This window comes from Nicotiana tomentosiformis, chromosome 12 (genome assembly GCF_000390325.3).
Source record: "Nicotiana tomentosiformis chromosome 12, ASM39032v3, whole genome shotgun sequence".
In the NCBI taxonomy this organism is placed as follows: domain Eukaryota; kingdom Viridiplantae; phylum Streptophyta; class Magnoliopsida; order Solanales; family Solanaceae; genus Nicotiana; species Nicotiana tomentosiformis.
In genome coordinates, this window is record NC_090823.1 from 59,868,165 (window position 1) to 60,012,343 (window position 144,179).

General features: G+C 38.9%; 2 protein-coding genes and 2 long non-coding RNA genes across 10 annotated transcripts in view; 2 read left to right on the forward strand and 2 right to left on the reverse strand.

Annotated features, from left to right (window-relative positions):
- Positions 1-578: 578 nt before the first annotated feature.
- Positions 579-67,449, forward strand: LOC104115270 (uncharacterized). Of its 7 annotated transcripts, XR_011412586.1 has the most exons (9): positions 579-1,199; positions 7,669-7,753; positions 16,013-16,072; positions 22,066-22,125; positions 44,262-44,329; positions 46,358-46,432; positions 47,248-47,367; positions 54,707-55,035; positions 66,497-67,449. It is a non-coding gene; the product is annotated as an uncharacterized lncRNA (long non-coding RNA). The 7 variants fall into 7 exon arrangements; XR_011412584.1 differs by lacking the exon at positions 66,497-67,449 and having other exon boundaries at positions 580-1,199; positions 54,707-55,636; XR_011412587.1 differs by lacking the exon at positions 66,497-67,449 and having other exon boundaries at positions 581-1,199; positions 47,248-47,308; positions 54,707-55,636.
- On the reverse strand, positions 53,889-57,482 carry LOC117281206 (fatty acid amide hydrolase-like). The gene is made up of 6 exons (XM_070191561.1): positions 56,353-57,482; positions 56,163-56,260; positions 55,116-55,245; positions 54,905-54,943; positions 54,685-54,831; positions 53,889-54,362 (listed from the first exon to the last, which is right to left on the reverse strand). Exons 1-6 carry the CDS (start codon positions 56,450-56,452, stop codon positions 54,193-54,195), a joined length of 684 nt encoding a protein of 227 aa, XP_070047662.1. The 5' UTR covers positions 56,453-57,482; the 3' UTR covers positions 53,889-54,192.
- On the reverse strand, positions 61,593-68,158 carry LOC104115271 (pentatricopeptide repeat-containing protein At1g80270, mitochondrial-like). The gene is made up of 3 exons (XM_009625858.4): positions 68,000-68,158; positions 64,985-65,576; positions 61,593-63,025 (listed from the first exon to the last, which is right to left on the reverse strand). Exons 1-3 carry the CDS (start codon positions 68,032-68,034, stop codon positions 61,778-61,780), a joined length of 1,875 nt encoding a protein of 624 aa, XP_009624153.1. The 5' UTR covers positions 68,035-68,158; the 3' UTR covers positions 61,593-61,777.
- A 67,139-nt stretch (positions 68,159-135,297) lies between these two features.
- The window catches only part of LOC104111656 (uncharacterized), a 9,272-nt gene continuing 390 nt past the window's right edge, over positions 135,298-144,179 (forward strand). Inside the window, exons 1-3 of the long non-coding RNA XR_689765.3 lie at positions 135,298-135,800; positions 136,470-137,774; positions 143,441-144,179. The exon at positions 143,441-144,179 is cut by the window's right edge and continues 390 nt beyond it. This is a non-coding gene — a long non-coding RNA (uncharacterized lncRNA). The remainder of the gene's footprint in view (positions 135,801-136,469; positions 137,775-143,440) is intronic.

A 144,179-nucleotide genomic window follows, 5' to 3' on the forward strand; every position in this document is an offset into this window, starting at 1 on the left:
CTTGACTACTCAACCCATCACTCCATCACTCTCCTTAAACTACACGCGACCTGATTCCCTTATGACCCGGGATATGTAGGCTGTCCAAAACCAGGACTCGGTTGCACCCTTTCCTTTGTTTATTTTCCCTTTTGAATAAAGATTTGGTCAAAAATTAGTCACACGGTTCAATTTGTCTTTGCCTGAAAACTCTCCATGTTCCCAAGCAAAGAGGGGCAGCTGTGATCACCTAATTTTTTACCATACTTGTGATTTTTCAACACTTTTTAGTATGTAAATAATTTTAAATTTAATCTACATATTTTAACATTTATTTCATTTTTAGTAGGTTTTATTTAAGAAAATTAAAAATCACAAAAAAAAATTATATGTTCTTGATTTTTAAAAATATTTAGCTAGTATTTTTATTTTACACTCTTAAAAGAAAATAAAAAATATTAATTAAAGTAAAAATCAATGAGTCATTACCATGTGGCAAGAGTCTTCCTTATCCTTTATAACAAACTCACATGCTCTCCCTCAAAACTCACATGCCACCAATTAATCTCTATACCTACACCTATATATCTTCCACTCACTCACACAATTTAGGGACCCACACGAGAAAAAGAAGAATGGAAAACAGAGAGGTGAGGGAGGACCGAAAAATAGATCTGGACAAAAATGAAAAGAGCCCCTTTCTCTTGGTGAAAATTTAGCTGAAGGCAGCCATAGCTCCCTGCCCATTCTCCTCCATTAGAAGCTCTCGTTTTCACCTCCAAAACACCACCTAAACATCACCACAAACACCTTGAAAATCCAGTTGAAACGCAGCTCCAAAATACCCCAAAAAATGCAGCAAAATCGCCCTTCCTCTTCAGCCACCAAACAGCTAAAAATCAGTGCTTAAACGCAGCTAAAATCCACCCAGAAACAGCCCCAAAAACGCTGTCAAAACCAGCCCCCTTTTCGTCCCAAACGACCCCAAAACAGCTGCCGAATCAGCCCCAAAAAAGCTCCAAATTCAGCTAAAAAACAGCTCAAAAACAGCCCTCTTTCCTCACAAAACAACAATATTTTTTATCGGGTTCGAGTCGAATTTTCCGATGAGCTTTACCCGGCGAGTTTTGAGGTTCCCGCGGGGTGGCCTTCAGATCCGGTTGTCATTCAATTTGTTCTGGCCAAAATTCTAATTCTGGGTTTGCCTCATTAATACAAAGGTTCATCTCCCTTTTCGAATTTGTTCTTCTCGCTAATGTTCTGGATCATGTTTGTATTGATTTAATTTGTGTGATATGGATGACTTTTGTTTCTTAGTTTTCTGTGTTTGAACAGTACGCTTTTGAGTACGTTTCCTCTTAGTTCATTCCTTTAATTTTCTTAGCAAATCATATGGTTAATCTCATTAATAATCCAATTTTTCTTATCTATTTTGAGTAGTTTCCTTAGTAAGCAATTTGTCTTGTGAAGTGATGATATGGGAACTTTAAGTTACAAGAATTTTCTTCAATGAACTAATGGGCTCTCCAGTTCATTTTGCCTTGGTTTTGAATTTAATCCTTTATCTTAGTGACTAATTTGTAAAGCTGGAAATTAAGAGTTAGAATGAATGTTAGCTTGGTTGAAGCTTATCACCGTAATTGGGCCTTGATTGTTATTGCCTCGTAAAAGCAATGGGCCAAACGTAATTCCTACTAATAGGTCCAAAATGTGGAATGATTTCAAGATAGAATGTTAGTAATTGATTTAGTCGTAGATATCTTTAATAGTTTATCAATACAATTGATCTTGTTAGTAATTCACAAAATCTTTAAAGTTATTATCGTAATTATGTACACGTTCGCGTGACATAATTATAATTTCCGAAATAAATCAAGGTACGCGTTCGCGCGATTTTGGTCCGACAATCTTAATAATAATAAAGTATTATTAATTGTGTACACGTACGCGTGATATGATTCTGGACACACCAAACAAAAGAGTACATGTACGCGTGACTCGTTTTCAAGATAACTCCATAATCACGAATAATCAAACAATTAAAAGCGGTAAAAAAGGATAAAACGCACATAGGTTCTAAAATACGTAATTAAACAAATTAATTAAGCCAGGTATGATTGTAAAGCGACCGTGCTAAAACCACGAAATCCGGGAGTGCCTTACACCTTCTCCCGGGTTAACAAAATTTCTTACCCAGTCTTCTATGTTCGCGGACCATAAATAGAGTCAATTTCCTCGATTTGGGATTTAAAATAAACCGGTGACTTGGGACACCATAAATTATCCCAAGTGGCAGCTCTAAAATTAAATAAAAAATCTCATTTCGATTAATGTCACTTTAATTGGAAAAACCCCTTATCCCCTCGGGAAAAAGGAGGTGTGACAATCATAACTGAAGATCATTACTTTAACCTTAGTCCGTAAGCCTTAGAACCCAATTTCCAACATCCAAAATTCCTTACAAGACCCGAATCTCGCATCTACACACTGTATGAGTCCGAACAGGATGTATCAAACCATAACCATAACCCAAGATGCAATCACATGATATACCACACAACTCGCTTACTCGTATCAATAATTCCCGATCACAGTAACTGCTTAAAACAAACCTGATACCGGTAGTAAACCTAATATCAAATAAAACCTCGTTCAAAATATTTGTACACTGTCGATGATGAAAGAAACATGCAAAAACTCATAACCACTCATCATATCAACAAGCCATGGAGCTCCCCCTCCTTCGATAAGAACTATAGCCAATTTCTAAGTCGATCAATGACACTATCCTTCCAAATGTACCACAACCAAATCCGATAGCACCCATTCTAGGTCCTACGACCACATCTCATCAAATACAACCACTTTACTAACATGCCACACCGATACAACCTCAAGCCATAAGCCGTGCAATCCGTGCACCATTACGCAACAATTCAAATGCACCTAAAAATGGAAAATGACACCAAGTACATAAGTGCATGACCAATACCATGGAGAAGCAAATAACACAATACACCACAACCCAAAAAAGACCATAACCAAGGCATAGTCAACCATTCCACACCCCAATCACCAGATCGCTCGAATTTCGCTATAAGGCCCAAATAAAACCGCACCATGTGTGCATATAACCAACGAATCACAACCCCTCGTAGCTTGGAAGAGTAACACATACAACATATCAGATACGAATAAAATCAATTCTAACTGAATGGCGCATCCCTCAACAACAACAGTACGGAGTAAACAAATCTGATCCTATGTAGAACACACATCCTCCTCGGGCCTACCAATGGGCCCCCAAACCAACTTCGGTCATCCCCAAATGGATAAATAGCCCTCCAAAAGTCCAAAATTATCTAACAATAATATGTACCGCTATCTAGCTAACTTTGGCCACATCTTCACAGTTCGCAACCACGAAACAATCTGCTTCTGGGAACTCCCAGTCTCCAATCCATAGAATACACGAATCACCATATCCGATCCCAACTCCACCGCCTGAATGTCTAACACATCTCTCATACACGATCATTCCATGAGGAACACTTATATACTTCTTCTATTCCAAATAGCAAAATATGAACATCAACAGTCGATCAACCAGGCGAGTATCGCAATACCAATGAAGCATCCGTAAGTCAAAACACAGTGCCCCTTCTGAAATGCGCACCCTCTCAGGCATTACCAAGTAGTGATATCATCCATCTAGTCATCTGAAACCGTCCATGTTGCCTAATAATTCATGACCTCCCCTTCAAAACTAAACTGTGGCCTTGCACATGCAATTCTCAATCTCACACAACACACCGCATCTATCATGCCATCATATGAAAAGCATGCGAATCTCATAATCAACTCTGAGTCACCAGCAGTATACATACCCAATCAGTCAGAAACTTTCCATTTGATTCCATCCAGGAGAAAATCACAATACGCAACATGCTCCGCATGCCGGTAGGAAATATCCATCTCAAATCATGGTAGAAACCATTGAGAACTCTTCAAAACCCATTTGCACATAATCAAGCTATCAGAACAGAATCTCTCTAACTCAAACAAGCCATAAGTACCCAAAGAATCGATCATATCCATTACCGTGCTGATCTAACCTACTACCAAGCTGTCCTATTTTCTCCGAGTTCCTTTTGAATTACCCTCAACTTGACACTTCTCCTTGCAAGAACACCACAATACTTACCCAAAGCTCACCACAATAGATCCTAGATTAAAACCACACCGCCCTAAGGCTCATAAGCCACTGTATTCCCTCTTAAGCACCCCAAAAGTACCACAACCGAAACTCTCACTCTAAAGAGACCTTCTGTGAATCTAAAGGTGTTTACTTCTCGATACAATCCAATATAAATCTCAGATTCTAGCCATATACAAATCCAAAAAATTCTCAATTACTACATATAAATCTTGAATCCATTAGAACCTTCTCGAGAGTCATCCACTATGCTCAAATCTCAATTGCACCGACCAAACGGGCCGAACGACCTGTTCTCTATTAGCACAACAACACCCAAAGAAGTAACCCTGCCTTAACATAACTGAGCAATTCCTACTCCATGCGCACTACATCCTTCACGAATAACAACTCAATCATTCCATGATTCCCATATGCCCATAAAGTATAATACACCATGCATCCAAAAAATTCGTTGCTTAAGCCATCCTCAAAACCAGCCATTGCAAGTCATAACCGATCCAGAAGTATGCCTCAGACCGAAACCAATACAACATGTAACCATGCAATCAAATCGTCGATAGAAGACTCCCCCACTTCGATCAAAGTCATAGATCAAAACACTCGATAACTCACAATGCCCATACTCCATTACTACCATAATATCGTAGTGAGATTTAACTAAATCCTTCGTAAGCTCTTAAAACACAAACCATATAGTACCTCAAATCATCTGCTAAGTTCTCATTCATCCTCGTGACAGTCAGGTCAACTTTCTCAACCAATCCAAACTCAAATCGCAATACCTATAACCCACTGGTAGTAAAGAAACCCTCCTCATAACATCATAAGGATCAGACATCCGTAGATTACCCCGTAGGTTATAACCCACCTACTTAGCCTCAAACTGACATCTCTCTATACCCTTTCACAACCACAACTACTACGCTATCACTTAATCTTCCTGAGTCAGAAATCATCAATAAGACATGAGAATCTAATTCGTCCCACAATTAAACAACATGAAAGATCCTTGAACACACTCATAACTCGAGACTACACGTCATATCAAGATAGAAATCAAGCACCCAATAGTCCTTTTTTACATCTCAAGCAAACTCTTCTCGCCATATTCAAACCATCTGAACACAACCCACAGTCACATCATACTTATTATTTAGTCATCCAATCACTCATCGGGCCACAAATTTGACTCATAGGGATACCACTGGACATAGAAGTCCAAAAGCACATGCTTACACAACTGAAACTACCGAGCCTAAGTTGTGGTCCAAACCCAGCCTCAAGTCCTTCAGACTGACCCATCACCAAAACACAAAAAACATATCTCGCACCTCATACATGGAATTCCACAAGCCGTCGATGTAGAGCTAATACCGAGAGCTCACATGCGCATACGAATGAGTGGAAGGAATTCAAATAGATAGGCTTCAAGCTAAATCAATACCGCATGATAAGGAAAGAAAGATGGGAAGTTTATCCTAAAAGCCCTATAGCCTCTCGCAGATAGGTATGGTCGTAATCATACCGATTAGCAAGACTCTACTAGAAACTTGCTCATGACTTGTAGAACCTATGAACCTAGAGCTCTGATACCAACTTGTCACGACCCAAAATCCAACTAGTCATGATGGCACCCAACCCAGACCGCTAGGTAAGCCAATTAGCAATAATAATCCAATTCATTAGGATTTACTGACAAATTGTAATGATAATATAGTTGAACTTCTATACAAAGAATTCCCAAGGACTGGTAGTACAAATCAAGAGTTTCTAAGATTTAGAGTTTTCAATCTGTAATGAAATAAATACATCATCTGTTTGAAATATACATGAACAAATTAATAATTCTAAAGCTACCAAGAACAAGATGCAGCTATGACAGAATACAGGTATATCTTCAATGCTAGCTCCTGCCATACACAACAACATCAGCATCCAAATCTGCACGCAAGGTGCAGAAGTGTAGTATGAGTACAACCGACCCCATGTACTCAATAAGTAACAAACCTAACCTTATGTTGAAAAAAGTGACTGTTACACCCCATATTTTTTGTACGTGAAAGTGCGCCATAAATAAATTGATAAAAGCTCGGAAATGAGATGTTACATCCCATATTTTTTGTACGTTAAAGTTTCATCGTAAGTTAATCGACGTAAGCTCGGAAATGAGATTATTTTAGGATTATAAGTATTATGCTATTTCAAACAAGGGATAAGTAAATTCATGAAGGTGAGAGGGAAAGAAAATCGATGAAAATGAGTTTTGTTGAAATTTGAAAATTTGGGATAAAATACGGTCCGAGCTATAATACCCGATATTTATGGACTAGTGCCATACAAGGTACCACATGACCATAATAGTAAGGTATACAAAGTGTGTTAAAGATGAGTAGTATTTTAAGTAATTTGAGATAATTCTTAATTATGTGGATAAGTGGGTAATTATTGGATTAGTGGGGAATTAACTAGTTAATTAAGAAAATAAGTGGATAAGTTTAAGAATCCCCAACGTGGCAGCAACATATGATCATTTAAGTGACTCTTAAGTCAGATTGAAAGGTTGCAAAATCGGAGGAATTATTGGTGGCCAAGTCATACATAAGTGGGGCCCACAACCCACAAAATTATAAGAGATCTTCCTGAGTTAGTATGTGAGATGTTGATGTCTCTATAACGTGAGAGATGAAGGCTTCAGCAAATTAAAACAAAAAGTTTGCATCTTAATAATGTAATGTTCTTGAAACAAAATTCAAAACAAGATCTCTTAGCATCTTAGCAACGTGAGGTATTGAAATTTTAAGGGAGTACGGTACAATCTTTCTCAAGAATATCATACGGATTCTTCCCTACTCCGATCTTGCCGATTACATGTTGTCGTAATTGACGTGTATTAGAGGAATTGTCAAGAGAACCGGCTCAGGTATGTTAAGGCTAATCCCTTCCTTCATTTTGGCATGATCTCATAATTACATGTGTTTGATAACGAGGCATAAAGAGAAGTTCATACTCCCGAATTTATATACATTATCCTAGTCTCATAAATTATAGTATTCTCCTTATCGGGACTTCATATTCAATTACGTATTGTCTTCTACCAGTCAAGAGAGCAGAGAGCCTATATATATAGTATTACAAAGCCTGATCATATGATAAGTTATATACCGAGCCTGCTATGGCCGAGCGCCTATGAGCGAACCCAGCATGGCCGAGATACACAACCTAGTATGGCTGAGCGCCTATGTGCGAGCCTACTATGGCAGATCAGTTATATATACCGAGCCTTATAAGGCCGGACAGCTATTTTACTTACTATATTGAGAGAGTTGAGTCAGTATCAGCAGGTGAGCATATCTTCAGATTATCTTTGACTCGCAGTTACTTTCAGTTATTATATTATCAGTTCAGTTTCAGCTTTCAGTATATTGCCTTACATACTCGGTACATTATTTCGTACAAACGTCCCTTTTCAGGGGGCGTTGCATTTCATGCGTGCAGGTTCAGACAGACAGACGGGTAGACCTCCTTATTAGGTGTTGCCCGAATTCAGCTTGATCGGTAAGCTCCATGCCCTTCGAAGTTGCCGGGTCTAGAGCTTTATGTACATCTTGTGTATATATGTATATATGATATGAGTAGGTCAGGGCCTTGTTCCGATCACAGTATATCCATCAGTAGAAGCTTGTAGACATATCCTGTCAGTTAGTGCAGTATTTTGGGCTTGTGGGCCTTTTATGTATATTTTGTTGGTTTACCATCTATAGTAGTTATGACAGACTTGTCGGCCTAGCATGATATTTATATTTAGTCAGCATTCACAATTGTCTTGCAATGTGGCCCATGGCGAAAGTATGACATTATATGTTTAGAGTCCCTTAGTCGCAAGTTGGTACGCAAGGAAAGGTGAGGCACCGGGTGCCGATCTCGCCCCCAGGTTCGGGATGTGACAAAAAGTGGTATCAGTGCAGTTCTGTCCTAGGGAGTCTACAAGCCGTGTCTAGTAGAGTCTTGTTTATGGTGTTTTGTGCACAACACTTATAAGCAGGAGGCTACAGGGCATTTAGGACTGTCACTCTTTCTTCTTACTCTAGATCGTGTAGTAGAGCTCAGTTGTAAGAACTCAATTTCCTAAACTCTATCTTATTCGTAATACAACGATACCTACATCCAGAATGTCACGCCCCAACCTCGGGGAGCGCGACCGGTGCTCAACCGAGTGAACTCGGTCGAGCAAGCCTATTAAACCTTTCCTACCCGACTCATTCATAACCCAAATAGGAATCGCATCACCATTTGTAAAACCGGGGAGAGATCAGTTATATAAATATATAAACGTTGCTAGTTCATTTTCCTTATATACATTATGCCATAGTTGAGTTTCCAAAATACAACTCGATCCAACATACATACATGACCCACATAAACGTCTACGGAGCCTCTAAGAGTACAAAAGAGCAATATGACAATGCCGGCAACAAGGCCCGACTATACCTCAAAATATGAAAACTTATACAAATGAAGGACTAAATAACCCTTGGGAAAAATGGGGCTCACCAAGACTGTTGTGAGGAGGAAAAGAGAGCACCACTATCTGCGATCGGCACTATCTGCGATGGAACCACCTACATCCATTCAAAGATGTAGCGCCCCCGGCAAAAAGGACGTTAGTACTGTCGAATAGTACTAGTATGTAAGGCAAACACCAATCTTAGTAGAATGAATAGTGAAACAAAGAGAAGGCAGTCATAATAATCAATAGGAAATTCATAGAAATACAAAGAAAATACCAAGTAAGGGTCACATAGTTTCCAATTCATTCTTTCCATCTTATTAGATTAATAATCTTTAGTGCCAAAGCGACAACTTACAATGCCACCGTATTTTTACACGGAGTCCGGTCTCGGCCCGACCGGCTAAGCCATCTCAAGTGAGACATATCCATATCCACAATGTAATTCAATAATTCCAATACAAATGTCACCATGTGTACAGCATGGCGTCCGATCTCGGCCCGATCGGCTAAGCCATCTCACTTGAGACATAACCTCTTTCAACTGTCCATCAATTCACATTTCTTTCCCATCTTCATTACATGGCACAAACAGCCTCATTTATTAAGTAGTTCTTGGCACTTGGGAATATTTTACAATTCAAGTCTTTCCATTTTTATTTGTTCAAATAACATCATCATTCATTTCAATAAGTACCATCACATAAGGCATTTCACACATAAGGGAAAGAGCTTGGAAAATCATAATTACGTTCTCAAATAGCATGATGACATGGTAACCATCTAAAATGATTAGAGAACATGAATCTTTCAATCCAACACAATAAGGCAAACAATTCTAGTATGATCAAGTTGGAACTTACACCAATTATTCGGACACCAGGAGTTCGATTCTAAGAAGAAAAGAGTTAGACATACATACCTCAATTGCGCTTCTTTACGCTCTACAATTATCCGGAACCCTTAGCAACCTCAATCTATTTTAGCAATATACAACTTGAACCTAAAATTAGGAAAACGTTCATGGTTCTAGTTCACTTTTTATTTTCCTCACACTCTTTATCACATGCATGCAAGATGAACAACCTTCATACCCATGGACCATCTTATTAATACCCCATTATAGATATGTTTGAAATTAAGAGCTGGGGTGATGAAGTCTTACCTTTTTGGATGAAGAATTTGGTGCTCTACTTGAATATTTCCAAGCTTTGAGTGATGGTTGAAGATTAATTGATGGGAATTAGGCCCTCCCTCTAGAACCCTCTTTCTCTCACACTAGAAATATCAGAAATGAGCTTCAAAGTAGGCTAAATGGGTGTTTTAACGGAATGGGGGTCAGGTTTTAAATTAAGAAAAATGGTGCCCCGACACAGGTCTGCGATCGCATATGCGACCGCATAATGGTTATGCGGTCCGCAAAGTGACCGCAGAAATGGCCCTCAGGGGACTAAACTTTCGGCTCAGGTATGCGACCAGTATGCGGTCCACATACTTATTATGTGGTCGCATAATGCACCGTAGAACTCCCTCCGCAGAAACCCAAGAGGAATTATGTGACCGATATGCGGTTCGCATATCGATTATGCGGTCGCATAATCGATTGCAAAACTGACCTCAAGTTTGCCAAACTTACGGCTTCACTCTCCAGCCATTATACGGTCCGCAAAGTGATTATTTTCCACTCAGTCCGTAGGGTACTGTTCAATCCAAAAAGTTAGAACTGCGGCTCGCAAGCTCGCCGTGAAGAATTTCTACTATAATAACACAGGAATCTATCTTGGCACCACGAAACCCCGAGTTTTGGTTAAAATTTTTACGGGTCCTTACATAGAAAGACGGTTGGTAAGAGAGATAGTTGTGGAAGAATTGAGTCAGAGGAACTCGATTTTGTATCATGCTTATGATGAGTAAATATAAAGTTTTCAGCCGAACATGTGTGTAAGCTTTTTGATAAGGAGCCTTAAGGTAAGAATATCCACTCTTATGGTAAAAAAAAAAAAGCAATGAGAGATTTAGAAGATAGGTACAAGTTTGAACAAGTAAAAGAAGCAAGATGAAGAAGGGTACAGGGCGCCCAGTTAATGAAGATTATCAGTATTTACAATTCAAGCAGAGAAATATAAGCATTTTGAGTTAACTTCAATTGTAACAGAGGTATGTATAATTGGCCACACCCATCTCAATTATGCCCTATGGGGGCTAACAGGTGTAGTTTAAGAAAAGGATGGGACATCAGGATCCGGCTGGAATTAGAGTAATCCAAAATGGTGAATGGATTGTTTGTGTTAGTTGACATTTTCGAATGATATTACAAATGTGCTAATAGATCTCCTTGTGAGACACCCAGATGGTGCACTCTAGAATATTACAATTAGATGTGAATACTCGCATGATCAAAAAAATTCAGAAGATAGGCACTGAAAGCCTGGAAGGGATAAATATTACCTTGGTGTGGCTCCCGTCCCAAGTAGAGCGAGGACGTTGAGCAAACCGAAGAGCCGATGAATGAAGCAAGGGGAGCTAAAAGCAAAAGAATGTCTTGTTGAAGTTTTCACAAGAAAGGGATAGGCAGAAATATTAGCAGGGAAATGATAAGAGAGATAAAGAAGCATTATGAGTAAGATGTGATACATGGATGACAACGGTAGATCAAAATGATGACGGTATTACAAGGTCCATAGTCAGGTGAAGGAAGAGACGAGAGGAAGTGATCTTATAACAACAGTCTCACAACAACGTTGTATGCACTCCATAAGAAAGTGGCACCTACCGCGGCTAATGGACGGGAAGTAAAAATTAGAAGTGATATTCAATATTATATGAGTTGTATGGAATTCAAATATGTATAGGCACTAAGATAAGTTAAGTATGCATGCAACAAGTGACAGAACAACCAGGAAAAGCAATTGCTTGCATTTAAAGAAAGTTGAGAAGGAACGAAAAGAATTATTCGATTAATGATCTAGAGTTAGTTACGTTATGAACACACTTAAGAGTTTGGAGTATTATCCATGCAGCATATATGTTGACATTCATACAGTCGTAGAAGACTCCGGTATAAGTTAAAAGAACGAATTGAGCCTAGGGCATAGACAAAGGATTGAATTGTTAGAAGATTGTATCATGGATATTCCATAGCGCCCATGAAAGGATAAAGTAATAACTAATACCATGAGCCGTAGATCGTAAGATAGCTTAAGCCTACATGAAGGTTGATCAGAAGGAAGAGGAAACTAAAGAGTTTAATCAACTAAGTAAATCAGGAGTCTGATTATTGGACCCAGAGAATTATAAAAATCATGATTGAGAACATAGAGGAATCAATCTTAATATCAGAGGTGCAAGAGAGATAGCACAATAACCATATTCTATAACGGCCCTACGATAAAGCCAATTAGAAAAGTACCAACCTCATAAGAAGTCAGTATGAAGCTCCTACTGGATTGCGTATGCACCAGAGGTGCAAGTATTATAATAGAGTTTCAAGTTGTGGATGTAAATCATACCTATGTGGAAGTGGGGTTATGAAAGAGATAGAAGATACGATGGGAGATTTTAAGGTAAGCAAGGTATAGAGGAACAACGTACGAGATACTCAGGTGCAGAAGGTTGTGAATAATCCATACTTCAGATAGAGGTCTAGAAGCGTTGGGATTCGGTATCCCGAAATGATAGCTGTGTCATTAGTGGCATATCTTCCAGCCTATGGTTTCTAGGCACCGAGAAATCTATTCAAGAGAGTAAAAAAGAGTTGGAGATGTTACGATGTCACGCTTGATGTTCCAAAATAACACAAGGAAATCTATGGTGCAAGAAAGTTGAAGAAAGGCTGCGAGTAGTATAAATGGATATGTATGGGTCGCAAGCTAAAGTATGATAGAGCGACGAGGTTTTAGGAAGACAAGAGTAAGGACAAAAAAGGGTGAGTGAGAAGGTAACGAGAAACGGATGAGTCCTCGGGATTAAGCCCATGAAAACAAGATAGTTGATGGCTTCTCTAAGTTATAGAAAGCTCGGTATAGCTTGAATGAACTCAAAGGAATCTAAGACTAGTAGCATTTGGAAGAGATGGAATGATGCCCTGGTAGTAGAATAAATGTGTAATTGTGATAGATAAAGGATGACGGTTGAGCCTTCGATTGAGTAATGATTTGAAGAGGATTTCATGGATTGTACGGAATTAAAATACCCACGTAAGGTGAATCATATTGAGATGCTATAAAATACAATTATTGAAGTATAGTATCGCCCCTAAGTGGATCAGGAAAATCACTTCAAATATTCCTCGATGCAATATAAGCCCTAGTGGCAATGTATTACGTAAGAAGTTTCAAGTTATCAGTGGTATATTGTAGATCAATATTGAGGCGAATCATAATGGATGGACAAAAGTCACAAAGTATGAGCTGAGATTAGGTCATCATTCTTAAGATGAACAGTAATAAGGAAGCATTAAAGGACTTAGCTTTATGCATATAGGATAAGCAACGAGAGTAACCTGGAGTTTGGTCGTAGACCTCAGTAACAATAAATCAAAGTAAGAATTATGGTATAGTATGGCCTATTTAGATGTAGTAAAGCTAATGACGCCCAAAGGGACAGCTTGACATAATTTTGTATATGTTCACAAAGTGAGGCCTAGAGATTGGCTAAGAGCTGTAGGAAAGTCGTGGTATGACAAAGAGGACTAAAGGAGGGAATGCCTTGGCCTTTGGATTTATTCAAAGAACAATTGCCTAAATGGCAAGGAGAATATTAAAGTATTCGCAAGAGCTATGGGTTATGAGAATGATAAGTACATCAGTCAACATTCGAGGACGAATGTTCCAAAGGGGGGAATAATGTTACACCCCATATTTTTTGTACTTGAAAGTACGCCATAAATATATTGATGAAAGCTCCAAAATGAGATGATACATCCCGTATTTGTTTGTACGTTAAAGCTTCATCGTAAGTTAATCGACGTAAGCTCGGGAATGAGATTATTTTGGGATTATAAGTATTATGTTATTTCAAACAAGGGATAAGTAAATTCGTGAAGGTGAGAGGGTAAGCAAATCGAAAAAAATAATTTTCATTGAAATTTGACAATTTGGGATAAAATACGGTCCGAGCTATAATACCCAGCATTTATGGACTAGTACCATACAAGGTACCACATGACCATAATAGTAAGGTATACAAATTGTGTTAAAAGTGAGTAGTATGTTAAAGTAATTTGAGATAATTCTTAATTATGTGAATAATATGGTAATTATTGGATTAGTGGAGAATTAACTAGTTAATTAAGAAAATGAGTGGATAAGCTTAAGAAGCCCCAACGTGGCAGCAACATATGATCATTTAAGTGACTCTTAAGTCAGATTGAAAGGTGGCAAAATTGGAGGAATTATTGGTGGACAAGTCATGCATAAGTGGGGCCCACAACCCACAAAATTATAAGAGATTGGGAGTTCCCAGAAGCGGATTATTTCGTGGTTGCGAATTGTGAAGATGTGGGAAAAGTTAGCTAGATGGTGGTACATGTTATCATTAGATCATTGTGGACTTTTGGAGGGCTATTTATCCATTTGGGTATGATCGGAGTTGGTTTGGGGGCCCATTGGTAGGCCCAAGGAGGATGTGTATTCTACACCGGGTCAAATTTGTTTACTCCGTACTGCTATTGTTGAGGGATGTGCCATTCAGTTAGAATTGATTTTATTCTTACCTGATATGTTCTATGTGTTACTCTTCCATGCTACGAGGGGTTGTGATTCGTTGGTTATATGCACACATGGTGCGGTTCTGTTTTGGCCTTATAGCAAAATTCGAGCGAGATGTTGATTGGGGTGTGGAATGGTTGATTGCGCCTTGGTTATAGTCTTTTCCGAATTGTGATGTATTTTTTTATTTTCTTCTCCATGGTATTGGTCATGCACTTATGTACTTGGTGTCGAATTACTTATGGTTGTTGAATTTGAGCATTGGGGCTCGAGGTATGTCATTCGGATCGGTGTTTGGATGGGTCACGTATTGCAGCTGGGTTATGGTGGGATATGATCCTTTGTGATAGATTCATGTGTTTTGGTTCTACCATGTGTGATGGGGTTTTAGCATTGCGTTATGGTGGTACTTACTGAGCCTGCGGAATGTTTCTCTCATTTGAGTCATTTTCCATTTTTAGGTGCATTTGAATTGTTGCGTAATGGTGCACGGATTGCACGGCTTTTGGCTTGAGGTTGTATTGGTGTGGCATGTCAGTGGAGTGGCTGTATTTTATGAGATGAGGTTGTTGGACCTAGAATAGGTGCTATCAGATTTGGTTGCGGTACATTTGGAAGGATAGTGTCACTGATCGACTTAGAAATTGGCTATAGTTCTTGTCGAAGGAGGGGGAGCTCCATGACTGATCTTCCTAAGTTAGTAAGTGAGATGTTGATGTCTCTATAACGTGAGAGATGAAGGCTTCAGCAAATTAAAATAAAAAGTTTGCATCTTAATAACGTAATGTTCTTGAAACAAAATTCAAAACAAGATCTCTTAGCATCTTAGCAACGTGAGGTGTTGAAATTTTAAGGGAGTATGGTGCAATCCTTCTCAAGAATATCATACGGATTCTTCCCTATTCTGATCTTGCCGATTACATATTGTTGCAATTGACGTGTATTAGAGGAATTGTCAAGAGAACCGGCTCAGGTATGTTAAGGCTAAGCCCTTCCTTCATTTTGGCAAGATCTCATAATTACACGTGTTTGATAACGAGGCATAAAGAGAAGTTCATACTCCCGAATTTATATACATTATCCTAGTCTCATAAACTACAGTATTCTCCTTATCATGACTTAATATTCAATTGAGTATTGTCTTCTTCCAGTCAAGAGAGCAGAGAGCATATATATATAGTATTACAGTATTTTCATTAACATCGAGCTATAATCGATGGGCAGGACCCTATTGGGTAACCTCTGATCAGATGGTAAGCTATATACCGAGCGTACTGTGGCCGAGCGCCTATGAACGAGCCCAGCATAGCCGAGATATAGAGCCTAGTATGGTCGAGTGCATATGAGCGAGCCTACTATGGCAGAGGAGTTATATATACCGAGCTTTATAAGGTCGGATAACTATTTTACTTACTATATTGAGAGAGTTGAGTCAGTATCCGCAGGTGAGCATAACTTCAGATTATCTTTGACTCCCAGTTACTTTCAGTTATTATATTATCAGTTCAGTTTTAGCTTTCAGTATATTGCCTTACATACTCGGTACATTATTTTTTACTGACATCCCTTTTCTGGGGGCGCTGCATTTCATGCGTGCAGGTTCAGATAGGCAGATGGGTAGACCTCCTAATTAGGTATTGCCCGAGTTCAGCTTGATCGGTAAGCTCCATGCCCTTCGGTGTTACCGGGTCTAAATCTTTATGTCCATCTTATGTATATATATATATATATATGATATGAGTAGGTCGGGGTCCTGTTCCGATCACAGTATATCCATCAATAAAGGCTTGTAGACATATCCTGTCAGTTAGTGTAGTATTTTGGACTTGTAGGCTGTTTATGTATATTGTGTTGGTTTACCAGCTATAGTACTTATGACGGACTTGTCGGCCCAGTATGATACTATTGTTTAGTCAGCATTCGCAATTGTCTTGCAATGTGGAACATGGCCAAAGTATGACATTATATGTTTAGAGTCTCTTAGTCGCAAGTTAGTACGCAAGGATAGGTGAGGCATCTGGTGCCGGTCTCACCCCCCAGATTCGGGGCGTGACAGTGATGAGCTGGGACAAAGGTCAGAGTCCAACACCAATAGCCAACAACAGCTCATAACAATATAATAAAAGTGGTACAAGAAATAACTCAGAGATAAAATACTCAACTCGTTCACGGTTCTGGAAATAGGCATGCTTTTCAAGTATAATAGTGAAAACTTAAATCTTTTACTCAAATCACCAAAATGTGAGTAAATCTTAAAAATTGTAATTTTTTCCAAAAACATTCAACATGTAAGATGTTTCATTATCAAATGGAATGAGGAAATTACATCTCTATGCCTACATGTCAATGTGTATGTGAAGTCATGAGTGATGCAATACCGTACAGCATGAGGAAAATGCATCTCTATGCATGTATGTCAAGTGTACATGTCGAATGCAATGCAACACAGTGATAAAACCATATGCATACTCTCAGAGTATCAATTCACTCAGTCCTCCTCGTCACTCAATCCTCCCAATCACCCAGTCCTCACAATCACTCAGTCCTCACAGTCACTCAGTCCTCCATATCACTTGGCACTCGCTCTCGGCACTCGCACTCAGTAGGTACCTGCGCTCATTGTGGGTGTGCAGACTCTGGAGGGGCAGATCCTACCCAAGCTCTAATATAATCCAATCATGGCATAAATTAATAAATCCTATTACGGCATGCAGCCCGATTCCATAAACATCCTCACAACCATGCCCTCGGCCTCACTTAGTCATCAATATCTCCAGTCTTTCGGTCTCACAAATCTCATGCCAATCGGCGCAAACAATGATAATATGATGTGAGACAAATGATAACAGAGACTGATATATGACATGCAATGAATAAGTATGATTGAGTATGTAATTGCAATTTAAGCAAATAACTCAACAGCAGAAATGACCTCAGTGGGTCCCAACAGGATAAGCATATAGCCTTAACATGGTTTCTAACATGGATCACAATTGTATTACACTAGCACGTAGAAATCTCATGGATAAACACAAGATTAGGATACTACACAGTACCACAGAAATAACCGAGCCATAATTCACATGATGCACGCCCACATGCCCGTCACCTAGCATGTGCGTCACCTCAACACCAAACATATAACACGTATATTCGGGGTTAATACCCTCAGCACCAAGATTAGAAGTTTTACTTAACTCGAACAAGCCAAATCAGACACCGAGCAAGCCACACAATACTCTAGAAATGCCATCCCGCACGCATCAACCTCCGAACGACTCAATAATAGCCAGACGCAACTCAAGAACATCAACTAATGCCTAAAAATAATTCCAAATGATAAAGGTCGAATCTTTAATCAAAAGCTCAAAGTCAACCAAAAAGTCAAACACGGGCACGCACCTCGGAACCCAAAAAACTCACAAAATCCGACAACCCATTTAACTACGAGTCCAACCATACTAGTTTCACTAAAATCCGACTCCGAATCGATGTTCAAAACTCAAAAATTCACTTTATGAAATTTTAGACAAAAACCTCCAATTTTGCTTTTGCAATCATCAACCAAATGCCAAAAACGAGGATAGATTCATGAAATATAATCAAAACTGAGTAGAGAACACTTACCCTAATCCATATGGTGAAAACCGCTTCAAAGATCGTCTTAATCCGAGCTCCATAGCTCCAAATATGCAAAAATGGCTGACACCTCCAAAATATAGTACTTTATAATCACTGGACGAATCAATAAATCGCGATCATGGACATACCATCACGATCGTGAAGAAGAAAAATGCACTGCCCAGAACAACCCTATGCAATCGCGGAACAACCTTCGCTATCGCAAAGAACAAACAACACTGCCTCCAATAATACGCTACGCGATTGCTAGAATACCCATGCGAACACGAAGCACTCAGGCCACCAAGCTTCAGGAATGCGTCCCATCTTATGCGAACGCGTAGAAGAAATTCCAGCTCCCAGTTTCTCATCTCTGCTTTACGCGATTGCGGTGCCCATTATGCGAACATGAATAGTAACCCACACAGCCTTACGCGAACGCAGCCATCCAATCACGGCCCCGATGAAGAAAAAGCCCCAGCTCCAGATTTCCTCTATGTGATCGCATGCCCATCTTCGCAATCACAACAGACAATCGAGGCACCAAAAAACCAGCAGCAACCAGCAATGTAAACATGAAGAAAAATGGTCTGAAATCAATCCGGAACACGCCCGAGCCCCTCGGGCCCCCGTCCGAACATACCAAAAAGTCTCATAGCCTAACACGGACCTATTCCAGCCCCCCAAGCACGCATAACAACATCAAAATGATGAATCGCACCTCAAATCAAACTTAATAAACTTTTGAACTTTCAACTTCTAAACCTCGTGCCGAACCTTATCGAATCAACTCGGAATAAACTCAAATATTGCATACAAGTCCCAAGTGACATAACGAAGCTATTCCAATTCCCGGAACCACAATACGAATTTGATATCCTCAAAGTCAACTCTCGGTCAAATTTATGTACATTCCAAACCTTCAAACTTCCAACTTTCGCCAATTAGTGTCGAAACCTTCTCAAAATATCCAAATGCAAATTCGGGCATACGCCTGAGTCCAAAATCACCATCTGGACCTAACGAAACCATCAAAACTCTGATCTGGGGTCAAATATACAAAAGTCAAGCTCGGTCAACTCTTCCAACTTTAAAGCTTCAACCATGATTTTCATTCTTTCAAATCAATTCCGAATAATCTGAAAACCCAAACTGACGATTCACACAAGTCATAATACATCATAGGATGCTGCTAGACTTCAAATAGTTGAACGGAATGCAAATGCTCAAAATGACCAGACGGGTCATTACATTCTCCCCCACTTAAACATATGTCCGTCTACGAACGTGCCAAGGGTCATTCCAAAGCCATCAAATCGTCGTGTAGCCTTACCATGCACATACCTCGGGGTGATCCCACGTTACCCCAATCCATGTAATCCTGACAACACATCATAACTGAAGATCATTACTTTAACTTTAGTTTGTAAGCCTTAGAACCCAATTTCTAACATCCGAAATTCTTTACAAGACCCGAATCTTGCATCTACACATTGTATGAGTCCGAAAAGGCTGTAACAAGCCATAACCATAATACAAGATGTAATCACATGATATACAACACAACTCGCATACTCGTATCAATAATTCCCGATCACAGTAACTGCTCAAAAAAACTCGATACTGGTAGTAAAACTCATATCAAATAAAACCTAGTTCAAAACCTTTGTACACTACCGATGATGAAAGAAACATGCAGAAACTCATAACCACTCATCAGATCAATGACATCATATGAAAAGCATGTGAATCTCATAATCAACTCTGAGTAACCAGCATTATACATACCAGATCAGTCAGAAACTTTCCACTTGATCCCATCCAGGAGAAAATCACAATACGCAACATGCTCATCACGTCGGTAGGAAATATCCATCTCAAACCGTGGTAGAAACCATAGAGAACTCTTCAAAACTCATTTGCACATAACCAAGCCATCAGAACTAAATCTCTCTAACTCAACCAAGCCACGCAGGTTGCCAAACCGAAGAGTATTATAACAAAACACGTCTAGAGACTCACCACATCCTACCAAGTTGTCCTATTTTCTCTGAGTTCCTTTCGAATTACCCTCAAGTTGACACTTCTCCTTTTCATAACACTACAATCCTTACCCAAAGCTCACCACAAGAGATCCTAGCATAAAACCACATCGCCGTAAAGCCCATAAGCCATTGTATTCCCTCTTTTGCACCCCAAAAGTACCACAACAGAGAGTCCCACTCTAAAGAGACCTTTCATGAATCTAAAGTCATTTCCTTCACCTTCCTGATACTGAAATGTAGAATCCATAATGATATAGAAATACCGCGAGTCTCGATACCATCCAATGTAAATCTCAGATTCTAGCCATATACAAATCCTCATAACTGATCCATAAGTATGCTTCAGACCGAAACCAATACAACACATAACCACGCAATCAAATAGCCGATAGCAGACTCCCCCACTTAGAACAAAGACATAGATCAAAACACTTGATAACTCACAATGCCCATATCTATTACTGCTATAATACCTGTTACGTCCCGCATTTTCGTACCATAAAGTTTCATCGTAAGTTAATCGACGTAAGTTCGGGAATGAGATTATTTTGGGATCATAAGTAGTACGCTACTTCAAACAAGTGATAAGTAAATTCATGAAGGTAAGAGGGTAAGCGAATCGAAGGAAGTGAGTTTCGTCGAAGTTTGACATTTTTTGATAAATACGGTCCAAGATATAATACTCGTTATTTATGGATTAGTACCATACAAGGTACCACATGACCATGATAGTGAGGTGTATAAGGTATGCTAAAATTGAGTAGTATTTTAAGTAACTTAAGATAATTCTTAATTATGTGGATAATTGGATTACTTAATGATTTTGGTGGGAAGATTAGCTAAGAAATTAAAGTCCTTGGGATAAAGATTAAGGACACTTTAACGTGGCAGCCTTGCCTTAGGGAAATGGTGAATATTAAGTTCACATAAAAGGTGTCAATATTTGAAAAAGTCTTTGGCCAAGTAACCCTTATCAAGTGGGGCCCACACCACTATAATAAGGAACCTTTCAAATTCCTTCATTCATTTGAGGAAAGAGATCATATGGATCTGCCATGGCAAACATAAATTTCTTTGAACATTAGTTTGATTTTTACATGAAAATTTCCTTAAGTTTCAAATGGAGAAAGGCTTCAAAAATGGGTAAATGATGAGATCTTCAACAATAATAACGGATCTATTTCAGCAAATTCATACGATATTATGTAATAGCAGCGTAAGATGCAATTCTAAGAGAATACAGTACAATCTTTCTCAAGAATATTATATGAATATCTCCCTACTTCGATCCGTCGTTACATGATTTGTCGCAATTGACGTGTGTTATAGGGATTGTCAAGATAATCGACGCAGGTATGTTAAGGCTAAACCTTTCCTTCATTTTTGCATGATCTCATAATTACATATGTTTGATAACGAGGCATAAAGAGAAGTTCATACTCCAGAATTTATATACATTATCCTAGTCTCCTAAGTTACAGTATTCTCCCTTATCGGGACTTCATATTCAATTGAGTATTGTCTTCTTCCAGTCAAGAGAGCAGAGAGTCTATATATACAGTATTATAGTATTTTCACTACCATCGAGCTATAATCGATGGGCAGGCCCCTATTGGACAACCTTTGATCAGATGGTAAGTTATATACCGAGCCTGCTGTGGTCAAGCACCTATGAGCGAGCCCAGTTGGCCAAGATACAGAGCCTAGTATGGCCGAGCGCCTATGAGAGAGCCTACTACGGCAGAGTAGTTATATATATACCGAGCCTTATAGGGCTGGACAACTATTTTACTTACTATATTGAGAGAGTTGAATCAGTATCAGCAGGTAAGCATATCTTCATATTATCTTTGACTCCCAGTTACTTTCAGTTATTATATTATCAGTTCATTTTCAGCTTTCAGTTATTCTATTGCCTTACATACTCGGTACATTATTTTATACTAACGTCCCTTTTGCCGGGGTCGCTGCATTTCATGTGTGCAGGTTCAGACAGATAAACGGGTAGACCTCCTCAGTAGGTGTTGCCCGAGTTTAGCTTGATCGGTAAGCTCCACATCCTTCAGAGTTTTCGGGTCTAGCATTTTATGCACATCTTGTGTATATATGTATATATATGTTATGGATAGGTCGAGGCCTTGTTCCGATCACAGTACATCCATCAGTAGAGGCTTATAGACATATCATGTCAGTTAGTGCAGTATGTTGGGCTTGTAAACCTTGTATGTATATTTTGTTGGTTTGCTAGTTGTAGTAGTTATGACGGCCTTGTCATCCCAGCTTGATATTTATGTTTAGTCAACATTCGCAAATTGTCTTGCAATGTGGCCCATGGCCAAAGTATGACATTATACGTTCAGAGTCCCTTAGTCGCAAGTTGGTATGCAAGGATAGGTGAGGCACCGGGTGCCGTTGCGGCCCATAGGTTTGGGTCGTGATAAAAGTGGTATCAGAGCGGTTCTGTCCTAGGGAGTCCACAAGCCGTGTCTAGTAGAGTCTTGTTTATGGGTGTGTTGTGCACCACACTTATAAGCAGGAGGCTACAGGGCATTTAGGATTGTCACTCTTTCTTCTTACTCTAGATCGTGTGGTAGAGCTCACTTGTAAGAATTTAGACTCCTAAATTCTATTTTATTCGTAATAAGATGATACCTACATCCAAAAAGATGGTTGGTAAGAGATATAGTTGTGGAAGTGCTGAGTCAGAGGAACTCGATTTGTGTATGATACTTACGATGAGTAAATGTGAGGTCTTTAGCAGACCATGTGTGTACTGAAAGGTGTAAGTTTCTTGATAAGGAGCCTTAAGGCAAGAATATCTATCCACCCCTATGGTGAAAGACAATGAGAGATTCAGAAGATAAATACAAATTTTAACAAGTAAAAGAAGCAAGATGAAGAAGGGTATGAGGTACCCCGTTAGTGAAGATGATCATTATCTACAAGTCAGGAAGAGAAATGTAAGCATTTTGAATTACCTTCAACAGTAACAGAGGTATGTACAATTGGTCACACCCATCTCACTTATGCCCAATGGGAGCTAACAATATATAGTTTAAGAGAAGGACGAGATATCAGGATTTAGATGGAGTTAGAGTAACCCAAAATGGTGGGTGTATTGGTTACGTTAGTTAACATTTCCGAAGGATATTACAAATGTGCTAATAGATCTCCTTGTGAGACACCCAGATGGTGCACTCTAAAATAGTACAGGAAGATATGAGTACTACAAACACAGGCACTGGAATCTTAGAAGGGATAAGTATTACCTTATTATGGCTCTCGTCCCTAGTAAAGTGAGAATGTTAGGCAACCCGAAGATCCAGGGGATGGAGCAAGGGGAGCTAAAAGCAAAAGAATGTCTTGTTGGAGTATTCAAAATAAAGTGATAGACAAAGATGTTAGCAGGGAAATAAGAAAAGAGTTAATGAAGCATTATGAGTAAAATGTGGTACATGGATGACAACGGTAAACCAAAAAAATGACAGTATTACAGAGCCTATAGACAAGGGAAGGAAAAGACAAAAGGTGACAGGCCTTGAGACAATAAAGGAGTATAGGCCATAAAGTCATATCCTCATTTCGAGAAATAAGTTCGTGACTCTAACGCGACTACCAGAAGGAAACGTTAGACCCTAGAATAATAGAAATCAGTATGGTCTAGTGAACAAGATAAACTAAATATGAATTAGGGACTGAGTGATTTGATAATGGTCGGCATCATGAGAATTTCAGATTTCATTCCGGCGATAATAGAATGGACAACAGAAGAAGATTCATGAGAAATTCAAAGAATGGTCATTCAGGAAAATGCTTCCCTAAAGCAAGCAATGTAAGCAAAGTTAAGCTTAAGGGACTGTATGTGCCAGTTACACTAAGTGTCACCCTCGCGAGTAAGGAATGTTTTTATCCTTGGTACAAAAGGATTACCGCAAGGCGAGTAAGGGTGCCAAAGATGAAAAGGTAAAACATCTATAGGTAGATCGTCGTGGCTTCAACTCTTAGTACTCCCCTAAAGGAGGGAATATGGAGTGATGTGGCATTAAGTCGGAATTAAGTGGTTCTAGTAATTATGGAATGGTAAAGGAAGAATGCGATAAAAATAAGAAAGGGATGAGATTGAACTTACTCAAATCCTACAGATATGTTACGATTCTAGAATATTATGCAAGCACGACGTCAAGGAAAGGAAATAAGGGTTCCTGCCCGGGATGTTATTGATAGATAAGGAGCCAGCGCGAAAGGTAAGTTAAGACAAAGGAAATAACCCAAGAAAGATTACGTGTAATATTGATACGAGAATGTGCCAACGAGTAGTTAGTAGTTAATTCAGGAAGATCCTAGTTATGGCTAGACAAGAGGTTGTAGACAAATTAGCAGATTGTGCAAGATAAACATAGTAAAAGCCAATATAGTAAATTCAGCCTCGCAGTTATGACATTGTAATACTTGAGATATATTTATATAGGAGTTGAGGAAGTTAAAGGTACCGTATGAGTATTAGGGGAATAAAAGAGAATTCCATTGGGAAGACAGTCAAAATATTAGTTCAGAAGCAACCCTACAAGCACAAGGGCGTGGAGATAAGTAACTACCGATAATTATAGGCGAGGAAGAACATCAAAAATTCTATCGAGTATATGATGTAATAAGCTCACAGCTTTACAAGAGTCAGAAGGTCCTCCCTAAGTACTACAATGAAAGACTAGCTGAGGAAATAAGGAAGAAGGCTTCAACCTAAACATGGTAACTCGAAGGAGAAATGGTCATGTAAAAGCAGTCTCACTACAACATTGTATGCACTCCACAAGAAAGTGTCACCTACCGTGGCTAATGAAAGGGAAGTAAAATCAAAAGTAATATTCGAGAACATATGAGTTGCACGAAAACTTCGGCATGCGTGGGAACTAAGATAAGCTAGGTATGCACGCAACAAGGGGGAAGAAAAACCAGGAAAAATAATGGCTTACGTTTAAAGAAAGCTGAGAATAGACGAAAAGAATTATTCGATTAATGATCCAGAGTTAGTTAAGTTATGAACGCACTTAAGAGTTCAGAGTTTTATACATGCAGCATATATGTTGTCAATCATACAGTCGTAGAAGATTCCGGTATAAGTTAAAAGAAAGATTTAAGCTCAGTTCATAGACAAAGGATTGAATTGTTAAAGGATTGTATCATGAATATTCCATAGCACCCATGAAAGGTTCCTTATAATAGTGGTGTGGGCCCCATTTGATAAGGGTTACTTGGCCAAAGACTTTTCCAAATATTGACACCTTTTATGTGAACTTAATAGTCACCATTTCCCTAAGGCAAGGCTGCCACGTTAAAGTGTCCTAAATCTTTATCCCAAGGACTTTAATTTCTTAGCTAATCTTCCCACCAAAATCATTAAGTAATCCAATTGTCCACATAATTAAGAATTATCTCAAATTACTTAAAATATTACTCACTTTTAGCATACCTTATACACCTCACTATCATGGTCATGTGGTACCTTGTATGGCACTAATCCATAAATAACCGGGTATTATATCTTGGACCGTATTTATCCAAAAATGTCAAACTTCGACGAAACTCACTTCCTTCGATTCGCTTACCCTCTCACCTTCACGAATTTACTTATCACTTGTTTGAAGTAGCGTACTACTTATAATCCCAAAATAATCTCATTCCCGAACTTACGTCGATTAACTTACGACGAAACTTTAATGTACGAAAATGCGGGATGTAACATCACGCCCCGTACCTGGGGGGCGAGACCATACCGCAGTGAGATTCAACTATATCCTTTATAAGCTCTTATAACACAAACCATATAGTACCTCAAATCATCTGCTAAGCTCTCATTTATCCTCCTGACAGTCAGGTCAACTTTCTCAACCAATCCAAACTCAAATCACAATACCTATAACCCACTAGTAGAAAAGAAACCCTCCTCACAACATCATAAGGATCACACATACGTAGCTTACCCCGCAGGTTATAACCCATATGTTTAGCCTCAAACTGACATCTCTCTATACCCTTTCACAGCCACAACTACTACACAATCACTTAATCTTCCTGAGTCTGAACTCATCAATAAGACATGAGAATCTAATTCATCCCATAATTAAACAACATGAAAGATCCTTTAACACACTCATAACTCGAGACTACACGTCACATTCAAACCATCTGAACACAGCCCACAGTCACATCATACTCATCATTTAGTCATCCAACCACTCATCGAGCCATAAATTCCACTCATAGGGACACCACTGTACATAGAAGTCCAAAAGTATATGCTTACCCAACTGAAACTACTGAGCCTAAGCTGCGGTCCAAACCCAGCCTCAAGTCCTTCAAACTAGCCCATCACCAAAACACAGAAAACATATCTCGCACCTCATCCATGGAATTCCACAAGCCATAGATGTACAACTGATACCAAGCACTCACATGTGCATACGAGTGAGTGGAAGGAATTCAAAGAGATAGGCTTCAAGCTGAATCAATGTCGCACGATAAGGAAAGAAAGATGGGAAGTTTATCCTAAAACCCTTGTAGCCTCTCGAAGATAGGTATGGACGTAATCATACCGATCTGCAAGACTCTACTAGACACTTGCTCATGAATCATAGAACCTATGAACCTAAAGCTCTGGTACCAACTTGTCACGACCCAAAATCCAACTAGTCATGATGGCACCAAACCCAACCTACTATGTAAGCCAATTCGAAACAATAATCCTATTCATTGGGATTTACTAAGAAATTGTAATGATAATATAGTTGTACTTCTATACAAAGAATTCCCAAGGACTGGTAGTACAAATCATGAGCTTCTAAAATTTAGAGTTTTTAAGCTGGAATGAAATAAATACATCATATATTCAAAATATACATGAACAGATTAGTAATTCTAAAGCTACCAAGAACAAGAGGCAACTATGATCGGGTCGCAGGTACATCTTCAATGCCAGCTCCCACCATACACAACAACATCAGCATCCAAATCTGCATGCAAGGTGCAGAAGTATAGTATGAGTACAATCGACCCTATGTACTCAATAAGTAGCAAACCTAACTTTAGGTTGAAAGTAGTGATGAGCTGGGACAAAGGTCAGAGGCCAACACCAATAGCCAATAACAGCTCATAAAAATATAATAAAAGTGGTACAAGAAATAACTCAAAGATAAAATGCTCAGCTCGTTCACTGTTTCGGAAATAGGTATGATTTTCAAATATAACAATGAAAACTCAAATCTTTTACTGAAATCACCAAAATGTGAGTAAATCTTAAAAATTGTGATTTTTCCCAAAAATATTCACGGTAAGATGTTTCATTATCAAATGGCATGAGGAAAGTACATCTTTATGCCTACATGTCAATGTGTATGTGAAGTTATGAATGACACAATACCGTACACCATGAGGAAAATACATCTTTATGCATGTATATCAAGTGTGCATGTCGAATGCAATGCAACACAGTGATAAAACTATATGCATACTCTCAGAGTATCAATTAACTCAGTCCTCCCTGTCACTCAATCCTCCCAATCACTCAGTCCTCACAGTCACACAGTCTTCACAGTCACTTAGTCCTCCCAATCACTCAGCACTCACTCTCGGCACTCACACTCGACACTCGCACTTAGTAGGTACTTGCACTCACTGTGGGTGTGCAGACTCCAGAGGGGCAGATCCAGCCCAAGCGCTAATATAAGCCAATCATGGCATAAATCAATAAAGTCTATTGCGGCATGCATCTCGATCCCATAAACATCCTCCCAATCAGGCCCTCGGCCTCACTCAGTCATCAATATCTCCAGTCTCTCGGCCTCACAAATCGCATGCCAATCGGCCCAAATAATGATAATATGATGTGAGACAAATGATAACAGAGACTGAGATATGATATGCAATGAATGAGTATGACTGAGTATGTTATTGCAATTTAAGCAAATAACTCAACAGCAGAAATGACCTCAGTGTGTCCCAACAGGATAAGCATATAGCCTAAATATGGTTACTAACATGGATCACAGGTCAATTACACTAGCACGTAGAAATCTCATGGATAAAGACACGATTAGGCAACTACATAGTACGCACACGTTGCACGCCCACACGCCTATCACCTAGCATGTGCATCACCTCAACACCAAACATATAACACGTATATTCGGGATTCATACACTCAACACCAAGATTAGAAGTGTTACTTACCTTGAACAAGCCAAATCCAATATCGAGCAGCCACACAATACTCTAGAAATGTCATCCCACACGCATCAACCTCCGAACGGCTCAAAACTAGCCAAACACAACTCAAGAACATCAACTAATGCCTAAAAAAATATAATTCCAAACGATAAAGGTCGAATCTTTAATCAAAAGCCCAAAGTCAACCAAAAAGTCAAACCCAGGCCCGCACCTCGGAACTCGACAAAACTCACAAAATCTGACTACCCATTAAATTACGAGTCTAACCATACTAGTTTCACTCAAATCCGACTCTGAATCAATGTTCAAAACCCAAAAATTCACTTTATGAAATTTTAGACAAAAACCCCACAATTTTTCTTTTGCAATCATCAACCAAATGCCAAAAACGAGGATAGATTCATGAAATATAATCAAAACCGAGTAGAGAACACTTACCCCAATCCATATAGTGAAAATCGCTTCAAAATCCATCTCAATCCGAGCTCCATAGCTCCAAATATGCAAAAATGGCTGACACCTCCGAAATAGAGTAATTTATAATCACTGGACGAATCAATAAATCGCGATCATGGACATACCATCACGATCGCGAAGAAGAAAAATGCACTGTCCAGAACTACCCTATGCGATCGCGGAACAACCTTCGCTATCTCAAAGAACAAACAACACTGCCTCCAACAATACGCTACGCGATCGCTAGAATACCCATGCGAACGCAAAGCACACAGGCCACCAAGCTTCGGGAACGCGTCCCATCTTATGCGAACGCGTTGAAGAAATTCCAGCTCCCAGTCTCTCATCTCCGCTTTACGCGATCGCGGTGCCCATTATGCGAACATGAACAGTAACCCACACAGCCTTACACGAACGCAGCCATCCAATCACGGCCTCGATGAAGAAAAAGCCCCAGCTCCAGATTTCCTCTACGCGATCGCATGCCCATCTTCGCGATCGCAACGGACAATCGAGGCACCAGTAAACCAGCAGCAACCAGCAATGGAAACATGAAGAAAAATGGTCCGAAATCATTCTGAAATACGCCCGAGCCCCTCAGGACCTCGTCCGAAAATACCAACAAGTCTCACAGCCTAACACGGACCTATTTGAGGCCTCAAATCATGCATAACAACATCGAATTGACGAATCGCACCTCAAATCAAACTTAATGAACTTTTGAACTTTCAACTTCCAAAACTCGTGTCGAACCTTACTGAATCAACTCATAATGAACTCAAATTTTGCACACAAGTCCCAAATGACATAACGAAGCTATTCTAATTCCCGGAACCATAATCCGAATCTGATAAACATTCCAAACCTTCAAATTTCTAACTTTCGCCTATTACTGCCGAAACTTTCTAGAAAAATCCAAATGCAAATCTGGACATACGCCCGAGTTCAAAATCACCATACGGAACTAACGGAAGCATCAAAACTCCCATCCGGGGTCAAATACATAAAAGTCAAGCTCGTTCAACTCTTCCAACTTTAAAGCTTCAATCATGAAATTCATTCTTCCAAATCAATTCCGAATAACCTGAAAACCAAAATCGACGATTCAGACAAGTCATAATACATCATACGATGCAACTCAAGACTTCAAATAGCTAAACGGAATGCAAATGCTCAAAATGACCACAAGGTGCAGAAGTGTAGAAGTGTAGTATGAGTACAACTAACCACATGTACTCAATAAGTAACAAACCTAACTTTAGATTGAAAGTAGTGACGAGCTGGGACGAAAGTCAGGGTCCAACACCAATAGCCAACAACAGCTCATAACAATATAATAAAAGTGGTACAAGAAATAACCCAGAGATAAAATGTTCAGGTTGTTCACAGTTCCGGAAATAGGCATGCTTTTCAAGTATAACAGTGAAAACTCAAATCTTTTACTGAAATCACCAAAATGTGAGTAAATCTTAAAAACTATGATTTTTCCAAAAACATTTCAACAACAAGTAAGATGTTTCATTATCAAATGGCATGAGGAAAGTACATCTCTATGCCTACATGTCAATGTGTATGTGAAGTCATGGCTGACGCAATGTCGTACAGCATGAGGAAAATGCATCTCTATGCGTATATGTCAAGTGTGCATATCGAATGCTGCAACACAGTGATAAAACCATATGCATACTCTTAGAGTATCAATTTACTCAGTCCTTCCCGTCACTCAATCCTCCCAATTACTCAGTCCTCACAGTCACTCAGTCCTCCCAATCACTCGGCACTTGCACTTGACACTCGCACTCAGTAGGTACCTATGCTCACTGTGGGTGTGCAGACTTCGAACGGGCAGATCCTGCCCAAGCGCTAATATAAGCCAATCATGGCATAAATCAATAAAGTATGTTGCGGCGTGTAGCTCAATCCCATTAACATCCTCACAATCAGGCCCTCGGCCTTACTGAGTCATCAATCTCTCCAGTCTCTCGGCCTCACAAATCTCATGCCAATCGGCCCAAACAATGATAATATGATATGAGACAAATGATAACAGTGACTGAGATATGATATGCAATGAATGAGTATGACTGAGTATGTTATTGCAATTTAAGCAAATAACTCCACAGCAGAAATGACCTCAGTAGGTCCCAACAGGATAAGCATATAGCCTAAACGTGGTTTCTAACATGGATCACAGCTCAATCTAGCATGTAGACAAGATTAGATAACTACATAGTACCACAGAAACAACCGAGTGATAATTCACATGGTGCACGCTCATACGCCGTCACCTAGCATGTGCGTTACATCAACACCAAACATATAATACGTAATTTTGGGGTTCATACCCTCAGCACCATGTTTAGAAGTGTTACTTACCTCGAACAAGCCAAATCCAATACCGAGCAAGCCACACAATACTCTAGAAATGCCATCCCGCACGCATCAACCTATGAACGGCTCGAAACTAGCTAAAAGCAACTCAAGAATATCAACTAATGCCTAATAAATAATTCCAAATCATAAAGGGCGAATCTTTAATCAAAAGCCCAAAGTCAATCAAAAAGTCAAACTCAGGCTCGTACCTCGAAATCCCACAACGCTCACAAAATCCGACAACCCATTCAATTACGAGTCCAACCATACTAGTTTCACTCAAATCCGACTCCGAATCGATGTTCAAAACTCAAAAATTCACTTTATGAAATTTTATACAAAAACCCTCAATTTCTCTTTTGTAATCATCAACTAAATGCCAAAAACGAGGATAGATTCATGAAAAATAATCAAAACTGAGTAGAGAAAACTTACCCCAATCCATATGGTGAAAATCGCTTAAGAAATCATCTCAATCCGAGCTCCATAGCTCCAATTATGCAAAAATGGTTGAAACCTCCAAAATGAAGTACTTTATAATCACTGGACGAATCAATGAATCGTGATCGCGGACATACCATCGCGACGGCGAAGAAGAAAAATGCACTACCTAGAATTACCTTATGCGATCGCGGAAAAATTTTCGCTATCGCAAAGAACCAATAACACTGCCTCCAACAATACGCTATGCAATCGCTAAAATACCCATGTGAACGCGAAGCAAACAGGCGACTAAGCTTCGCGAACGCATCCCATCTTACGCGAACGCGTTGAAGAAATTCCGGCTCCCAGTTTCTCGTCTCTGCTCGATGCGATCGCAGCCAATCATGCGAACGTGAATAGTAACCATCACAGCCCTACGCGAATACAACATTCAATCGCGACCGCGATGAAGAAAATGCCCCGGCTCCACATTTCTTCTACACGATCGCATGCCCATCTTTACGATCGTGAAGTACAATCAAGGCACCATAAAACCAACAACAACCAGCAATGAAAACATGAAGAAAAAGGGTCTAAAATCAATCAGAAACACACCTAAGCCCCTCGGGACCCCGTCCGAACATACCAACAAGTCCCATAGCCTAACACGGACCTATTCGAGGCCTCAAATCATGCATAACAACATCGAAATGACGAATCGCACCTCAAATCAAGCTTAATGAACTTTTGAGCTTTCAAATTCCAAAACTCATGCAGAACCTTATCGAATCAACTCGGAATGAACTCAAATTTTGCACACAAGTTCCAAATGACATAACGAGGCTATGCCAATTCCTGGAACCACAATCCGAATCAGATATCCTCAAAGTCAACTCTCAGTCAAACTTATGAACATTCCAAACCTTCAAATTTCCAACTTTCGTCAATTTGTGCCAAAACCTTCTAGAAATATCCAAATGCAAATACGGGCATACGCCTGAGTCCAAAATCACCATCCGGACCTAAAGGAACCATCAAAACTCCGATCCGGAGTCAAATACACAATAGTCAATCTCGGTCAACTCTTTCAACTTTAAACCTTCAATCATGAAATTCATTCTTCCAAATCAATTCCGAATAACCTGAAAACCAAAACCGACGATTCACACAAGTCATAATACATTATATGATACTGCTTAAGACTTCAAATAGCTGAACGAAATGCAAATGCTCAAAACGACCGGGCGGGTCGTTATATCATCGGTTTCTCACAACCCATGTGTACGCCATCAAGAGAGAAACATGATAGGGAGACCCTAGGGGATGGACCCATATCCACACATGTCACAGTTGGAATCTCATTCCATAATAATATCATATCACAATAATCGAATAGCAAAGACCTCGTACCAAATCAACACAATATCACAATATCCGCCCGGCAGAAACCTTGTGCCATAGTCTCAGTCCATATCCGAGACTCATATACAGGAATGTATGCATATAAATAAGAGATAAACATATATGTACATAGACCGAGAAATGCCCATGGGCACATGCTTCTCAGTACTGATTCGTATGGAATTAGCACGACCCGGCGATCAAATTCTTGGTGGGAATCATCAACTTTATAATGTTTTAATAACGGCTCACGCTTTTTTAATGATCTTTTTTATGGTTATGCCGGCGATGATAGGTGGATCTGGTAATTGGTCTGTTCCGATTCTGATAGGTGCGCCTGACATGGCATTTCCACGAAGAGTAGGTGCGCCTTAAGTTGAGGAGAGCTGTTCACAAGCAGTGGTTATGAGCTCTTTCTTGTTCCGGTTCAGAAGAGGCTGCGCACCTTCAGTTGCACTAGTGGATTGAATAACCTTTTTTTTTAGTGCCAACAAAGTGCATGTGTTCTTGGTTAATAAAAACACAAGTATAGGCTGGAGGACTGATACTATAAGTAGGACAAAGGCCTTCAAAGAGAAATGAAAGGATTTTTTTAGCATTTTTCCACTTTATCCAAGGAATCCCTTTCTTGGCATTTGTATTTGAGAGAGAGAGCTATGCTTAGGTCAGTTCCTATATGTACGTATGACCAAAGACCCAACATGAAATTCCTCATCCAAATAATCATCAAGCCCAAATAAGCATCAAAATCTATATCATAGTCTTAAACGTAGGTAAGAAAACTCAAGTGGTCGTACAAAAATTTAAGACATAACACAAGAATAACACGTACGAGTGTGTCTTCATAATATTCATGTGACTACGTTCAAAGCAAGTATAACAATGATCTCAAGAATTGTTCATCATGCTTAAAATAAGGTACCATTATCCTCAACATTAACCATAGCATGGTTTATTGTGCTCACATAGTCAATCAATTGAGTAAAACATAAAACAAGCAGAACACACAACCAAACATTGCATAAAGTAGTCTAAAATCTACCCCGAGCATGAATACCCATGGAACATATGTATACACTCATCACCGCATATATATGTTACCCCTGCATATAACAAACAATATCAACTATTAAGAAAAATTTTGTCAACTAAATCTAGGCAGACACTTACCTCATACAACTAGTCTTCAACCTCAAATTGCGTAAAATCTCGTTCTAAACCTCCAATGATGCAAATCGAAGCCAAACATCATCTGAGGAAGTCAAACAATGTTATAGGAAGTGACCCCAACCCATTAAGATTTGATCTTTAAAGAATTTCCAAAATGTCAACTCGGGGTCGTGTGCCCGAAATTTGGAACAAATACCAAATTTCAATAACCCATAACATGTCGAGTCCAAGTAAGTGGTTAGAATCCAAAATCGAGTCCAAATCAATACTCACATTCCCAAATGTACTCTCTTAAAGTGTAGACAAAACCCCCAAAATGTCATCTCAAAATTCCATATTTTGGGTGTTAATAATTCATGTAGATTCCTAAAATAATACCAAAAATGAGTAGAAATAACTTACCCCAACGTCTTGTATGAAAATCTCCAAGCAAAATTGCCCATCTCCAAGTGTAGGGTTCAAAATATGAGAGAATAAGCAGAAAATCCTGAAACCACATAATAACCTAGCTGTCGATGTCACATTTGCAACTAGAGGCTCGAAAATGCGGCCCTCGCAAAAGCGACCTCAGGCTCGCAAATGTGAACATGCCAGACCAAGACATGTCTCAATTGCGACCAAATACATTGCAAATGTGAAATCTCACCAACTCTCAATCGCAAAAGCGACACCAAACCTTCAAAAATGCGAAGACATACTCAAAAGCACACTGTCGCAAATGCGACCCATATACTAGCAATTGTGAGGTCCTCCCAACACGACCAGTTCGCAAATGCGACAACCTCCTTCGCAAATTCAATAGTTGCAATTGCAACCATCCATCGCAGTTGCAACGCACCAGAACCACTAAAACCCAACTTAGCAGCAACAACTCAAAACCAATCTGAACTCACTCGAGCCACATAGGAACTCATCCAACCATATCAAAGGGTCCAAATACATTATCCAAACTTATCCAAATTCTCAAGAAACCACAAAGGTCATTAAAACCATGAATCGAAGTTCAAAATCCTTCTCCTAACTTTCAAGTCATCAAACTATGCTAGACGCGTCTGAATCCCACTTACACATTACGGATCACAACCAAACTTCACATACAATTTCCAATCAACCAAATGAAGCTATCCAAGGTCTAGGAACACCAACTAGACCCCAATAATACCAACTTCAAACCCCAATCAAACTTATAAACTCTCCAAACATTCAAATTGCCATCTTTTGGCAAATAGACCCAAAACCTTCTAGGAGTATCCAAATTCAAATCTGAATGTACGCCCAAGTCCAAAATCACCATATGAACCTATTGGAACCATCCAATCCCTATTTCCATGTCATTTACTCAAAAGTCAAACCTTGGTTAACTTCCAATTTAAAGTTTACAAATTGAGAATCACTCTATCAAATCAATCTTGTACTTTACGAGCATCAAAACCAACCATACACGCAAGTTGTAACACATCATATGAAGCTACTCAAGGCCTCAGACCACCGATCAAAATGCTAAATCGCAAAACGACTAGTGGGGTCATTCTACGGACGGTCTCTACTCGCCTGTCCTCCCCTCTAGCTGATTGGGTGCGTGGGCAACATCAGGTGTAGGCACTATAGGCTGCAAACTCTGTTGTGCTGTAATTCTAACATGTCTAGGGCAATCTTTACTGGTATGTTCGAACTCCCCACACTCAAAACAACAAAAATCTAAAAAAGGTAATTGACTTTGTGCCTATTTTAGAAGACCTGAATACTCTCTAGAAGCACCATGAATAGTAGGAGCACGATACGAACTTATGTTAGGAGTGCACTGAAAGATGACTGATCTGAAGCACCACGAATGGGCTGAGGCACTGAATAATCTAGCCTGCTGAGTGAACCCTTCCCATGATAATGCTTGCCTCCATACAAGGCACAACTGAATCCACTAGTACCACGAGGCCTCTTGGCCCTCTCGCTCATCTCCAATTTGGCTGTTATCTCAAAAACCTGATGAAATGTAGTCGTATCTCTACCTCTCTAGCCATGTAAACCTTGATGCTATATGTAAGCCCCTCAATGAATCTCCTCACCTTCTCAGTCTCAGTGGGAACCAGAAACTCTACATATTGTGATAACTCGGTAAACTCAATCTCATACTCTGTGACTGACATGCGGCCCTGATGAAGATGCTCAAACCAGCCCTGCAACTCATCCCTTATTGTGAGTGGGATGTACTAGTTCAAGAAAAGTCAAGAAAACTAATTCCAAGTGAGAGAAGATGAAATTACGGTCTTGCCTCGCTCATAAGCCTGCCACCACCTCTTGAATGGCCTTATCAACTGAAAAGTAGTGAAGTTAACTCTGTTAGACTCCACCATACCCAGATTCCGTAGAATCTCATGGCACCAATCCAAGAAGTCATAAGGATCAGTTGTGGGATCGCCATCAAAATAGGAGCCAACCTTGTGAAGCACTTCATCCTCTTCTGCTCCTTAGCAGACATAGCAGGCTTCACCACTGGTCTAATTGTAGCCACCTAATATGGTGTTCCAACTGGTACGATACATGGTGTCTGCAATCCAAGAACCACCTACTCTAGAGTACGAGTGGATGGATTTTGAGCTCCTCCCTAGCCTGAGAAGTAGTTGGATCGACAAAGAACACACTTGCCTGTAACATGCCCTTAATTAAACTCAACATATGGGCCAGGGTCTCCTGAAGCAGCGGTTAGCAATGAAACCATCTGGGATCTAAGCAGGCCTTGCTTGAGGCTCTTAAAATGGTACTTAATCCTCATTTGGAGCTATTTGGGGCTCAACTGATATCGCCCTAGCACGCCCGCAGGTAGAAGCATTTGCTCCACCTCTAGTTGGTGCAACTATCTAAGCTTTGTCCTAAGCTCTAGCCCTGCCCCGGCCATGGCCCCTAGATCTCCGGGGCCTACAGGACTGGCTCTTACTTGCTGATTGATGCACGAGTCCCACCATCTCTGAGAGAATAGAAATATCAGGTACAGATTCTAGGATAGACCAAAATCACACAATAGAGAATGAAAGAAAGGGAAGTTTCCTAAATATCTTATAGCCTCTTGGATACAAGTACAGACATCTCTGTACTGATCAACAAGACTTTACTAGACCAGCTCATGACTCGTGAGACCTATGTAACCTAGGCTCTGATACCAAGTTGTCATGACCCAAAATTCACCATACGCCGTGAGGGCTTCTAACTCCACTGCTAGGCAAGCAAACACATTAAAACACTTAGAGAATCGGATTCATGTCTTATAACAGTGATGAAATAAAAATAAAAACAAAAAAGATCTTAATTGTCACAACCCAAACCGGAGGGCCACAACGGGCACCCAGGCATCCGGGCATTACTTATTGGGCACCACCACAACATACATCAATAACCATACTAACATTCATAAGTAGGTCGGAAGTTCGTCATGTGACAATCCTGAATATAACATGAAGAATATTCGATAAGGGACGACCCCAAATAATATACATGAGATATATGGGCCTACAAGGCCGAACAAAATATCCATACACATGAGATATATTTACAAGCCTCTAAGAAGGACATAAACATCATAAGGTCGGTACAGGGCCCCGCCATACCCATACACATATGTACATAATTATATTGACTCAAAAAGGCAACTCCGGAACAAGTGGAGTTCAACAATACCTTTTGCTGAACTGGTACCCTACTAGAAGGACTGGCAACCTATCTATCGGGACCTGTGGGTATGAAATACAGCATCCCGGGGAAAAAAGGACGTCAGTACGAATAAATTACCAAGTATGTAAGGTAGATAACAACATAAGGAAAAGACACCAATGTAATAGAGGAATAAGAAACTCAACATTGGCTCTGTATTGCCACTGTGGGCCATGATATGCATGAATACAGTATATACGCACATATAGAGCCATCACAAATATATATATATATATATATATATATATATATATATATATATATATATATATACACGCACATATAGCATCGTCAATCCTATGTGGACATCATCATCATCATCATCATCATAATATCCACCTGATCAGGGGTGTGTTTATAACGTCATCGTACCATACATATGCGTATATAATGCCATCAAGCCACTATGGGCATCAATAGTATATATATGTGTGTGTGTGTATATATATACACATGTGCAAGAGCCATACAGAGACATCATGAACTTATCAGTGTGACATAAGGTCGTTACACCTTCGAACAACGTTATGAGACTGGCATTGTTATTTTTACATGACTCTATAGAACTTATAAATTATAAGAATAGACTTTCTAGAGACAATACGATTTGATCATGAATCAATATGGAGGTTTCTAGCTACTTAGAGCATTTCATTTATGTTTCGTTCATATAGATCATGCCATGAGAGGAAGATTAAGCCTTAACATACCTTTGAAATCTTCTTTCCAATCGACAACTAAGCTCAATGAGTAAAATGACATTATCATTATCATATAAGCGTTGTAGCTCTCATAATTTGACAATAATATTCTACAAGAAAATGGACATCACCTTCCATGTTTATACTACATCCCATAAGTTACTAAAAGTCACCAAACAGTCCAAACAATGACAATACAATTCACAATAATCTTTTCGATTACTTCAACAACTATTTTGAGCAGCAAGCTCGATTTACGATTAACAAAATATAATTTGAATCCAATTCCTTTTCCATGAATCTTATTAAAACATCTATAACATCATTATTATAGTCCACACGCCTAAAATAATCATCTATAACATCATTTTCAGCCCAAAACATCATAAAAATAATCTTAAAAACCAGTCCACACGCCTAGCACCTTAACCTTTATCGTCAATCTCTTGTTTTTCATGTTTTCTTCTTTAATCAACTTAATTAACACATAGATAAGCTTAACAACATCATACATAAAATAATCAAATTATTTCTTACAATTTCCAGCCACAACAAACCATATATATAGCATCAACACAGCCCACAAAAAAAGATAATAATTCCTTATGTCATGTCAATTACTATCTTGTAGATTTTCACTCAAACAATTCAACCAACACATGATTAACCTTAAGCACAACCAAGAATGTGAGTTACTTACCTTAGTCAGTAGATAAAATTTGAAATATCCAGCTGGTGTAGCTCACAATAACCCTCAATCACACCACAACACTTTAGGAGTGATATTCTCTTCTTGAATCAACCTATGGTGTTCAAGTTGGGTAAACACTTGTATTTCTCCTTAAAACTCTTATGAATTGTTAAGAGAGCTTCGAAGAGTATTAGGGTCAAGTTTAATCGAAAATGACCAAAGAAATCCCCCCAAATGTCTTTTAAAAGGAGCTAGGTCGGTGGCCGTTTCAAGTGGGTCCCAACGGGGCTGCCTGCGCAGTCTTTCAAAAATACGAATATGTCTCTATTCTGATGTTGTATTGAAAAACGGTTTAAAGCATTGGGAGCTAGACTCGTAGAATTTCAATTTGGTAAGTGGTTCACCCCGTAACTCTAAGTATGTTGGGAGAAATGCTCAGTGACATTAGACCCAAATATCAGTTAATTTATGAACGTAACTTGCGACAACTTTTGTCGACTTTTGTTTTACAACTCGCTTGACTTCAAAACACAACGTATGACGATTAAACAATTCAAACACCTTAAAACGTAAACTTGTTATCATGTTAAGCACTCCTAATTTACCCCAAAAGTACGGGTTATAACATCTTTGACTCGTTTAGCCTCCAACTCTCATGATACTTCCTTAACACCTGTTTTACTCATCATTATCTTTGTAAAGGTCCTTAAACTCTCCGGATTATATTGATTCACTTAAGATGCATTCCAACATGAAAGTACGGGGTGTAATATTAATTCACACAAATGATATCATAAATGACAATCTCTAATAATAACATCCCCCGAGACCCTGTGTCACTACGTACATGAGCATCTAAGAATCATACAACTCAAAGTCTAAACCATAAGTAAAATACTGTTGGAATTAAATAACAGTACAAATAAGAAGGAAAGACTTTAAGGGACTATGATCGCTCGTGCAACACTACCTCGAGTCTCCTGATGCTCAGCTACTTAAATCCTGTCTGATCTTTGCTGGTACCAAGTCAGGATCTGCACATTAAGTGAATAAGTATAGTATGAGTATAACCGACCTCATGTACTTATTAAGTATCAAGTACAACCCCAAACAAGAGTAGCGTGAATTCGACAACTGATACTCACTTATATAAACCTGTATGGTTCAAATCATATACAACAATAGAGAAGATAGCTAGGAACAACGAATGTCCATCCTAGCATACACAGCAGAAAGATAATAAGCACGATCTCAGTTTATTGAATCAAATCAAGTGTTCTTGTATTGAATCCACATAAGAGAGGTGATATGTATGAGGCTATCCTAATCGAAAACCTCAAATCTGCATATAGAGATTATATGTATTAAATGGCATCTATATGAATGCTCCTATGCGAATATAGGATGTATATGCATTTATCAAGACTCATTCTCTTATCACAAACCGATAAAAATCCATGTACCCCGATACAATTCGTGTATCTCATGTTAATAGCTCCCATGCATGTATAAGATGCATATCAGATAACATATGTAATCGATATACATAAATATGATATGTAATTATGCAAGAGTCCCAACCCGATACAAATCCATGTACCTAGCACAAGTATATGCATCTCGCCACAAGTCTCATATATTATCATAACCCGACACTAGTCCAAGTGCCAGACATAAGTCAATTTGTCACATATCATATCCCGGTACAAGTCCAAGTACCCAACACAAGTCCATGTCTTTCACTATATCATGGTATAAGTCCAAGTCCATGTACCCGATACAAGTCCACGTGTCTAACGTAGGTCCATTCCGACACAAGTCCATGTGCCCACGCTCACAGGGTCTAAGATAACATGGGTGATCACCTGGCTCTAGAGGGACGGATCCATATCCAAGCATAAAAAAATGGCTCTATGGCTCAATCAAGTATCATATATCCGCTCATAGTATTTGTGGTGCTAACCTCCCAAATATGTATCAAGTACCAATAATCCATCATATGTCCATATGCATGTGATAGAATGTATGTGTGATGCACCCTGATGTAGAAAATGAATATGTGAATATGTTCATGAATGTAGTATATGACTACGGTTAATCATGTAGCTCTACATGGCAAAAATAACTCATCATTCCCAATTTAATGAATAATTAAGCCTAGGCATGTTTCTAACATGAATAAGATTAGCCACATAGTCACAGAATCAAATAAACAAGTGTAAGACTGCCATTAATCAAAAGCTCAACGTAACAAAGTAATTCGTCAAAAGCTCAATGTAGCAAAGTAATTCGTCATGCCAACATCAACAAGTCATAAGCCTAGGCATGGAATTCTAATCATGATTAAATGTAGCTACGCATGCATAAAGTTATCTAAGACATGTGCAAAGAAATCACATAATCCAAACAAGGCATCAAAGTGGCCCAAGAATACCCCAACATGGTTAAAACCGAGCGTGCCCATATACACTCACCACCCTGCATATACGGCGCTCCCAAATTATTTAACAAATAGCACATAAGGCACCTATGGAAAAATTCCCTTTTATAAGATTAGACAAGGGACTTACCTCTTTCTGGGCTAGCTTTAACCTTTAAATACCGCTTTTCCTTTAGAAATTACCTTTGAACGGCTCCAATCTAGCCAAATAATACTTGACAAGGTTAAATAATGCTCTAGGAAGCAATCTTAAATCTAAAGGATTCAATCTATGATGAATTTAGAAAAGTCAACTCCAACTCTCAAGGTCCCAAAAGTTTCATCTAAAATCAAGTTACCCATTCCTTAAGGAACTCATATATGAAATCTCATCCCAAAACGACTTCGAATCGACCTCTAAATCCAAAAATTTTATCCTCTTAAGTTTTAGGGCTAAAACCCCCTCAAATCTCCAATCAAAATATGGATTAATTCACTAATAACAGAGATTAATCATGTTAAAATACAAAAATTGAGGTTATATACTGATCTCACATGGAAACGAGAAGAGCGCCGCGAAAATCACCTAAAATCAAGCTCTAAAACTCCCGAAATTCCATTTTTAGTGAATGAAACGAAGTCTAGTTTTTAACCACCTAGGGCCATCGCACCTGCTCCCCAACCCCCCACCCCACCCCACCCCTTCTACCTTGAACCTATAACTTTTTCATGCCTGCGGGGTTATATTTTGCACCTGCAGGGTCGCAGGTGCGGACCCCTTTCCACACCCCTATTGCACCAGCACCAGCAATTATTTCTGACACTAAAATGGGCATAACTCTCTCATACGTCCTAGGAAGTAGATGATTCTTATTGCTATGGTAGCATAATCATGATACGGATATAATGGTTCAATTAAAATATAATTAATAGCTCATTTCTTAATGTGGTGCCATTTATGCTTAACAAACAACGTCAAAACATCAAATACAGGTGCAACACAACCCAAACCCATCCAAAACTCATCGAAATCCAACCAAAAGTTGCGGACAAGTCCAAAATCATCATAAAAGACTGTTAGAACTCTTAAATCATGAATCCAAGCTCTTTAAATCCACCATGTGACCGTGGTCAACTCAAATTCTTAAACTTAACTAATATACAACTCAAGCGTCTAAATATAACGACCCGACCGGTCATTGTAAAAATTAGCATTCGGTTCAGTGTCTTAAGGTCTCGACCAATTTTGTATTGTGTATCATGACTTGGATGTGTGGTTGGGTTCGGTTTTCGAATGATTCGGGATTGATTTGGAAGAATGATGCTTGTTTTAGAAGCTTAAGTGGCAAGAGCTGACCGGAGTTTTACTTTTGTATAGATGACTCCGGAATGGTATTTTGATGATTCCAATAGCTTCATATGGTGATTATGGCATTAGGCGTTTGTCCGAATTTGGATTTGGAGGTCCGTAGGTTGACTTGATGCATTTTGGCGAAAGTTAGAAAGTTGAAAGTTTGGAAGGTTGAGAGGCTTGACCGGGAGTTGACTTTATTGATATCGGATTCAGATTTTAATTCTGGAAGTTGCTATAGCTCCGTTGTGTAATTTGGGACTTGCATGTAAAATTTGTCGTCATTCTGAGTTAATTTAATATGATTCGGTACGAGTTGTAGAAGTTGAAAGTTCATAAGTTTATTAAGTTCGATTTGAGGTACGATTCATAGTTTTGATATTGTTTAATATGATTTGAGGCTTCGAGCAGGTCCGCATTATGTTTTGGGACTTATTGGGATGTTCGGATGGGGTCCCGAGGGCTCAGGTGAGTTTCGGATAGGTTTGGGTTGTGTTGCGCTCATTTTTTATGTTTCGACGTCGTTTCTTCAAGCATAAATGGACCACATTAAGAAAATGAGCTCCAATTTCTGTTTTGTTTCAAGCATTATATCCGTATCGTAATTACGGAGCCATAGCAAAAAGAATTGTCAAATTTGAACATCGTCTGAGGAAGTTATGCTCATTTTAGTGTCGGGGAAGAGAGCTAGTGTTGGTGCTTCGCAGATGCGAAGTTGGGTCCGCATCTGCGACCACGCAGGTGCGAAAAATGGTTCACAAAAGCGGAAATGACAGCTGGAAATGCGCAGGTGCGGCCTTTTGGGCGTAAAAGTGGAAATGCCTGTGTATAAAAAAATCAGACTGCGTTCTTTTGGTATTTTGAGCATATCTTGAGTTCTAAAACTCCGATTGAGGTAATTTTTGTGGCGTTCTTCTCGTATTTTCATGGGGGTCAGTATATAATCATAATTTATGTATTTTAACATGATTCCAGTAGTTCATTTGTGAATTAATTCATGTTTTGATTGGAGAATTAGGGGGTTTTATCAAAATCTTTTTTGAAGAGAATAATTGGGTTTTGAACATCGATTCGGAGTCAGAATTGGATAAAATTAGTATGGTTGGACTCGTAATTGAATGAGTGTTTGGATTTTGTAAATTTTTTGGGGTTCCGAGGTGCGGACTTGGGGTTGATATTTTGGATTGACTTTTAGTTTTCATTAAAGATCGAAACTTTATTATCCGGAATTATTTCCTATGGTTTTTATTTATGATATTAAATTATTTTGGCTAGATTTGAGCCGTCCGGAGATTGTTTCACACGAGAAGGTCATTTTAGAGTATCGGTTTAGCTTCTTTGAGGTAAGTATCTTGCCTAACTTTGTGTGGGGGAACTACCCTTTAGGATTCGAGTCGTTTGTGCTATTTGTGTCATGTGAAAGCCATGTACGCGAGGTGACGAGTATGTACTCGAGCTTATATGTGGAAATTGACCGGTTTAGACTCTTAGGCTTCTTTAATTTATTCATTTGAAATTGTTAGCACATGTTGTATCTTTTATTCGTCATGTCTATTATCACATGCTTTATTTGAAGTTGTCGTTACAAGTCACATTCTTTACTTGTCGAGTTTGCTCTTATATGTTTTATATGAAGTTGTTATCACTTTTATCATTATGTAATTTCTCTTATTGTGGAGTTATTCTTAGTTGAAGTTGTTGTACATGATATCCCTTTTGTTGTCGGGTTATTCTCATGCATTTAGACGTAGTACTAGTTCGTGACATCTCTTTCATTGTTAGCCTAATTCATACACTAGGAGTCGAAGTTTGTCATTTCATGGAAATACTTTCACTATTGAGTTTATCCTTAAACAATTAATTGGAATTGAGATTATTGAAATCCATTAATCGATTTTAATTGAAGTTGTGTAAAAAGGGGGTGTCATTCCTTGTTGAGATACTTTTCCAGTCATGTTGTTGTTATTGAGATTTTATACACACTATATTTGAGTTGTGGGCTATTTGTTGTGGAAATATTGATATTGTTGGATCTTTGGAAAGGTTGTGGCATATGGGCACTTGTGTTACGAGTTGATACGCCGTGTTGCTGTGATGTTAGCATTTGTGAATTGTTGTGTGGTTTTGGTTGTTGATATGCGGAGTATATGTAAGGCCCCATAAAATTTTTACCTAAAATTCGGGGTTTCGTGGTGCCGAAGTGGACTTGCATATTGACGATTGTAGAGATTCTTCACGGCGAGCTTGCTCACCGCAGTACGGACTTTTGGGTTGTACAGTGCATTGGGGAGTTGAAGAAAATTTTTGGAAGTGCAGGGTGTTTTTGCGGTCCACTCTGCGATTGAAAAACTGGTCTACGAACCACAGATCTACCACAGACTAAGGCAGAAAAATTGGGAAAATTTCCGGACCATTATGCAGTCCATTATGTGGCCGCATCATCATTTTGCGGGCTGCATAACCCATCGCAGACCCCGCATGAAAATTTTCGGAGGGAAGTTCTGCGGCGTATTATGCGATCACATAACAAGTCTGTGGACCGCATAACAGGTCTGGGGATCATAGACTAGTCGTAGAGTAGGGCAGACTTGCCCAGTTCCAGAGGGCCATTATGCGGCCCATTTTACGGACCGTAGAAGCATTATGTGGTCACATATACGGACCGCAGAAGCATTATGCGGTCGCATATGCGACCGCAGATCTGTGTCGGGGCTTCATTTTTTAAATTTTATAACCCGACCCCCATTTCGTTTATCTAGCCTAAGGGTTCATTTTTGGGGGATACCTTGTCATTTTAAAGAGAGGAGAGAGCTATTCTAAAGAGAGGAAAGGGAGGGGTAAATATTTCACTATTCTACCTTGATCGAACCTTGGGATTTCATCGAAATGAACTTGTTAGGGCTTCAAAGAGGTAAGAATTTCTTTCCCCAATTCTTCAATTTCGGGTTTGGGGTTGATTATGGGTGATAAGGGTAGATTTATCACATGCAAGAGCTAATAGGGCTTGTGGGGAAGTTGTTGAACAATCTTGGGTGATTTTGTTGTTGAATTGGTTGAGGGGAAGGTTGGGGCATAGTTGTAACAGCTCTTGTCATACAAAGTTCTCTAATCGTGCTTGTAATCCTCCCCTCCTCTATAGATTGGCATCGTTAGGAGTGTTGGGACATTATTGTTGCATTACGAAAAGCTCTTTCGAGGTATGTTGGCTAAACTTCTCTCTTAGAATTGAATTCTCACGATGTTCTTGTAAGTCCTGAGTTATCCATTATGAATTGACTTTTATGAATAAGTTTGGTGTCAAAAGATGTATTTATATGAAAATGTTCAAAATGTGTTTCGGATTATTCTTATCATGTTATGTTGTTCTTCAGGAGCGTGTTCAAAGTATGAGTATGTATATGTTGTGACTTCAAGTCAAGCCCAAATGAAAGTGATCATCAAATTGTGTAAGAAATCACATACGCATTAGACCCTAAATTGCTCAAATGTGTGCTTAAAGTATTGAATATAAATGTTTGTTGTTCACAATCCGAGTTAATGTTTGAATGTGGAATAATGAGCATAAATTATGAAGTATGGCCAACGTGCCAAGAATGATATTGCGTTATGGCCAATGGTGCCAACAAAATGAATGACATGTAAGAGAATGTGAAATAAGTGGTAAATCCTTTTTATAATAAATGCCTTGGGAGTATCGTTTAGCCACTAATGAAGGGTAGGTCGAAATAACCTAACCCCAAAACTATACGTGCCGGTGTAGGAGTGATTGAGGGGTAAATCCCCGTGATAATGTGATAAGACTGTTTCCCCTTATATGGGATGATATTGATGTGTTGAGTTGTTTCCCCTTAAATGGGATGAGATTACTGCTAGCGAGATGTGATGTGATGTCGACCCACACGGCATTGTGGTGAGACGGCTTAGCCGGTCGGGTTGCGATCGGATGCCACGCTGCGCATATGGTGGTATTGTGAGTGTATGTCTCGGGGTGAGACGGCTTAACCGTTCGGGCTGAGATCGGACTCCGTGCTAAAACACGGTGGTGTATCGGTCCAAAAGATATCCCAACTTAAAATATTAAAATTTACTTGTCCCTAACTTGACACCTTGTTACTATTTGATTGTCCTATTGATGTCCCGTTTCCTTCTCTGTTTAATGTTATTTGTTCAATTGAGAGGGTGCTTAGTTATACATACTAGTACTATTCCATATGTACTAATGTTCCTTTTGTCGGGGATGCTGCATCTTTAATGGATGCAGGTGTTCCATAGCAGGTGGTATTGATCAGTGATAGCAGCACACCCTCTCCTCACCTGGTTTGGTGAGCCCCACTTTATTTCGGGGTCCTGTATTTCCTATCCTTGTACATAGCATTTTAAGGTATAGCCGGGGCCTTATTGTTGGCACTGTCATAGCACTCTTTTGTTCATGTTAGAGGCTCCATAGACATAATGTGGGTTGTATCTGTTTTTTGGAAGGTTAAACTAAAAATACTGTACTCGTATCATTTGTTCCACTTAAACTATGATTGTACAATATACTGTTTTGAAGACTTGTTGATGACGTAACTAATGGAAATGAACTGGTGTTGTTCTCATGACTTCTTACTAACTAATTAATGAAATGTATTCTTCTCTTTATTTCTGGGTGAGTTGGGTAGACGGAACTATGCAGGCTTGCTCGACCGGGGTAACTCTGTTGAGTGTCGGTCGCGCTCCCCGAGATCAGGGCGTGACAAACTTGGTATCAGAGCCTAAGGTTTTAAAGTGTCCTAGGGTGTCTCGGAGCCATGTCTAGTAGAGTCCTTCTTATTGGTGTGTTGTCAACCACATCTATAATTAGGAGGCTACTTGAGCATTTAGGAATAATACCCTTCTTTGATGATCCAGAACGTGCGATATAGCTGATTGTAAGATTGTTCCTCCTTTAACTCGTGCATTGCTCTAATTTTCAATATATGGCGCCTAGGAAGAAAGCAAGAACTGGCCAAGGAGCCAATGCCACCCCAGGAGTGGTAGTTGATCCTTTACTTGATGATGCGGATGAGCACCCGAGGGTGAGAATATTCCCCCGATTACTACACTGCTTGATTCCACTACACCTGGTCAGACCACACCAGTTCCTACCCCTACTGAGGGTGCAACGATACCTCCAACTGATATTCCAGTTCCACCTTCAGCCCCAGCTTCCGGTCCCGGTGTATCTAATGGGGATCTTAGGGGAGCCATACAGATGTTGGCTTAGATAGTGGCTTCCCAGGCCTAGAGATCAGATGTTGTACCCATTTCTTCTAGTCAGCCAGGGGATTCCACTAGTTCTAGGGTGAACAGATTTCTCCAGTTGGACCCTCCAGTGTTCACAAGTACTAATACTGAGGAGGACCCTCAGGATTTTATTGACGAAATACACAAGCCCCTCCGAGTTATACGGGCTACTGAGATGGAGGGAGCAGAGTTGGCCTCCTACCGCCTGAATAGGGTGGCCTATTCTTGGTTTGAGATATGGGAGGACTCCCGTGAGGAGGGGAGCTCTCCGGCGAGGTGGAGTGAGTTTGCATATGCCTTCATTGATCATTTCTTGCGTGCCGAGATTAAGGCAGCTCATGCCGCCGAGTTTGAGAACCTGAAACAAGGTAGCATGAGTGTGTGGGAGTATCATATGAGATTGTGTGCATGTCCAAATATGCCATCAACATGTTACCTACTTTGGAGGCTAGAGTGCACCGGTTTGTGCAGGGCCTTAGCCCTTTGGTTATTAATGAGGCCGCTATAGCTGCCTTGAATTCTGATATGAACTACGGTAAATGGTGGCATTTTCTCAAGCCACAGAAACCCATAAATTGAAGAATAGGATAGAGCGAGAGAGTAGCAACAAGGCTCGGTTAGCAGGCAACTTCAGTGGTACTTCTAGTGGTGGTGGTAGGACAGCTTTCAAGGGAGGATCATCAGGGCCATCCCAGTCTTTTGCTCAGTCTTCAGTCAGTGCACCGCCATCGGGGCCCAATCAGCAGTAGGGGAACCGTTTTAGGCCCAGTCAGGGCAACAGGGGATCCTACCAGCAGGGTCAGTCTGGTAGGAGATTTCAGTAGCAGCAGAGGCCCTCATGCCCTAGGTGCGGGAAGATGCACTTTGGGACCTGCTACATGGACTAGCCCATATTCTATGGGTGCGTAATGAGGGGTCACATTCAAAGGGATTGTAGTTCATCTCACCAGAGCACAGGCAAGGGTACAGCACAGCCATCCATTTCTGCAGCTACTACATCCACAGCACCTCCTCCAGCTTGAGGCACCCCAGCACCCGCAGGGAGTGGTGCAGCTAGGGGTGGCGCATAGAGTTTGGGAGGACCCAACCGTTTTTATGCTATGGGGGGTCGCCAGAGTTCAGAGGCTTCTCCAGATGTTGTCATAGGTATATTGACTGTCCAATCTCATGATGTGTATGCTCTAATTGATCCCGGTTCTACTTTGTCCTATGTCACTCCCTATGTTGCTATGGAATTTGGGATAGAACCGGAGCAGCTCCATGAGCCGTTCTCTGTATCTACTCCGGTCGGTGAGTCTATTGTGGTCGCGCGGGTTTATCAGGATTGTGTTGTCATGGTGCATGGTCGGGACACTATGGCCGATCTCATTGAATTGAAGATGGTTGATTTTGATGTAATAATGGGGATGGATTGGCTTTATTCATGTTTCGCTAAGTTTGACTGTCGAACCAGAACTGTTAGGTTTGAATTTCCAACTGAGTCAGTGAGTGAATGGAAGAAGGATGATGTGGTGCCGAAGGGTAGGTGTATTTCTTACATTAAGGCCACAAAGATGATTAACAAGGGGTGTATCTACCATTTGGTCCGGATTACGGACCGATGTGGAGGCACCTACACTTGAGTCTGTGCCTGTTGTGAACGAATTTCCGGAGGTCTTTCCAGATGAGCTCCCTCGAATCCCGCCAGATAGGGAGATTGATTTTGGGATTAATGTGATGCCAAGCACGCAGGCTATATCTATTCCACCCTACAGAATGGCACTAGTAGAGTTGAAGGAGCTAAAAGAACAATTGAAAGATTTATTAGAGAAGGGTTTCATCCGGCCGAGTGTGTCGCCTTGAGGTGCACCAGTTCTATTTGTAAGAAAGAAGGATGGGTCGCTAAGAATGTGTATTGACTATTGGCAGCTCAACAAGGTTACAATCAAAAATAAGTACCTACTTCCAAGGATAGATGACTTGTTTGATCAATTGCAGAGTACTAAGTACTTCTCTAAGATCGATTTAAGATCCGGGTATCACCAGTTGAAGATCAGGGAGCAGGATATTTTGAGAACAACTTTCAGGACCCGGTATGGGCACTTTGAATTTCTGGTAATGTTCTTTGGGCTAACAACTGCCACCGCAGCTTTCATGGATCTCATGAATCGGGTCTTCACACCTTTCCTCGACTCCTTTGTAATAGTGTTTATTGACGATATTCTTGTTTATTCGCGAAGTCAGGAGGACCATGCCTATCATCTCAGGGCAGTTTTGCAGGCCCTGTATCAGCACCAGTTATATGCGAAGTTTTTGAAATGTGAATTTTGGCTTGAATCTGTCACGTTCTTGGGTCATGTTGTCTCTAGAGAAGGAATTGAGGTTGACCCCCAGAAAATTTCATCCGTGAAGAATTGGCCTAGACCTACTACCCCAACAGAGATTTGCAGTTTCTTGGGCTTAGCTGGATATTACAGGAAGTTTGTGGACGAGTTTTCCACTCTTGCCTCTCCGTTGACTAAATTGACACAGAAGGCGGTTAAGTTCCAATGGTCAGATACTTGTGAAAGGAGCTTCCAAGAGTTGAAATCAAGATTAACTACAGCACCGTTGTTGACTCTACCAGAGGGTACGGATGGATTTGTGGTATATTGCGATGCTTCAAGGATCGGTCTTGGGTGTGTATTATTGCAACATGGCAAGGTGATAGCTTATGCTTCTAGACAACTCAAGAACCATGAAAATAACTACCCAACACATGACTTAGAGCTTGAGGCAGTGGTATTTGCATTGAATATTTGGCGTCATTATCTGTATGGGGTCCATGTAGATATATTCACGGACCATAAGAGCCTACAATACAGTTTCAAACAGAAGGAATTGAATCTGAGGTAGAGGAGATGGCTTGAGTTACTCAAGGATTACGACATCGATATTCTGTATCATCCGAGGAAGGCTAATGTTGTGGCGGATGCTCTTAACCAGAAGTCTATGGGTAGTTTGGCTCACTTAGAGGCATATCAAAGGCCGTTGGCCAAGGAGGTTCATCGGTTGTCTAGTTTGGGAGTTCGTCTTGCGGACTCTAGTGAAGGAGGGGTGATTGTGCAAAATAGGGATGAATCGTCGCTTGTGGTGGAAGTCAAGGAGAAGCAATTCAATGATCCATTGTTGGTACAATTGAAGGAGGGGATTCATAAATATTAGACCATGGCCTTTTCTCTTGGTGTGGATGATGGTACCCTAAGGTACCAAGGGCGTCTATGTGATCCAAATATGGATGGTCTCCGGGAAAGAATCATGATCGAGGCTCACACTTCTAGGTATTCCGTGCACCCGGGCTCTACAAAGATGTATCATGATCTTAGGGAAGTCTTTTGGTGGAACTATATGAAGAGTAATGTAGCGGACTTTGTGGCAAGATATCCAAATTATCAGCAAGTGAAGGCCGAACACCAAAGGCCTGGTAGGTTGGCACAGAACATAGAGATTCCGATGTGAAAGTGGGAGATGATCAATATGGACTTTGTGGTAGGTTTACCTCACACTCCTCGCAAATTCAACTCGATTTGGGTGATTGTGGATCGACTCACGAAATCAGCACACTTCTTACCTGTTAAGACTACCGACATAACAGAATAGTATGCTCAGTTGTACATAAAGGAAATAGGGAGGTTACATGGAACTCCAATTTTTATTATCTCATATCGAGGGGCACAGTTCACAGCTAAGTTTTGGAAGAAATTTCAGCAAGGTTTGGGTACCCATGTGTATCTTAGTACATCCTTTATCCTGCAGACTGACGGGCAGGCAAAGCGGACTATTCAGACGCTTGAGGATATGTTGCGCGCTTGTGTTCTCGACTTCAAAGGTAGATGGTATGATCAGTTATCGCTCATAGAGTTTGCCTACAACAACAGTTATCATGCCAACATTCAGATGGCACCGTTCGAGACTTTATGTGGTAGGAGATGTAGATCTCCCATTGGGTGGTTCGAGATTGGGAAAGCGGAGTTGATAGGTCCAGACCTCGTGCATCATACTATGGAGAAGGTGAAGATTATTAAGGAGCGGTTGAAAACTGCTCAGAGTCGTCAGAAGTCCTATTCGGATGTTCGTCGTAGGGATTTGGAGTTCAAAGAAGATGATTGGGTATTCTTGAAGGTTTTTCCTATGAAGGGTGTAATGCGATTTGGTAAGAAAGAGAAATTGAGTCCAAGGTATGTCGGACCATACAGAATCATTCAGAGGATTGGTCAGGTGGCTTACAGGCTAGAACTACCTCAAGAAATGTCTTTAGTGCACCCGGTGTTCCACGTGTCCATGTTGAAGAAGGTGGTTGGAAATTCGTTGCTTATTGTTCTGGTTGAGACCATTGAGGTTAATGAAGAATTGACTTATGAAGAAATTCCAGTTGCCATCCTTGATAGACAAGTCCGAAAGTTGAGTAACAAAGAGATTGCCTCTATGAAAGTACTATGGCGGAACCAGCAAGTTGAAGAGGCCACATGGGAGGCCGAGGAAGAAATGAAGAAGAAGTACCCTCATTTATTTGACATGTATCTATAAAGTTGTGTTCTATGAAAATGCTAAGAGTTACCTTCTGTGAATTATGTATCATTCGTACATTTGATGTTAAAGGTGTTCCTTTTTGGTAGTATACTGCTCGTGAGGCCACGGTTGGCATTGTTTTAATATTATGTTACTTCGTTGGTTCCTGTATATGTTGTTAGGACTGGTTTTGGGATTCTCTGGCAGGTGGATAGGCCCAATTACAAGGGAGACTCTGGCAAAAATTTTGCAAATTTAGGGAGCTAGTCAAAAATTAGAACTGCTAGTGTATGTTGTAGCAACTGAATCACATTGAGTGCTCATGGTATATTTCAACCCTCATTCGAGGACGAATGATCTTAAGTGGGGGAGGATGTAAGGCCCCGTAAACTTTTTACCTAAAACTCGGGGTTTTATGGTGCCGAAGTGGACTTGCATGTTGACGATTGTAGAGATTCTTCACGGCGAGCTTGCTCGACGCGGTACAGACTTTTGGGTTGTACAGTGCGTTGGGGGAGTTGCAAAAAATTTTTGAAGTGCAGGGCGTTTCTGCGGTCGCAAAACTGGTCTGCGGACCGCAAATCTGACACAGACTGAGGCAGAAAAATGGGGCAATTTTTCGGACCATTATGCGGTCCATTATGCGGTCGCATAATCATTTTGTGGGCCGCATAACCCATCGCAGACCCCGCATGAAAATTTTCGGAGGGAAGTTCTGCGGCATTATGCGACCGCAGAATAGGTATGCGAATAGAGTGGGGTAGACTTGCCCAGTTCCGGAGGGCCATTATGCAGCCTATTTTGCAGACCGCAAAAGCATTATGCGGTCGCATGTGTCGGGGCTTTATTTTTTTAATTTTATAACCCGATCCCTATTTCGTTTATCTAGCCTAAGGGTTCATTTTTGGGGGAACACTTGTCATTTTAGAGAGAGGAGAGAACTATTCTAGAGAGAGGAAAGGGAGGGTTAAAGATTTCACTACTCTACCTTGATCGAACCTTGGGATTTCATCGAAAGGAACTAGTTAAACCCCTTAAAATTTCTATGATTGAACACTAATCAAGGAAAAACAAGAACAAGTAACACGGATTGAGCTAAGTAAAAGAATGTAATTCAAAGCTCTTAGTAACTATATTAAATAGAATAACGAATTAATATTCAAATACAAAAGATAACCCAAGAGTATGAACATGAACTCATACAAGATTAACCTAACATAGAATAATCTAAGAAAATATGATAAAATAAAGAGAAAGTAAGATATCCTAAAATCTCTCAAGTTATTTGCTAATTCATCATAAGCTTCCTCTCAAAATGAGAGTAAGAGACTATTTATACTAGGCTGGTATTTGGATTAAATAACCAAAATACCCTTAAGCTAGTAAGAAAGCCAAGTAGAGCCAAATTACAAAGCTAGCCTAAATTGCCAAAGTAGTTAATATAGACATGCTTGATCTTGACCCATATAAAGCACTCTAATGCTATGATGTTGACTTGAAAATCATCCTTGTCAAGCGCTAATCCAGCGTGTATGAGGAAGACCCCCCGTGTACCTCTATGGAGCATGTGGATTCCTGATTGTCCTGTCACATAAACAAATCCACTCACCCATACTATTGTTAATAATGAAAAAATATTCCTAAACAGAGTTGAAAAGTAAATAGTGCAAAATTATTAGAGTTCATCTACATAGCTTTAGGTATAGTCCGCACATTCAAAAGGATACAATTCTATAGAATCTTTAGGGTTTGTCTTCATGGAAAAAATTTCCCTAGATTTTCTACTTAATTTAATATTGACCAAATGTGTGACTTGATTAAATTATCAACGTTAGTATCATGATTTACTTCATATGAACTGCGAGCATTTTTTGTCTATTATTTACAACTTGTAAACTAAACTCACCCAAATTTCGCATTCTTTCCAGTTGTTCCAAGGCCAATTCATGCATATTTGTCTTGCCAACCAAAAGTACATCACAATTTCGTAATCTTGAGACGCAAACAGCATCCTTCTTCACTTCATGAACCTCGTGAAACCAAGTTGCTCCACCTGTTTATCATTAAGTATGTAACTAGATCCTTGCAAAGAACTATGATTTGGCGACTAGAGCTAGAGTACATACCCTTTGATGAATGTGGATAGCAATCAATGTCATCCTTAACTGCCATAAAGATACCATCCAGGATTGGTAATTCACTTCAGCGACACAACAGCTAAGAAATGGAGCTTAGTAAAGTCAAATGCAGATAGCAGGTATGACATGCTTTTGAAATACAATGGCACAACTGCATACATGTCTACATATAACCTTACAAAAATATATACCAGAGTACCTTCTTTAAACCTTTGTGTGGAAGCAGCAACTTGCCTTCTGACTTCATCAGAATCATAATAAATCAGTAGCGGTTCCAGGGGATTCTTATTGTTAGTCTCTTCTATAGCTGAGATAAAGTGCTCTTCTACCTACTAATACAATTGTAAACATAACCTTATCCAATAATATATCTATATAGAAAACATGAAAACAGAAAAAAAAAAAAAAAAAAAAAAAAAAACTATGACTTGCTTGAGATGGAGTTGTAAGCTTAGATCTGCAAGCATATGCATAATCACGAATCTTCCAATAGTGGATGGAGGACTTCACTGCCTCCCATTTCAGTCCTGAGGGTTGGGACGTCTCCAGGGTTCGCGACGCAAGCCCCCTGGCATCCCACCCCTGAATCCTTTTTTCGACTCAATTTTCTGAATACCCTATCATGATACCAACCCGAATCCGCTTTCAAGCCTCCTTATGAGCGTGAAACTATGTTCATATGATGTCATTCTCTTCCGAAGCCATCAGTGGCATGCAAAATGATGAGTAAATGAATTACTAGAGTGCTTTGAAGCCTTAAACCCTTTGAAGATTTTGAGAGACTTTACAGGAAAGCAAGCCAAAATGGAATACAGCAAATAACTACCGAATTATAAATTGATTGTCATAGTACAACTTATAACGGACTGAAAAATAACTGTAGTTCAACTAGCTTATGAGATGTCTTCAATCTTCATACTGTTTGCAGCTTAGCCAAGTTTATTGTGAGCTCCTCCCAATGGTTGATTTTTATGAATTGCTATTTGTAGAAATTCATCACAAATTAGAAGGTGTAAGATAGAAAATACCTCCGACTTTGTTAATAAACAACAACAACAAACAACACAGTAAAATCTAACTTTATTAATATGTACTTACTTAATAGATAGTGATACAACTCAAATTGGCATGTAGATACAACTCTGTCCATCTATTGGCAAGAAATAGCACAACTCCAAATTATTAGCAAGGTTTATCATTTTTTATAAAATAATTGGCAAATTACAGTCTCATCTACCCAACTTACCATATATTCTCCATATATCACATTCCATCTCTCTCTCTCTTCGTACATGAACTCTGTTGTTCTAAGCATATTGTTCCACATCATCAGACTTGCTACCACTAAAGTGCAAAAATAGTTTATCATAAGGTGCTTCATCAAAAAGTAATCAACCTAGAAAAATCAATTTATTAAAAATTGGGATAAAAGTTACCTATAAAATAGGTAGTCAATGTAGCTACCCCTCCCCCTCTTTCTTTCTCTCTCCCTCCATAATTGAACTCTCTTGTTTCGAAGATATTGTTCCACCCCATCAAACTTGTAAATTGTTGCTGACATTGGGAGACAAAAAGGGAAATCGATACACAAGGCAACTCGCGTTCATGCACGGTCTGGGGAAGGGTAAATTTTAAATTAAAAAAATCTTCCCTCTTTTTTTAATCTTTTTATTGTAGTGAGTTTTTGTGTTGTCACGATTGATTGGTGGTCATGGAATTTTTGTGGTGGTGATGCGGCAGATGATGTATGAATATGTGAAACATTGGATGCTTGTGGTGGTGTATATTTGCATATCACCATGTATACATGTATGTATATTACGTTGTGTACCGTGATATACATCGTTGGATGTGTGATATACAATGATACATATGACATACAATTTGATATACTTTGTTTGAAAATGCGATGGATAATATACAATGATATATAAGATATACAGTATGCTATACATTATATGAAAATGTGCCAGTAATGAAACTTTCCGGTGGCCTGTCATTTTTTCTGCCGATAGAGGACTATTTAAAAAAAATTATGGGAATTTTATGGGTTGTTGGAGAAGACATCTGGGTTGGAGTTGAGAAAAAAAGTGAATAGAGAGAGAGAGTTATAAGAGTTACTTTTTGTCAATTTTTTGGGAAAATGACAGAAAAAGGATACTTCGATGATACTATTAACTTTTTGACCTCGGTAAGAGAAGTCTCGAAAAACAATAGCCTCCGCCAAAATTTTGGAAAGTGCTCCCGGCAATTGACAAAATTTTGTATATGGTGATCATCAGAGGATTTCTCATAAAAATATGGCAATCGCCTTAATTTTTCATATGAATCACACTAAAATTTGTCATAAAACATGATAATCGTCAGAAACTTTTATATTGTATTCACCAGAATTTTCAAAAATATGGCAATCGCTTAAAAAAATTATATGATGATTATCAGAATTTGCTTTTATGGCAATCGCCAGAAAGTTTTATACGGTGATCACAAGAATTTGCCACAAAATATGGCAGTTGTCATAATATTTCATATGGAAAAATTTTGGCAGTGTGCTTTAAATTTCTAGCAGTTGCTTCAAAATTCTGGTAGAGTGGCTATTTTACTAAAATTTTCTTAAAGGGATCAAAATCTGTTGATGGTTCTAAAAAGGTCCATTCGGTATAATTTGCTATAATATTTTTAGGCTACAAGTGCTAATATCAATTATTGGTTAATGGCTGCTAATTACTCTTTAGAGTTATACATAGGTGTCAATTTCCCTAAGCCTCATGAACTTCAAACTAATGGACAAAACAACTTTTCTTTTTTCCTTTTTTTTAATTGTGAACAAGGAGAAAATAAAATTTTAACCTAGATAAGGGTCGTTTGTTTGGTGAACAAGTTATCATTAATAGTGATGAGATTATAATACCGGAACTAACACCGAGAAAAATATTTAGTGGATATACTTTTTTGATAGATGTTTGGTTCATTGGACTAAAACTGAGATATACGGGATATGGTATAAAATACGTATTTAATTTAAACTAGATAATTGAGATAGATTTTTAATTTTAATTTTAACCTTGATTTTCTTAAAGGACTTCGGGAGAAGAATTTGGAGAAGGGTAAATGTGTTGTTTTGGTATTTAATCTTGAGGTTACGATACCACATGAAGTGTGTGATAAAAATAGTACTCAATTTGTCTTACATTGCAGCTAATCGCTAATTTAATTCGGGACTATATTATCCCTCGAACCAATCGACCCCTAAGAGAACTAGAGATAAGGCCTAGTCTAGGTTGTTTGGTTATATTTGTCTACAGTTTAAGGAAATGCGAAAAGACCTGAAAAGTGAGTGAACTAGTAAAGAATTGAATTTTTCTTCATCCAATTCAATGTTTGGCTTCAAAAGTTTCAATTTCAATGTTAATTTTCTTTCTTTTTTTCCTTAAAATATGTATTTATGAAACAAAAAGTCAACAATTAGAGGAATCCCCACAGGTCAAAAGATAAAAGGAAAAAAAGGTGGATGTCATTTGTATGATCACTAGATCTGGATTTACTTTCTTTGAACGTAACTTGATCATGATCTAAAACAAGTTTGCAAGAGGAAATTTGGAATTTCAATTTTATAAAAATGATGAAAATAGCAACATGTACATGTTTTTTCTTGTCTTTTTTTTTTTCCTTTTTTTTGTGTGGGGTAGAGAGGGGGAGGGAAATAATGTAAACATGTGTGCTAGTGCTCGTACAACGGTAGAACCTACTAATTTGCAATAACATCTAAAAAGATCATACAAATCGCTTTATGCTCAAATTAAGCAATAGTCATAAAAGGTTGCATATCTTTCTTCCATTTTTATCTTTTAATTTTTGAAAAAAAGTACTTTCTGTAACGACCCGACCGGTCGTTTTGAGCATTTGCATTCCGTTCATTCATTTGAAGTCTTGAGCAGTATCGTATGATGTATTATGACTTGTGTGAATCGTCGATTTTGGTTTTCACGTTATTCGGAATTGATTTGGAGGAATGAATTTCATGATTGAAGCTTTAAAGTTGGAAGAGTTGACTGAGTTTAACTTTTTAGTATTTGACCTCGAATTGGAGTTTTGATGGTTCTGTTAGGTGCGGATGGTGATTTTGGACTCAGGCGTATGCTCGGATTTGCATTTGGACATTTCTAGAAGGTTTCGGCTCTAATTGGCGAAAGGTGGAAATTTGAAGGTTTGAAAAGTTCATAAGTATGACCGGGAGTTGACTTTGAAGATATCGGGTTCATATTGCGGTTCCAAAAATTTGAATAGCTTCGTTATGTCATTTGGGACTTGTGTGCAAAATTTGAGTTCATTCCGAGTTGATTTGATATGTTTCGGCGCGAGTTATGGAAGTTGAAAGTTTAAAAGTTCATTAAGTTTGATTTGAGGTGCGATTCGTCGTTTCGATGTTGTTATGTGTGATTTGAGGCCTCGAGTAGGTCTGTGTTATGTTATTGGGCTTGTTAGTATATTCGTACGGGATCCCGAGGGGCCCGGGTGAGTTACGAATGTGTTTCGGATCATCTTTGATTCATGTATGATGGCTGGCCTTTGCTGGATCTGGTGTGACCGCACCTGCGGAGCCTTGGGCGCAGGTGCGGAGCCGCAAAAGCGGCAGTAACATCGCAGAAGCGGAGACTGTACTGGAGGCAAGAGTCCGCAAATGCGGAGTTTTCTGCGTATTTGCGAAGGCGCAGATGCGGCGCATGAGGGCGCAGATGCGAGAGGCACTGCAGGTGCGTGAAGTTTGTTCGCACCTGCGTTTGTGCAGAAGAGGAGATTTTCCGCAGGTGCGATGGGCTGGCTGTCAGTGCTCTTCCGTAGGAGCGAGATTTTTGGTCGTACGTGCGAGTCCGCAGAAGCGGAAATTGGTTCGCAAATACGAACGACGCTGGGCAGAAGCTATATTATCGAGGGTTGGTTGTTTTATTCTCATTTTTGAGACTTGGAGTTCGGTTTTGGGCGACTTTGGAGAGGAATTTCACCACACGAATTGGGGTAAACATTATTAACTCGGTTTTGATCATATTTCATGAATCTATACTCGTTTTTTGGCATTTGGTTGATGATTTCAAAAGAGAAATTGGGATTTTTTGTCTAAAGTTTCATAGAGTGAATTTTTGAGTTTTGAACATCGATTCGGAGTCAGATTTAAGTGAAACTAGTATAGTTGGACTCGTAATTAAATGGGTTGTTGGATTTTGTGAGTTTCATCAGGTTCCGAAGTGTGGGCTCGGGTTTGACTATTTGGTTGACTTCGGCCTTTTGATTAAAGATTCGATCTTTATCGATTGGAATTGTTTCCTTGGGCATTATTTGATGTATTTGAGTTATTTTTGGCTAGTTTCGAACCGTTCAGAAATCGGTACGCGCGAGATGGCATTTTTTGGAGTATCGTTTGGCTTGCTCGGTATTGAATTCGGCTTGTTCGAGGTAAGTAACACTTCTAAACTTGGTGTTGAGAGTATGAAACCCCAAATTACGTGTTATGTGATTGATGTTGAGGTGACGCGCATGCTAGGTGACAGGCGTGTGGGTGTGCACCGTGTGAATTGTGATTTAGTCAATTCCATGGAATTGTACTGTACTCTATGTGTTAGAGCACTTGAGCTGTAATCCATGTTAGAAAACCATGTCTAGGCTATATGCTTATCATGTTGGGACCCACTGAGGTCATTTTTGCTGTCGAGTTATTTGCTTACATTGCAATTACATACTCAGTCATACTCATTCATTTGCATATCATATCTCAGTCTCTATTGCTATCTATTGATACATCATATCATCATTTGTGACTGATTTTTCATGACATCGTGAGCCCGAGAGACTGGAGAGATTGATGACTGAGTGAGGCCGAGGGCCTGTTGTGAGTGATATTTATGGGATCGGGTTGCACACCGCAACAGGCTTTATTGATTCATGCCAAGATTTGGCTTATTATAGCGCTTGGGCTAGATCGACCCCTCCATAGTCTGCACATCCACGGTGGGCGTAGTTGCTATGGATTTTTGGGCTGGATTTGCCCTAGATTCATTTGCATTGGGATGGATCTGCCCTGGATTCATTTGCATTGGGCTGGATCTGCCCTGGATTTATTTATGTTTGGGTTGGATCTGCCCTGTACAGTACTGAGTGACTGAGTGTGCTGAGTATTGAGCATGGTGAGTGAGAATACGAGGCAGTGAGATTGAGTACTCTGAGAGTGTGAGTACATGAGTTCATAACTGAGGTGCATTGCATGTGACATGCGTACTTGAGATACAGGCATAAAGATGCATTTCCTCGTGCTACCCGATTTTGTTGACATTCATGATTTCACTTGCATATTAACATGTAGGTTAGAGATGGACTATACTCATGCTATCTAAAAATGAAACATCTTAAATATTGTTTGAAGATTTTTGGGGGAAAATTACAGTTTTCAGATATTTCTCATAAAAATAAAACATCTTAATTATTCTGATTTTTCTTGTTGGTTTAGAACTAGATTCCAACTTGCACATGAGATTTATGGACATTATCTAATAGTAAGAAGTCTAAAAGAATAAATACTTTTTATATACATTAGAACCATTGTTGGCCATATTGCTCTTTATCGAGAAATCGAAGAAGATAGCTATTTAGGCTCAACCATCTTAAAAACACCACCACCTATTGATTTTTCACAAAGATTCCTTGGGCAGTAGGTAATAGATGCCACTTTTAATAAAAAATTATTCAAAAACAAAATGTCGTAAAAAGCAAGAATAGCAACACGAAAACCTAGTGAAGCTGATATCTCAAAAGTATTGAGCCTACAAGTGACTAGTACAACCACTGATATCTCAAGATAGGGTACATACATCAATCCAACAAATGAGACACAGCAGTCTTCTTGAATGCATCAACCTGAGCCAACATGTTTGCCAATCCTTTATTTGGGAATACACTATCCGCTTTCATTCTCTCAGCAATTCCATAACAAGGAGCTTTGGCATTTATATAGGCCCGAATAAGGCATTGGTACTGGGAAATTCGGGAAACATATCCAGCTTGCCTCATTCTGTGAAACATTTTCTCAGTATTATGAACATCACCTCTCTTTGCATATTGTTCCATAATAACTAAATAAGAATTAATCATTGGCCTCAAGCGGTTCTGCTCTGCAGCTTTATGCAATATCGAATCTGCTTTTTCCACTTCTCCTGCTTCAACATAAAGTCTGACTAAGGCATCCCAAGTCAATGGCCCAATTCGGCAACCACTGTCAGACATACGCTTCACAAGGTCCTTTCCTTTGGACAACATCTTATGACTCGCATAAATTCTCAATAAAACTGAATAATGCTTCGATGAGAGTGTTGCCCATTTTGCTGCCATCTTATCAAAGACTGCTTCCGCCTCCTTAATATTATGCAGCTTTCCCCAAGCTTCAACAGCAGCCACACATTCATCTAGCCGAGGATTAGACTCACAAACTTGCCAGATTCTACCAACTTCGTCGGCCCTTCCAAGAGCTGCATAAAGAGGAAGCAAACTACGACATGCCCAGCGATTTTCCTTTATATCTCCTCCTTCCATCTCTTTTAGGACATTCTCGGCCTTTTCATTGAGACCACCCGAGACATAATGCTTTGCCAAGATGCTCTTTATGTTGATATCAGGTTCTATCCCTTCAGCCTTCATGGTCTCAACAATTTGCTCCATTCCAGATATGTCATTGCATTGCCCCTTAGCATCTATCAATGTTTTGTAAGTAAAAAGGGATGGCTTCACATTTTCCTTCTCCATTAGTAAGAGAACATCGGCAATCTTCTTTTTATCAGTCTTCTTATATAAAAGGAGCAACTGATTGCAAGCAAAGCATGTTAATGGGAGTTCAAGGTCCTTCATTTTGTTAAAAATTTGCTCAGATTTCTTCAGATTACTTTCAGCGACGCAATTAGCCAATAAAGTGCGATAAATAATTTCACCTCTGAAAGACTTTGGTATCATCCCAATATAATCTTCTGCCTTTTGTAGACCACGGACTTTAGCAATTAAATCAACACGAGAAGCATAGTCTCTATCAGTAAAAGTGAGATTCTTTTTTGACTCCAACCACTCAGAGAGCTGCCAAAAGCAAGAATTACTATACTTGAATAAAAGCAAGATGATTACAATAGAAATGGACAAACCAAGAAGGACGTAGGTGAGGTGAGTTTGGACAGGATTGTAGTCTAAAATGCAAGACTTCAAATGTCCAATCTCAGCCTTCCACTATAATGACGTGATAGATGAAGATGTAGCACACATGATTAAAATGAGATGGCTAAAATGGAAGATGTAGCAGACATAATTAAAATGAGATGGCTGAAATGGGAAAGTGTTAGAGGAGTGCTAGAAATATGAAAACACCTAATACGTGAAAGGCTATTTGTGTAGAATGATAGCGAGAAAATTGATATTCCCTCCATTTCAAAAAGATTGGCATAGTTCGGAGTACGAGGGTCGAAGTACTTAACTTTGACTATGAATTTGGACATAGATTCTTCAAGTTTTTGAAAATAAAATTTATATTTTCGGAAACTGCATAAAAAGTATTATAAGTAATAAAAATTCATAATTTAAAATATTTATAAAATATTTAAGAAAAACATGGTCAAAGAACAACCTCCTAGACTTCCCAAATAGTAATAGTGCCAATCTTTTTAAAACGGAGGGAGTATTAAATTGGAGTGTATATTGGGCCTTAAGGACTCAATATATTCACAAAACTGGTATCATAGAAATGCAGTGTAAAGATGGATTTGCACTTATACAAGATTGAAAAAAAAAATGATTACACCAGACAAAGGGTGCCAATAACACATATGTGCCATAAAATGAGAGAAGATTATTTGAGATGGTTTGGTTATATCCTACACAAACCTCCAAATGCACCATTCTGTAGGTGCATTACTATGGTGACTGAAGGCGGTAAGAGAGGACCCAAAATCACATGGAAGAAAGTTGTTCCAGAAAATCTACAATCTCTTAGAATAAATGCAAACTTAACTAAGAATATGACACAGTTGAAGCTCAGTTGTTGTTACTATTATAACAGCGAGATTTACAGAACCTTTAGTTTTAGAAAACCCCTAAATTAGACTGTTAAGAAGATGGACTGCGCCAAATTCAACCCAAAACGCTAGCTCAAGATGTGAGGATTATTCAATACCATATAAGGAGACAACAAATCAGTCACTCAACCAATGTGGAACACTCTAACCCCTCTACATGCCCAGGTCTGGACATTTGGAACGTGGATAACAAGTGGAGCCAAAAATTGGAAAACACAACAGGCATGGTCTAGCTCTAATAATACCATGTTAAAGAAATAGACCTTAGATCTAACTCAACTTCAAAAGTAAGATCAAGAGGTAAGGATTGTTTGAAGCTATATAAAAAGACAACAACTCATTCCCTCTACCAATGTGAGGCGCTCTAACAAACACATTACTTTCTAGTATGGAACGAATGAACCAAGATAGACCTGAATATATAAAAGATTCATATCACGGCCCCAAATAATATGGGATTGACATACAGTTCATAGATTGATTGATATGCTATTTTCCATTTTCGCCATGTTAAGAGCCAAGTCAATCTCATAATAGGCTTCGACTTTCAATAATGAGGACACAATAAACATAAAAACATCTATCACGAGGGAATGAGATTTTCAGGAAAAAAAACCTTTCCGTCTTTGCTAAGAGTAATTAGAGAAGTTTTGATCATAATGTATTACCGAAATTTTCTTGTAGTTTCTCAAACTAGAGAGTAAGTGCTTGTGGTAAATCCCAGATTATTGGAAAAAGTGATTTCCTGGTGTTCAAGCTTCATTATTTCATAAATCTCTAATGGTTGCTGAGTTTACATGGTATAAACTGAAATCTGTAAATGCAATGACCATGCAACTAATGTAAACAAACAATGATCATTTTTTATGACAAGAAACACAATTAGCATTTTAAGACCCCAATGGTAAAACCTGTAAATGCATCAAAATATAAATAAGATGTTTGATCTAATATAAAAGACAAAGATTACCTGCAGTGCCCTCCCATACATACGCCTTTTACGAAGATTAAGCATCGCTGCTGCTACTTCTGCCCGTGTCACGTCATTTCCTTCTTCAACCCATTTATCCATAATTTTATGAACAGATAAAGCTGGTGCAGCCACAATAGCATTGTATAATGCTGAAGAAACTCTTTTTCTTGGAGACTTCCGTTTGCTAACATCAGTCTCAGTATCAGACAGCTCTAACTCTCGAGGTGCTTCCACATCTTCACCATCAACATCATCTTCGGAGAGCTCATGCTCAGAGGCTGACTCGACGTCTTTGTTGGCTTCTTGTATTGCTTCAGTAGAAGATTCAAGCTCTGAAAACCCATCATCTGAATCACTATCCTCCTCTCCGCTGTTCTTTGTGCCAGCTAGTAAAGAGAAACTTCGGTTTTCCATGAATAATCTGAGAAAACCATGAGTTGTTCCTCGGAATCCTCTAAATGCAAGAGGTTTATCTGAAATTACATTGGAAGCCTTTTTAAACCCATCACTATATCCTTTCAAACACTGACTTGATATTTCTGAAGTGGCATAGCAAATTCGAGAGTGCCCGCCGGTGAACACTTGTTTCCTGGAGCAGATAACCAATTTCATCAATTTAAGTACCCATAATTTATGCTAGAAAAAGTTCTCTCCTCCCTCTAAGGAATTGAAACACATAGTTATGTTAAAAAAATAGCGAAGATAAATAAATGTTGAAAGTAACAATCCTAGCACTCCCTACTCTATATCACTTGCCTTAACCAACATGACAGTGTTCTTGTAAATTTCTAATACTCAAAGTTATCACCAAAACACTACCCTTATATTCTATTTTGGCGAAATACATAAAGGGCCCCTTTAAGTTGTCCACAACGATCAAACAAACACCTCAATTGACCCATTTATCAATTAGACACTTCAAGTGTGTATTACATAGATCAAGTAAATACCCGAGTGCAATAGATCATATACGCGAGTTACACTTGCCAATGACGTGGCAAATGAACCAATCAACGAACGACACGTGTAATTTGTAATAAAAACTTAACACATATAATTAACAAAAACAAAAATAAATTCAAAAAAAGAAAAACCCTTTCCCCTCACTTTTAACCAAAGCAGTGCCTCCCTCTCATCCCCCCTCAACTTCATCTTCTTCCTTCCACCCAAAACCAGCGCCACTCCCACCCCCATTCATCTTCTTCATTCTGCACTTTTTTACGTCTCCATCCCCTTTTCCTAAATCCATCCTCCAAACAACAGAGAATAGCCAAAACAGAGAACCCACTATGGAATCATTGACGGACCTCGCCGGAAAAAGCTCATCTCTTTCACCGGAAAATTGAGCTCCAAGCAAAGTTGAAAGAAACACTACTGCATTGTTCAGTATTTCAGTCTTCTCTCTCCATCATATTCTTAGCTATGAATTTGGGCTTATATCACTTTTGTTTCTCTAATTTATCATTTCAAATAATTGGTTGTTGTTTGTGTGTTTCTATTGGAATGAAGGTATTGTTGGATGAAAAAGGGCGTTTATCCAGTGGAGATTTGGTGGTTTTCGCAGCTATTGTTGTTGCAATTTTTGCTGCTTCTTTTGGCTGGGCTGGGGATTAATTTTGGCTCGACGCAACTAGGCGGAGCTCTGGAGGTTACGCAGAAAGTTATATGATGAAAGGCAGCAGTTTTTAGTGATTTAAGGTGGCTTAGTTGAAGCTTTAGTGGTTGATTTTCATGGAATCTATGGCGGTTTCATGGTAGGTTTCACTTGAAATAAGAAGAGAGGCTAAGCTGCAGGCTATTTCATGTTTTTTTTTTTTAAAAAACAAAAATTTAGGCTGCAAAAATGTATCACGCGCTCAAAATCTGGTTAGCAAACACGCATATGCCACATCAGCGACATGTACTTGCTTGATCTATGTAATACACACTTGAAGTGTTTAATTGATAAAGGGGTCAATTGAGGTGTTTGTTTGATCGTTGTGGACAACTTAAAGGGGCCCTTTATGTATTTCGCCTTCTATTTTCAATTAGTATGATTATCATATGTCATTTACATTATATCCAAACAAGCTTTGAAAAATGCTCCAGAAATGATTTATCAATGCAAAATTTTACTTTCTCTGTAGCAAAAGTAAGCTCTACAGTAGTCTATACACAGTTTTGCGGGAGACATGTTTCTCGAAGGTCCAGTAACAAGACCATAGAAGTGCAGAAGAACTCCCATTTATGTTTCTTAACTGGATTATGATTTTTTCTTTTGATTTTTTTATAACCGTGGTGTCCGTGCCACGTTGCGCGCACCTCGACTAATTCCACGAGATACCTGCCAACATAATTCTATCCACCAAGGCTTGGATAGATGGGAAAAAATCACCTAGTGTTTTTTGCCTCCACTAGGATTTGAGCTTGAGACCTCATGGTTCTCACCCACTTCATTGGCCACTAGGCCACACTCTTGGATGCTAACTGGATTATGATATTAATAAAGAAGAATCGGCAAACCTTCCTACCCAAAACAGCATACACTTCCTACCCAAAACAGGAGTAGTTTTCTACTCAGAAACCCCTACAGGTAAACACAAAATATGAGCCATACTTGATTCACCAAGCAACAGCAAAATTGGAGGTGTTTAGTATGAAGGAAAATGTCCTTGGGAAAATATTTCCAGTCAATTTTATCATTCTTTGATAAGATTAAGCATTAAATGGTAGAGGGTACAAGGGTAATGTTTTGGTAGTAGTTTTTTAGTATTGAAGGTGGAAAGTAGGGAATAAGAGTTGGGATATATGCAACAAGGGACATGAAGGAAGTCATATTTGCGTCCATGTTAAACACACCAGACGGAAAAACCTTTTTCAAGGGAGATTGGTTAGTTGGTTCTCTATTTCCTTCAACACTACACATACTACAGAATCAGAAAGCAAAATGAAAAATTAAAACACAGACACAAAATGCAGCAAAAAAACAATCAACAGACAACTGTAAGAACAGAAATTCAGAGATGGGATTACTTGAAGGAAGGAGAGGCTCGACGAATTGCCCACATGCTTGATTGGTTTCGCAAAGGGTAAATGTGAGCGTGGGTATGAGTTAAGAGTCCCAAAATGGAAGAAACCAAAGAATCCTTAAACCCTAAAAACCCTCTCTTTTGAGTTTCCGTTTTACATATTGTTTTATACAACCATTTGGTACTACGGGATTCTTTTCTTTCCAATTATGCCCTTAACTTATTACTCCATAATTCTATTTTACTACTAATTTTGTTAGAATTTGTATGAATTTAATTACTTAATCTATTTATAAGACATATTTGATAATAAATTAGTAGAAAGAGGATTTCTTAAATTATTTTTATGCATAATTCTTGATAAATCAATATTTAAACAATTGAGGATATATTAGTAAACTTATCAGTTACTGTACAGTACGATACAATCAAATCAAACAGCAAAATATTATTTAACAACCGTAAACAATACAATCTATCTAAATATTGTATTTATAAAACGATATGATACAATACAATATAACACAACATAATACAATACATTATAAAACGATGGGTAACAACCGTCTAAATAAGCTGTTAAGATGGGGGAAACTAGCAAATACAGAAAACTAGGGGCTAAATTCTTAAGGCGATACATATCTTTGTAAATCTTTTTTTTTTTTGGTTTAGCTAGTATTCCAAATTTATTTACCTGACTAATCCATATTATCACAGTGTAGGGCCTACTTTCTACCCAATTTTTTTTTAAAAAGGGACACTTAGAACCCCCATTTAAAGATTTAATGACCAAAATACTCTCTTTTTCAAAAAATGACGAATATGCTCCTTTTGAAGACTTTATTACTTAGATGCCCCCTACCTTCTTATGTCCAAGCTTCACCTCCCCCTTTGTTTCTTTGTTTCCTTATTCTTTTTTGGTTTATTCACTTTCTTCTTCTTTTTTGGATTTCTTTTTTATTTCCTATTTTGTGGTATTTTCTTACTTTATTTTTTCTTTCTAATAATATATTACACTTTTTTTCACTTTTTGTTTTCTTTTTTTCTATTTAGTTATTTTTTCTTTTTTTGTTCTTTCTATAGTAACAATGACTCACGCTCTTTCTATTATATTTTTCTAGTTTTTTTTTTTTGTTGCTATATTTCTTTCTTTCTTTTTTATTTTATTCTTTTCTGTAAAATATCTTCATTCCAAATATTTTTCACTTTTTTCGCTTTCTTTTATTTTTTCTATTTTACTGTTGTTGTTTTTTGTAATAACATTCTGCACTCTTATTCAGTTTTTTTTTTTAATTTATTTTCTTTTTTTGTTCTTTCAAGTAACAATATCTCACTCTTTTTTACTTTATTTAGTTTTCTTATGTTTTTATTTTTCTTTGTTGTATTTTTTTATTTTTCTTAATTTTATTCTTTAAAGTAAAACTCTTCGTCAAAAACATTTGTCACTTTCTCTTATTATTATTATTATTATTATTATTATTATTACTTCTTTTTTTAATCTTGGTTTTAGTTTTTCAGTCAAATTCCTCCGCCAAAATTATCACTTTATTCTACTTTTATTTTTATTTTTATTTTTGTTCTTTCTAGATAAATAATTGAGTCCTAAAATTAGTATTGGAATGCTTTCTATACAATCATTAATCAATTATAATTACTGAGAGTTGTCATATCACTTTTTTTTTTATTTGCAAATATTTTTAAATTTTGTAAGAAAATTTAAGTTTTTTAAAATAAAAATTCATCACTCTTTTTCACCTTTTTTTGTTTTTATAGTTAAATGGGTGAATCCTAGAATTTGATATAATATACTAATCATGGTATAGTAATATATAGTATATTAAGAATATGAAATACCATGATTCAACAGTAATTATGGTATACATATGTGTTTTGTTTCCAGACTGAAATCTTTAACTATAAGAAGGGAATCGATTAAAGCCAGATTACCGCCTATGGTACACTAAGAATTTAATACTCAATGAGAAAAGGTGTTAACTAAATAGAAAAATCCCGATTTCGATCATCTTTGACGCCTCCTCCGTGCCGAGATTCAGTCGCACCATATCTGGTTCTTGGTAATGCCATCTGTCCTTTTGCACCTCATCCGCCGTCTCCAATAAAATAAAAACTTGTCTAAAGACTAGATGCTGTAGGGTACGTCTTAAAAGTGCTCCTCCACTACGTCGTGCCTTACGTCAAGAGGTGGTCGTGGCTTCGCTCCTGCGACCGAACCGAATCTGTGTAATCAAGTTTCATGCTCGAGCTCTAGGAGAATGGTGATCCCGTGGAAAAGGAAAATCGACAAGGAAGATATGAAGTCAACGGCAAAATTACTCTTCATTCGTTGTATGGACCTCAACTGGCTCTACCTGAGAACATAACGAAAGAAATTTATATATATATAAGATTTAGTAGGGATATCATCTTCAGAAAAATTATCTTCATATGGAAGAGTAACAATATGCTTTTTTCGATTCCAAAAAGCACTAGGATGATCAGCACAAATATCAATAGCAATTTGTTTGAAAATCAATTTAATCTTTTCCTGTACTTTAGTGGATTTTAAAGTATCAAATATATTCATACTATATAATTCCAATTGTAAAGAATCAATATGTCTTTGCTTCATATCAATTAAAGCATTTGTATCTCTAGTTACGGGATTTATAACAAAAGTATAACTTATCTTTTTATCCTTATAAGTAGCTGTAAAACTTTTCGAGTCTATGCTAGTAAAAGGATAAATAGCGTTAATAAAAGGTGTTCCCAGTATAATGGGAGGATATAACTGGTTTTTAACCAAGAAAAAGAAATGAAGAATGCAGACTTTATTCTGACAAATATTCGTATTAGGTAATTTATACTTTATATCTAAAGCATGTCCTGATGCAGATTTGACCATATGAGTAGTTTTTTAAAAATATTTAGTAGGTACTAAACCTTCCTGAATGCAGCTAACATCAGCACCACTATCAATCATAGCAATATTTATAATAGAAAAACTATTATCAATTAAAATAATATATTTAATATACCATTTATGGACAGTAACAATTTGCATCATTCCCAAAAACATATCATGTTTAGGATCACAATTAATAGGTTCTTCCTCAATATCATTTTCATAAATACCTTTGTTTTTGTCATTAGATTTCTCAGCTAGAGAATTAATTTTCTCAATCTGAGTAATCCTATGATCACAAATCATTTGTTTTTGTTTAAGAGATTTAATCTCTTTTTTAAAATTTTTAATTTCAACCTTTAAATCGTCGAAAGAAGAATCTTTTGCAGAAGTTGTATTTTTAGTAATAAGACGGTTATTTACCTCTAATAAAGAATAAGACGCAGAATATTCAAATTTATTTTTTGAGTTTTCAAAAGGTTTTGAAGAACTTGAACTACTTGCAGCTAAATTTATAATTTTTTCTCGAAGTTTTTCATTAGTAACTTCTTTTAAAAGTTCTATCACATTATCAGAGGTGATAGTTTTTATGTTAAAATCTTGAAATCGTGATTGTAATTTATAAAATTCATCATCATTACAAGTACACGTATTACCTTGGCAAATTGTGCAAGTATTATCTAAAGCTTTATCACTATCAGATAAATCAAGTAAATCAACTTCATCTTCAGATGCTGAATAAGAATCATAATTTGATTCTGAACCAGATGTGTATAACAAACCATAAATCTTATCATGTAACTCATTGTCAATCTCTAAGGTTTTCAACTATTGAAGCTTACAATTTGGAGCTATATGGCCAAATTTTCCACATTTATAACACTTTAGGTCAGCAAGATCCTTCTTAGACCTATCTTTCGTAAATCTCTTTGAGTTACGATAACTTTTTCTAGTATCACGTTATTCCTTAGATCTATATCTAGACCTCTTTTTCTTATATGAACTATCAAGGTTATGGTATCTATGATACTTGTGTTTCTTCTTCTTACTATGAGCAGAAGTCTCGGGTAAACCGAATTGGGTACAAAAGTCTCCTAATTGAGATTTTTCCTTAAGCTTATTATTCTTAAGCTGTGTAGACAATTTCAACTCATTACATAAGTTTAATCATTCTTATGTGCAAACTCCTATCAGTTTTCCATAGGTATAATCCTTATACGGAATTTCACTGTAACTACCTCTTAGAGTTTTTCTTACTCTTTTAGCAAATAAGGAGGGAAGGTCATCTATAAACTTAACTTTCCAATGTTCATACTTATTTTCTGATAATTCCATAACCCTACTCATAAAGGTATCTTTATACCATCTAAACTCACCTAAGGTCCTACATCTAAGACCATTTAGTAGAGTACGGACTGTCTCATACTGATTGGTAAATCTACCATTGAAATATTCTAATATGGTAAAAATAAGGGTATAAACAGCATCTTCTCTATTTTTCACTAGAGCCATGCCTAAGTTATCAACTCCTTCGTCAGTGGCTATTACATTAATAACCGAAGCCTTTTCATCAATAGTTAAATAATTATCCCACCAGCCACGAAGTTGGCCAGTAAAACCTGCAATAATCATTTTGCAAATAGTTCTATCTGTATTTTTTACACTTTTACAGATAGTTGCATACATAAGCATTCTATGCACAAGAATAGTCAATTGTCTATCAGTCAAACCATCAAGATTCCATTCATAAATTTCGGAACCACTATAAGACGTATTAGTCTGATTCCAATCTCGTTCTTCTATTAATACATCTTGAGGAGTAGGACGATTATAATAATAAGTTTGCATTTTGGGTTTATCAGCATACATATTATTCTTTTTGGGATAACCTCTGAGTTTATTAAACTCTGACCAAATTTTATTTTTATAATCAAAACTTGTTTCTAATTTATCAGCAAATTTTTTTGATAAATCAATTGGTTTGATATTTAAACCAGATAATTTTTTATCAAGAAGTTCTTCTAAATCATTAAACGATTTGAATTTAAAATCCTGAGTCTCAGGAGATCTTTGAACATGAGTAAGAACAATTTGAGTGTCTGATTTACTTCCAGAAGTAGAAGCAATATCGATTTTGTTAGTACTTATTCCTTTTATCAAAACTGATAATTCTTCGAGTTTTGTATCAAGAGAATTAATATGTTCACCCAAAACTTTGACATATAAACTCAAATAATTATTTTGAGAAATTAATTTATTAATTTCGACGATGCTGACTGCGGCAACATCTTCTTCAATAAATTTTTAAAATGCAGTAAAAGTAATACATGTATTATTAGGTAAAACAAAAGGTGCTGAGGTGGGTATATAGTTTTTAAAATATTACCACTCCCATCTTTATAAGATCTTTTTAAAACCTTTATGTATAATGGTAAATAGGTGACTATAAACCAAGGAATAAAATACATAATTTAATTATGTAAAGCACAAGTTTCATAAAACTCTTGTGAAATATTATTCAAATCTTCTTTACTATAAGTGTCAAAAAACCAAGTGATACTAGAAGAAGAGCATGATACTAGAAAAGCCCATCGCAAGTCTACTAGATTTACGAAAAATAGGTCTAAGCGAGATCTTGCTGATATTAAGTGTTATAAATGTGGAAATTTTGGCCATATAGCTCCAAATTGTACGCTTCAAAAGTTGAAAACCTTAGAACTAAACGATGAGTTACGTGATAAGGTTTATGGTTTGTTATACACTTCTAGATCAGAATTTGATTATAATTCTGAGTCAGAATCTGAAGCTGAAGTCGATTTACTTGATTTATCTGATAGTGATAAAAATATTGATAATACTTGTACAACTTGCAAAGGTAATACATATACTTGTGATGATGATGAATTTTATAAATTACAATCTCAAATTCAAAATTTGAACATGAAAACCATTACATCTGATAATATAATAGAACTTTTAAAAGAAGTTACTGATGATAAAATTCGTGAAAAAATTATAAATTTGACTGCAAGTTCAAGTTCTAGTTCTTCAAAATCTTTTAAAAAATAAAAAACAAATTTGAATACTCTGCGCCTTATTCTTTGTCAGAAATTAATAACCGACTTAATAATAAAAATAATACACCAATCAGAGATGCTTCTTTTGACAATTTAAAAGTCAAAATTGAAAATTTGAAAAGAGAAATTAAATCTCTTAAACAAAATCAAATGATTTGTGATCACATGATTACTCAGATAGAGAAAAATAATTCCCTAGCTGAGTTATCTAATGACAAAAATAAAGGTATTTTTGAAAATGATGATAATGAAAAACCTATAGATTTTAATCCTAAACATGATATGTTTTTAGGAATGATGCAAATTGTTACTGCTCATAAATGGTATATTAAATGTACTATTTTAATTGATAATAGTTTTTTCATAACTGACATTGCTATGATTGATAGTGGAGCTGATGTTAGCTGCATTCAAGAAGGGCTAGTACCTACTAAATATTTTCAAAAAATCACTCATATGGTTAAATCTACTTCTGGTCATGCTTTAGATATAAAGTACAAATTACCTAATACACGTATTTGTCAAAATAAAGTCTGCATTCCTCACTTCTTTTTCTTGGTAAAAAACCAGTTATACCCTCCAATTATACTTGGAACACCTTTTATTAACGTTATTTATCCTTTTACTAGCATAGACTCCAAAGGATTTACAGCAACTTATAAAGATAAAAAAAATAAGTTATACTTTTGTTACAGATCCCGTAACTAGCGATATTAATGCTTTAATTGATATGAAGCAAAGACATATTGATTCTTTATAATTAGAATTATATAGTATGAATATATTTGATACTTTAAAATCCACTAAAGTACAGGAAAAGATTAAATTGATTTTCGAACAAATTGCTATTGATATTTGTGCTGATCATCCTAGTGCTTTTTGGAATCGAAAAAAGCATATTGTTACTCTTCCATATGAAGATAATTTTTCTGAAGATGATATCCCTACTAAATCTCGACCTTGTCAGATGAATGCTGAATTGGTAGAATTCTGCAAAAATAAAATTGATAATTTATTAAAAAAGGGTTTGATAAAACCTTCAAAATCTCTGTGGTCTTGTACCGCTTTTTATGTAAATAATGTTGCAGAAAAAGAACGACGCGTTCCCAGATTGGTTGTAAATTATAAACTTTTAAATAAATTTCTAAAATGGATAAGATATCTTATCCCCAATAAAAAGGATTTACTATCAAGATTATATGATGCCAATATATTTTCAAAGTTTGATTTATCAAAACTGTTAACTCGTCAAGTTTTTTTATCAAGAGAATTTATATGTTCACCCAAAACTTTGACATATAAACTTAAATAATTATTTTGAGAAATCAGTTTATTAATTTCGGCAATGCTGACTGCGGCAACATCCTCTTCAATAAATTTTTGAAATGCAGTGAAAGTAATGCCTGTATTATTAGGTAAAACAAAAGGTGATTGAGGTGGGTATATGGCTTTAAAAATATTACCACTCCCATCTTTATAAGACCTTTCTAAAACCTTTATGCAAAGCGGTAAATAAGTGGTTATAAACCAAAGAACAAAATACATAATTTGATTATGTAAAGCACAAATTTCATAAAACTCTTGAGAAATATTATTTAAATCTTCTTTACTATAAGTATCAAAAAACTAAGTTTTAAACTGGTTCCATTTATTACTAAAGAAATCCTTTTGAATATAGTTTCTTGCCAGTGATCCTGGACTAAAATCGATTTGGTGTGGAATCATTAAACATCATTGGGGTTAAAATTCATTTCAGATGCAGAAGGAATATCCTTATCAGAATCATTATCATTTACCTAAACTATATTTGTTCGAGGTTCTATTTTAACCTTTTCTACTGGTTTATCACCATTATTAGTGGAAATAGTATGTAAAGAAGCAGCACGATTTTTAGTTGGTCCATAGACTGGTTCAACAGGAGAAATATGTTGAATAGCAGGTAAAAGTCTATGATTAGAAAATGAATGTTTCTTATAAACAGTAGATTTATCATCAAATTGAATACAAATCCTACCATCCGGATTTTGAGTAACATGCGAAAATTCACTATTAGTCACAACATTAGTGATCTGACTTGGGGATATAACCGAATTTAAAGTCCAAGTAGTTTTTATCAATTGTTTTGAAGATAATTTATCAAACCATCCATAATCATAAATTATTTTAATAGGGACTTTAGGAATTGTCCATTTATTTAATAAATCAAGATTTTGAGGTATATCAACCTCTTCAAGTCTAGTACTTTTAGTACTTGTTTCTCCCAGATCCATTTTCAAAGACATATCTATGTCGAATACTTCAGATCTATCACATATTTACCATGGAAGTTCCTAGGATCTGATACCATATAATAAGATCTTGTATGGCGGGCGGTAGTCCGCAGGATCTAGCTTATTTAGTACCCTTAATTTTAAGGGCTGGCGGTAGTCCGCACGGCCAGTATAGATATAAGAATCGAAATATACAAGAATTTTTATGGAGCTTTATGACTGTATGGAAGGATTTATCCTTTTACCCAAGCAATGGGCATGTCTCGATCTAATACATACTCTTATTGAGCCCATGTGTCTAGCGATTCTAACCGGGAAAAGATGCCCTTTTGTTTGAACATATTTAACGGCCTGAGTCCACGGCTTGCTAGACGTAGCCACTAAGGCAAAGCCAATAAGAGTAGTACTATATCCGACTGTACCACCATCTCTGGAACCAAGTCAATAAGCCATATTAAAATTCTTTTATATTTTGATAGAGGCTAGATCTTTCATGGTTAATATGTAAGAGAAGTTAGATATTCAACATAGATATGAATCTTTTAGCCGGACATAGTCACGGCTAGGGAGAGAAACGAAGTATTTAAAGTATAAATTAACTAAAGATAGTACTTACAATAGAGAGAGAGAGAGATTTACAAGAGAGAGAGAGAGTTTTGGCTGATGCCTCTCTCGAAATGAAGAACTACCCTATATATAGAAAAGAAAAAAAAACATAAAGAATCTATGCATGGTAAAGTGGGTCCCATATGTGGGTCCCTTACACAGTGTATTTACTGTGTATACAGTATTTCTACTGTGTAAACAGTGTATCTACTGTTGAGTGGGGTCCTCGACGGCTTCACTATTGATCACAGTCCTCGTTTCTCTAATTTTTTTCATCTGTTGGATGAAATCTTTCGCATTTTCTACGGTTTCATCAGATAATATCTTCTTTGATTGAATAGGCTGGGAATCTTCTGCAATATCATCGTTGCTTGTTTCACTCCGCACCAAAGTATCAGATTTTTCATACTGATTAATAGATTGAAGCAAGTTTCTTTTTACTTCTTCCAAATACTTATTAATCATTTTATCTTTATCTCCTTCTTGAAACGAGATTCTTCTAGCAATATGCTTGACTGAGCTATCATCAATTATTCCCTTCTGGGGAGCTGCTGAGTATTCTTAGATTTTTGTTTCAATAGAATCCAAGAGTTCTTGACCAAATAATATTTTTGTTTTGGGATTTTTTTAAAATTAATTTATCCCAAAAATTATTATAAAATGTCCTGTATAAGCAAGGAATTTGTTCTTCAGTGAATCCCAGCTCTGGAGTCCATTTATGAATCCATGGAATAGAGAACTCTATAAAGAAATATATCTGATCAATTTTTTCTAAATATCAGATATGATTTGCGTGGTATAATTCATTCAAATCTGGCGAAACTTTAGTCCATTCTTTGTATAACATAAGAAATGGATCAGGTAATATTCTGACTGTTGGACCGTTGTATGACCACCAATTTAAGAACCAACTGGGAATGAGTTCTGCAAATATCGTTGCACATACTTTTATGAACTAAGTATGTTTATGTCTATCATTATTATAATAAAGCACTTTATCAAAGGCTTGGATATAATCCCAATATGTAAAATTCATACGAGTTTTGTTAAGGCTTATCTGTCTTTCTTTTATTGTGGAAATCCCCCAATCTTCAATAGATATAATCTGTTTAATAATAATTTTTGAGAAGTTATAAACATTCTCATCCGTGCTATAACCAGAAAAGTGCTGAAATTCTGTACTGCCTGTACTGGTGAGAATAGTTTCGTAATAAGAACGGGTTTTGTATGACTCACCCAAATAATTCCATTTCACAATTGTGGATGCCAATGTATTTCCCCACAATCGACATATTTGTTTTCAACTTTCTCGCACGCAGCATCCAATTACAACCATGAAACCATCTACGACAAATAACCTTGTATACTTCCGGAGAGGACTCATGAACCACGATCTCACGACACTCTTTTATGCTGTATATTCGCACCGCCCTGCTTAGGCGCGCTTTATCAACAAAAAGCATGCCCTTTGACAACACTGTTGCTCTAGATTCATCCCATATTACTGTCGAATTTTGTCAAGATCCCTTGTGAGGGCATCGACATCCGGCATACTTGGCAGCTGATTAAGGTAGGGAACATCCCTTGAATGAAACGACATATGGGACTCGTACACTCTTGGTCTAACGGGAGGTGGAGGATGCTCCCTCGTCAAATTAGGTTTATTATTCTCGTCCTCATCACCGTCACCCTCATCATGGAAGGGTGTGTCATCTCCATTAATTAAATACCACTGGAATATCTTCCATGGCTCATCTTTTCTCTGTATCTCAGAATTTTCTAAAAGAAATATCATTTCTTTTTTAAAATCTGGATATTGACAAATTCAAATATTTAAAGAGCATACTTATAGAACTGTTTTTAATGTTCCATTTGGACAGTATGAATTGAATGTTATGCCTTTTGGTTTGAAAAATGCCTCTTCTGAATTTCAAAAAATAATGAATGATATTTTTAATCCATATTTAGATTTCATCATCATTTATATTGATGACATATTAGTATTTTCGAAAATATTTGAAATGCATATCAAGCATCTTGATATCTTTAAAAAGATTGTTATATAAAATGGTTTAGTTATTTCAAAACCAAAAATGAGTTTATTCCAAACAGATGTTCGATTTTTAGGACATAATATTTGTCAAGGAAAAATTACTCCTATTCAAAGATCGATTGATTTTGCTTCAAAATTTCCTGATGTTATTACTAATAGAACTCAATTACAGAGATTTTTGGGAAGTTTAAATTATATATCCCCATTTTATAAAAAATTATCTCGTGATTTGGCCCCTTTATACGACAGGCTAAAAAAGGATCATAAAAAACCTTGGACTGATAGTCATATTATTTTGGTTAAAAATATTAAACAACGTGTTAAGTCTTTACCGTGTTTAACTATTGCTAATCCAGCAGGGCAAAAGATTGTTGAAACAGATGCGTCTAATATTGGCTATGGTGGGATTTTAAAATAAGTTAATCCCAACAATAATTGTGAATATTTGATAAGATTTCACTCTGGAAAATGGACTGAAACCCAGAAAAAATATGCTACTGTGGCTAATGAAATATTGACTATTGTCAAATGTGTTTTAACAAGATGATTTATACAATCAAAAGTTTTTAATAAAAACTGATGCTCAATCTGTTAAATATATGTTTAACAAAGATTTTAAACATGATGATTCAAAATTAATATTTGCAAGGTGGCAGGCTCAATTAGCTCCTTTTGATTTCGAAATTCGGTATAAAAAAGGAATTGATAATTATGTTCCTGATTTCTTATCCCGTGAATACTTAAATTAATCATGAATTTTTATAGAACTTTTTTTAGATGAAAAAACGTTAATCACTGTTTTGAAAGTAGTTAAGTTATATAGAGACTTACAAAGTCTTATAATTGATAAAGTTATTGATAACATTGTCGAAGAAGAATTTTTTATTCGTGATTATTCTGAAGAAATCAGAGATGATATTGAAGATTATTATCTATCTGAATAAAATAACTTGTTATGTTTGCAACATGGACCCTTCATGGGCCAGAGGTAGAGGCAGAGGCAGAGAGGGAAGATCATATATTGGAATATCATTTCAAAACTCAAATACTGTATATCATGATTTAACAGTAATTATAGTATATCAAAAAGCAGTATACATAATTCAACTATGTCATGGTATACCAAAAATATTATGAATACCATTTAATAATATATTACTAATTATAGTATACCATGGTATACCAACTGCAATTATGATTGTTGTTTAGCATCCTAGTAATCACGGTTATTCCAATGTGTAATACACCAAGAGTATTGAGAATACCATAATTCTACACTAATTATTATATACCAATATGTAGTATATCAAGAATATTAGGTATATCATTAAACATACTCAAACAAAGTATACCATGATTGAACACTAATCATGATATACCAATATGTAATATACCAAGAATAGTGGGAATAATATTTAACATAAACAAAGTATACATGTATATAGTATATCTTATGAAACAATATACAATATATCAAGATTTATTGTAACGTAATCAAACAAAATATAACATAGTTTAACAGTAGTCATGATAGACTATACAATATACATTATGGTATACTATGTATATTATGATATCATTTAACATATTCAAACAAAGTATACCATAACGAGGATGTCATACATCATACTGGAGTGGGATGGATAAAATAAAGGCTCGATTTCGGGGTTTTATATAATAAGAAGGTGCCACCAAGACTTAAGGGTAAGTTCTACCGAGTGATGGTTAGACCTACTATGCTATATGGGGCGGAGTGTTGGCCTGTTAAAAACACTCATGTTTAAAAGATGAAAGTAGCAGAAATAAAGATGGTGAGATGGATGTGTGGGCCGACCAGGTAAGGCAAGATAAACAATGTTGATATTCGAGAGTGAGACCCATGTAGGACAAGATAAGGGAAGCTAGGTTGAGATATTACGGGCATGTGAAGAGGAGGTACATAGATACCCCAGTGAGGAGGTGTGAGAGGTTAGAAATTGGGGGCTGAAGAGAGGTGGAGGTAGGCCTAAAAAGTATTGGGGAAGAGGTAATTAGTCATGACATAGCACTACTTCAGCTTACTGAGGACATGACCTTTGATAGGAGGGTATGGATGTCAAGAATTAAGGTAGAAGGGTAGTGGTTAAGCGGGCGTGTCTCATTTTCATGCTGGTTTTATTAATATTAGTCTCGTATTTTTATTTCTTCGTATCGGCAAATTTTGTTTACTTTATGTCGTTCTTTCGCTTTGATTATTATACCATTTTTTCTTATTATAGTTACTAATTGTTTCTGATTCTTTTTAGTTATTTTCGCTTAACCCTAGAGTCTATCGTAAATAACCTCTCTACCTTTGTAAGGTAAGGGTAAGGTCTGCATACACTCTACTCTTTTCAGACCCCACTTTGTAAGATTACACTAGGTTTGTTGTTATTCCTGTAAACAAATTATACCATGAGTAGTAATTACGAGTCAAATAGGTTTGTGACTCTTTACAAACTTGTTTTTAGTTTTATGACCCCTTTTTTACAGATGAGATATTTACACATAAGAGATCTAAAAAGGACACTTTCTTATCATGATCACAATTGGAAAATTTGTAAGTATACAATAATATATATTTTTGTTAGTATTCTAATGAACCAACAATATACATATTGTTGTGTAATGATCCGACCGGTCATTTTGAGCTTTAGCACTTCGTTCGGGAGTTTGAGACTTTGAGTAGCTTTATATTATGCATTATGACTTGCATGTATTATTGCTTTCGACTTTCGAGAGGTTCAGAGTTGATTTGGGAGAGTAATTCTCAATTCAGAAGCTTTAAGTTGGAAGAGTTGCTAAGGTTTGACTTTTGAGTAAATAACCTCGGAATTGGGATTTGATGGTTTCAATAGGTTCGTATGGTGATTCTGGATTGAGCGTATGTTCGGATTTGAATTTGGATGTTCCTAGAAGGTTTTGTTGGTTTATTTTAAAGGGGTGTGAATGAAAAAATGGAAGAAGCACCTTTTGGGTGGTACCTCTCTGTCTCATCCTTTCATTACTTATAAATTTAGAGACTAGGCCTCAATTTTACATACAAAAAAATATTAAATTTTTTTCTCTCTTTTCTATATTGTTGCATTATATTTTCACATATAAGTGTCAAGTGTGATTTGCTTTGTTTGTTGAGTTTGCTAAAATTCTGTAATTTTAATTTTCAATATTACATAATAGTTATTCCGTTCAATTCTAGGAGGAATTAATCTAAAACCTTGGGAAACTGTGAGGGGATTAAATTCCTTAAGGACACACAAGCAACTTGTGGGCTCGAAATTATTTTGTATTTTGTTTATTGAACTAAATTTTGCTTCTCTAATTTTCTATTTTTGAAGACAGTTTTGTATAGGGAAAGATACGACATGACATGTGACCGCTTAAAGGAAGGACACGTGGAACACAAGATGGAGATAGCCACCGAACATAGCTATTCCGCTTGTCACCAGAAGGAGTAATGATCATCAAAGGAGTATTAAATGCTTTGCGACCGGTAACATTTAATATGGAATATTTTGCAGCATTAAGGATGATGGCCAGTTACAAGGAATTTGGCATTTATGTCTAATGTTACATCTTCATCAATGGCCCTCATAATTGAAATTAAAGAAGGGCATGATCCTAGGACCTCCTTCCCGAGACATAGCTATAAATAGAGAGCTCAGTTATCATTGTAGGGGGAATTTTTCTGGTTTAACTTACACTATATTCTATACAGCGTTTTAATATAATTTTGTTCTTTTATTCTCTCAATTTGGATCTGATCATTGTTGTGCCCGGAAATCCTGTTCCCGGACTCACTAGCTCTGCCGTTCCATCTACATTCTAAGGCTAAGTATTTTATATTTCATCAGTTATTTTATTATATTTTAGATTAAATTAATTCACTTGTCTAGAAACCACGAACAAATTCAACTGTACCATTTTACGGGTAAACAGTTTGGCGCCCACCGTGGGGCCTAGATAGCCGTGCGATTAAATTGATCCTTGCATTTTTTTCTAACATGTTTTGATTACTTTGTCTTAGCAAAAAATCACAAAAAATGCCAGATAACACTGTTAACGGCACACGCAACCCTAAAATTCAAGGGGAACAACCTCATTTCGAGGATTCAATCAGTGACACTTGCAATGAGGGGAACGACACCACACCGGTACATGATAGGCGGTATCCTCGACAGGTTCGAGAGGCAACTCCAGATGATGCTGATGAGGAGCATGTAGCGGATGCAGTAAGGATCCTGCAAGAGCAACAAACAATCATTCTAAGCCATCTCACGCGGCAAGATCAGGTTATGACGGAACTGAAGCAGGCGCTATTGGGTGCCTCAAATAATGCAAACAGGAAAGATCCAGTTCCTCGTGATGTTCCCGCAAACCAAACGACACGGGGAGTCGACAAAAACACTCCCAGGGGAGAAGTTGGCTCCGACAGGCTGAGGGGAGCAGATCAGGCCTCAACAATGATAACGACCCGTTCAAGGAGGAAATTTTATGGTTCATGAAGGAAGTAAACGCCCGCATGGATCAAACGAGGATTATCATACGAACTTCGAGAGGCCGATTTTTGCCTTACAGCGGATAGAAGATCGCGGCAGGAACTTTCGGACAACAGATAGGTTCACCATTGATAGAAGGATCGATCGTGGCCGGAATAATAGATCGCTGCAGGATAGAGAAGTATCAGGGTCACAAGATTCTTCTTACCCAAGGTTATCAGAATATAACTTCAATGTCAGTGTCATAGAGTTGGTATCGGCCATGAGGAATATCAAAGCGGCACGATTCCCAAGACCTATGAAATCTAATCCCAGCCAAAGGGTTCCCAATTTATGGTGTGAGTACCATGGCACTAACGACCACCGGACTGGAAACTGCCGACACCTCCAGGAAGAAGTGGCAACGCTGTTAAAGAATGGTCACCTCAGAGAATTCTTGAGCGATCGAGCTAAAAACAACTATGGTCGGAACATGGGCGACGCGAAAACCTCGAAAGCAGGAGAAGAATCCCCACGCCAAACGGTCAACATGATCTTCAGAGGAAATTAAATTAACGGGGTCACCTTTTCGGCAGCGAAGAAGAAAAAAGTGTCGATAACTCATAGTAAGAGGCTCCGGAAAGACGATATCACATTCACGGACGAAGATGCGAACGGATTACTACTGCCACACAATGACGCACTGGTAATTTCTTTAAATGTGTTAGATTTTAAAATTAAACGTGTTTTAGTGGATCCAGGAAGTTCAGCTAATATCATACAATGGAGAGTACTGGAGAAAGGTAAACTCCCCGGAAGCATTATCCCGACAACGAAACTCCTCGTCGGATTCAACATCGCTGCATGACAACCCGGGGAGAAATTTTGCTGCTTACGAACGCTGAGGGAGTAATGAAGACAATACTCTTTGAAGTGGTAGATGGAGACATGGGGTATAACATCATCTTGGGAAGACCATGGCTGTACGAGATGAAAGCCATGCCTTCAACATATCACCAATTGTTAAAATTTCCGATACCTGAGGGAATCAAACAGATAAGGGGTGATCAACCGGTAGCAAGGGAGATGAATGCAATTTCGGTTTCCAGTAGCAAAGGAAAGGAACGTGCGATATAGCAATTACTGGAACCGGCACCTGTCCCCGAACCATAGGAAGATAACCTAGGGACAGAAGAGTCGAGACAATATCAGATACCAAGGTATTTTCAAGTACCGGAAGAGACGGACGCGACGAAATCCACGACAGAAGAACTGGAGCAGGTTGCGTTGTTCGAAGAATTTCTAGAAAGGAAATTCAAGCCTCCGAACTAATAGAATCTATCAATTTACCAACCAAACGATTCAATTTAAGCCTTAGGAACTACCCACGATTGTAAATAATTCAATTTAGGCCATTATTGAAAAAGTCAAAAAAAGTCAACACTCGGGCTCGCTTGGTCCAAACCCAAAATTCGGATCAAAACCTGATTACCCATTCACACCTGAGCCCAGTTACGTAATTTGTCTCAATTTGAGGTCTAAATCTCCATTGTTTCAAAAATCCCTAACTCTACCCAAATCCCCCAATTTCCACCATGAAAACTTTAGATTTTAGGTTAAAATCTTAGTAAAAGTAGTGAAAGATTGAAAGAAACTAGTTTAGAATCATTTACCAATGATTTGGGGAAGAAAAGTTCTTTGGAAAATCGCCTCTAGGGTTCTTGAGTTTGAAAATTTGAAGAATGAACCAAAAATCCCGTCTAAGTCATATTTGATCAGGTGTAGATGTCGCATTTGTGAACTGTGCGAACCCCGCAATTGCGAAGAAACCATCGCAAATGCGAAGCTCTCCACACTTTTGCTTTCTTCGCAAATGCGAAGAATGGTTCGCAATTGCGAACAATGATCTCCGTAAATGCGACCATTTGATCGTATTTGCGATCACTGTCTCCCCCTATCCCTCTTCAAAAATGCAAAGCTTTGTTCGCAAATGCGAACTCAGGCCTTCCTAGCTACTCTTCACAAATGCGATGAGTAGCTCGCAAATGCGAACCCATCAGTGGTCGCAATTGCGATGATTGACCTCGCACTTGCGAGGTCTGAGGTCTGCAATAAAACTGAAGCACACCAGCATGCTCTAAGTCCAATTTTCACTCCGTAGCCTATCCGAAACTCACCCGAGCCCTCGGGGCTCTAAACCAAAAGTGCACACAAGTCTAAAAATATCATACGAACTTGCTCGCACGATCAAATCGCCAAAATAACACCTAGAACTATGAATCGGACATCAAAATCAAATGAAATTTTCAAGAAACTTTAGAATTGCTATATTAACAACCGGATGTCCGAATTACGTCAAATCAACTCCGTTTGTCACCAAATTCGCCAGACAAGTCATAAATATCATAGTGGACCTGTACTGGCCTCCGAAACCAAAATACGGACCCGGTATCAACAAAACCAAACCTCAGTTAATTCTTAAAAACCATTAAACTTGCAGATTTACAATTTTCGACAAAAATTCATAACTCGAGCTAGGGACCTCCGAATTCAATTCCGGACATACGCGTCCCAAATCACGATACGGACCCACCGGGACCGTCAAAACATAAATTCTGGTTAGTTTGCTCAAAATATTGACCAAAGTCAACTCAAGTGGATTTTAAGGCAAAATTTCATATTTTTATCAATTTTTAACATATAAGCCTTCCGGAAGAATACCCGGACTGTGCACGCAAATCGAAAAAGTCTAAAATAAGGTTTTTGAGACCTCGAAATATAGAATTAGGTTCTGAAACTTAAGATGAACTATTGGGTCATCACATTCTCCACCTCTAAAATAACCGTTCGTCCTCGAACGGACATAGAAAAGTACCTGAACTAGTGAAAAGATGTGGATATCTACTCCGCATATCTGACTCGGACTCCCAAGTAGCTGCCTCAATGGGCTGACCTTTCCACTGCACTCGAACTGAAGGATAACTCTTAGACCTCAGCTGTCGAACCTGCTGGGCTAGAATAGCCACCGGTTCCTCTTCGTAAGTCAAATCCTTGTCCAACTGGACAGAGCTGAAATCTAACACGTGGGACGGATCGCCATGATACTTCCGGAGCATTGACACATGGAACACCGGATGAACTACTAATAACCCCGGTGGCAATGCAATCTTGTAAGCCACTTCTCCCACTCTCTCGAGAATCTCAAAAGGTCCGATATACCTAGGGCTCAACTTGCCCTTCTTTCTTAACCTTATTGCACCCTTCATGGGTGAAACCCTGAGTAACACCCTCTCCCCGACCATGAATGCAACATCACGAACTTTGTGGTCGGCATAACTCTTCTGCCTGGACTGAGCTGTGCGAAGTCGATCCTGAATAATCTTGACCTTATCCAAGGTATCCTGTACTAGATCTGTACCCAACAATCGAGCCTCCCCCGGCTCGAACCACCTAACTGGCGACCGATACCACCTACCGTATAATGCCTCATAGGGAGCCATCCAAATGCTCGACTGGTAGTTGTTGTTATAGGTGAACTCTGCAAGGGGCAAGAACTGATCCCATGATCCTCCGAAGTCTATAACATATGCGCAGAGCATATCCTCCAAGATCTGAATAGTGCGCTCGGACTGTCCGTCCGTCTGAGGATGAAACGCTGTGCTCAACTCAATCCGCATGCCCAACTCACGCTGTACTGCCCTCCAGAAGTGTGAGGTGAACTACGTACCTCGATAAAAAATGATAGACACGGGCACACCGTGAAGATGGACGATCTCGCGGATGTAAATCTCTGCCAACCGCTCTGAAGAATAGGTAACTCCCACAAGGGTGAAATGCGCTGACTTAATCAGCCTGTCCACAATCACCCAAATGACATCGAACTTCCTTTGAGTCCGTGGGAGTCCAACAACAAAATCCATAGTGATACGCGCTCCCACTTCCACTCAGGAATCTCTATCTGCTGAAGCAAACCACCGGGTCTCTGATGCTCATACTTCACTTGCTGACAATTCAGGCACCGAGCTACATAAGCAACTATATCCTTTTACATCCTCCTCCACCAATAATGCTGCCGCAAGTGCTGATACATCTTTGCGGCGCATGAGTGAATATAATATCGAGAACTGTGGGCCTCCTCAAGAATCAACTCACGAAGTCCATCCACATTATGCACACAAACACAACCCTGCACCCTCAAGACTCCGTCATCTCCAACAGTAACCTGTTTAGCACCACCATGCCGCACTGTGTCCCTAAGGACCAACAAATGAGGGTCGTCATACTACCGATCTCTGATGTGCTCAAACAAGGAAGACCGAGCAACTGTACAAGCTAGAACACGGCTGGGCTCTGAAATATCCAACCTCACAAACTGGTTGGCCAAAGTCTGAACATCTGATGCAAGCGGCCTCTCACTGACTGGAATGAACGTAGGGCTGCCCATACTCGCTGCCTTTCTACTCAATGCGTCAGCCACCACATTGTCCTTCCCGGGATGATATAAGATGGTGATATCATTGTCTTTCAATAGCTCTAACCACCTCCCTACCTCAAATTGATATCCTTTTGCTTAAATAAATACTGAAGGCTCCGATGATCCGTGAAGACCTCACACGACACGCCGTAAAGATAGTGCCTCCAAATCTTCAGTGAATGAACAATGGCTGCCAACTCTAAGTAATGGACAGGGTAATTCTTCTCATGAACCTTCAACTGCCGCGATGCATATGCAATCACCCTGCCCTCCTACATCAATACAGCACCGAGTCCAATACGAGACGCATCACAATATACCGTATAAGATCCTGAATCTGAGGGCAACACCAACACCGGCGCTGTAGTCAAAGCAGTCTTGAGCTTCTGAAAGCTCACCTCACACTCGTCTGACCATCTGAACGGGGCACCCTTATGGGTCAACCTGTTCAACGGGGCTGCTATAGATGAAAATCCCTCCACAAATCGACGGTAATAGCCCGCCAAACCTAAGAAACACCTGATCTCCGTAGCTGAAGTGGGTCTAGGCCAGTTCTGAACTGCCTCAATCTTCTTAGGATCTACCTGAATGCCCTCTGCTGATACAACGTGCCCTAAGAAAGCGACTGAATCCAACCAAAACTCGCACTTTGAAAATTTAGCATATAACTGGCTGGCTCTCAGAGTCTGAAGTACAATCCTAAGATGCTGCTCATGCTCCTCTCGACTGCGGGAGTAGATCAAGATATCGTCAATAAACACAATCACAAAGGAGTCTAAATAAGGCTTGAACACTCGGTTCATCAAATCCATGAATGATGCGGGGGCATTTGTCAACCCAAAGGACATCACCAGAAACTCATAATGCCCGTACTGAGTCCAAAAAACTGTCTTAGGGACATCAGATGCCCTAATCCTCAACTGATGGTAGCCAAATCTCAAATCAATCTTCGAAAACACCTTGGCACTGTGAAGCTGATTAGATAAATCATCAATCCTCGGCAATGGATACTTGTTATTGATGGTGACTTTATTCAACTGTTGATAATCTATACACATCCTCTTCGATCTATCTTTCTTCTTCACAAACAACACAGGTGCACCCCAGGGCGAGACACTAGGTCTAATGAATCCCTTATCAAGCAAATCTTGTAATTGTTCTTTCAATTCTTTCAACTTTGGCGGGGCCATACGGTATGGCGGAATGGAAATGGGCTGGGTGCCCGGAGCCAAGTCGATACAGAAATCAATATCCCTGTCGGGTGGCATCCCTGGCAGGTCTACAGGAAACACCTCTGGAAACTCATGAACAACTGGCACTGAATCCATGGAAGGAACCTCCGCACTGGAATCACGGACATAATCCAAATACGCTAGACACCCTTTCTCGACCATACGCCGAGCCTTCATATTAAAGATAACCCTGCTGGTAGAATGGCCAGGAGTCCCTCTCCACTCTAATCGAGGCAACCCCGGCAAGGCTAAGGTCACCGTCTTGGCTTGACAATCCAATATAGCATGATAAGGTGACTACCAATCCATACCCAAAATGACATCAAAATCAACCATATCGAGAAGCAGAAGACCTACACGAGTCTCAAGACCCCCAATGGTGAGCACACACGAACGATAAATACGATCTACAATAATAGCATCCCTCACAGGTGTGGACACATACACAGGAGCACTCAAAGAATCATGAGGCACAACCAAATATTAAGCAAAATAGGATGACACATAGGAGTAAGTAGATCCCGGATCAAATAGAACTGAAGCATCTCTAATGCAAACTAAAATAGTACCTGTAATAACAGCGTCAAATGACTCAGCCTTAGGCCTGGCTGGAAAAGCATAACATCGGGGCTGGGCCCCACCACTCTGAACTACATCTCTAGGACAGGCCCTAGCTGGCTGGCCTCCATCTCTAGTGGCCTGACCTCCACCTCTAATGGCCTGACCTCCACCTCTAGCTTCCTGAACCCTACCTCTAGTTGTCTCAGTGGGAGGTGAAGCACCAGGTGCCGGGACCATGGCATGAGAACCCTGATGATGTGAGCTACCCGATGCCCGAGGGCAAAATCTAGCAATGTGCCTCGGATCACCACAAGTATAACAGGACCTCGGCTACTGTGACTGCTAACCCTGTCGACCTGAGTAACCACCCTGAAAACTCTGGAGCGGAGATGCACTAATAGGAGCTGGTGGTACACCGTAGGCTAGCTGGTCGGAATAAGGCATATAAGGGCCACGACTACCCGAGGATCCGTGTGATGCCTGGAGTGCTGAATGAAACGGCTTGGGAGGATGGCCTCTACCAAAAGTACCCCTGCCTCGAGATGAGGCATTGCTGAACCCCTCGGAATGACGTGGTCTCTTGTCAGACCCCTAACTTCCCTGTGCAAGAACCATCTCGACTCGCCTGGCGACATTGGCAACCGCCTGAAAATAAATCTCACCCCAGTCTCCTTAGCCATCTGCAATCTGATGGGCTGAGCAAGTCCGTCAATAAACCTCCTCACCCTCTCTCTCTCGGTGGGAAGCAGAAGAAGAGCATGATGAGCCAAATCCACAAAATGGGTCTCATACTGAGTAACAGTCATACTGCCCTACTGAAGACGCTCGAACTGACGGCGATGCTCCTCTCTCAATGTGATAAGCAGAAATTTCTCTAGGAAGAGCTGAGAGAACTGGTCCCAAGTAAGAGCAGGCGACCCTGCTGGTCTGGTCAATACAAAATCCTTCCACCATCTCTTGGCGTAACCCGTTATCTGAAACACAGCAAAATTAACCCCATTGGTCTCAACTATCCCCATGTTCCGCAGAACCTCATGGCAGCTGTCAAGATAATCCTGTGGGTCCTCAGAAGGTGCACTACTGAAGTGAACTGGGAAGAGCTTGGTGAACTTGTCCAATCTCAATAAGCCCTCAGAAGACATAGCTGGTCCATCACCGGCCTGTGCCGCAATAACCGGCTGAACTACTACGACTGGCTGAGTTGCTGGAGTCTGATACTGGGGAGCCATCTGCTCCAGAGTGTGAGTAGTAGGAGTCTGTGCTCATCCTCCAGCCTAAGAGATGGCTGGTGACATGGGAAATATACCAGTCTGGGCCACACTCTCCATAAGGCCCACCAAACAGACCAAAGCGTCCTAAAGCACTGGGGTGGCGATGAACCCCACCGGGACCTGAGCTGGCCCGGTAGGAACAGTCTAGGCTAGAACCTCCTCATCAAAATCTACCTGAGGCTCCACTGCTGGTGCTGGTGCTCGAGCTCTGGGCTGAGCTTTGCCCCTGCCTCGGCTTCTGGTACGGCCTCGACCTCGACCTCTGCCCCTCGTAGGAGCTGCCACTGAAGGCTCTGGCTGCTGCTCAGCTGAAGATGCGGTACGTGTCCTCGTCATCTGCGAGAGAATAAGAGCAGAAAAGTTCAACTAGCATTGCGAGAACAAAAATCGCACGATAGAGAAGAACATAAGTGAAATTTGTTCCTAAACTTCATAGCCTCTGGAAGATAAGTACAGACGTCTCCGTACCGATCCTCCAGACTCTACTAAACCTGCTCGTGAATTGTGAAACCTAGGAAACCTAGTGCTCTGATACCAACTTATCACGACCCAAAATTCCCACCGTTGGGACCGTGATGGCGCCTAACATTCCACTTGCTAGGCAAGCCGACGTTAGACAATTATTAAGACAATTCTCATTCAATTCAGTAAATAACAACAAATAAGCTAAAATGAAATACAACGAGTGCGTAATAATATAAAAACTTTATTAATTACTACCACCCAGATCTGAAGTCACATTTTACGAACTTCTAGGATTTACAACAAGTAAAAGTCTGAAAGGAATACAACTATTTGAACGAAAGAAACAGTAAAAAAAAATGAAAAGATAGACGGAGATTTCAAGGTCTGCGAATGCCAACAGATCTACCTTGAGTCTCCGATGAACCAGTCTGAGCTGCTATGCCTCTCGATCAATCGGGACCAATACCAAAATCTGCACAGGAAGTGCAGAGTGCAGTATCAGTACAACCGACCCTATGTATTGATAAGTATCGAGCCTAATATCGACGAAGTAGTGACGAGGCTATGACAAGACACCTACATAACAAACCTGTACAATTTAACACTATATGTACAAATAACAGCTAAACATGTACTATTGGGAGGGGGAACATGCTGAGGGGAATACGAGATAGAGAACTATAACAGGATAGTCACTTGAACAGCCAATATACTATGAGCCAATAAGAACATGTTAACACAGTGAAGGAAAAATGCACGGCATCACCCTTCATGCTTTTACTCTCAACCTCACCATAAAATCAATAGAAACGGCACGACATCACCCTTCGTGCATTAACTGTCATAACATGGCACGACATCATCCTTCATGCATTAACACTCATAATATGGCAGGGCATCACCGTTCGTGCATTAACACTCACAATATGGCTCGGAATCACCCTTCGTGCATTAACACTCACAATATGGCACGGCATCACCCTTCGTGCATTAACACTCTCCCTTACTATAATGCAATGAACAAATAACAACAGGGAGATAGAATAACAAATACAAGCCTTACTTCAACATTTGGTTCCACAATATCAGCCTCAACTTCGGAATCAATACTCAATTATCACCAGAAGATCCGTAAATATGATAAGAACGATCAATTTAACAATACTAGTCTAAACATGGATAATATGAACAAAGGAAGCTATAATTGCAAGAAACCAAGCCCCACCTGCATGCTTTAACCCGAATACAACGCATAAGTACTTGTCACCTCACATATACGTTGTTCCCCAACATTTAAACATGTAGCAAATAGACAAACAAGTCATATTCCCTCAAGTCAAGGTTAACCACGACACTTACCTCGCTCCGAAGACCAAACTCAAAGCTCAACTATGGCTTTTCCTTTCAAACAAGCCTCTAAACCAATAGAATATAGTAATTTACCAACCAAATGATTCAATTTAAGCCTTAGGAACTACCCACGATTGTAAAGAATTCAATTTAGGCCATTATTGAAAAAGTCAACAAAAGTCAACACCCGGGCCCGCTTGGTCCAAACCCGAAATTCGGACCAAAATCCGATTACCCATTCACCCCCGAGCCCGGTTATGTAATTTATTGGAATCCGACCTCAATTTGAGGTCTAAATCCCAATTTTTTCAAAAATCCCTAACTCTACCCAAAGCCCCCAATTTCTACCATGAAAACTTTAGATTTTAGGTTGAAATCTTAGGAAAAGTAGTGAAAGATTGAAAGAAACTAGTTTAGAATCACTTACCGATGATTTGGGGAAGAAAAGTTCTTTGGAAAATCGCCTCTAGGGTTCTTGAGTTTGAAAATTTAAAGAATGAACCAAAAATCCTGTTTAAGTCATATTTGATCAAGTGCAGATGTCGCATTTGCGACATGGGGTTCGCAAATGCGAAGAAACCATCGCAAATGCGAAGCTCTCCACACTTCTGCTTTCTTCGCAAATGCGAAGAATGGTTCACATTTGTGAACAATGATCTCCGCAAATGTGACCTTGATCGCATTTGCGATCACTGTCTCCTCCTGTCCCTCTTCGCAAATGCGAAGCTTTGTTTGCAAATGCGAACTTAGGCCTTCCCAGCTACTCTTCGCAAATGCGATGAGTAGCTTGCAAATGCGAACCCATCAGTGGTCACAATTGCAATGATTGACCTCGTAATTGCGAGGTCTAAGGCCTGCAATAAAGCTGAAGCATACCAGCAATGCTCTAAGTCCAATTTTCACTCCGTAGCCTATTCGAAACTCAACCGAGCCCCCGGGGCTCTAAACCAAAAGTGCACACAAGTCTAAAAATATCATACGAACTTGCTCGCACAATCAAATCGCCAAAATAACACCTAGAACTATGAATCGGACACCAAAATCAAATAAAATTTTCAAGAAACTTTAGAATTGCTATATTAACAACCGGACGTCCGAATCACGTCAAATCAATTCTGTTTCTCACCAAATTTGACAAACAAGTCATAAATATCATAGTGGACCTGTATCGGGCTCCGAAACTAAAATACGGACCCGGTATCAACAAAACCAAACCTCAGTTAATTCTTAAAAACCATTAAACTTTCAGATTTTCAATTTTTAACAAAAATGCATAACTCGAGCTAGGGACCTCCGAATTCGATCCGAGCATACGTCCAAGTCCCAAATCACGATATGGACCCACCGAGACCGTCAAAACATGAATCCAGGTCCGTTTGCTCAAAACTTTAACCGAAGTCAACTCAAGTGGATTTTAAGACAAAATTTCATATTTTTCTTAATTTTTAACATATAAGCCTTTCGTAAGAATACCCGGACTGCACACGCAAATCGAAGAAGGCTAAAATAAGGTTTTTGAGACCTCGAAATACAGAATTAGGTTCTGAAACCTAAGATGACCTATCGGGTCATCACAATTGTAGTTTGTTTGCTTAATTCATATTGTTTGGGGAGCGGGTTGCACGTCGCAACAGTATTGAAGTGATATGGAAATATATGATATGGAGCGATAAGTACGGATGATATCAGATAGGAGGGATCGGGTTGCACGCCGCAATGGATTGATATATTGTAATTATTTGTGATAGTAAAGTTATTCCTGGTTGTGATTCTCATGGTACGTTTTATGTTGGAATGGTTTATCAGATGAACGATTATTATTGTTTCTTAAACTATTTCATTTGTATTGTGATCGTATTTGGTTGAGTGCCGGTATTCTAGTAATAGAACGATATTGACGTCTTGTGTGAGTCATGCATTCTACATAATTTATTGTGTTGCTTTAACATGGTAATTTGTGTCTCCGTTATTTCTTGATTAATTGATTGTCAAGGTAAATTTATATGCATGGGGTCACTATCTCATATTCGGCTGAGTTGTTGGTAATTTAGCAGTTCTAAATAAAAGAATTCTTAAGGTACTTTATTTATGTGACTTTCTAAATAAAACTCGTTATCTTACTCGGTGCTTTACTATTTTAAATGGTTATCTCATTTTTACTTTAATTGGATTTTAAATTATATTCATCACCCTAATTGATGTTTACTTTTGTTACAACCCAAATTCGCATATCATAGATCACGCCGTAAGGTAGTCGACGTAAATCCAAGAAGAGATTATCTTTGAGATGATAATAAGTTAATCCTATTGGTCTTAAATGATACAAGGGTGTATAAGAGTGGTTAACAAGTATTTGAAGTTAAGCTAATCAAGGATGTTGTAACCCGTATTTTCGGATAACACTAGAGGTGATTAACTGTCCCAAGAGGTCTTGTTTTAATGTATTTGAATCATATAATATCCGCATCATAAGTCTTGAAGTCAAGCGAGTTATGAAATAAAAGTCGATAAAAGTTGTCGCAACTTAGGTTTATAATTTTACTTAAACTTTAGGTCAAATGTTACTGAATTTTACTCCCAATGTGCTTGGAATTATGGGGTGATCTACCTATCAAATTGAAGATCTATGAGTCTAGTTTCCAACGCATTAAACCGTTCATCGATACGATCTTGGAATAGAGAGATATTCGCGTTTTCGCGAGAGTGCGCCAAGCTGCTCTCTATGGGGCCCACAAAGGCGGTTTAAGACATTTGGACATATATAAGATAACTCAACCCCGTTTTAAGTCATTATTTTTCAGTATATTCAGACCTTATAACCCTAAAAACATTCTCTCAAGGTTCTCTCATGATCCAAGACCCAAACAAAGGGCAAACAACACAAATCAAATGTCGGGAATCCCGTGGTGCTAGTAAGTTTCTTGTTTTTCTTGTTGTTGCTGATTTTTGTGTTGTTCCAGCTCGTGTGGGAGGTTGTTTTAAGTGCTTTATGTTCTGTAAATACACCTTCAAGTTTTTAATATCAACCCTAGGTGATTTCAAGTCTTCTAAAGTAATTCTAGTGCCGAAAAACCCGAATTAATTGCTAGTTTCGCTTCCTTGTTCTTGTGGCAGAATTGAAGGGATATTTCGTGGAAAATTAAGGTCAAATTGGAGTTGTTCTTTCTGTTTAAAGGTAAGTAACCTCTTACTCTATATATATTTAAGATTATCCAAGTTGCAGCTAAGTCGTTGAAGCTAGAACTTGTGAAATATATATCGAAAAGCTTGGTAGTAATGTTGTTGGTTGGTGGACTGTTTTGGAGGCTCAATATGATTATTAATGATGTTGTTTGGGCTGTTTGGTGATTGTATTGACTTGTGGGAAGTCATATAAATAGGGGAGGTGCTGTCCGTTTCATCGTAAAATAGGTTGTGGTCGATACATAATAGTTACGACGCTTAAACGATAATGATAGTGTCATTTATCTTATTGTAGACTAAGGAGTCGTGATATTTGCATAGCTTGAGGTTGGGCAGTATATACAAGGTATGTGAGGCTATCCCCTTCATTCTTTTGCACGACTCCAATTGTACATAATGTAATGAACGAGCTCCCAAAGATACTCTACTCTTAGAAGCTAGCAGTACTTACATTGCTGCCCTTCTTATGAAACGATTGATATTGATGTTACTTCTCTTATTCTTATATTATCAATGTTGTTGGTAGTTCCTGATTCTTATAAGATTCTTGATGAAGAGTTAATCCTAATAACGTGTACGAAGGATACCGACCTTACGTCACTCCGAAAGGTTCAAATTATGATTCCAACGAGTCCAGCATGCATCATATATATGTATCTATTTTACTCTACCGAGCCGCGCTATAGTCGGCCGGGTATGGCACCTATTGTGCAACCACTGATCAGTTGGGTTTTACCGAGCTCCACGTGGCCGGGTACGATTCTACCGAGCCCTATGATGGCCGGGTACGTTTTACCGAGCCTATTATGGCCGGGTACGATATGATGATGATGATGCCCACAAAGGCATATGTTTTAAACGTTTATGTATATATATATATGTATGTATCATGTATTTCATGTCAGTAGCCCTCAGAGGTACCCAGATGTCACAGGTTGTATATTCCCTATCACTGTTTACATTATTGTTCTTACTTATGCTATTCTGCCTTACATACTCAGTACTTTATTCGTACTGACGTCCTTTTTATTTGTGGACGCTGCATGTCGTGCTGCAGGTCCTGATAGACGGGTAGACGCAGCTCCCCCATCACAGTAGGCTATCCGGTTCAGCGTTATTGGCAAGATCCTTTCTCCGGACTTGCCGTGGTCTTGGTATGCATTTTTGTTATAGACCTTATGGGTATGTCGGGGCCCTGTTCCGGCAATGTTGTAGCACTTATGTTCTTTTAGAGGCTCATAGACAGGTGTCGACTCATGTATGGTTTGGAATGCCTTGTCGGCTGATTTTTGTTGTATAGTCTTTCATGGCACCATGGTAGCTCGTACCTTATATATAGTTTCTTGACAGTCTTGTCGTCCCATGTTACGTATGTTCATGACATTATCTTTCATTGTTGGATGTTCATGATCCATGTCTTTCATTTATATTGGTCTTGTCGGCCCTTAAAGATAATAAGGAAGGTTAGATAAAATGTACGTTGGTGCTCGGCAAGTATGGCCCGGGTGCTAGTCATGACCCTCCAGTTGGGTCGTGACAAACTTGGTATCAGAGCAAGTCTGTCCTAGGGGTTGTCTATGAGCCGTGTCTAGTAGAGTTTTGATTATGGATGTGTAGCGCGCCACATTTATAATCAGGAGGCTACGTGACATCTAGGGTTGTTACCTTCTTCCTGAATCTAGATCGTGCGTAGAGTTGAGTCGTAAGTGTTCATATCTAATATTCACCTTGTTTTCTTTTAGCGATGCCTTCGACTAGGAAGCAAGCGATTAGTAAACGGCTTGATACAGCTGTAGGAGAGGGTAACATTCAGGTGCCTCCAGCCATAGCAGGCCAAAGTGAGCCTCAGAGTGAGATGCCGTCTCATACCTCTCTGTCTCCTCCAGAGGATATTAGGAGGCACCCAGTACATCCAGTTCCTCCGTCTGGCACTACAGACCACGATATGCGCAGTGCAGTGCAGTTGTTGAGTAGCTTAGTAGCTGCTCAGGCTCAGAGGCAGAATACCGGTGCTGCTGATAAACCGGTTAGTGCAGGAGTTCGTGATTTTATTAATCTAGACCCTCCAGTGTTTACCGGATCAAGCCCCAAGGAGGACCCGCAAACATTTATTGATCAGGTTCATTGTACATTGCGTGTTATGCATGCTAGTGATACAGAGGCAGTAGAGTTGGCTTCTTATCGGTTATGGGATTTAGCGATTTTATGGTATGATAGTTGGGAGAGATCTAGGGGTCCGAACGCTCCTCTAGCCGTGTGGAAGGAATTTTCTGAGGCCTTTCTTCATCACTACTTACCAGCTGAGATACGATGAGCTAGAGCTGATAAGTTCTTGAACCTTCGACAGGGTAATATGAGTGCATGAGAGTATAGTATATAGTTTGATTCTTTATCAAGGTATACTCCCCATATGGTGGCCGAGATGAGTGATAGGGTGACCACATCTGATAAATGAGTGCACAACAGCCTCCTTGGTAGAGGGCATGGATATTTCCCGTATTCAGGCTTATGCCCAGACCCTTCAGGATCATAAGTTATATGCTAAGCTCTCTAAATGTGAATTCTTGCTGAACTCAGTAGCATTCCTTGGCCATGTGATATCTGATGCGGGTATTAGTGTCGACACTCAGAAGATCGATGCAGTGAAGAATTGGCCGAGACCTACAACACCGTCAGAAGTCCGCAGCTTCCTGGGGCTAGCAGGATATTATAGGCGGTTTGTAGAAGGGTTTTCCTCTATATCAGCACCATTGACTAAGTTAACACAGAAAACTAAGTTCCAGTGGTCTGATGCTTGTGAACATAGTTTTCAGGAGCTAAAGAATCGATTGACATCCGCGCCAGTGCTCACTCTCCCAGAAGGAACAGAAGGTTATGTGGTATATTGTGATGCCTCAGGTATAGGTTTGGGGTGCGTATTGATGCAACATGGGAAGGTGATTGCTTATGCATCAAGACAATTGAAGAAGCATGAAAAGAATTACCCGACTCATGATTTGGAATTGGCTGCAGTAATATATGCTTTGAAGATATGGCGGCACTACTTATACGGCGTCCATGTTGACATCTACACAGATCACAAGAGTTTACAATACATCTTCAAGCAGAAGGAGTTGAATTTGAGGCAGCGTAGGTGTCTTGAATTACTGAAAGACTACGACATCGAGATATTGCACCATCCTGGTAAAGCCAATGTTGTGGCAGACGCTCTCAGCCGTAAGTGAATGGGAAGCTTAATACATATTGAGGCAGGTAGACAAGGGTTGACCAAAGAGCTTCACCTGCTGGCCAATATGAGAATCAGATTGTTGGACTCTGATGACGGAGGTGTTACTGTACAGAATACAGCAGAATCATCTTTGGTAGCCGAGGTAAAAGCACGGCAATATGAAGATCCTACCTTAGTAAGATTGAGAGAGGGAATTCAGCAGTGTAAGATTACAGCTTTCAAGATCGGAGGAGATGGGACACTAAGATACCAGGGCCGATTATGTGTACCTAGTGTGGCAGGGTTGCGAGAGAAGATTATGATTGAGATTCACCAGTCCCGATATTCTATCCATCCTGGCTCGACAAAGATGTATCATGACGTTAAGGAGCAGTATTGGTGGGATAACATGAAGAAGTCTATTGCAGAATTTGTAGCCCAGTGTCCTAATTATCAACAAGTAAAGATCGAGCATCAGAAACCCAGTGGATTGATTCAGAATATAGAGATTCCGACCTACAAATGGGAGGTGATTAATATGGACTTCATTATTGGATTACCTCGCTCTTATCATAAGTTTGACTCCATCTGGGTGATAGTTGATCGACTTACAAAATCTGCCCATTTTCTACCAGTTAAGACAACTTACACGGCTGAAGATTATGCGAAGTTGTATATCAAGGAGATTGTTAGGCTTCATGGTGTGCCGGTATCTATTATATCAGACCGAGGAGCTCAATTTACGGCTAACTTTTGGAGGTCTTTTCAGAAGGGTTTAGGCACACAAGTAAATCTCAGCACTGCATTCCATCCGCAGACTGACGGACAGGCTGAACGTACCATCCAGATGCTTGAAGATATGCTACGAGCATGTGTTCTAGATTTCAAGGGGAATTGGGATGACCATCTGGCACTTATAGAATTTGCCTACAATAATAGCTATCATTCCAGTATTAAAATGGCCCCGTATGAGGCACTGTACGGGAGGAGATGTAGATCACCAGTTGGATGGTTCGAAGTCGGTGAGACAGAATTATATGGGCCAGATTTGATTCACCAAGCCATTGAGAAGGTGAAAGTGATACAAGAGCGACTGAGGACGGCACAAAGCAGGCAAAAGTCTTATTCCGACGTCCGACGTCGTGATCTGGAATTTAAGGTTGGTGATTGGGTTTTCCTGAAGATCTCGCCGATGAAGGGTGTTATGCGTTTTGGGAAGAAGGGTAAGTTGAGTCCGCGGTATATTGGGCCGTACAAAATTCTTCGACGAATTGGACAGGTTGCTTACGAGTTAGAATTGCCATCTGAATTGGAATTTGTCCACCCGGTATTCCATGTATCTATGTTGAGGAAATGTATTGGAGACCCTTCTCGGGTCATCCCTATCAAAGATGTACAAGTTACAAAGGATCTATCATATGATGAAGTGCCAGTGGCTATATTAGATCGACAAGTCCGCAAGCTGAGAACAAAGGATGTAGCTTCCGTGAAAGTATTATGGAGGAACAAGAATATAGAAGAAATGACATGGGAAGTAGAAGAGGAGATGAAGTCTAAATACCCTTACCTATTTCAGAGTGAAGATAACGAGGATGCCGGGGGAAAGAAGGACGCATTATAAGGTGAAACGGCTCTATGAGATAAGCAATAGCTTGTGAATACTCTTTTTTTTAATACAAAATGGTGATATGCAGATAATGTACATATCCATAATACTTTGTATAGTCTTGTATGGCCATAGGTTGGGTTTAACTGCTTGCAAGTTTGGCTAGTGTCCATTTTATAAGGGAAACTCAGCCGGAAATCTCCGTCGGAATCCACGATGAGTTAGACACCCCATAAACCCTTACATTCGAGGACGAATGTTCCTAAGGGGGAGAGGATGTTACAACCCAAATTCGCATATCATAGATCACGCCGTAAGGTAGTCGACGTAAATCCAAGAAGAGATTATCTTTGAGATGATAATAAGTTAATCCTATTGGTCTTAAACGATACAAGGGTGTATAAGAGTGGTTAACAAGTATTTGAAGTTAAGCTAATCAAGGATGTTGTAACCCGTATTTTCGGATAACACTAGAGGTGATTAACTGTCCCAAGAGGTCTTGTTTTAATGTATTTGAATCATATAATATCCGCATCATAAGTCTTGAAGTCAAGCGAGTTATGAAATAAAAGTCGATAAAAGTTGTCGCAACTTAGGTTTATAATTTTACTTAAACTTTAGGTCAAATGTTACTGCATTTTACTCCCAATGTGCTTGGAATTATGGGGTGATCTACCTATAAAATTGAAGATCTATGAGTCTAGTTTCCAACGCATTAAACTGTTCGTCGATACGATCTCGGAATAGAGAGATATTCGCGTTTTCGCGAGAGTGCGCCAAGCTGCTCTCTATGGGGCCCACAAAGGCGGTTTAAGACATTTGGACATATATAAGATAACTCAACCCCGTTTTAAGTCATTATTTTTCAGTATATTCAGACCTTATAACCCTAAAAATATTCTCTCAAGGTTCTCTCATGATCCAAGACCCAAACAAAGGGCAAACAACACAAATCAAATGTCGGGAATCCCGTGGTGCTAGTAAGTTTCTTGTTTTTCTTGTTGTTGCTGATTTTTGTGTTGTTCCAGCTCGTGTGGGAGGTTTTTTTAAGTGCTTTATGTTCTGTAAATACACCTTCAAGTTTTTAATATCAACCCTAGGTGATTTCAAGTCTTCTAAAGTAATTCTAGTGCCGAAAAACCCGAATTAATTGCTAGTTTCGCTTCCTTGTTCTTGTGGCAGAATTGAAGGGATATTTCGAGGAAAATTAAGGTCAAATTGGAGTTGTTCTTTCTGTTTAAAGGTAAGTAACCTCTTACTCTATATATATTTAAGATTATCCAAGTTGCAGCTAAGTCGTTGAAGCTAGAACTTGTGAAATATATATCGAAAAGCTTGGTAGTAATGTTGTTGGTTGGTGGACTGTTTTGGAGGCTCAATATGATTATTAATGATGTTGTTTGGGCTGTTTGGTGATTTTATTGACTTGTGGGAAGTCATATAAATAGGGGAGGTGCTGTCCGTTTCATCGTAAAATAGGTTGTGGTCGATACATAATAGTTACGACGCTTAAACGATAATGATAGTGTCATTTATCTTATTGTAGACTAAGGAGTCGTGATATTTGCATAGCTTGAGGTTGGGCAGTATATACAAGGTATGTGAGGCTATCCCCTTCATTCTTTTGCACGACTCCAATTGTACATAATGTAATGAACGAGCTCCCAAAGATACCCTACTCTTAAAAGCTAGCAGTACTTACATTGCTGCCCTTCTTATGAAACGATTGATATTGATGTTACTTCTCTTATTCTTATATTATCAATGTTGTTGGTAGTTCCTGATTCTTATAAGATTCTTGATGAAGAGTTAATCCTAATAACGTGTACGAAGGATACCGACCTTACGTCACTCCGAAAGGTTCAAATTATGATTCCAACGAGTCCAGCATGCATCATATATATATGTATCTATTTTACTCTACCGAGCCGCGCTATAGTCGGCCGGGTATGGCACCTATTGTGCAACCACTGATCAGTTGGGTTTTACCGAGCTCCACGTGGCCGGGTACGATTCTACCGAGCCCTATGATGGCCGGGTACGTTTTACCGAGCCTATTATGGCCGGGTACGATATGATGATGATGATGCCCACAAAGGCATATGTTTTAAACGTTTATGTATATATATATGTATGTATCATGTATTTCATGTCAGTAGCCCTCAGAGGTACCCAGATGTCACAGGTTGTATATTTCCTATCACTGTTTACATTATTGTTCTTACTTATGCTATTCTGCCTTACATACTCAGTACTTTATTCGTACTGACGTCCTTTTTATTTGTGGACGCTGCATGTCGTGCTGCAGGTCCTGATAGACGGGTAGACGCAGCTCCCCCATCACAGTAGGCTATCCGGTTCAGCGTTATTGGCAAGATCCTTTCTCCGGACTTGCCGTGGTCTTGGTATGCATTTTTGTTATAGACCTTATGGGTATGTCGGGGCCCTGTTCCGGCAATGTTGTAGCACTTATGTTCTTTTAGAGGCTCATAGACAGGTGTCGACTCATGTATGGTTTGGAATGCCTTGTCGGCTGATTTTTGTTGTATAGTCTTTCATGGCACCATGGTAGCTCGTACCTTATATATAGTTTCTTGACAGTCTTGTCGTCCCATGTTACGTATGTTCATGACATTATCTTTCATTGTTGGATGTTCATGATCCATGTCTTTCATTTATATTGGTCTTGTCGGCCCTTAAAGATAATAAGGAAGGTTAGATAAAATGTACGTTGGTGCTCGGCAAGTATGGCCCGGGTGCTAGTCATGACCCTCCAGTTGGGTCGTGATAACTTTACTTGAAAATTGTCATCACGCTTTATTTTTAACAAATTATATATTTAACTCGTTAATTTAACGAGTATTTTACTTTTTTTAACGCACGATATGTTTACTTATTTTATTGGTTTCTAAACTAAATATATCTGATACTCCATTTTGTATAACCTGTTCTTATTTTACTTTATTTGATTTTTAAAATAAATTCATTGTAGCAACCCCCTAGAAGGATGCCACTTATAAACACTAATGTAATACTTATAAATTTAAATATTCTTTTAATAAAATAAACTAGCAAAAAAAAAAAAAATATGCCCATGAATAAACTTCAACATACGACATCTCAACTTATAAAAATCTCTTTAGAATTTCAAGATACAACTATAAAAAAAGGAAAAAAAAAATAGCAACATCTATTTAAGTTAAATCAATACTTTAAAATTTATCAAATACTTAGTAGAAGAATATCTTTTTCATACACCATTCAAGACTAAAACGAAGCATAAAATCTAACTCTCAATCGAATACAAGCTAGTTAAGTCTTCAAAAAAAAAAAATGTCCCAAGTTCAGTTCAAGTACCAAATTTAATAAATTACAAGACTTGGGCATAAATACCCCCAAAATAATAGTGTCATGACCCAATAATCATTCAAGAGTACATATCTAAGTGTATCATATGGATCATGTACAAGTCCCAAAAAGTCTACAAAAATAAATACATATGCTTATGCAAGTGTGATCTTCATCTAATCTTCCAAAGAGTCTACTTCAAATGATATCCTCAAGCATCTCCCGGCACATCACCTACGATAGTAACAAACTATCGCTAAGCATAAAACTTAGTAGCACATAAACTTAATTAATATTTTATAATAAAAGAAAGGTAAACTATGTAATAAATACAAGGAATAAATTCTAGATATGAGCTTATTAAAATCAACATCAAGTACTTAATGAAGGTACAATCATCTCAAGAGGGCTAAATATCAAATCATAAAATAGTTCAAGATACCATTATTCAAAATCTCAAATGTCAAGAAGATTTTCAACTATAATCCGAGAAAGTACGCCGATTAGTTGATTCGCCCAACACATGCGTCATGCAATTACATCAAAGCATAATCAGTTAACAAGAAGGACCAGAGTCCTAGATCAAGTAGGGTCGTCACCCAATTATCAAGAGAAACAAGAGCCATATTGAAAGGTGGTTTTTCCATCCATACTCAAAATGGACAAAGTCCATGATTAAAATGGAATGTGAATCCAAAGTCAAGATGGGTCAAGATCCAAATAAAAGACATGCCAATATAAGTAACAAAGTCACTATCACAAGAGGGACAAAATCCCAACAAAAATGCAATGATGCTCAAGCAATCCGTATATGTGGGCGAGTTAAATTGTCTTTCAATAATACTTCACATGACACCCATATGATTTTTAACATATTCACAACTCAATTACAAAATTATACCCTCAATGACCACTAATAAATCAAAATGCCTCAAGATATCCTTTCTCAAGCAACAAAGCAAGTAAACTAGTAAAGTAGCAACAAAGTCAATATGACAACAAATTTAAAGTAAGGTAAAATTTTACCAAACCTTAACCACTTACAATATCTCAACAAATTAAATTAAAAGAAAACATGCAAGTTTATATGCAAACCTTGGAGCTTTAGTGTTTCTAAAGCTCAAATGACATCAAGGGATTTAATATCTTCCAAGCCAAGAAAAGAGCGATTTTCCTAAGGTATGGTCCTTAGCTTGATCGAATGTCTCTTGTACCTTAAACACGTAATCAACACTCACTTAAGGTCTGAAATTTAAAGATGTTTAAACCAAATCATGATCAATATCAAATGGGGGACTAAATGGGTCACAACTATTTAAATAAAAATTTGGCAGCAACTCTGCTCTGTATTTCATCCCCCTTTTGACATAGTAGATAGTAGAACTGGCCATTTTGGTCTTCATAACAGTAATAGATATATGTCTTATCTTTCTACAAAATTTTGAAGCACTACAATCCGAGTTTTAGAAAAAATGTTACGCTCAAAATACTAACTATTGCCCAGTTCAAAAGCGGGATTAAATTTCAAAATCTTAAATTCTCTAACAACAAACTTAATAATTTCACCAAAATATGTTGAACAAGAATCTTACCACAAGTTTGAGAGAGTTTCTCCAAAAATCCAACTCTAGGGTTCAAATAAGCTTAACCCATTTTGATTCTTGAATATAACATTCCAACATATATTCAAAAGATAAAGACTAAAACTTTTGTGTAACCAAATGTGATTTTGATGGTGGTGGGAGAATGATACTTGTGTGGATTGAGAGTTCTCCAATAAAAGGGCTAGAAGAAAGGAGAAGAAGATTTTGCTAATAAAGGGTTTATGTCCCAAATGATAGAAGATAAATATATATATTTTTTATCAAATAGGTCAAAAAATAGATTTTAGGGATCCAATAGGATATAATAAGTCTTTTTTATACCTTTTTTTAAAAAATCAAATATAGTAAAAAAAAATTAAATTTAAGAAAAGTGATAAAACATTAGCAATAAAAATAAGATCACCTAAATACACATAATTTATTTATAAAATTCAGGATGTTACACTCATTATCTATTTGACGCCTTACTTTATTTCAGATTATTATCACGGTTATCTGGTATTAAATATATATTTTTCGATCACTTTAATTGATATTTGACATGGTTACAATGTACATGGTAGCACGTTGTCCTTGCCTTGCGAAGATGATTGTTATTATGGGCACGAGGTGTCAGACGTAATGATTTGAAAATTGACTCATGATTTGTGGTTACCAGGTGTGGTACCTCAGGGTAATTCTTGTTGCAAGTCCATGCGTTGGGAACAATTTGATTAATTGAGCTGCTATCTGTTTTCCTTATTTGAATTCATTCATAACTCCTCGGTGTTCGGATTATGTTACTGCTTTATTCCTGTCTACTTCTTGTTGCTATTTGTGCTTCTATTATTTTCATTGTTGGTTGTAAATTAATAATCTTTCTGCTGTTAGTCTTATATTGATGTTCTTTTCATTATTAGCCTTTTGTTATATCTTACACATGTTTATATGTCTAGTAGGTATCTTGACCTGGTTTCGTCGCTACTCTACCGAGGTTAGACTTGATACTTATTGGGTACCGTTGTGGTATACTCATGGTATGCTTCTGCACATTGTTTTGTGCAGATCCAGGTACATCTGATCGAGTTGGTTTTGAGACTTATGTCTGCGCGGCTGGAGACTCAAGGTATACCTGCTTGACGTTCGCATGCCCCGGAGTCATCTTCTGTTGTCTTTCATATTCACTGTTTACCATTATTCCGAGACAGTGATTTACTTGATATTCCTAGTTACTCTTAGAAAAACTTATGATTTGTACTACTGATTTTGGAATTGTATGATTGATGTTGGTTCAGCTATGTTATTTCAGTTATTAATTAATGTTTTACAGTTAAGTTGGTTAAATTCTGTAAGTTCTCAGCATGTGTTATGCTTACCTAGTCTTGGTGATTAGGTGCCATCACGACTACCTAAAATGGTATTTTGGGATCGTGACAACATGATTCCTTGAATCCAGTTGGATTAGAAGTGATCGACTGATTAAGAAAAGGAAAAAAAAATTATGGTTGCACTGGTTGTCTAGTAGAAGTTTGATCTGAATAGAAGAATCGGCGATGTAATTTTTGGAGTGTCAATACTCGAAGATATCCACATTTTAGCAATTTTATTATAATGAGAGTTGCTTTCAAACGTGTCACATCATGCGTTCTTTGTGTTTCATGAACACAAATAAATAAGAAAATCAGTTGTCTTAGTGAATGAGAAGGACTTCACTTTGTTTTGAGGTTTAGAAGTCTAAATATTGGCTTACAAAAATGAGAGTTATAGACAAGCTGTTGCTCTCTCACTGAATCATGTGGCCGGCACAGTTTTATGTGGGAATTGAGTTTGATATGGTGGTCCATGTTTGATAATCAAAAGCCACGTTTGACTTTGAACGAGTGCAAAACATATTACTGAGTACCCTTTTATAGAAGAGGATGTAGAGGAACAAGAGTGAAAAATTGAAATGGTGATAGGTCATCTAGAGTTTTAACCTTTAATTCTGTGTTTTAAAATATCAAATAGCCCTTTTAGCCTTTTTCGATTTACGTACGCAGTCCGTGTCTTTTTCCGGAAGACTTTTATGTAAAAAATTGATTAAAATGTGAATTCATGCCTTAAAATTCATTTGAGTTGATTTCGGTAAACGTTTTGAGCAAACAGACCCGGATTCGTATTTTGACGGTCCTAGTGAGTCCGTATCGTAATTTGGGACTTGGGCGTATGCCCGAAATCGAATTCGGAGGTCCCAAGCTCGAGTTATCACAATTTGTTAAAAATTTGAAGTTTAAAAGTTTAAAGAATTTATAAATTTGACCGAAGTTTGACTTCGTTGCTACCAGGTCCGGAGCTTGGTATAGGTTCATTACTGTATTTACGATTTGTCTACAAAATTTGGTGCAAAACTGAGTTTATTTGACGTGATTCAGACTTCTGGTTGTTTAAATGGAAGTTCTTAAGTTTTATTGAAAATTTCATTCATTTTGGTATCCGGTTCGTAGTTCTAGGTGTTATTTTTATATTTTGATCGCGCGAGCGAGTTCGTATGATATTTTTGGACTTGTGTGCATACTTGGTTTGGAGCCCCGAGGGCTCGGGTGAGTTTCTGATAGGCCACAGAGTGATTTCAGACTTGGTAGAATAGTTGATGCCTCTTTTGTTGCTGGTGTTCTGGTGCAGGTCTCGCATTTGCAAGATCTGGCTCGTATTTGCGAACAAGGCTTCACATTTGCGAGCATGGGCAGGCTCGGGGATCCTCACATTTGCGAGGTAAAAGTCCGCATTTGCGAACTTACCATTTCCGCTTTTGCGAAGGCAGAGTCGCATCTGCGACTCAGCATGGTCCTTGGCAATCTTCTTATTTGCGAAGAGGTGGTCCGCATTTGCGAGAGTTGGGGGTTTACATTTGCGACCAAAAATATCGCATTTGCGATGACTGGGTTTCTGAGAGGAGTTCGTATTTGCGACCTCTTTCTCGCAATTGCGATATTCGCAATTGTGAATAAAATATCGCAATTGTGACATCCGCAGCTAGGTAAAAACTGAGATAGACGGGATTTTGCTCATTCTTTCAAATTCTCAACCCTAGAAACCTTAGAGGCGATTTTTCCAAGAGCCTTTCATCCTCAATTCATTGGTAAGTGAACTTAATCTACTTTCCTTCATTTACCCATTATATTTCATAAGTTTTCATTATTAAACCTAAGATTTTCATGGTGGAAATTGAGGATTTGGGTAGAATTAGGGATTTTTGTAAAATTGAAATTTAGACCTTGAATTGAGGTCGAATTTCGAAATAAATTACATAACTAGGCTCGCGGGTGAATAGGTAATCAGGTTTTGGTCTGAATTTTGGGTTTTGACCAAGCGGGCTTGGGGTTGAATTTTTCAATAATGACCAAAATTGAACCTCTTTCATTCGTGGGTAGTTCCTGAGGCTTATTTTGAATCGTTTGGTTAATAATTTACTAGATTTGGTTGGTTTGGAGGCTTGTTCGAAAGGCAAGGCCATGGTTGGACTTTGAGTCGATTGCAGAAAGAGGCAAGTGTCGTGGTTAACCTTGACTTGAGGGATTATGACTTGTTTTCCTATTTGCTAGGTATTTAAATGTTTGGGTACAACGTATATGTGAGGTGACGAGTACTTATGCGTTGTTGTTAGGTTAAAGTATACGGGTGGGACTTGTTTCTTGTAATTTATTGCCTTCTTTACTTATGATATCCATGCTTAGATTAGTTTATTCCTTATTTGATCGTTCTTTCCGCATTTATGAATTTAATTGTGATGGTTGAGTTTTCTTGGAAATTGAGGTTTGATATCTTGGAACCCTTATTGACATAAGGTTTATTCTTGTATTATCTATCTCCCAATTTTTATATTCATTACTACATGGTAAGGGAGAGTGTTAAAGCACGAAGGTTGATGCCGTGCCGATTATTGCTTTAAATATTGATTAATACATAGTGAGGAAGAGAGTTAAAGCACGAAGGGTGATACCGTACCGTATTTATCGTTTCATGGAGAGATTGAGAGTAAAAGCACGAAGGGTGATGCCATGCCATTATTATTATTTTTACGGTGAGGTTGAGAGTAAAAGCACGATGGGTGATGCCATGCCATTTTTATTCATTATGTTTGTCCATTTTCCTTGGTTGAGAATTTATTTGACTGTCTTATGTTGCCATTCCTGTTGTAATTATCGTATCTTGTTCCCCTTCGCATGTCCCTTCCCAATCGTATATATTTGATCTCTATTTGTTGTTATGTTGCATGTATATCTTTATTTGTACAGGTTTAATTACGTGAGTGTCCTGTCAAAGCCTCGTCACTACCTTGTCGAGGTTAGGCTCGACACTTATGGAGTACATTAGGTCAGTTGTACCCATACTATATTTTGCACCTCTTGTGCAGCTTTTGGTACTGGTCCCAGCTGTTCGTGAGGTGCATTAGCTCGGATTGGTATATTTGGATACTCGAGGTAGATCTGATGGCGTCCGCAGACCTTAAAGTCCCCTTCTTCTTTCTTAGTTACTGTTCATTTCATTTGAAATAGTTATATTTATTTCAGACTCTATTTGTAGAACTTCTAATAGCTCGTGCACTTGTGACTCCAGATCCGGGATTGTACTTAGATATTTTTGGTTGTTTTAACTTTTCTCACATCATTTCAGCTTTATTTCAGTTCAAATGGGTTTAATTACTTTGAATGTTTACAATGGCAAAAGATTTACTCTAACGTTGGCTTGCCTAGCGAGTGAAATGTTAGGCGCCATCACGGTACCGAAGGTGGAAATTCCAGGCCGTGACAAGTTGGTATTAGAGCACTCGGTTGCCTAGGTCTCACGAGTCACGAGCAGGCTTAGTAGAGTCTGGAGGATCGGTACAGAGACGTCTGTACTTATCTTCTAGATGCTATGGAGTTTAGGAACAATTTCACTTCTATTCTTCTCTGTCGTGTGATTTTATCCTATCATTGATGATTGAACTCTTCTATTCTTGATCTATCACAGATGGCGAAAACACGTACTGCATCTACAGCTAGACAGCAGCCTAGAGGTTGAGCAGCAGCACCAGCAGTGGAGCCTCAGATAGATTTTGATGAGGAGGTTTCAGCTTAGACTGTACCTGTTGGACCAGCTCAAGTCCCGGAGGGGTTCATAGCCACTCCAGTGCTTCAGGACGCTCTAGTCCGTTTAGTGGGCCTTATGGAGAGTGTGGCCCAGGCCAATACATTTCCGGTGACTCCCGTTACTTACACACCGAAGAAGATGGCTCCCCAGTATCAGACTCCAGCAGCCCTGCCAGTTGGGGTAGTTCAGCCGGTTGTTGTGGCACAGGCTGGTGATAGGCCCGCCATGTCTTCTGAGGCTTTATTGAGATTGGACAAGTTTACAAAGCTCTTTCCAGTTCACTTCGGTGGTGCACCTTCCGAGGACCCACATGATTATCTTGACCGTTGCCATAAGGTGCTGCGGAACATAGGTATAATTGAGACCAATGGGGTCGATTTTGCTGTGTTTCAGATGACGGGTTCCGCCAAAAGGTGGTGGAGAGATTATATGTTAACCAGACCAGCTGGGTCACCTGCACTTACTTGGGATCAGTTTTCTCAGCTATTTCTACAGAAGTTCCTCCCTATAACACTGAGATAGGATTACCGCAGGCAGTTTGAGCATCTCCAGCAGGGCAATATGACTATTACTCAGTATGAGACCCGTTTTGTGGATCTAGCTCGTCATGCCCTTATCTTGCTTCCTACTGAGAGGGAGAGGGTGAGGAGATTTATTGATGAACTCACTTACGTTATTAGGCTACATATGGACAAGGAGACCGGGGGTGATATTTCCTTTCAGATGGTTGCAAATGTTACTAGGTGGATCGAGATGGTTCTTGCACAAGAGAGGGGGAAGGGGTCTGATAAGAGGCCTCGTCATTTCTATTGGTTCAGTGGTACCTCGTCTGGAGGCAGGGGTACTTTTGGTAGAGGCCATCCTCCCAGGACATTTCAGTCAGCACTGCAGGCATCTCACAGTGCTTCAGGTAGTCGTGGCCCTCATGTGTCTCATCCCGACTAGCTAGTCTACAGTACACCACCAGCTCCTATTAGTGCACCTCCACTCCAGAGTATTCAGGGTGGTTACACAGGTAGACAGGGTCAGTTCCAGGGTCAGCAGTCACAACATCCGTGGGCCTGTTATACTTGTGGTGATCTGAGGCACATTGCTAGATTTTTCCCTCAGGCACTGGGAAGCACACAACAACAGGGTTCTCGTGCCATGGTTCCAGCATCAGTTGCTCCACCGCCCGCTCAGCCAGCTAGAGGTAGGGGTCAGGCAGCCAGAGATGGAGGTCAGGCCGTTAGAGGTGGAGGTCAGGCCGTTAGAGGTAGAGGCCAGCCAGCTAGGGCCCATCCCAGAAACCTTAGAGGCGATTTTCCCAAGAGCCTTTCTTCCTCAATTCATTGGTAAGTGACCTTAATATACTTTCTTTAATTTACCCATTATATTTCATAAGTTTTCATCATTAAACCTAGGATTTTCATGGTGGAAATTGGGGATTTGGGTAGAATTAGGGATTTTGTAAAATTGGAATTTAGACCTCGAATTGAGGTCAGATTTTGAAACAAATTACATAACTGGGCTCGGGGTGAATGGGTATTCGGGTTTTGGTCTGAATTTTTGGTTTTGACCAAGCGGGCTTCATTCGTGGGTAGTTCCTGAGGCTTATTTTGAATCGTTTTGTTAATAATTTTGCTAGATTTGGTTGGTTTGGAGGCTTGTTCAAAAGGCAAGGCCGTGGTTGGACTTTGAGTCGATTGCGGAGTGAGGTAAGTGTCATGGTTAACCTTGACTTGAGGGATTAGGACTTGTTTGCCTATTTGCTTCGTGTTTAAATGTTTGGGTACAATGTATATGTGAGGTGACGAGTACTTATGCACTGTTGTTGGGTTAAAGCATGCGGGTGAGACTTGTTTCTTGTAATTTATTGCCTTCTTTACTTATGATATCCATGTTTAGATTAGTTTATTACTTATTTGATCATTCTTTCTACATTTATGAATTTAATTGTGATGGTTGAGTATTCTTGAAAATTGAGGTTTGGTATCTTAGAACCCTTATTGAAGTAAGGTTTATTCTTGTATTATCTATCTCCCAATTTTTATATTCATTACTACATGGTAAGGGAGAGTGTTAAAGCACGAAGGGTGATACCGTGCCGATTATTGCTTCAATTATTGATTAATACATAGTGAGGAAGAGAGTTAAAGCACGAAGGGTGATGTCGTGCCATATTTATCGTTTCATGGAGAGATTAAGAGTAAAAGCACGAAGGATGATGCCGTGCCATTATTATTGTTTTTATGGTGAGGTTGAGAGTAAAAGCACGATGGATGATGGCGTACCATTTTTATTCATTATGTTTATCCGTTTTCTTTGGTTGAGGATTTATTTGACTATCTTATGTTGTCATTCCTATTGTAATTATCGTATCTTGTTCCCATTCGCATGTCCCCTCCCAATCGTACGTATTTAATCTCTATTTTTTGTTATGTTGCCTGTATATCTTCGTTTGTACATGTTTAATTACGTAAGTGTCCTGTCATAGCCTCGTCACTACCTCGTCGAGGTTAGGCTCGACACTTACGGAGTACATTGGGTCGGTTGTACTCATACTAACCTCTGCACTTCTTGTGCAGCTTTTGGTACTGGTCCCAACTGTACGTGAGGTGCATAAGCTCGGATTAACATATTTTGAGACTCGAGGTAGATCTCCTGGCGTCCCCAGACCTTGAAGTCCCCTTCTTCTTTCCTTAGTTACTTTTCATTTCATTCGAAACATTTGTATATATTTCAGATTCTATTTGTAGAACTTCTAGTTGCTCGTGCACTTGTGACTCCAGATCCGAGATTGTACTTATATATTTTTGGTTGTTTTACCTTTTCGCACATCATTTCAGGTTTATTTCATTAAAAATGTGTTTAATTACTTGGAATGTTTACAATGGCAAAATATTTACTCTAACGTTGGCTTGCCTAGCGAGTGCAATGTTAGGCGCCATCACGGTCCCGAAGGTGGGAATTTCGGGTCGTGACAAGTTGGTATCAGAGCACTAGGTTGCCTAGGTGTCACGACTCACGATAAAGCTTAGTAGAGTGTGGAGGATCGGTACAGAGACATCTATACTTATCTTCCAGAGGCTATGGAGTTTAGGAACAATTTTACTTCCATTCTTCTCTATCGTGTGATTTTATTCTATCATTTATGATTGAACTCTTCTATGCTTGTTCTCTCACAGATGGAGAGAACATGTACTACATTTACAGCTGGATAGTAGCTAGAGCCCCCAGTGGCAGCTCCTACTAGGGGCGGAGGTCGAGGCCGAGGTCGCGCCAGAGGCCGAGCTCAGCCTAGAGCTCGAGCAGCACCACTAGCAATGGAGCCTCAGGTAGATTTTGATGAGGAGGTTCCAGCTTAGACTGCATCTGTTGGACCAGCTCAGGTCTCGGAGGGGTTCATTGCCACTCTAGTGCTTCGTGACACTCTAGTCCTTTTGGTGGGCCTTATGGAGAGTGTGGACCAGGCCAGTACATTTCCGGTGGCACCAGCCGTCTCTCATGCCGGGGTAGGAGCACAGACTCCCGCTACTCACACACCGAAGTAGATGACTCCCTAGTATCAGACTCCAGAAGCCCCGCCAGTTAGGGTAGTTCAGCCGGTTGTTGCGGCACAGGCCGGTGATAGGCCCGCCATGTCTTCTGAGGCTTTATTGAGATTGGACAAGTTTACAAAGATCTTTCCATATCACTTCAGTGGTGCACCTTCTGAGTACCCAGAGGATTATCTTGACCGCTGTCATGAGGTGCTACGGAACATGGGTATAGTTGAGACCAATGGGATCAATTTTGCTGTGTTTCAGATAACGGGTTCCTCCAAGAGGTGGTGGAGAGATTATATGTTGACTAGAGTAGCTGGGTCACCTGCACTTACTTGGGATCAGTTCTCTCAGCTATTTCTATAGAAGTTCCTCCCTATCACACTGAGAGAGGATTATCGCAGGCAGTTTGAGCATCTCCAGCAGGGCAATATGACCATTACTTAGTATGAGACCCGTTTTCTGGATCTAGCTCGTCATGCCCTTATCTTGATTTCTACTGAGAGGGAGAGGGTGAGGAGATTTATTGATGGACTCACACCATCAGGCTACAGATGGACAAGGAGACCAGGGGTGAGATTTCCTTTCAGACGGTTGTGAATGTTGCTAGGCGGATCGAGATGGTTCTTGCACAAGAGAGGGGGCAGGGGTATGATAAGAGGCCTCATCATTTCTATGGGTTCAGTGGTGCCTCTTTTGGAGGAAGGGGTACTTTTGGTAGAGGCCATCCTCCCAGGCCATTTCAGTCAGCGCTCCAGGCATCTCACAGTGCTTCAGGTAGTCGCGGCCCTCATGTGTCTCATCCCAACCAGCTAGCCTACAGTGCACAGTGCTTCTGGGCAAACTTAAATATTTCTAAAACGAGGGTTTGAGTTTATTTCACAATTTGATTTTGGGTTCTCGGATTAAGGCGATTCTTGGAGAGATATTCAAGGGAGTGATTGGGGTAAGTGATTCTAACTTGGTTTTAGTTAAATTACATGAATATATCATTGATTTTATCATTTAATTAGTGATTTGGGTTGAACAATTGTGGAAATATTGTAGAAACTTCCCATGCTTTAATTTGGGGATTTGGAGGTCGAGTTGTGATCGGATTTGAGTAATTTTGGTATGGTTGGACTCGTGGTTGAATAGGTGTTCAGATATTTGTCGGATTCTGAGACGTGGGCCCGGGGTTGACTTTTTGACTTTTTATTAAGAACTTAGCTTTTTCATATGGAATTTATTCCTATAGCTTGTGTTAATCGTATCAAGTTGTTTGTGGCTAGATTCAAGGTATTCGGAGGCCGATTCGCGAGGCAAGGGCTTGTTGGAGTAGAGACTTGCATGGGTTGAGGTAAGTAACACTTCTAAACTTGGTTCTAAGGGTATAAATCCCCGAATTATGTGTTATGTGATTGGTGTTGAGGTGACGCACATGCTAGCTGACGGGCGTGTGGGCGTGCACCGTAGGAATTGTAACTCAGTCGAATCCGTGGAACTGTGTAGTCATATAACTTGTTATCTTCCACGTATTTACCATGTGTTAATGAAATTGAAACTGTGATTCATGTTAGAAATCATGCTTAGACTACGTGCTGGTACTGTTGGGACCCACAGAGGTCGTGTTGCATGTTAAATTATTTGCTTAATTTGCAATTATGTACTCAGTCACATCTATCATTTGTATAACATATCTCAATCTCTGTTGCCATTTATTGATACATCATATCATCATTATTTGGGTTGATTATCATGATACTTTTGAGCCCGAGAGACTGGAGAGATTGATCACGGAGTGAGACCGAGGGCCTGATAGTGAGGATATTTATTTGATCGAGCTGCACACCGCAACATGCTTTATTAATTCATGCCATGATTGGCTTATTATAGCGCTTGGGTAGGATCCGCCCTTTCGGAGTCTGACTCACCAGCAGTGTGTGCGGGTATCTACTGAGTGCCGAGCGCGAGTGCCGAGAGAGAGTGTCGAGCGATTGGGAGGATTGAGTGGCTGTGAGGACTGAGTGACTGTGAGGAATGAGTGACTGTGAGGATTGAGGGAATGGTAGGACTGAGTGATCTGATACTCTGAGAGTATGCTTATGATTTCATCACTGTTCTTCATTACAATTGGCATACGTAATTGACATGTAAATATCGAGACATATCATTCCTCATTTCAGTTTCACTTGGCATATTTTACCTGTTTGAGCTTTAACTGTTGAACTTGAAAGCTTGTTTACATTTTCGTACTGTTATTTCTATATTTGGATTGCACCTGCTGAGTTCGTCACTGCTTTCATCCCAAAGGTTAGACTTGTTACTTACTGAGTTGGTTGTACTCACGCTACACCATGCACTTTGTGTCCAGATACAGGTACTTCCGGATATGGTGGTTGCTGATTTCTGGAGCTTCATCAGTCGAGGATTATTGAGGTAGCTGCCGTCCGCAGACCTTGACTCTCCTACTTTATCTTGTAGTTTTGTTCATACTGTTCTACCTTCCTAGACAGTGTTTCATTTGTCTGACCGTATTATTGTATAGATACTCATGTACTCCGTGACACCCGGATCTTTTGGGAAATTATGTATTGAGCTGTGATGTTTTCATCCAGTTTTTATGAGACTTTTACTTACTTTTGTACATTTTGAATTTCAAGATGTTGGCATGTGTGAGTTGTCGGCTTGCCTAGTATCATGATAGGCACCATCACATCACTTGTGATTTTGGGTCATGACACGTTCGTTGAGATTAAAGTCTTCGTGAATTTCTACTCATTTGTCAGAGATTAAAGTCTAAGTGACTTTATACTCATTTTGGATATTAAAATCTTAATGATTTTCTGCTCCAATCTATTATTAGGTTTGAAGATCAAAAACTTCACCGTTTATTAATTCTAGTTGTGTTATGACACAAACAACAGTTCTTGTGGTTGGCTCTACAAAGTGATTGGGATGTCAAATATGAATCTTCTTTTGAAGAAATATATTTGGAATATGACATTATTCATCAAACGACTGCCCCTTACTTGCCACAATCTAATGGAATTGCAGAAAGAAAGAATAGAATGTTAAAGGAGATGATGAATTCCTTGTTGATATGTTCTGGTTTATCCCAGAACTCGTGGAGAGAAAGCTATTCTTATAGCTAACTGAATACTCAATCGAGTTTTCCATAGCAAAACACAATCCATTCTATATGAAAAATGGAAAGGAAAGAATCCCAACTTAAACTATTTTAAAGTGTGGGGTGTTTTGGAAAAAGTGCAAGTTCCTGAACCCAAAAGGGTAAAGATAGAATCGAAAACTGTTGCTTGAGTTCTTGTAGTATATGCAATTAATAGTAAAGCATATTGATTTCCGGTTCACAAATAAACAATCCCAGCATTCACGCTAATACGGTGATAGAATTAGATAATGTTGAATTCTTTAAAAAATATATATCCTTATAGAAAGAAATGTAGTTATCTAGTGAAGAATCTAGCGACCTCGGGAAGAAGCAAAGGAAAGTACACCTTATGAGGAGAATTCAAGACGTAATAAATGTCAAAACACAACTACTTCATTTGAAGAATTTCTGACATTCCTGTTGGAAAATGAGCTTCAAACTTTTAAAGAAGTTATGTCTTCCTCAGAAAGAGGCAGTTAATAATGAGAAAGAATTCATATAAAATATCCATACTTGGGAGTTGGTTGATCTTACTCTAGGGAAAAAACCATTGGGTTCCAAATGGATTTTCAAGATGATGGCACTATTAACATGTATAAGACAAACCTTATTGTCAAAGGCTATAGACAACAAGAAGACCTTGATTATTTTGACACATATTCATCAGTTACGAGTATATGAATGTTAGTAACATTGGCTATGTGTATGGTCTTGAAATCCATCAAATGGATGTAAAAATATCTTTCTTAAATGAAGATTTTGAGGGGAAAATTTTTATATGGAACAACCTAAAGGGTTTGTGGTTCCTGAAAAAGAAAAAAGGTGTGTAGATTTATTAAATCTCTTTATGGACTAAAACAAGCATCCAAATAAGGGCATGCGAAATTTGATCACACAATAGTGTAAAATGGTTTTAATATTAATGAATAATAGAAAACGCACATGAAATGTTTGAAATATAGGGGCATTTAGCATATGCATAACAAAAGCCAATGTTAGACGTGATGTTATTACTACTTGTAACGACTCGGCCAGTCGTTTTGAGAGTTGTAGCCCCATTCCCCCATTTACTGCTCATTTTATTCTTATTAGTTTCTATGTGACTTGCCGGAGTAGTTGGTTTAGGTCCCGAGAGGTTTCAGAATGATATGAGAAATTTAGTCTCAAGGTTGGAAGCATAAGTTAAAAAGGTTGACCGGATATTAACTTATGTGTAAACGACACCAGAATAGAGTTTTAATGGTTCCGTTAGCTCCGTTGGGTGATTTTAAACTTAGGAGCGTGTCCGAATTGTGATTTGGAGGTCCGTAGTTGAATTAGGCTTGAAATGGCTTTGAGGTCAATCAGACTTGATTTGATAGGTTTCGGCGTCGAATGTAGAAGTTGGAAGTTCATAAGTTCATTAGGCTTGAATCAATGCACGATCCATGGTTTTAGCATTGTTTGATATTATCTGAAGGCTCGACTAAGTTCGTATCATGTTTTAGGACTTGTTAGTATATTTGGTCGAGGTCCCGAGGGACTCGGGTCAGTTCGGGTGGTTAACGGATCAAGGTTTGGAGTTAAAGGGTTGCTGAAGCTGGGAGTCTTCTAGTGCAATCTCACCTACGGAGCTTTGCTCGCAGGTGCGAGCTAGGAAGCGCAAATGCGGCAAGGAGAAGGGAGGGTAGTGGTCGCAGGTGCGAAGGTTTGACCGCAACTACGTGGTCGCAGATGCGGTGAGGTTGAGCGCAGAAGCGAGGGGGGAGCACAAGAGCGGAAGTAAGTCGCACCTGCGTGTGCGCAGAAGCGGAGAATGTTTCTGCAGGTGCGAAGGTCTGTTCCCAGTGAACTATAGCAGAAGCGGGAGAGTTGTCGCTTCCACGAAGCTGCAGGTGCGGGTAAGTTGTCGCAGGTGCGAGAAAGCCTGGACAAAATATAAATGTTGGGTTTCGAGGGTTTTATCATTTCTTGACTTTGCAAACTCGGATTAGGGCGATTGTTGAGAGGGGTTTGGAAGGGATTCTTGAGGTAAGTCACTTGTGGTTATTTTAATTTAATAATTATGTTTCCTCGTTGAAGTTTCCACCTAGATTGTGTGGTTTTGAGGTGTAATTTTAGGAGTTTGAGGCTAGGGATTTGGAAAGTTTAAATTGGGGATTTGAGTGATGATTCGGTGTCGGATTTTGGTAAATTTGGTATGGTTAGACTCGTGGTTGGATGTGCTTTCGAATTTTGTCACTTTTATCGAATTTCGAGATGTGGGCCAGAGGGCCGACTTTTGAGTTGACATTTTGACTTTTGATTAAGAACTTAGTGTTTTCTTATTGAATTAATTGTTTTGGCTCGTGTTGATTGTATCAAATTGTTTATGGTTAGATTCGAGGCATTCGGAGTCCGTTTCATGAGGCAAGGGCTTGTTGGAGTAGAGTTTTGCACAGTTTGAGGTAAGTAATACTTCTAAGCTTGGTTCTAAGGGTATGAAACCCCAAATTTTGTGCTATGTGATTTATGTTGAGGTGACGCGCATGCTAGGTGACGGGCATGTGGGCGTGCACCATAGAAATTGTGATTCAGTCGATTCCCTGAAATTGCGTAGCTACTTTATCTGAAGATTTTGTTGTACTCTTGTGTTAGAGCACTTGAGGTGTGATTCATGCTAGAAATCATGTTTAGGCTATATGATGGTACTATTGGGACCCACAGTGTTTGTTCTTTGCTGTTGAGTTATCTGTTTAATTGCAGTTGTGTACTCGGTCAGATTTATCATTACGTGTCATATCTCAGTCTCTATTATCATATATTGTCACATCTCGTATCATCGATTAGGGCTGCTTAGCATGAGTGTTGTGAGCCCGAGAGATTGGTGACTGAGTTGGGGCCTGAGTGTGTGTGTGTGTGTGTATATATATATATATATATATATATATATATATATATATATATATATATATATATATGTGTGTGTGTGTGTGTGTGTGTGTGGGGAAGGGGGGGATCGGGTTGCACGCCGCAACAAGACTTATGGCTATATATATATGTGGACCGGGTTGCACGCCCCAACAAGACTTATGGCTATATATATGTGGATCGGGTTGCACGCTGCAAAAAGCCTTGTGGCTATATATATGTAGATCCGGTTGGCCGCAACAGGCCTTTTGGCTATATGTGGATCGGGCGGCACACCGCAACAGGTATCTACGGTGTTGAGTGACTGAGCATGACGAGCGAGAATTGAGACGGGCAGATTGAGTGCTCTGAGAGTGTGAGTACTTGGGATTTCACTTTGTTGCATCACATATGGTTTTCACATTGGCATGTAGCTATAGAGATGTCATACTCTTCTTATCAGTCACACTTGGCATATTTTTATCTGTGTTAAACTTAACCGTTGAACCTAGAAGCATGACTTGTTTTTCTGTATTGTTAAACTCTGTATCTTTACTTTATTGTTTGACCTCATCAGTGCTTTTAGACCACATGTTAGAATTGTTACTTATTGAGTTGGTTGTACTCACGCTACACCTTGCACTTCGTGTGAAAATCAAGGTATTTCGGGCATGGCGGTTGCTGATTCCTGACAGTTCATCAGTTCGGAGATCATTGAGGTAGCTGCCTTGGCATCCGCAGTCCTTGATTCTCCTCCTTCTTTTAGTCTTGTTTATATTATTCTACTTTTCTAGATAGTGTTCTATTGGTTAGACTGCGCTGTTATGTAGATGCTCATGTACTTTGTGACACTCGGATCTTTTGGGAGAATTTTGTACTGAGTTACGATGTTTATATCCAGTTTTTATGAAATTCTCACTTATTTAAATTTATTTCAGTATATTTGGAATTTAAAAATGTGGTATGTGTGAGATGTCGGCTTGCCTAGTACCATGATAAGCGCCATCACGACATATTGAGTTTTGGGTCGTGACAAGTTGGTATTAGAGCCTAGGTTACATAGGTCTCACGAGTCATGAGGAGGTTTAGTAGAGTCTTGCGGATTGGTACGAATACGTCAGTACTTATCTTCGAGAGGCTGTCGAACCCTTAGGAAAACTTCACATTCTTGTATTCTTGTCGGTGGATTTGTTAATTCTGGGAACTAAACTTCTGTTATTCTATTCTCTCATAGATGGTGAGGTCACATGCTACTGTATAGGACGGACAACCACCAGTACCACCAGCTAGGGCCACGAAAGGCCGAGGTCGCGGTAGGGGCCGTGGTAGGGATAGGGGTGCAGCTTGTACAATACCTAGAGAAGCACTTGCAGATCCACCAGCTGCTCTAGCTCAGGAGCATGTACCAAATACGGTTGAGCCAGTAGGGCCAACTCAGGCACCAGCTGTGCCCATTGTGATTCCAGGCCTTCAGGAGGCCCTGACTTAGATTTTGACTGTTTGCACTGGCCTTGCTCAGGCAATCTCAATTTCAGCCGCAACAGCCACTTCCTAGGCCGGGGGAGGTACTCAGACTCCTGCCGCCCGTACTCCAGAGCAGGTGATATAGGGACTTCAGACACTGGGGGTACTACCAGCCTCGTCGGTTGCAGTTGCTCAGGCCCAGGTGGGTCCCGTTATGACTAATGATGAGTAGAGGAGACTAGAGAGATTTGGGAGGCTCCAGACTCCATTGTTCAGTGGGGCTGAGTCTGAGGATGCCCAGGACTTCTTGGATAGGTGCGGCGGATTCTTCGCACGACAGGTATTCTGGAGACCAATGGGGTCTCATTCACTACTTTTCAGTTTACTGGGGCTGCCTTTAGATGGTGGGAGGCTTATGAGAGGCACAGGCCAGTCGGTGCAGCACAACTTACATGGCAGGAGTTCTCCGTTCTATTCTTGGAGAAGTTCGTGCCACAGTCTCATAGGCAGGAGCTGTGCAGACAGTTTGAGAAGCTACATCAGGATGGCATATCTGTGACCCAGGATGAGATGAGGTTTTTAGATTTGGCTCGTCGCGCAGTTTGGTTGGTTCCCCCGAGAGGGAGAGGATTAAGAGGTTCATTGATGGCCTCACCTATCAGTTGCGTTTTCTTATGACTCGGGAGAGGGTATCCGGTGCTATGTTCGACGAGGTGGTTGATATTGCCCGGTAGATAGAGATGGTCCATAGTCAGGAGTGTGAGGAGAGGGAGGCCAAGAGGCCTCGTGGTTCGGGTGGTTTCAGTGGTGTTCCTTCTGGGGTACAATCCCACCACAATAGAGGTCATCCTTATCAGCCCGCTCAGATGACTCATCCAGTTCACCGTGGTGTATCATCTAGCCATAGTTAATACAGTGCCCGTCCTGGTCATTCATATCTCAATGCTCTCCCATCTCAGAGTTCGTTCTATGCTCCTTTAGTTCAGGGTTCATTTGCACCGGGTTCCTCTAGCGGGTATTCTGGTTCTCGGGGACCGTTCCATTCCCCACCACCATTATTGGATTAGGGTTGCTACGAGTGTGGGGAGCTTGGTCATATCAGGAGGCAGTGTCCCTGACTCTTGGGAGGCCCAGTTCAACAAAGGGGCCAGACTATGACTTTAACACCAGTTACATCACCACCCGCCCAGCCAGCTCGGGGTGGGGCTCAGGCAGCTAGGGGTCGTCCTAGATGGGGAGGCCGATCAGGTGGCGGTCAGGCCCGATTCTATGCTATTCCTGCCAGGCCAAATTTTGTTGCTTCAGACACAATGATCATAGGTATTGTCTCAGTATGCCATAAGGATGCTTCTGTATTATTTGATCCTGGCTCCACTTATTCGTATGTATCATCGTATTTTGCTTATTATCTGGATATGCCCCGTGAGTCCTTAGTTTTATCTGTTTATGTATCTACGCCAGTGGGCGATACTATTGTTGTGGACCATGTATATCAGTCATTTGTAGTGATTATTGGGGGATTGGAGACTAGAGTTGATCTCTTATTGCTTACTATGGTTGATTTCGACGTGATCTTGGGTATGGATTGGTTGTCTCCAATTCATGCTATTCTGGATTGTCACACCAAGACCGTGACATTAGCGATGCCGGGATTGCCAAGGATTGAATGGAGAGGTTCTCTAGATTATGTTCCTAACATGGTAATTTCTTAGTTGAAGGCTCAACGGATGGATGGGAAGGGATGTCTGTCATATTTGGCCTTTGTGAGGGATGTTAGTGCTGATACTCCTACTATTGATTCTGTTCTGGTGGTGCGAGACTTTCCGGATGTGTTTCCTGTAGACCTGCCGGGCATGCTGCCCGACAGGGATATTGACTTTGGTATTGACTTGGTTCCAGGCACTCGGCCCATTTCTATTCCTCCGTATCATATGGCACTAGCTGAGTTGAAGGAATTGAAAGAGCAGCTTCAGTAACTTCTTGATAAAGGGTTTATTAGGCCTAGTGTGTTACTTTAGGGTGCACCGGTTCTGTTTGTGAAGAAGAAGGATGTTACTATGCGGATGTGCATCGACTATAGGCAGTTGAACAAAGTTACGATCAAGAACAAGTATCCTTTTCCGCGTATTGATGATTTATTTGACCAGCTTCAGGGAGCGAGGGTGTTCTCTAAGATTAATTTGAGGTCAGGGTATCACCAGTAGAAGATTCGGGACTCGGATATTCTAAAGACAGCATTCAGGACCCGTTATGGTCATTATGAGTTCCTTGTAATGTCTTTTGGGCTGACCAATGCCCCAGCATCATTCATGCATTTGATGATCAGTGTATTTCATCCTTATCTCGACTCGTTCTTCATAGTATTCATGGATGATATCCTGGTGTACTCTCGTAGCCAGGAGGAGCATGCCCAGCATTTGAGGATTGTGTTGCAGTGGCTGAGGGAGGAGAAGCTTTATGCCAAATTCTCTAAGTGTGAGTTTTGGCTTAGTTCGATGGCGTTCTTGGGGCACGTGGTCTCCATTGAGAGGATTAAGGTGGATCCAAAGAAGATAGAGGTGGTTCAGAGTTGGCCCAGACTGTCCTCAGCTACGGAGATTCAGAGCTTTCTCGGCTTGGTCGGTTATTATCATCGCTTCGTAGAGGGTTTCTTGTCTATTGCATCGCCTTTGACCAAACTGACCCAGAAGGGTGATCCATTCAGGTGGTCGGATGAGTGTGAGAAGAGCTTTCAGAAGCTCAAGAGTGCCTTGACCACAACTCCAGTTCTAGTTCTACCTTCAACTTTTGGCTCCTCTACAATGTATTGTGATGCTTCTCGGATTGGTATTGGGCGTGTCTTGATGCAAGAGGTAGAGTAATTGCTTATGCTTCGCGTCAGTTAAAGCCCCACGAGAAAAACTACCTTGTTCATGATTTGGAGTTGGCTGCCATTGTTCATGCATTGAAGATTTGGAGGCACTATCTCTATGGTGTGTCTTGTGAGGTATTTACAGATCATCGGAGTCTCCAGCACTTGTTTAAATAAAAGGATTTAAATTTGAGACAGCGAAGATGGTTGGAGCTGCTAAAAGACTATGATATCACTATTCTGTATCATCCAAGGAAGGCCAATGTGGTGGCCGATGCCTTGAGTAGGAAACGATGAGTATGGGTAGCCTTGCATTCATTCCTGTTGGTGAGAGACCTCTAGCAGTTGATGTTCAGGCCTTGGCCAACCAGTTCGTGAGATTAGATATTTCGGAGTCTAGTCGGGTTCTAGCTTGTGTGGTTTCTCGGTCTTCCTTATTTGATCGCATCAGAGAGCGCCAGCATGATGATCCCCATTTGCTTGTCCTAAAGGACACAGTTCAGCACGGTGATGCCGTGGATGTTACTATTGGGGATGATGGGGTGTTGAGGATGCATGGTGGGAATTGTGTGCCTAATGTAGATGGGCTACGTGAGTTGATTCTTGAGGAGGCCCACAGTTTGCGGTATTCCATTCATCCGGGTGCCGCGAAGATGTACCAGGACTTGAGGTTGTATTATTAGTGGAGGAGAATAAAGAAGGATATAGTGGGGTTTGTAGCTCGGTGCCTAAACTGTCAGCAGGTGAAGTATGAGCATCAGAGATCGGGCGGATTGCTTCAGAGGCTTGAGATTACAGAGTGGAAATGGGAGTGTATCACCATGGATTTTATAGTTGGGCTCCCACGGACTTCGAGGAAGTTTGATGCTATTTGGGTGATTGTGGATCGACTAACCAAGTCCGCGCACTTCATTCTAGTTGGACTACTTATTCTTCGGAGCGGTTGGTTGAGATTTACATCCGCGAGATTGTTCGCCTTCACGGTGTGCCAGTGTCCATCATTTCAGATCAGGGAACGCAGTTTACATCGCAAATTTTGGAGAGCCATGTAGCGAGAGTTGGGCACCCAGGTTGAGTTGAGCACAACATTTCACCCTCAGTCGGACGGACAGTTCGAGTGCACTATTCAATTATTGGAGGATATGCTACGCACTTGTGTCATAGGTTTCGGGGGTTCTTGGAATCAGTTTCTGCTGCTCGCGGAGTTTGCCTATAACAATAGCTACCAGTCGAGCATTCAGATGGCTCTGTATAAGGCTTTATATGGGAGATGGTGTTGGACTCCGATGGGTTGGTTTGAGCCGGGTGAGGCTAGGCTATTGGATACTGACTTGGTTCAGGATGCTTTGGACAAGGTCAAATTGATTCAGGATCGGCTTCGCATGGTGCAGTCTAAACAGAAGAGTTACGACGATCGGAAGGTTTGCGGTGTTGCTTACATGGTTGGGGAGAAGGTAAAGCTCAAGGTTTCACCCATGAAGGGTGTTATGAGGTTCGGGAAGAATGGCAAGTTGAGACATCGGTATATTGGGCCGTTTGAGGTGCTTCAGAGTATTGGAGATGTGGCTTACAAGCTTGCCTTGCCACCTAGTCTGTCGAGTGTTCATCCAGTATTTCATGTATCTATGCTCCGAAAGTATGTTGGCGATCTGTCTCATGTTGGATTTCAGCACGGTTCAATTGGATGGTGATTTGACTTATGATGTGGAGCCGGTGGCCATTTTGGGTCGGCAAGTTCGAAAGTTGAGGTCAAAGGATATAACTTCAGTGAAGGTGTAGTGGAGAGGTTAGCCAGTTGAGGAGGCTACTTAGGAGACTGAGCGGGAGATGCGGAGCATATATCCACGCCTATTTGAGACTCCAAGTACATTTCTAGACCTGTTCGAGGACGAACGTTTGTTTAAGAGGGGGAGGATGTAATGACCCGACCGGTTGTTTTGAGAGTTACCGGGCTCAGATTGGGGTTCCGGGAGTTAAAGTAGGTCCATGGTGTCATTTGTGACTCGTGTGCAAAATTTGAGGTCAATCAGACTTGATTTGATATGTTTCGGCGTCGAATGTAGAAGTTGGAAGTTATAAGTTCATTAGGCTTGAATCAATGCGCGATCTATGGTTTTAGCGTTGTTTGATGTGATTTGAAGGCTCGACTAAGTTCGTATCGTATTTTAGAACTTGTTGGTATATTTGGTCGAGGTCCCGAGGGCCTCGGGTGGAGTTCGGGTGGTTAACGGATCAAGGTTTGGAGTTAAATGGTTGCTGAAGCTGGGAGTCTTCTGGTGCAATCGCACCTGCAGAGCTTTGCTCAGAGGTGCGAGCTGGGAAGCGCAGCTGCAGCCAGGAGAATGGAGTGTAGTATTCGCAGGTGCAAAGGTTTGACTGCATCTGCATGGTCGCAGATGCGGTGAGGTTGAGCGTAGAAGCGAGGGGGATTAGGTTAAGTGGGAGAGTTGTCGCTTCCGCGAAGCCGCAGGTGCGGGTAAGTTGTTACAGGTGCGAAAAAGCCTGGACAGAATATAAATGTTGGGTTCCGAGGGTTTTATCAATTCTTGACTTTGTAAACTCGGATTAGGGTAATTTTTGAGAGGGATTTCGAAGGGATTATTGAGGTAAGTCACTTGTGGTTATTTTTATTCAATAATTATGTTTCCCCATTGAATTTCCCACCCATATTGTGTGGTTTTGAGATGTAATTTTAGGAGTTTGAGGCTAGGGATTTGGAGAGTTTAAATTGGAGATTTGAGTGATGATTTGGTGTCGGATTTTGGTAAATTTGGTATGATTAGACTCGTGGTTGGATGGGCTTTCAGATTTTGTGACTTTTATTAAATTTTGAGATGTGGGCCCGGGGGCCAACTTTTGAGTTGACATTTTGACTTTTGATTAAGAACTTAGTATTTTCTTATGGAATTGATTCCTTTGGCTCGTGTTGATTGTATCAAATTATTTATGGCTAGATTCGAGGCATTCAGAGGCCGTTTCACGAAGCAAGGGCTTGTTGGAGTAGAGTTTTGCACAGTTTGAGGTAAGTAACCCTTCTAAGCTTGGTTTTGAGGGTATGAAACCCCGAATTTCATGCTATGTGATTTATGTTGAGTTGACGAGCATGCTAGGTGACGGGCGTGTGGGCGCGTACCATAGAAATTGTGATTTAGTCGATTCCCAGGAACAATGTAGCTATTTTATCTTAACATTTTGTTGTACTCTATGTGTTAGAGCACTTGAGTTGTGATTCATGCTAGAAATCATGTTTAGGCTATATGCTGGTACTATTGGGACCCACAGTGATCGTTCTTTGCTGTTGAGTTATCTATTTAATTACAGTTGTGTACTCAGTTGGATTCATTATTATGTGTCATATTTCAGTATCTGTTATCGTATATTGTCACATCTCGTATCATTGACTAGGGCTGCTTAGCATGAGTGTTGTGAGCCCGAGAGACTGGAGAGATTGGTGACTGATTTGGGGCCTGAGTGTCGTGCTGTGAGTGATATATATATATATATATATATATATATATATATATATATATATATATATATATATATGTGTGTGTGTGTGTGTGTGTGTGTGTGTGTGTGTGTGTGTGGATCGGGTTGCATGTCGCAACAAGCCTTATGGCTATATATATATATACACACATATATATCTCTCTCTGTGTGTGTGTGCGTGTGTGTGTGGATCGGGTTGTGCACCGTAACGGGCCTTATGGTTATATGTGAATCGGGCGGCACACCGTAGCAGGTATCGTATGGTGCTGAGTGACTGAGAGTGACGAGCGAGAATTGAGACAGGTAGATTGAGTGCTCTGAGAGTGTGAGTACTTGGGATTTGACTTTGTTACATCACATATGATTTTTACATTGGCATGTAGCTATAGAGACGTCATACTCTTCTTATCAGTCACACATGGTATATTTTTATCTGTGTTAAAGTTAACCGTTGAACCTAGAAGCGAGCCTTATTTTTTTGTATTGTTAAAGTCTGTTTCTTTACTGTATTGTTTGAGCTCGTCACTGATTTTAGATCATAGGTTAAACTTGTTACTGTTACGCCCCATATTTTCGTACATGAAAGTACGCTATAAGTAAATTGATAAAAGTTCGGGAATGAGATTATTTTGGGATTATAAGTATTATACTACTTCAAACCAGTGATAAGTAAATCCGTGAAGGTGAGAGGGTGATCGAGTAGAAGAAAATGAGTTTCGTCAAGTTTGACATTTTAAGGTAAAATACGGCCCTAGCTAAAATATTCAGTATTTATGGACTAATGCCATACAAGGTACCACAGGACCATGATAGTAAGGTGTATAAAGTATGTGAAAAGTGAGTAGTATTTTAAGTAAGTGAAAATAATTCTTAATTATGTGGGTAATTGATTAATTATTGAGTAATGGGACATTACCTAATTAATTAATAATTAGTGGTAGATTAATTGGAGTCTTTGGATAATGACTAAAGCAAAAAAACGTGGCAGCCAGAGACTTTTTATAAATGTGATTCTTGAATTTACATGAAATGTGGCAAGACATGAAAAATGCTTTGGCCAACTAAGCCACAAGTGGGGCCCTCCCCCACTTAGTAAAAAACTTATAAAAAATCAGAAAGATTATGCTTGAATCAAAACACCAACAATTCCAACAACATTTTCTTTAGCCTTCTACACGTGAATTGCCAAAATACATTCACCTTAACAATGCATCCTACCTAGCTATATCCCAATTTGATTACCGAAGTCCAGTTCACATTCAATCATTCATGTGTGGTGTCTGATCACATCCGATAACATTCATGCGTTATTTTCAAAGAATTAGGTTGGATAACACCACAATTATAAGAGATGCATGTGCTAAGTAAGTATCGGATGAATTCCCAAATGAATTCATATGAAATTTTATAACGCTACAGCAGCGTGAGATGTAATTTTAAGGAAGCACGGTACAATCTTTCTCAAGAATATCATACGGATTTTCCCTACTTTGATCCGCCATTACATATTTTATCACAATCAACGTGTATTGGAGGGATTGTCAAGAAAATCGGTTAAGGTATGTTAAGGCTATCCCTTCTTTCTTTTGGCATGATCCAAATGATACAAATGAAACGAGCAAAATACGCAACTTTCAGAAATGACTCTATTCATAGAACTAGTAGGGGTGTCTATATTCTTGATTCCCCATGTGAATTATTATTATATCTTCTGTTCGTGGGTCTCAGAAAAATATGTATTTGATAAAATTTATCTGACAGGCATATTATTTTTATGACATTCTGAGAAAATTTTATTAACGTATTTCTTATACATTTCATGCATTTATACATGTACATTGACCCATGACCAGATGGCTTTATATACGCGTATATTATATGTATATGGGATATGGAAAAAGGTTATGGCGTTATATACGCACCACCACCTGATCAGCTGGTATACGTTGATGATTTGCCCACAATGGCTGATATGATATGATGGGATGCTCTCAGAGGCTTGATGATATTATGAATACAGATACCTATGCATGACATGACATTTATACGTATATGCATGACATTTTAATATTAAATATTGCACAGAGCAATTCAGATATACATGTTGAGTCTTTTACTTTATGTTTCTCTCATGTGTATTGTTTACTGATTTTTATTCCTTACATACTTGGTACATTATTTGTACTGACGTCCCTTTTTCCTGGGGACGCTGCGTTTCATGCCCGCATATCTCGATAGGCAGGTGGAGAGTCCTCCAAGTAGGTGATCAGCTTAGCAGAAGATGTTGGTGCACTCTATTTGTTCCGAAGTTGCTTATGTGGTCAGTATGATTAGGACATGTACTGATTAGTATGGCGGGGCCTTGTCCCGACCTTTATGATATTTATGTACTCTTAGAGGCTTGTAGACATATGCCGTATACGTGAAAGATTGTACGGCCTTGTCGGCCTATGTTTTGAATTTATAAATGATGGCTTTGGCCTATTAGGCCCGTATGTCACGTGTATATGATGATGTAATAAGAAAGATACGTTACGTTGGTACTCGGTTGAGTAAGGTACCGGGTGTCCGTCGCGGCCCATCGGTTTGGATCGTGACAAAAGTGGTATCAGAGCAGTTCTATCCTAGGGAGTCTACAAGCCGGGTCTAGTAGAGTCTTGTTTATGGGTGTGTCGTGCACCACACCTATAAGTAGGAGGCTACATGGCATTTAAGACTGTCACTCTTTCTTCTTACTCTAGATCGTGTGGTAAAGCTCAGTTGTAAGAACTCAATTTCCTAAACTCTATCTTATTCATAATATGACGATGCCTACATCCAGAAAGACGGTTGGTAAGAGATATAACTATGGAAGAGTTGAGCCAGAGGAACTCAATTTTTACATCATGCTTATGATGGATAAATATAAGGTATTCAGCAGATCATGTGTATAATAAGATGTGTAAACTTCTTGATAAGGATCCCTAAGGCAAGAATGTCTTGTTCGAGTTTTCAGAATAAAGTGATAGATATAAATGTTAGCGGGAAATAAGAAGAGAGTTAATGAAGCATTATGAGTAAGATGTGATACATGGATGACAACAGTAGATCAAAAAGATGACAGTATTACAGAGCCTATAGTCAAGTGAAAGAAAAGACGAGAGGTAACAGGCCTTGATATAACAAAAGAATATAGGCCATAAAGTCATATCCTCATTTTGAGAAATATGTTCGTGACTCCAATGTGATTACCAAAAGGAAAAAAAGTTTTAGACCCCAGAGTAATAAGAAATCAGCATGGACTGATGAACAAGATAAACTAAACATGAACTAGGGACTGAGTAATAGTCGGCATCATGAGAATTTCAGAGATTGCATCCCGACGATAGTAGAATAGACGACAGAAGAATACCCTTTGAAGGTCATTTAGGAAGGCGCTTCCCTAAAGCAAGCAAGTTGAGCAAAGTTAAGCTTAAGGGACTGTATGTGCCAGTTACACTAAGTGTCACCCTCACGAGTAAGGAGTTTCGTTATCCTTGGTACAGAAGGATTACCGCGAAGCGAGTAAGGATCATCGATAGAGTGGAAAAATGCCAAAGATGAAGAGATAAAACATCTATAGGTAGATCGTCGTAGCTCAAACTCTTAGTACTCCCCTAAAGGAGGGAATGTGGAGTAATGTGGCATGAAGTCAGAATTAAATGGTTTTAGTAATTATGGAATATTAAAGGAAGAATGCGAAAAAAAAATGAAAAAGGAATGAGCTTGCAGTTACCCAAATCCTACAGATATGCTATGATCCCAGAACATTATGCAAGCACGACGTCAAGGAGAGGAAGTAATGGTTTCTGCACAAGATGTTATTGATAAATAAGGAGCTAGTGCGAGACGTAAGTTAAGATAAAGGAAATAACCCAAGAAAGATTACGCGGAATGTTGATATTAAAATGGGCCAACGAGTAGTTGGTAGTTGATTCAGAAAGAGCCTAGTTATGGTTAGACAAGAAGATACACACAAATCAACAGATCGTGCAAGATAAACATAGTAAACCCCAACATGGGGAATTCAGTCTCGCAGATAATGATATCGTGATCCTTGAGAAATATTTAGATATGAGCTGGGGTAGTTAAAGGTGCCGTATGAATGTTATGAAAATAAAAGATAGTCTCACTGGGAAGACAGTCAAAACTTCAGTTCAGGAGCAAGCCTACAAGCACAAGGGCGTGGAAATAAGTAACTACGGATAATTATAGGCGAGGAAGAATATCAAAAATTTCGTCAAGTATACGATGTAATAAGTTCGCAGCTTTACAAGAGTCAGAAGGTCTTCCCTAAGTACTACAACGAAAGACTAGTTAAGGAAATAAGGAAGAAGGCTTCAACCTAAGCGTAGTGACCTAAAGAGGAAATGGTCATGTAAAAAAAATAGTCTCACTACAACATTATATGCACTCCATGAGAAAGTGGAACCTACCATGGCTAAGAAACGAGAAGAAAAATCAAAAGTAATATTCTAGATCATATGAGTTGCACGAAAATTTTGGCATGCGTGGGAACTAAGATAAGCTAAGTATGCATGCAACAAGTGGCAGAAAGACCGGAAAAGTAATTGCCTACATTTAAAGAAAGCTGAGAAGGAACGAAAGGAATTATTCGATTAGTGATCCAGAGTTAGTTACGTCATGAATGCACTTACGATTTCGGAATATTATCCATGCAGCATATATACTGACATTCATACGGCCGTAGAAGACTTCAGTATAAGTTAAAAGAAAGAATTGAGCTCAAGGTATAAACAAATAATTGAATTGTTAGAAGATTGTATCATGGATATTCTATAGCACCCATGGAAGGCTAAAGTTATAACTAATACCAGGAGCCGCAGATCGGAAGATAGCTCAAGCTTACATGAAGGTTGATAAGAAGGAAGAGGAAACTAAAGAGTTACATCAACCAAATAAATCAAGAGTCAGATTATTAAACCGAGAAAATTATAGAAATCATGATCAAGAACATTGCAGACTTACTCTAATATCAGAGGCACAAGAGAGATAGTACAACAACCATATTCTATAACGGCTTTACGATAAAGCCAGTTAGAAGAAGTACCAGCCTCATAAGAAGTCAATATGAAGCTCCCACCGAATTGTGTATGCACCAAAGGTGCAAGTATTATAATAGAGCTTTAAGTTGTGGATGAGAATCATACCTATGTGGAAGAGAGGTCATAAAGGAAATAGAAGATGTGATGCGAGATTGTAAGGTAAGTAAGGTAAAGGTAAACAACGTACGAGATACTCGGGTGGAGAAGATTGTGAATAATCTATAATTTCAGATAGAAGCTTAGAAGCGCTCAGATTCAGTATCCAGGAATGATAACGGCATAGTCAGTGGCATATCTTCCCACCTATGGTTTCTAGGTATCGAGAAGTCTAGCTAAAAGAGTAAAGAAGAGTTAGAAACGATGTGATGTATCGCTTGATGTTCCAGAATGACACAAGAAAATCTATGGTGCAAGCAAGTTGAAGGAAGGTTGCGAGTAGTGTAAATGGATATGTGTAAATCATATGATAAAGTATGGTAGAGCGACAAGGTTTTAGAAATACAAGAGTAAGGATAAGAAAAGGGCAAGTAAGAAAGTGACGAAAATGGATAAATTCTCAGGATTAAGCCCATGAAAACAAAAGAGTTTATGGTTTCTCTAAGTTATAGAAAGTTTAGTATAGCCGGAATGAACTCAAAGGAGTCTAATACTAATAGCGTTTAGAAGAGATGGAATGCTGCCTTGGTAGTAGAATAAGGGTGTAATTGTGATAGATAACGGATGACGTTTGGGCCTTCGATTGAGTAATGACTTGAAGAGGATTTCATGAATTGTACGGGATTAAAATACCCATGTAAGGTGAGTCACATTGGGATGCGTTATGGAAGTATGGCATCGGCCTTGGTGGATCAGTCCAATTATTTCAGATGTTCCCCGATGAGAGGTGGGCCCTAACGATAATGTATTACGTAAGAAGCTTCAAGTCTTCAAGTGGTAGATTGTAGATCAACATTGAGGTGAATCAACAATTGATGGATACAAGTTACAAAGAATGAGATGAGATTAGGCCATCAGTCTTAAGATGAACATTAATGAAGAAGCGTTAAAGGACATAAATTTATACATATAGGATAAGCAACGAGAGTAACCTGGAGTTTGGTAGCAGACCTCAGTAACGATAAATCAAAGTAAGAGTTATGGTATAATATGACCTACCTTGATGCAGTAAAGTCATACGGATGGATAACAGATCTGTGAAATAAGGTATAGCAATAGATGCCCAGAGGGACATCTTGTCAAGCTCTGTATATGTTTACAAAGTAAGGCCTAGAGATTGGCTAAAAACTGGAGGAAAAAGGAGAGAAGAGTCGTATAGACGCACTTACAAAGTCAGAATTGTATAGGCTGCATGATAAAAGGTAGCAACAGTAACAAGATTGAAAAGATTCCGACCATAAGTCGTGGTGTGGGAAAGAGGCCTAAAGGGGGGAATGCCCTGGCCATTGGAGTTATTCGTCGAATAATTACCTAGATGACAAGGAGAGTACTAAAGTGTTCACAAGAGCTATATGTTATGAAAATGATAAGGGCATCAGTCAATATTCGAGGACAAATATTTCAAAGGGAGGAATGATGTTACACCCCATATTTTCGTACGTAAAAGTACGCTATAAGTAAATTGATAAAAGTTTGGGAATGAGATTATTTTGGGATTATAAGTATTATGCTACTTCAAACCAGTGATAAGGAAATCCGTGAAGGTGAGAGGGTGATCGAGTGGAAGAAAATGAGTTTCGTCAAGTTTGACATTTTAAGGTAAAATACGGCTCGAGCTAAAATACCCAGTATTTATGGACTAATGCCATACAAGGTACCACAGGACCATGATAATAATGTGTATAAGGTATGTAAAAAGTGAGTAGTATTTTAAGTAAGTAAAAATAATTCTTAATTATGTGGATAATTGGCTAATTATTGAATAATGAAACATTATCTAGTTAATTAATAATTAGTGGTAGATTAATTGGAGTCTTTTGATAATGACTAAAGCAAAAAAAACGTGGCAGCCAAAGACTTTTTATAAATGTGACTCTTGAATTTACATGAAATGTGGCAAGACATGAAAAATGCTTTGGCCAACTTAGCCACAAGTGGGGCCCTCCCCCACTTAGTAAAAGACTTATCAAAAATCAGGAAGATTATGCTTGAATCAAAACACCAACAATTCCAACAAAATTTTCTTTAGCCTTCTACACGTGAATTGCCAAAATACATTCACCTTAACAATGCATCCTAGCTAGCTATATCCCAATTTGATTACCGAAGTCCAGTTCACATTCAATCATTCATGTGTGGTGTCTGATCATATCCGATAACATTCATGCGTTATTTTCAAAGAATTAGGTTGGATAACACCACAATTATAAGAGATGTATGTGCTAAGTAAGTATCGGATGAATTTCCAAATGAATTCATATGAAATTTTATAACGCTACAGCAGCGTGAGATGCAATTCTAAGGAAGTGCGGTACACTCTTTCTCAAGAATATCATACGGATTTCCCCTACTTCGATCCGCCATTATATATTTTATCGCAATCAACGTGTATTGGAGGGATTGTCAAGAAAATCAGTTAAGGTATGTTAAGGCTATCCCTTCTTTCTTTTGGCATGATCCAAATGATACAAATAAAACGAGCAAAATACGCAACTTTCAGAAATGACTCTATTCATAAAACTAGTAGGGGTGTCTATATTCTTGATTTTCCATGTGAATTATTATTATATCTTCTGTTCGTGGATCTCAGAAAAATACGTATTTATTAAAATTTATCCGACAGGCATATTATTTTTATGACATTCTGAGAAAATCTTATTAACGTATTTCTTATGCATTTCATGCATTTATACATGTACATTGACCCATGACCAGATGGCATTATATACGCGTATATTATATATATATGGGATATGGGAAAAGGTTATGGCGTTATATACGCACCACCACCTGATCAGCTGGTATACGTTGATGATTTGCCCACAGTGGCCGAGATGATATGATAGGATGCCCTCAGAGGCTTGATGATGTTATGAATACATATATTATGCATGACATGACATTTATATGCATATGCATGACATTTATAATATTAAATGATGCTCAGAGCTATTCAGATATACATGTTGAGTATTTTACTCCATGTTTCTCTCATGTCTATTGTTTACTGATTTTCATTCCTTACATACTCAGTACATTATTTGTACTGACGTCCCTTTTACCTGGGGACACTGCGTTTCATGACTGCAGGTCTCGATAGACAGGTGGAGAGTCCTCCAAGTAGGCGATCAGCTTAGCGGAAGATGTTGGTGCACTCCATTTATTCCGGAGTTAATTATGTGGTCAGTATGATTAGAACATGTACTGATTAGTATGGCGGGGCCCTGTCCCGACCTTTATGACATTTATGTACTCTTAGAGGCTTGTAGACATATGCCGTGTACGTGAAAGATTGTACGGCCTTGTCGGCCTATGTTTTGAGTTTATAAATGATGATGTTGGCCTATTAAGCCCGTATGTCACGTGTATATGATGATGTAATAAGAAAGGTACGTTACGTTAGTACTCGGTTGAATAAGGTACCGGGTGCCTGTCGCGGCCCATCGATTTGGGTCGTGACAGTTACTTATTGAGTTGGTTGTACTCACGCTACACCCTGCACTTCGTGTGCAGATCCAGATATTTTCGGACACATCGGTTGCTGATTCCTGACAGTTCATTAGTTCAGAGATCATCGAGATAGCTGCCTTGGCGTTCACACTCCTCGACTCTTCTCCTTTATCTTTTAGTCTTGTTTATACTGTTCTACTTCCCTAGATAGTGTTCTATTGGTTAGACCGCGTTGTTATGTAGATGCTCATGTACTCCATGACACCCGGATCTTTTGGGAGAATTTTGTACTTAGTTACGATGTTTATATCCAATTTTTACGAGATTCTCACTTATTTAATTTATTTCAGTATATTTGGAATTTAAAAGTGTGGTATGTGTGAGATGTCGGCTTGCCTAGTACCATGATAGGCGCCATCACGACATGTTGAGTTTTGGGTCGTGATACTACTATTAATAAGGGGGAATAGAGGAGCTTCCTGTCATTGTGAATTGACCAAAAGACCATGTTATTACCGTTTATTCCCTAAAATATTCTTATATGTGAACATGCTTGCCTGCTTTTACAGGGTTATTACTGTCTTTTCATTCAACCGCATTTTGTTCTCCACTAAATATGAGCACACGTGCCTAGCTCGGGAAAGAGGAAATGGGATGTTACTTGCATGAGTCTGCATATTTTCTACTATCTATAAGAGGGAGTTAGCAGCTGGACGACATGCCTGCCTGGCAATTCTAAGGCATTATGGTCATTTCATGAAAAACGGAGTAATTTTATTGGTCCAAGAGGAATTTTACTGTAGTTACTAAATTAAATTTTGAGTGTCCTGACTAAAAAATGCCCCTTTATGGGTCCCACTTTGTTACTCTAAAGTCAAGACAAGCACTACTGCTTCTGCTTTCGCTATTTCAATCTGAAAACGTGAGCCCCGCATTGAGATGCAGGTATTTCCCCTCCTTTTGGGCTTCTTCGTTGATACAGTAGTTTTTTGGTTAATTCTTCTTTCACGTATGTGTAGCCATATCACATTTTAAATTATTATTAATTTTTTTGGTATTTCTTGCAATAGTATCACAAAAACTTGATTTTTTTATTGATAGATTGTGTTGGTTTCATATGTTAACAAAGCTAATTTTATTATTCAAATGTTACTTTGTTATACTAGAGGTTCAAAATTTTAATTAATTAGTATGCTTATTTACGAGTTAACTTAAATTTAGTATCATCATAAAAATAAACATAACTAATCAATATCTTACTTAGTTTAGCAAAAAACTTGGTTAATAATCACCAATTAAAGATTTTTTAACTCAATATTTTTAGCATAATACAAATTGGACTAAAAAGATTCCAGCTAAATAAAAAAAAGGGAGAAAAATGTCATTTCATAACATGCATTTTAAAGGACAAGAAACGTTTACCGCAACAATAATAATAACAACTATTATACCTCAGTCCCAAATAAGTTGGGGTCAACGATATAAATCCTCATTCCTTTCGTTAAGCTCAACTCATTAATTTATGTTTGTTAAAACTTTCAATATATTTTGTACGATCTTATTTTGAAAGAAAGTTTACAAGCATTTCAATATTAGAATCTGATTTTTAGATTATCGAGGTTATGTTTACATTTAATTAAGTTCATTACTTATTTATTTATTAATGCAAAAAAACTTGTAGCTTATTATACTTTTGAAGTTTCTTGAATATAGAATATTTTTGGTGAAGAAAGGCATAAACAAGATTTGATTAGTCTAGAAAGGGAAGTTCAATCAATGTACATTTTAATTTAGATTTGAAGAAATTTTCGGATAACATATTGAAACTACAATTAAATAAAAGAGCAAAAGAAACTTTCTTCATATATTTGTTTGTTCAATAAGCTATATATGGGTTCCAAAATTTATCGTAATATATATTTAGTTAGAAAAGTTTCAGTTAAACGAAGCAAACTTGTAATTTGTAACTTTTATTTTTTCAAAAAATGTAAGTGTAAAGTGAAAAAAGTATTTCACACTATATTTATGTTAAGTTGTTAAATGGGAGGGTCCTAGAAAAAGAAAAGGGAGATGTTAAAAAGAATAGAGTAAATAAAAGTAAACCCCCCCAAAAAACAGCAAAACCTAAAAATAAATTAGGAAGGAACAACCGAGAAAAAAAAGTTGCTTCCATGATTATTCTTACTGCTCTGGGACAAAGCTACTGAAATTTAATTTCCTATTAAGTGCATTCAATATAAACCTTTGTTCGAAATTGGAAGAAATAAAATAAGCTCTTTAAAACAAAGATAATAGCAAAATGTATTACTATTAGGATTTAGGAATTAGGAAATGCACCAATATCCAACATACAAAAAAAATTGTTGGCCCGTATTTTTGCACGGGCGAAGCTTATCTAGTAATATTAACTATACGTGAAAACGGTTGGGACCATTAACTTTTCAATCCATCATTCCCCAACCCATTAATTTGGATAATCTAAAGCTTTCCTAATTAAACATAAACGCTACTCCCTAAAACTAAATCTGAGACTTTAATAATTACATATTTATTAGAAGTTATTTAACTGGAATATTTGGACAGGATTATGTCTATAATCTTGGTTAAAAGTAGGTTAGCTTCTTATTAACAAATTAAAGGTAGGTTAACTTCATATTAACTTAACTCATGACTTTTGAATTGTGAAACCGAAAAAAGTAACTTAAATTGCTAACATTTAAGTTAAAAAGTGTAGAAATTAGTAGCTTAATGCAGTTGTACCTAAGGCTATTTAAGTAATACTCTTCTAGAAGGTGTACAAGTGTAAATAGTATTAGTTAGGTCGGTTAGTGATATATGTGTGTACAATATATTTTCATTTTAAGAAATCAGAAAACAGAGCTTAGTTCTCTCTCTATCTTCTCTCTTTCTCTTCTTCCTTCACCTTTGAGAATCGGTGCTTACGAAGAGCTCAAGAATGGCAGACCTACGGCTTATTTTTGACATGGTATCAAAGCCCGGCTCCACGCGATTTTGACAGTCGAGCTCCAGCATCTAATTCTGTTTTCCCCAATTTTTTGTCCCTATTTTGAAATTGTTCGTTGATTGTGAAATCTTCAAAATTCTTCGTTTTCTTACTAAAATGGCCATCGATACTCCTGATGTGAGTGCTGGATCATCATATGCAAGCACTCAAATACTCGATTGCAATGATCCGTTGTATGTACATCCTTCGGACGCACCAAGTATCTCACTTGTGCCTGAATTACTAATAGGAACAGAAAACTATTCGGAATGGAGTAGATCTATGACAATGTCACTATTGGTAAAGAATAAACTAGGTTTTATAGATGGAACCTGTACTAGAGAACAATATGAGAAAGATAACTTTAGGTTAAGACAATGGGAACGGTGCAATACAATAGTCCAGTCATGGATAAGAAGTTCAGTAGCACCAGAACTTAGAAGAGGAATTGTGTACTCTACCGATGCACAAAAGGTATGGAAATCTATGAAGGATAGATTCGATAAGGTGAATGCTAGAAAAATTTATCACATGAACAAGGAAATAAGTTCCTTGACACAAGGAATCTCTAGCGTGTCAGTGTATTTTTCTAGGTTGAATGATCTATGGGATGAATTTGAGTCAATTATCCCATTTTCTGATTGTGATTGTGAGAAGTCCAGACAATTTGTTGTGTTCCTACACCAGCAGAAATTTATGAAGTTTTTAATGGGATTGAATGAGACTTATGCACCACAAAGAAGTTAGATACTGATGATGCATCCTACACCAACACTTGATCAAGCATATTCCATGATTGTTCAAGAGGAAAGTCAGAGGATGAGTAGTGGTTCTGCAATACAGAGTGGGATTCTAGGAGGTGCACCTGTAGGCATGGACAACAGTGCATTGGTAACTGCAAATGCTTCCAACATGAGACCTAGGAGGAACAATATACTGTTGTGTGATTATTGCAAGATGAAAGGACATATAAGGGACACTTGCTACAAACTCAATGGATACCCACCAAGTTTTAAGTTCAATAACAATAAGAGGAGAGGAACACATGACAACAGTGGACCTATGGCTCATAATGCGAATGCAGGTGATGGGGTTCAAAATGCAGAAAATACATATGTTATGCAGAGTGTTCCAACTGTGTAGGGGTTTACTCCAGAACAATACCAGCAAATTCTCAAACTCTTAAGCAAAGAATCTCAGCCAACAGAAGTCGCCAATATGGCAGGTAAATCACTAACTGAACATAGCTGTTGGATCATTGATTTTGGTGCTTCAAATCATATGGTATCATCCTTGAATCTCTTGTCAAGTATCACTCAAATACCTGAACCTAAATCATCCTCAGTTCATCTGCCCAATGGTAATAGCACCAAAATTACTCATACTGGTTCCTGCAGCCTATTTAATTCAGAAACCATTTATAAATTTTCTCTACGTGCCTGAATTCAAGTACAATTTGTTATCTATCTCCAAATACACTAAAGAATTAAATAGTGTTGTCCACTTTTATCCTGATCTCTGTATCTTTCAGGACCTCTCTAGTGGCATGGTGAAGGGGATTGGTAGACTCAAAGGAGGTCTCTACATCTTCAATCCTTCAGCACCTGCTACTACCTCCTCTTTCTTCAATTGTATGACAGTTTCACATTAACCATGTTCAAGCTTCTTATGGCATCAAAGACTAGGCAATGCCCCTATGACAGTCTTACAAACTATACCCGAGATAAATAAATACTTGTCTAAGTCATCTACTTGTAATTGCCCTATTTGTCCTCTTGCTAGACAAGTTAGATTGCCATTTCCTATTAGCACTTCTAAATCTGTTTATTCTTTTGAACTAGTCCATATGGATGTTTGGGGACCCTATAGAGTATGCACTTACAATGGCTTCAAATATTTTCTAACTCTTATTGATGACTATACTAGAATGACATGGACTTTTCTCTTAAGACTCAAGAGTGATGTGTATGTTGTTTTGAAAGACTTCCTTCAACTTATAGAAAACCAATTTGGCACTACTGTCAAGTGTGTCAGGTCAGACAATGGACATGAATTTTTTAATACTCTCTGTTTCAATCTTTTTAAGTCCAAAGGAATAATTCATCAAAGCAGTTGTGTGCACACTCCACAACAGAATGGAGTTGTAGAGAGAAATCATAAACATCTTCTTGAAATAGGAAGAGCCTTAAGATTTCAAGCCAACATACCCTTAAGGTTCTGGGGTGATTGTATTCTAACAGCAACCTACATCATAAACAAGCTTCCTAGTTCTGTTCTACAAGGAAAATCTCCTTATGAGATGTTCCATGGAAGACCTCCTTCTTTTGATCATATGAGAGCAATAGGATGTCTTTGTTATGCCACAAAGACTGACTTCCATGATAAATTCAACCCTAAGTCTACACCTGGAGTCTTCATGGGATATGCACCAACACAAAAGGGATATAAAGTATATGATATTGCTGCTAACAAATTTATGATTAGCAGGGATGTTGTCTTCAAGGAAGGGATATTTCCTTTCAAATATCCTTAACACAGGTTCCTAGTGATCCCTGATCCAACTCCTAATCACCATGTTTCAGACATATTTCCCCCTTCCAACATAGCACCAGAACCTTCTACCACTAATGAACCAGAAGTCATTATAGCCGATCGTTTAAATGATTCAATAGATTCACCTGTTCCTTTTTCTAATTCTCATGATAGCTCTCCTGGTATTCCTACTCATTCCTCCTCTTCTACTCCTCCTTTGCTTGCAGATTCATCATCTCACATTCATGATGAATCAAACTCACACTCAAGTATTATCCCAATTACATACCCCACACAGGTTAGGAAGTCAGGTAGGGTCTCTAAGCCTCCTATCTGGCTGACTAACTATGTACATCCTTCCATGCCTTCTACTTCTGCTTCCACTTCATCCCCTTACCCTATACACCAGTTCATTTCCTATTCTCATTTTCACCTACTTTTTAATACTACCTTGCCTCTTTTTCTGCTGACACTGAGCCAACATCCTTCTCCCAGGCTGTCAAAGATGACAGGTGGATCAAGGCTATGAAACTTGAGATTGAAGCATTAGAACAAAACAACACTTGGGAAGTAGTGAATTTGCCTCCTGGCAAAGTCCCTATAGGATGTAAATGGGTGTACAAAATTAAATACAATGCTGATGGCACAGTGGAAAGGTTCAAGGCAAAACTAGTAGCAAAGGGCTATACTCAGAAGGAAGGGATTGACTTTCATGATACCTTCTCACCTGTGGCCAAAATGACTACAGTGAGAACTGTTATTGCAGTTGTTGCACTCAGACAGTGGCCAATCTATCAAATGGATGTACATAATGCATTTTTGAATGGTGACTTGCATGAGGAAGTCTACATGACTATGCCTCAGGGATTTGGTAGCCAGGGGGAGCATAGGGTATGTAGACTACTCAAATCCTTCTATGGCTTGAAACAAGCCTCTAGACAATGGAATTTGAAGCTAACACAAGCTCTTCTCAAATCTGGTTTTCACCAAAGCAGACATGATTACTCGTTTACTAAAATAACTAATGAAAAATTTGTTCTCATACTTGTCTATGTAGATGACTTACTTATTACAGGTAATGATCAAGAGGAGATTAATGCATCAAAAGCATCTTAGCATCAAAACTTCAAGCTGAAAGATCTTGGAGAATTGAGATATTTTCTGGGAATTGAAATTGCTAGATCAGCATAAGGTATCTTTATGTCTCAAAGAAAATATGCCTTAGAGATAATTTCAGAGGCAGGACTCTCAGGATCAAAGCCCAAGAAGACCCCAATGGAACAAAACTTAAAACTTACAAGCACATAATTTGATGACATTGTGAAAAAGAATGCAGATGACAGTATCCTGGAGGACAGAAGTCTTTTTCAAAGATTAGTTGGAAAGCTTTTGTATTTGACAATCACAAGACCTGACATTGCATATGCTGTACAAAATCTAAGCCAGTTTATGCATGCTCCAAAGAAATCTCATTATGAAGCTGCATTACATGTTGTGAGATATATCAAAGATCAACCTGGACTTGGACTTCTCATGTCCAACAATAGTGCAGAAAGAGTTCAGGGATTCTGTGATTCAGATTGGGAATCATGTCCCATGTCCAGGAAGTCAATTACAGGGTTCTGTATCAAACTGGGGAGTTCTCTTATTTCATGGAAGGCAAAGAAGCAGACTACCATCTCGAGGAGCTCAGCTGAAGTTGAGTACAGAAGTATGGCACATACAGTGGCAGAATTGAATGGTTAAGTGGTTTGCTGAAGGAACTTACAGTAGACATTAAAGAACCTATGAAGTTATTTTGCGATAACAAAGCT

Excerpts from the sequence above, each read along its gene's own strand:
- LOC104115271 (XM_009625858.4), bottom strand. The coding sequence starts at position 68,034 with ATGTGGGCAATTCGTCGAGCCTCTCCTTCCTTCAA. Across the intron at positions 65,577-67,999 it reads CGAGCCTCTCCTTCCTTCAA|GAAACAAGTGTTCACCGGCG; the intron begins GTAATCCCATCT and ends TATCTGCTCCAG. Across the intron at positions 63,026-64,984 it reads TGTATGGGAGGGCACTGCAG|CTCTCTGAGTGGTTGGAGTC; the intron begins GTAATCTTTGTC and ends TGCTTTTGGCAG.
- LOC117281206 (XM_070191561.1), bottom strand. The coding sequence starts at position 56,452 with ATGGGGTGGAACAATATCTTCGAAACAAGAGAGTTCAATTATGGAGGG. Across the intron at positions 54,944-55,115 it reads CACACAAAGGTTTAAAGAAG|TTAAGGATGACATTGATTGC; the intron begins GTACTCTGGTAT and ends TCTTTATGGCAG. Across the intron at positions 54,363-54,684 it reads GGAAAGAATGCGAAATTTGG|GACAATCAGGAATCCACATG; the intron begins GTGAGTTTAGTT and ends TTTATGTGACAG.